Raw genomic sequence first — 121,896 nt, 5'->3', positions numbered from 1 at the left:
GTTTGAATTTTTTAATGTTTTCGCAAGTCTATGGTCAAAAAAAGTAGATCCAGTATTGTACTTTTATACTTTGTAGTTTTTTGTTAAATAAAATGCACAAATATTAGTTTTGAAGTTTATTTTAATAATAGCCTTGCAAATGTATACAATACACATACAATTACAATACATCAAGTATTTGTGTTTGTGAAGGCACATATTTTTTTAAACATCTAACTATCTTCTCGACATGTATTTTTAAACTAGGTCTCTGCTTAAGTTCTTTTGCGTTACATGGCTTCAGCTATAACTCTTGGGATTTATACATTATCTATACGTAAGTATTGTTTGAAATGTTTAAAACTTCTGTCAGTCACATAGTGGGCCAAAAAAATCGATTTACATGATTCAACAAAACATCCTTAGTCTAGTGAAGTATAATAAGTTGGATGAAGAAGAAACCATACATTTAATGATTTTAGCTTTTGTAATCTGACCATCACGTGAACTAATCGAATTTTTTTATCAATTTCGTGAATATTTTTAAAGAATATATGGTTATTCAGTAAAACAAGGAGTTCAAATAATATATGGTTGGCGTTCAAATATTGGAGAAATAGATGCTAACCCAACCATCACATGCTATTAAATATATTTCTTCATATTATTTGATAACTGTAAAGCTAGGGTTATTAGGGGCTCATATACCCAATAATAAACAAAACAAATAAAACCTGACCTGAAATTCGATTGGTTTCATTTACCTCGATATTACCTTTAAGAGATAGTTTAAATATTTAAAAGGTAGTAAAGATTTAAAATACTTACATCAAAATAGTTTTCATAGAAATATAATATTAATGTTTAGGCTACATTTGCTGGTTAATGTTTTGAAGTATTTAATCATCTCTTTACCTTACCTTGCGTTGGAACGAGAATATAGAGAAGTGAACAGAAATATTTACATATATATATATATATATATATATATATATATATATATATATATAAAAGAAATAAAAAGAGCCCAAATCAAGCAATCTAGAATATCAGTCGGATCAGTGATACAAAATATATAACTTATAAAACCACGCAAGCTAAAAGCTAAAAATGATTAAGAATAGTATGGCCACATTAATTTATATTTTACATTTTATTTATTGCACAGAAAACAAATTAATGTGCCCGCTTTATCCGAAGGTATATACAATTAACAGGTCAAATGAAAAATCCCCGGCCTGACAAATAGATGGCGCTACTTGAATTAAATCCATATGTTTTTTATTTAGTCCTAACCCTCAAATGAACATGTATAAATTTGACAGCTGTCTAATCATTAGTTCACCATTTGAAGCATGAAATCGCCGAAAAACGGCCGCATTTGAAGAAAAAGAAAGTGCTGCTTCACCAAGATAACACACCGTGTCATAAGTCAGTAAAAACGATGGCAAAAGTCCATGAATTGGGCTTCGAATTGCACTCTCATCCACCGTATTCTCCAAATCTGGCCCCCAGCGACTATTTCTTGTTCTCAAGTCACAAAAGAATGCTCGATGGGAAGAAATTTTCGTCGAATGAAGAGGTGATCGCCGAAATTGAGGCCTATTTTGAAGAAAATAACAAGTCGTACTACAAAATGGTATCGAAGTGTTGGAGAAAGATAAGCTATCTGCAACGGCAAAATCGAAGAGTGAGCAAAGAACAATGCAATTTTATTTAAAAATTTAAGTAAAGAAACTATTCTTTTATTCAGCCTGATACCTTTATTGTTTTCGTAATATATATTTTAATTGAGTAATATGGGTAAAAGTTAAGGACTCTATGAATACATAAATGAAGTAATGAAAATATGCAGGATTTAAAATGAATCTAACTACATGATTTGCATAGATGGTCAGACAGGACAAGTAGAAGAAATTATGCATTATTAACAGTTGTTTGGTAAACATTTTAAAACATTTATAAGTCTTAAGGTATTTAATGTTTAATATATCCTATTATGTGACAATATGACATTTTGTATAAATTCCTATGATTATTTACTTAATAGACCTAAGTTTTGGAAAATCTATGGTTAATTTAATGATTATAAATACATCTTTTTAATATACACTTCTAAATTGTAAAAATAAATTACATAATTGTATTTGTTATTATTTTAATATACATACTAAAATCAAATATCAATTTCAAAATTGTTTTATTCATATATTCTCTCTTTTAATATACAAATATTTATTACTTTATTTATTATTCCATACTTATGTTTATAACGTAAAGGTATAATGACGCTAACGTAACATGTTCATGTATACTTATATTTGATGCTGTGAAGTTGTTACAGTTCTGAAAATAATCTTACTTATAATACTTTGCTATAATATTCAATGAGGTAGTAATTTACACTTACTATTACTTTGTTAATTATTAAAAGTTAATAAAATTTATGTTTAATTAAATGAAATTTAAAACATTTGTTAGTTCTTGAGATAGTTTGCATATATTTTTACAGACATTTATTATTTAAATTAATGTTATATACAAATACATTTCTGATCTCATATTGAAAATCTTGTGAGAACAAGTTTTAGTAACATATCTTTTTTAAATTGGTCCTTTTACTCTATTATGAAAGAAACATGATTAATTTAACACATTGTGGTCGAATTTTGACCACAAGGTGATCACTAGTGCTCACTAATTAACATATTAATCAACATAAGGCATATAAGCATATTCTATGTGTAGAAATAGTGGAACTTTATTAAAAATGTCGTCTCTCTACTTTATTAAATCACCTATTTCTCGTTAGCTTGATCGTTACAATCATTATCCTACTTTGAACACGGTTGGGTCCAAATTAAACGAAGTAAATTTATTGACACATTAATTGACATTTAACTCTGGGTTCAACAGCGAGAGCTCAGATATCCGGATGACGCGGCTGACGATTTAGGCGCATCACGGTGATGACAGCGGTAGTAGCAGCGGTAGCCGGAATGGTACAGCTCAAGGAATGTTCGCCTAGATGCGGTGCAGATGGTTCTGTTCGCTTGTTACGAGACAATTTTGATCGTTACGGCAATTTACCAACGTATTTGACCTTAATTTACTATTTTGTTTTACCTATAGCACATATTGCGAAAGTTTATAAATTTAACTAGAGCGATAACAGTGTAGTGTTTGATTATTTTATTTAATTAAACTTTCCTTAAGCGCTTTAAATCGTGTTTTTTTTTGCTTGGTACTTAAAAAAGGCATTGTTCACTATTTATTCAACTCTATTCCACATTAACTTTATTTTGTGAGGATTAGAAGAACAAATTTGAAAAGTATTAAAAACAAAAATCATGTAAAGGGTGTTATTGTTTAATAACGGTAATTAAAAGACTACTTTTTGGACACAAATTAAATATCAAGTCACAGCTTTTAGTTTCCCCACCGAACAAGAATTTGGTTAATATATCGCTTCATCACTAACTACACATTTTTGCAAAATGCTGGAGTTCCCCAGAGCAATGTCTTGGGACCACTTCTGTATTTGCTCTATACCGCTGATATCCGAACAACAAAAGAAACACTACTTGGAACATTTACTGATAACACAATTATCAAGCCAAAATATATAGATCTGTCTAAGGCTGTAGAAAGAGTACAAGTGGCAGTAAACAAGATTCACAAATGGACTCGAAAATACAGTTTAATAGCTCCAAATTTGTCCATGTTAATTTTGCGTTACGACGAAATGAAGAAAAAACCTAATTATATCACTTGATGGGTGCCCGATTCCTCAAGCCGAATCAACTAAATACCTCGGCATTCATCTCGATGGTAGGTTTAATTCGAAGTATCATGCTAGACAAAAAGCAGAGCAGATTAGATTCAAAATCAAGTATCTGTACTGGTTAATAGGAAGATACTCTCAACTTAACCTAAAATCAGAGATTGATTTAACAGTCAATTATCAAGCCAATTTGGACCTATGAGGTGCAAATATGGGATTACACTAAAACATCAAACCAACTAGTAATCAAACGCAGCCAAAACAACGTTTTATTATGAAGTACTCACCAATGGTTATTGGTACGTAGCCGACAAAGAGCTGCACGATGACCTCGAAATCAAATGGATTTACTAAATATTCCAATATTTCAAATTAATTTGTAATTTAAAATTGTACTAAGCTTATCTAATGTAAGATTTCATTAACTAAAAAAAAAACGGCAATTAATGTTTATTGTTCCAACAAAATATTGTAGAAAAACTCCTGAAAGAGTTCAGTGATCACGCAGACCAGGAGCACAAAGACGACACTTATGCTTAATAAAAGAAGATGTTATCAATTGCAAGTAGAGCAAAAGCGCTGGAGTTCGAAAGAGTATGAAGGCATCCTGGTTATTTACTCTTTAAGGATTGGGAAAAACTTGTATATAACTTTGATTAATATTTATTATATCAGGTTTTCAAAAAAAAAACCAAAACTTATTTATACACCTTATATTTTTACAGTTTTACATAGACCAATTTTTAGTACGGTACATATGTTAGGACTTGGTTATCCACGAGCTAATATATTATCAAACGTCGTTAGACATTGTTTACAGTGTATAGTAATCTACTGTTATAGTTGAGTTTTTAATATACCATATCTAAATTTGTCGGTTTTCGTATTTTGGGGTGTTTTGCGTTTCCTTTACTACTTACTAAATTACTAGTTCTAAAGTACTTGGTTTAAACGGACGCTTAAGAAACATCATTAAAATACAAGTTTGCTCGAGCATAATTGCATTGTTTATTTCGTTCAAAAAAAAAATATTATAAAATGCTTTTTTTTAAACTTAACAAATTTACCCTATTAAACAAATGAAATATCTTGAATTTAGAATTAAAAAGTAAACTGCGTTATTTCTTGCCTTTAAAGTACTATATATTATATATTATCTTAACTATTATTAACTTGTAATTGAATGTACGTTTTTTATAAAATTTGCTGAAGGGACTATACTATTGTCTCAACCCAATTATTAGTTTTGGATTCAACTATCTAAAAACGATGATTATTTTAAGTCTGATAAAGAGTTATTGAACGAAAATCCACTTCAAACTATCAAAGGGCCTTCAGGTATCTGAGCAGTTAATTAATCATCTGTATCCAGACGTCTTCATGCAATAAACTATAAAACAATAAATTTGTGTTAAAATACATTTTAATGTATACTTCTATCTTCTGTTCGAATTAAATCAAGTTTTGCAATTATTTTTGCAGTTTTTTTAGTGCTAAGTGACTTAAATTTGAAAATATAAAAAAATATTATATTATATTATGTATATTATTTATGTTATTTTATATATTATTTGTATTATTATTATTGAACATACTGATAACTAAAGAAGTGGAAGGACAAGAGCACGTAAGGCTGAAGAGATGGGACATTCCCAGGTTGAACAACAAATTCTTGTAGAGGAATGGGAGCTACGATCACAGATGGGAGCTCTCTAAAAAAACAACTAACAAACAGTTTAGAAGGTAGATAATATAGTAGCTTATTGTTCTGAGTCATATTGTTATGGCGCAGAAATGAGAATAAACAAGATTAATAACTACATATGAAGTTTAATGCTATTTGATTACATCTTGACCTACTGTCGAAGTCTGCTGTGTTTTTTTAAGTTTTGTTTAAACAGTGTATGCCATATTTGTAGTAGATCACTGAGTGTTACTTATTTTAATAGCAGGTATGACTTAGAGAGAGGAATCCATAATACATGATAAAGAGCACTTCAATATATTTGTAAAATTATATCGCACGGCTCTAAAAATATCTCCATTGCTTCCTGATCGAATATGTTCGATACGCAAAAATAGCATGGAAACCCCTCTCCCAACTCATTCAATAAAAGCAAGGAATGCTATATTCTTTTAACAGTTCATATAGTTTTTCTTTCATTGTGATTAACATAAAATCTTCTTCCTCTAAAATAGGGTACGTATCCGTAAGATTGTAACTAATATAACAACACACATCCTGTAATTTTGAGCTCATTTAACCATGCTTCAACATTTGTAGCGTCGCTTTTGTGCTTTGTACCTATGGAATTCAATTAGTTGGCTTGCTCAATATTATATTAATATTTATTAGTCAATAAATGTAGTCTTTCTAAATTGCCATAGCTTAAAATAGCTCAGGTTTCATCTAATTGCCCAAATCTATTGTTATTTTAGCAGCTGGTTTGATTGCAATCCTATGGCTGTTCAATTTATTTTAATATATTAATAATTATAACAATATAATTATTGACAATATTCACAAATCGATGATTTAACATTACTTTTTTTATAACATCTTTATTAGTTACGCTTAGTACAATCTTAATTTACAATTAATTTATTACTACTTTTCCTATGTACTTGGATTAATTAAACAAGCAAGACGAGTGCGAGAAAATATATCAGTATGTATTCCTCAATTATACAATTTTAATTATTTATTAATTATTAACTTATAGCTATAGTTTACACTAAATGTATACACTTTATATAAGTTCGTATGGTTTTGTTCGCTTCAATCTCCTGACATCCTGCGCTCTGTCCAGCAGTTGTATTGCTTCCACGTTAGTAATGATTTAGTAATCTTCTTTCGTGTTTCAAGGTGAATTAACATTACTGTCTAATATTTATAATCAAAATATGAACTATAAACAATAAAACTCTAAGCCTTACAAAACAAGGCTTTCACCAGTCCCATGGTTAAATCCAAAATGACCGCTGTGGTTCTACCGAAATTTACCGAATACTGGTTATGATTCACTACTACCAACCTAACCACGAAAACTGGGTGAAGTTTGGTGATATTTCATTACTTTTTGATTTATTGTCGAAGTTTGATGTTTTTTTCGAAAGTTTTCTTTAAATAGTATTCGCCATATTTGTAGTCGATCACTTACCTTGTTTAAATAGATTGTGTGTTGCGGATGACTTAGAGGGAGGATTTTTGAATAATACACGATTAAAGTTATTATTTAGCATATTTATTTCATTGTTTTGTTTGGGAAATACATCTTTGACGAGAACACATCAACATATTTGTAAAATGTGAGATTTCTTGTTATTTTGGGTCAACGTTTTATTTTACAATTGGTTTTTCTTTTTTTTTCTGAAACATTCTTTCAACTCTTATCTTATTTAGTTTAGACAAAATCCATGTATTCAAATATCACATTTAGAAAATACGATAAGATCTTACAGCCTTGGGTGATTGAAAATGTTCGTTTCAACAGGACCCATTTCATTCAGGATCGCTTGGGTTCCCTTTTCATTTAACACGGGTTGTTGAACTTGAACCAAAACTGATCCTGAGTCCAATGGGGGGATATATAACATTGATTAAATCAAACAACCAACAAAAATCGACAGACCAATAAAAAGGGGGACGTCGAACTCCTACCAGGGATGGAAGTACGGAATAAATAATTTCTTATTGTGCTTTGCCAAAAGTGTCACAACAAATATAGATATAACAATATTTCGTTCTGGTTTTTTTTTTGATTTTAACAATTAAATATTACATTTACTATGTACAAAATGTATAGTATATGTTATTTGATCATATGTACAGGGATATATTACAAAGTCGTCTTATGATAAAGGGGTTATATTTTTTTTAGTTAAATTACAATACTTTTTAGTAAAATTTTAGGCCTTTATTTTCACGTGGATCTGGGACCCACACATTAACAGAATAGACAAAATCAATTTCAACAAGTAACATTTTCTCGAAGCTTCACAAGAGTAGAAATATAAAATCTAAAAAAATAAAGAAAATCTAACAAACAGGAGAAAGATTAAGATTTATTGAGAATCGCGCGTATAAACGGAATAACAGAAAAAAAAATTGAGCGACATATAAAAGGTTTTCGACATTTTTTCATTCTCAATAGTGGTCTTTTCTTTCTCCAATCAACAGATATCGTTTCATTTAATTGCACAGTTTTCTCCCATCGGTTTGTTTCTTTGCACCAGATCTTTAATTAATCCTATATTGGTAACTATGAAAAACTCTGACATCTCTACAGTTTTATTGTATACAAGACACTTGCATAAGGCATTCTCGAATAAAAATTTTCTCTGAGCTTTTTCATAGACAACGGTTTATTGACAAGATCTTTATTGACTCTTTGTACCGAAAGTAGTACGATTTTCATTTTTTAAAGTAAAACAGGTTTTTGTACTATCGACTCCTGAAAATGCAATCTATCGATGTGTCAGGAAAAAAAATGCATGCGTTTTTGGTACACCGATGCATTCGCACATACAAAGACAGTTTCCAAATACGAATTTGTTTAGTCTCTATCAGTTAAACTATATTTTTTTCGGAATGTATTAAAACAACAAACAGTGTTATTTGGCATTTTTTAAAAACACTTTATCCTAATTAATTAATTAAAGCTTTCCTTTTTTGTTTAGTTAATAGTTAAAAAATCTACTTAAACGCAAAAGATATATAAACATCTTCAGTATATAACAAGGGACTTGAAAGGTATCTCTATAATACAAAAATAGGATTTATTTAAATAGAATCTTTTGTTTTCGATAAATTTATGATTAACAACCATAATCCGACGACGCGAGGCGTCGCCGGGCATCAGTCATAGTTTGTTTCCTTTTTATTTATTTTTAATAAGAGAGGGTAGAGATATATATATGATATATATACAGAAAAAAGATCGTCATTTATTTTGTTCGATTTTCCCAGTTGATAAAAACGCTTGAAATAGTAATGAAAAAGGTAAACACTCAAGATGACAAGCAAATATATATATATATATATATATATATATATATATATATATATATACCTCTGGTTTTTGGGGAAATCCCTGAACATTAGATTGAATCGGAATTATTTCAACTACATTTTTATCAACATATACTGATTATAAAATGAGTCAAGAACATTATCATTTATTGATAATACTGAAGGAATCTGTTGGCTTTATATCTACAACAATTATTGGGTATGGGATGCTTCAGTCCTTTTCCACAAGATGCCGTTAGTTGTTCCAACTTAAAATTTTCAGAGTTTATGTTACGAAAGAATTTACGGGTTAGATCAGTAATATTGCAGTTTATCTCTTCGAGAACAAAAAAAATAATTTTAAGTGGATGCAAACTTTGATTCACATACCTAATATTTTCTCTGTATGCCGTTTTCGACTCACCTCGTACTTATATACATGATATATCGGAAAAATCGAAACAATTATGTATGGCACGGTACATTCGATGGCCAATTTCTAATCACATAAAGTCGGCGGTACCCCTTGAAAAATTTTGATTTTCTCGGCACCGGGCGGTCTGGCCCAACGTCCTTATACGCGGAAGGAGAATTTTTCTCGATGATTGGACCACTGCATCTTTCTGGACCGATTTCATCGTGAACGTAATGAGAAACGAAGGAAAAAATATATAAACTACCCACTATTATCGAGATCAATCAACTGTTTCAGTCACTAGTCCACCTTTAAACTCTCGTCGCTGCTTCCGTCGTCTTCTTCCATCTCCTTGTCCAGTAGCACCAGGTCGGGGCCGGTGGAAGTCTCCAGGACGTTCTTCGCGGCGCCCTCCTCGAGAAGGATGGAGTTGGATGCTTCCAGACCGCCGCCGCCCAGGGATAATAAGGTGGGGGTGTCGGGGGTGGGGCTGCAGGCATCGTTGTGCGTCTCCACTGGCTCGGTGGGTGGTGTTTCGGGGATGTTACCTTCCCCCGACAATAACGGTGCCGTGGGCATATCGTCGATTTGGATGAAGACTATTTTGGGAACGCTACTGTCGGCTACGCCGGTTAGATCACAGTCGTCTTGGATAAGTAGAAAACATTCGCCGACCGGTATCTGAAAGGAACAAATGGATATCAATATACAGAACGGGATATGTACAGCAAGAATATTTAGGATAAATCATTGTGGTTTTATGTCAGTAAACATATTTTAATTAGCATTTAATTTTAACTACTCCAATTATTTAAAATTTAGTGTGAACCTTCTCTGTACATCACTTTATCGTATCAATGTAACAAAAGTCACACTTTTTTTGCGCCATTATACAGTTTACAATTACAGCTGTTAGAATTTTTTTAAAACTATTTATGACATTTAGGAAAATAGTAAAAATCCAAATGTTGTTATAGTTTTATTGTGATCTAATAAAATAATGTGTAAAGAAGGCTAACGCTACACTTCAAGCAGATCTGTTCAGTAGAACTTCTGATGTCCTGTCAACTGTCTCGAAAAGTAGTTTTGAGAAAAACCGTGGTGTCATCTAGTTGTCACCAGCAAAACAATTTAATATTTTATATGACTTTAAAATAGTATAATAGCTAAAATACTATAATTGAAAGAATGCTGTTTTCTCTGCTGACGGCTGCAGTTAAATACCACAAAGCAGCAGTAAATTAAATTGTAAATGTCAATAACCTATTGAGATAGAACAATAATAAATGAAAAAAGACCAAATCTCAAAGGTATCCAGTTAGAGCCAGTGCTGTTAGTAATACAGGAAACAAATCGCTGAAGGAATGGAGGGCTAATTGCCAAGCTGCAGCAGATTTTGCTTTGGAGATGGTGCGTTTGGAAGAGAGGAAATGTTATAATCAATACCAAATGGCCCCAGGGCTATTTACTTTCTGACATCTAAGCTTGTGTTCTTTCAAATACAATTACAAGGTCAAATCATCATCAATGTCATGACAATGATTTCTGTGGCAAAATAGATCTTTTGGGTCGAAAAGTCTGAAAAAGTATAGATTAAGATAATCGGCGAAGATCTGAAAAATAGGATCTGACATCGTCTGAAGCCAGAACAGCTGCGGCCGATAACCAACTGTGGCTAGATATAATAAAGAATACATAAAGTCTTGCAGGATTAACATCAGCGTATTGGTTTCGAAGTCAGAATTGGTATGAAAAGAATGAAATACATTAAGACTAAACCTGTTTACGTCGATTTTACACATAAGAAAAATCAACAAATTCGTAACAAATGTCTGTGTATGGTAACATAGCAAACGTTTAGGAATGACATTATATGGGGAGCAACGCTGGAAGGCTCATGTCGAGAAGTAGAAAGAATAACTGGGTATTAAATTTAGAAGAATGTATAGAAGAATTTGGAAGAAATTCTGCCCTCTGAACCTACAATAAAGAACTACTGTAGTAAGAAATTCTTAAACCCATATGTTATACAGATATGGAGTTATGTCAATCAGAGTAATCTGGTCATAAGTGCGGTTTAAGAACTAATTACTCAGGAGGACTGTTAAGACTGGTAGTACTTCAGAAAAAATAACTAGAACAGAAATTCATACTATGAACTAGGCCATTAAAAACTGACTCGAGTTATAACAAAAACTTCTTCACCATGCGAATGTTGAGGCAGTTCGGCTTGGCGATACTGATTGAACAAGACGACTCAGGAGAACTAAGTACGATCCAAAGAATAAATTATTAAAAATTTACGACTGTACTGTGCAACGAAATATTGTGGAGGAGCGATCAAACAAAAAAATACTTTCAACGCAAGTTTATTTTATTCTCAAAAACTCCATACAAAAATTAGGCATCGTTAATTATTGATTCATTGAGTATTTAACATTTTTCTTCATTATTCAGCATATTTTAATTGACTTTTATTTTTTGCCTCCATGTATAATGAGTATACGTCTACATTTTTAATGTAGTTGAACGATGCAATTAAACGAATTATTTTTAGATAGCTTTTTTTTTGATAATCGATACACATGTTTTCTTCAAGTTTTAGTTTATTAATGCTGATGATTTAAATGAAAAGAACGCATCGATTTCTATTTTCTGACTGTGATCATTAATATAAATATAAATTTTCTGCAGTTTTGATCATTTTTTTCGATTATGTTGCATGTTTTTAATAACTTAATGGGATGTTAAAGACGGTACTTACTCGGTCGGCGTTTGGCAATTCTCACAGGGGTCCATGGGCGACTCTGTCCATGGGATTGGCCTCGTCGCTGGTGACGGTGTGAGATGGTATTTGGTGCGGATGCATGTGATGATGGTGGTGGTGGGTATGGTGATGGGGGGTGGGAGAGGGTACATGGGAGCTCGGCGTGGAAGCAGTATTGTTGTTATTGGCATTCACAGACGAGGAGCTACTAGAAGAAAGCTTCGATTCTTTCTTCATACGTTGCTTGAGGTGAACCTGCAACAAACAAACGATAGTTAATAAAACGCCTATTTTAGACAAAGACCAAGAATGCACTCAGTGCGCATTCCGAAAATGGTTTGGATTGACAGCTACATAAATTATCGCTTAAAACAATTCTCGAACAAAAAAGAATCGCTGTAATTGTCACGCGTAATGAAAGGTTAGATCATTAATCATGAGATAGTAATAATAAATTATCTTGTGCTCGTGGTGTATGTGATATATTTTTGTAACGCATTGTTTAACATGTAACAGCTGTGATCAGAAAGTAATAAGACGTAAAAACCAAGGTGTTGATATTACTTTGAAGAATATAGAATTATGAATCAAAAACGCCTTAATTTTTTTCATTACAAGTATACAAATTCATTCAAATTACAATTAATTCCAATTCATTTGGTGCTCTGAACTCAGATTTTAAGTACGTGTGTCTAGATTGGTTCTAGTTTTCGAGTTCGCGTATGGTGGCACTTCTGTGATCTTATTACGACTGTCAGCTGACGACGTTATGTTAAACATCATCTAGAACTTGCTTTTGTGCTATGATTGTGGTTCAGAAGTTGCAAAAATGCAGAGACTATGTTGCAATCGATTCAAAGTGTTTTTTAATATATATTAAGTTACACTTTTTTGTACACACAGTTACACTTTCATTTTCTGTGTCAACCTTATTAAGAGAACAAAAAAATGATGTAGATGATTGCTACTTTAGCATGATGAATTATCGTTGGTAAAAATGTAAAAAATAACATAGTATAAAAGTTAGTGTCCAAATCAGTTCCATGTGCGGACAGTGATCCATTGCCAATATGTCCAGGTTGTATGTTATTCACGAGTTTCTCGGCAACCACAAATCACCGGATTACAAACACGTAAGCGAATTACAAAATTACTACAAGACCGAAGCTCGATTTCTTCCAAAATAAATTCTCTGCATTCACATTTTACTTTTTTTCCACTGATGGAAAGTTGATACCAAGGATTTTAGAACGCAGGCATGATGAGCCATTTCTATTTCTGATACCAAGCAGTGCAAAAGACACTCAGTTAAAACTCTGTTCATTTCTGATTTATACTTTTTAATTCAATAAACGACCGTTAATCGTCAAAGATAGTAAAATAATTAATATATTGAATATTTCGATAACTACAACCAATTTTTAAAACATTTTACTGATTTAGAATCAGCTTTAAGTTGCCCAGGTTCAAAATCGTGTATACTTATGATAATGATACTGGGTCTTCTCATAGTATTCCATAAAATAAAAAAAGACGAGAATCAGCTTTAAGTTGCTCAGGTCCAAAATCGTGTATACTTATGATAATGATAGTGGGTCTTCTCATAGTATTCCATAAAATAAAATAAAACGTTATTAGGACATTATTTTGAGCCAATTGAGGATATTAAAAAAAGGGAATCGAATAACGCTTGAATTTAAAGATTGAAAAAAGCGTCGACCTAAATATATTTTTTTAAGCCAGAAACTCAGTACGAGCTTTCATGATGGTTTCATTCAATTCGGCTTCTAATTCATCATGCTCACCCTTTTTCAATTGAGGCTCTTTCTCAAACTGCGTTGTCGAAGAATGGCTAACGTAAGTATAAAATGTACATATCAATCAATAAACTTGATTAATTCGAAATGTGTTTAAGAACCCGCTGCTGAAAAGAACCATTTTATGGACCATTAAAAACGACAATTCGTTTACCATTTAAAAGAAACCCACAGAAAAACATTTACCACTAAAACACCGGCCCAAAAATCAATAAATAATCTAAAATTAAGCGAGAATCTTTGACGATCTCGACTATCTAATCCGGCACATTAGCGACACCCGAAGCCGTATGAAATAAGCTGTTTTTAATACATATTTATAGGGTTTAATAGTGGCTCATTATCGGAAATATAATGACAGATACTAATTGCAGACATTTCACGCAAGCCCAGCTTGCCAACGATGCAAAAAATTTATCGCGAATGGATTCAGTACTCGAGCATTAGGGGCCTACCGTACCATTCCGGTCGGCGTTATCGATTCGCACGTTATATATCATTCATGTTAACGTAAAATTGCATTTGTCTCATATATCATTCTTACATAATAACGAGCTAACAAGGTATTTACTTTATGTCAAATAGTTAATTATTTATCAGAACACGCATAGGATAATTAAAAATCATGATGTGTTGATGTTTATTATTAGTCCGCATTATGAAACCATCAACATTTTGTAATTACAGGACTGGTAATTAATTATTTTCAGATATCTTCTAGGATAAGTTGATATATTCATATGAACATATCAGGCTTTCATAGATTCCGATGTATTTTTTTATTAATTTATTAATATATTGTTACTAATCGTTTGCGTCTAACCTACAATGTATCTTTATTATAACTTGAATTTAGGTATATAACTCCGAGGACCCATCGGTCCTATCTCAGTCTCTGGTGAAATAATGTTTATTCATGTCACTGCTGAATTTTTTAATATATACACCTCACTAACAACACTACACAAGATCAGACGGTTTGATTCTTTTGAGTCTGTGTCCTGTTCTGGTGGTATCCAGTAGTTGCAATATTTCAATATTCGTATGAGAATGGAGTCTTTCCTCACGCCCCCTTGCAAATCTTGATTTCTTGACTGACTGTGGGTATCTGAAGGTCTCGATGTAGGTAATCGGTCCTATAGTATTTGGATGCACCCACAATACCTCTCAGGACTTTGTTCTGAAAAATTTGTATTTTATTTATGTTACTCTTTGCAGAACATCCCCATAATTATACTCCGTATGTCCATATAGGTTTCAGTATTTGCTCATATCATAGCAATTTATTATGTACTGATAATTGTGATTTTCTGCCAATTAGTCAGTACATTTTCTTATATTTCCGTGCCAGTTCTTTTCTTTTCTTCTTTATATGTTCCTTCTAGCGAAGTTTTGCATTGAGATTCATACCGAGATATTTAGCGTTGTTGCTATATGGAAAATGTTATAGGTACTTGTACGGGTTGTTTATAGGTGAACTGCACATGTACAGACTTACTTTGATTAATTCTTATTTTCCAAGCTTGTGTCCAATTATTTATATTATTACTTGCCTGTTGTAAGAAAATACCATTTTTGCATAACAATATTCCTTAAAATCAGGCTTATTATGTTAAATAATTGTTATGATCATCAATTATTTCAAGAACTTTTAAAGATATTATTTAACTGTTAAGCCAGTTTTCAAATCATCAAAAATATGATACATCTGATAACATTTGAAAAAAATTCAAAACACCTTTTTCCTCATTTATAGATCATTAGAGAGGTAGCTTGGTGCAGTTTAAGTTAGACCTGTTGGAGGACGAAAACTAAGTTGGACACTGGCATCACTGACAAAATTAAATAAGCTGCTGATTGATCACAGTCAATTTTCCCATTTTTTCCGAGTGGATTGACCTAAGAAATTTCTGCGTCCCAATTGTAAGGAACCAAAGCTAGTTTTCCATATTTTAATTATATGCAGAATATTATTAACTATTAGAAGTCATGGGATCATGGGTTACGTATGTTATACACAAAGTTATTGTTTTTCTAATTATTTATATTGTTTGACGAGACATGTATTTTGTGTCCATATTTATTTTTTAACTTTGGTGACTGATTTTATTTAATTATTTTTAGCAAATAACAATTATTAGCATTATAACTGCTAATTGTCATAATATTGTGTCATTTATATATATTATATACCAAATCAGAAACTAAGCTGAATTGGATAAAGAAAAAGTTATTCTTAGAGTGTGATGGCAGAATTAAAATGATTATTTCATCGTTTTCCTTTCAAGAAAACTATAAAATGTTCATTATAAACAATTTAATTATTTATTTACTTGTCTAGATATTTGTTTTGTTTCCATATTTATTGTGCTAATTTGGTTATTGATTTTATTTATTAATTCTAAGAATTATTGCTGTTAACTCCTCGGTATTTTCGAACGCACAACTAATGCTACTAGAGGACTAATATATACTAATCACTCTTTAAAATATATTACTACCTCTGTTCACCGAGCCATATATTCCTAAAGAACTATAATTAGTTTGGCAGAAATATTATGAGATCATTTTACAAAATAAAAAACATAGTTTTCTGCCAGCAGTCAATCCCAACCAAAATAACTAATAATCTAACTAAAAAATCTTATAAAATGATAAATATACTAATCTAGTTACCTTTGCATGTCGTTTCTTCTCGTCGCTCCTCGCGAATTTCCGGCCGCATACATCGCAACTGAACGGTTTTTCGCCGGTATGCGTACGAATGTGAGTCGTCAGGTGGTCGGAACGCGAAAAGCTCCGCATACAAATCCGACACTGAAACGGTTTTTGGCCGGTGTGGATGCGGATATGTCTAGTGAGCTCGTCCGACCTGGAGAATCGGCGATCGCAGTTCTCCACTGGGCACGCGTACGGCCTTTCGTGGACCGGCGTCTTACTCGGTCGGTTCGGGTACTTCCGCGGCTTTACCGGCACGAGTTTCAACGGCACTGGACTCTGTTGGTACACCTGGGAGAGGATCTCGTGACCTTTCGACGTGGAGGGATTGTACTCGGCTAACTGAACCGTACCGTACGGACTCTGAGCCTGCTGGAGTTCGGCGCCGCAAGACGTCGTGAACGGTTCCTGTTTAGGCACCAGAGAACTGGGTCCCGGCACCACCGAACCTTGGGGAGAGTACTCCTGGGTGTCCCATTGATATTTCGTTGGAGGCGCTACTAGAGGTTGTCCCACTCGCGAATAAACGAGATCGGACTGTTGCATATCTAATTGTAACGTGGTGCTGGTACTAGAACAACTGGGGTAACTGGGGGGTTGTTTCAGGGCTAGACTCTGGCAATCCATGCTCAACATCAGTTGCTCAGTACCTCGGTCGTCGTACTGTCCTCCCGCGGGCGATGGAGTTGCACTGGAATACTGTTGCGGACTCTGACTAGCCTGACTGGTCCCCCCTTGCAGAAACCCGAACATAGACGGATACATTGGTTTATCACCACTTTGCAACAACCACTGTCCAACCGCCGACGGACTATGACCCATTCCTTGATTGGCCATGCCCAACGGACTACCCTGCGGCTGCATCTGGATACTCCCTTGCATACCAGGCGATCCGGGCCCACTGTGCACGTTCCGATGCTGCAGCTTGGTCAGACTGTTGTTGTTCGACGAGGGATGGTGAGGATACATAGTGCTCATCGAACTCTGGGTCGTGGAATCCTCCTTGGGACTCAGGGCGACTTCGTGGGGCGTCGCCCGTTCCGTCAGGTGACTGCCGGAAGGCGAGTGATGCGGCGAAGTCTGTTGTTGCTGATGCTGTTGTTCGATGGACAGCTCTTCTGGATCTAAGCTCCCTGAAACAATAAAATACGTCGTCAGTCGACGGCCACGAGAAAATTTCGAGCGCGCACAAAAAAGTAACCGAATACCTCTACGGAACCCGATACCGCCGCCCGGCTTGGTACTTTGTGTGGTCTAGGAAACAATGGTTAATCAAAGGGAATTAAATATGGTCGCTCAGCAAAACTTCTCGGCCACTTTAACTGGATTATTCCGTCGAAAATTACGCGCGTGTTATTATCTCGAATACGTTCTATTTACCTTTAATTATAACGGAGGATGTGGCAATAGCGTTGTAATTGCATCCGAATCGGGATGGTGAATAAATAAAAGGTTTCGAGAAAAAATTCGAATTCAACTCGTTAATATTTTATTGCCGATTACATATTTTTATGGAATATATATATACCGGTGTCGAATAAAAGTTTCTTTAAATTGTATATTATTTTCCAAATACAATTTGTTCAATAACTTGCAACGATTTTAATTAAGGTGGACCAAATTAAATTAAATTTAAATAAAGCAAGTGAATCACTATAACAATGATAATTACGAGTTTATAAGATTCACATTTTTCGATTTGTTAATATTGCGGTAATTTCTTCAATGACAAGTACTAATTCTGATACTAATGACCTATAAATCTGTAATCAAGTCCAAGCTATATCATATAATTCAGTATCTATCAGTTATTTGCCAAGAATAAAAACAATATAAAACGCTGTTTTGAGAACGACCATAGGAGCTTCTAAATCTAGTCCTCTAACATACATTACCTCATGTCTATAAAACTACTTGAATTTCAAGGAAAGAAACTGATTCTCAAAGAAAATATAAGAATACTTGCAAATATTTCATCACTAAGTACATCTGAGCTTATATGCTCTGATTTGCAAAACTCCCTTGTAATGGATAGAACTATTGACTTTCAGAAGAAGTCAAGGCTTGTCTGATTCATTGAAGGATGTGTTCAAATTATTTCATTTCCAAATGCTAAACGATCTCTATTTTAAAATATAATTTTAGCTTGTATATATCTTCATTTAATATGAATTTATCTGCACCCAATATTATTATTTATTTGTTTGTGTGGATATTTGTTTTCTTGTGATATTTATTGTGCAAATTTGGTTACTAATTTTATATAGTTTTTTTTTAATTCGAAAAATTATCACTGTTAATTCCTCAATTCCTTGGAATGTGCAACTGACCGTAGGGTTTTAGCTTTTCGGTTTAGAAAGTTGGGCAGACTTTAAATCAATAATATCAATCGATTAATATTAAATTAATTACTAACTTTAAAATATTATAGATCCACCAAGGATATAGGTTTTGTTAAATATGTGAAATAATTATTAGAAGAGAGGCCTGCGTCAGGTGTGTTTATATATAAATACAATACAGTTGTGTACAATTGGTAATACTTCGGTTGCATTTTCATTTATCATTTGAAATGCTGATGATGACAGTTCATCAATAGGTTGTGTGATTCTGCTCTGTATCAATGAAGGTTGAAAATCCAAACCAACAAGTGTTAACATCTGTTTCGGATCGTGGGCGTGGAAGCCTGTTCTAGGGCAACCGAAACAGTCGAAAATCGATGCTACGTTGTCAGGTCAATGTCCCCTATCGCGAAATCCACAGTAGAAACGAAAAAAATTCCGGCATCAATCCACTTTTGTTGTAAATTACGAACGGCCGGGAAGGGTGAATCTGCCCCGATTATAAAAAAGATTAAAACATCGATACTTGCAGGTGCGTCGAGCCGGTCCATTGATAACGACGACGACATTGACGTCATCGCGCCGACTTGGCAACGTGACCTTAGGAGGGGGAGATTTCCCGGACTTTTCAAGGCCTTTACCATTAAATCTTCGTTGAGGTCACAGGCCCGCGCATCCAGGCCGATCGATATCGACGTCCCGAGCTGGAAAATCGATGACGCTCTCCCATTCATGAGCCGGGGACAACGGTCGGTCGGTTTTTTTCCACGAATCGTCTCCATCTATTCCATGAATATGGATGTGGGTGTATGCGGTGGTGCTTCCGCACAGGAAAAATCGAGCCCGGAACCGGTTTCGAACTTTCGGTAGTAGATCGGGGCTATGGAGTAACAAGTGTTTGACTTTCGGTTTCGGTTAATTCTCCATTAATGGAGGAACGTTGAATGGGTGGGGATTTTTCTACGATACAACGTAAAATTTTATTACGCGTGAAACGGTTCCCTATAGTTCATTTTATTGAATTGGTGCTGATCTAAATTATTCATATATATATTAAGTATAATGGCAAAATAAGTACAATTTGAGGGAAATTGTTTTAATTTTGAAAAAAAAAATTAGGCGACGACCATAAACCGTTTTGCAGCATTGTAGAAAATTTCATTTAAGCAGAAAGGGACGTTAATCGGAATAGTTTCTAAAGTTTAACAATACTAAATTTAACTCGGAAGATAAAAAGTTCTATTAATTGATGCATTTGAGTTTATAATTAGTTTATATCATAATATTCGACTTTTAACACTATATGGAGACACAATATGAATACATAAATTGAAAAATTAAAATAAAAACCATAATTTATAAAATTGATTTATTATTATTGTTTAATTGTACTTGAAAGTAGTTGTAAGTTCAGATGTCATAGAGTAAATATAGAGGTTTAACTTAAATAGGCAAAATCCAGGAAATATTTTGCGTGGTCCATTAAATGGCGGCTCTGAGACCACTTTTTTGATTGGTTCATTTAAATTGGCCTACGAAGGCATTTGATTGGTTCATTTCTAAAACACCATTGTTTGTTTCAGTTTGTTTACGACGACATTTTTGTGTGTCTAATATAAAACACGATTAGCATTCTTGTGTCTTAAATATAATCACTATTATTCGATTTTAATGTATCTTCATTCTCAAAAGTGTTGTGTATTCAGTGTTTGTGCGGAAATAAAAACTGGACGTAGTTTTCCTTGGAAGAAACACCCCAAGTTAGCAACATTAAGGATTTATGTGACTTAGCATTGCTTTTGTCTGCCATCAGTTTAAAACTTAATTATTATGAAGGGATTCATTTACTTAAAACAAATGTATATTGGTCAAGATACTTATAATTAATATTTTGGCATAAGGCTCCTTAACCGAGATAAGTTTTTCAACACGGTAAGCTTGATTTTATAAACAAGAGATTATCATGCTTGTTTTATTATATTGTCAATAGATGCCTAAGCTGTCTTTTTAACTCCTCGATTTTACCATTATAAGAACCCAGCAGTAACTTTGAAATATATCATGTTTTAATTTTTTATTATTGTTCTTTAAAGTATTTCTTTTTGGAATGTTTTCTCCATTCTGACGTATATCATACGATTTAACTATTTTAATTATCCATTCCATAATTTTCGCAATAACATTGTAAAAATAATAATAACTTGCCTCAATACATTTTTGTGTTGAACAAGTAAGTAAAATATTAACACTTTTCATTTATTGACTTTCAGCTGTGCTGTTTTGCTTTCAGTATGAGGGAACAATAAGATAGAAATTTTAATACATCTTATTTGAATTGATAGCACTAAAAATATATGAAAAAGGAAAGAGCTATAGACAATTTTGATTATATTTGCTATATATGAGATAAGTTATGTTTTCAATTAGATTGCAGGCAATTTTTATATCCACCTTTAATTATTTTTTATTTATATACATTATATATATATATATATATATATATATATATATATATATATATATATATGTATATATTTTAGCTTTTTGATATTACATAATATTTCTATTTGTACAGAATTTTATATTAATAAATGGTATTGAAAAATTACATTTTATTTTGGTTTTATTTAAAATTTAATTGGTCAATAGAATGTGACGTCAAAGGTTAGTCACGTGATAGGTATGAAATCGTCGACCAAAGAAATGCTCCCCTTGTAAAATATTTTCATTAAAGGTACCTGTAATGCTATTTTAAACTAACCAATGAAATTCTTAAACATTAGTCTATAAATAAACAGGACAAAAATATAAAAAAAAACAAATTGCAACCAAAAATAAAAAACCGGACATCAGATCAATTACATCGGTTGTACTGATTACATTTTTTTTAGTATATTACTCTCAATATATTAAATTTGATGACATCTTGAAATAACCATATCCTTTGATCTACTTTTGATTCTGATATTTACCCAGTTTTCCTACAGATTCCAGCTTAATCACCATATATTAACGTAAGTATATGTCATAATTGCAGGTTATAGTTTGGAAAATTGATATTGGCCTCCCCCCACGAAGACTCGATCGAAAGCAGCCCGATTGTTATGCAACCATCGTACGCTGGCTCAATTATCTAACGTCGGATTTGGCGACGCCTTCTTGACCAATTGCATAATTGTGTACCTTCCTGTTTCAGCTACTAGTTCCTCGTTTGTACGACTGTCTCGCTCCTGCACGCGCTCAATGCCTCGACCGCCCGCTTTTGCAGTAATTAAACACCGAACGGTCGGCGCCATTTTGAATTTAATTAAGCAAAAAAAAAGAGCGATCAGTGACAACTTTCAACGACGTAACCTGATACCGATCACCGTACCGTACTCGAGCCTCGCTATAAATCTCTTGGGGAAATATACCATGGGATGATCTTGGCGGAATGTAGCCATCTTTTACTCTTATTATGTCGAACACTTTAAGAACAGCCAGATTTTAATTCGAGTGCAATTTGTAAAGTTACTAGCAGTTTTTTTTGGATCACAGTTTCCATTTATTTGAGAATAATTTATCATAAAGACCCTAAAGCTTCTCAATTCAAATATTCCCCTTTCTTTTCCATCCACTGTCTCTTTCCCTCTCCTTTGTTTGTTAATAGGAACATATTTATCAATAGTGTTTACAATAATGTAATGTATTTGACAAATTTTGATCTATTAATGATAATTTTATATGTCATTAAGTAAACTATTCAAAAGCTATGAAACCTAGGATGATATCAGAAAGTATACAGAGCTAAGAATTTAAACAAAAGGAAAAAATGGAGAGATATAAGAACAATAAAATAATTATTTAATAACTGATACTGAAAATGTATGAGTTACCAGAATATTGTAAAAAAAACATAAAAATAAATCAATCACAATCAACGGTCATGATTATTAAAACTGTTCACGTCATTGAACAACAACATTAACACTGTTAGATACCATCATAATTAATAAAACATTATTCTCTGTACCCTCGTACACGAACCGCTGTAGTTTCTAGTCCACGTCTATCGATTTTTCAACCGTTTTGCACTTGACATTTAAATGGAAGTGGCGCCCGAGCCGCCATCACGCTGTCATGAATGAATCCTGGTCGACGACATGAATGAAGCCTGACGGAATTGAAGATTAATCTACCGAGAACAGCAGCATCGGCGAACGTTTTTTTTTTTCACTCTCTTGTGTCGAGTAGGCTTTGGTTTTTCGGCCACTACGGCCTACTACATCTCGATAGATCTTGAACCATGACCCTAATGACTGTGTCTAGTTCGAGTTCCCATCGCCATAAATTGTAAGAGCGTTTCTCGTCGTTAGATGAGAGTTTTTTGCTTTCGAATACTATTGAGTATTAGTTAATATCATTCAGGATAACTCAGATACTTGTCTAATAATACATATTTACTATAATATTTATAATTTTATTTATAATTTTTTGCACTTACAGATAAATAAATAATCAAACTAGAGAATATGCAGAAGTTCATGAAATTAATTTGTATGGTTTTTCATAAGAAAATATTGAAATCAAAATTAATACAAAATGTTCCGAAGAGTTTAACTGAGTTTGGTGAACAGTTGCTGTTAAAGAAAAATTTATATGTATAATAAAATATAGTGAGAAAAGTTCTGTTCATTATCTTAGGTTAAAAAAACTGTAGAAGGAATAATGAGGAAATGAAATTGAAATAAAAATGTAGATATAATCGATATCGTACAAAGAAATCCATTATATTTACATTATATTTTTTAATACACTTTGAATGATTCGACGCAGGTAAAATTTGAACCGTTAACCTGTTAACGTTGTTCTAAAGCCTCCATTGAGGCGAATCTTGACCATGTTCACCCTATCGTGAATCTAGTCTATACTAGAATAGATGGTAATTGCTTGGTCCCAGGTCCGGACTATAAGGTGAATGCTTAAGAACCTCCCAATCCTAACAATCTCTCAGAGATTCTGGCTAAATATGTGGCTTGACGTTATCTCAATGAAACACAATTTATGATCTAGTGACGGCCCAATTGTTCATAGTACAGATTTGAATTGAAAGTTTGACTGTAATCGTCAGTCACTATCTGCTTCAGAAAAGTATCCATTTTGTTGTGATTCATAGATTAATTCTTTTGTATCCAGCCATTTCCAAATAGTTCTGAAGAGTGCAAAGCTTAATTCAGGAGTAATATGTGATGGTCAGACTCGGTTATTTCTATGACTTTATCTTTATTTTATACAATTGACCTTTCAGAGCCTGTTGACTGAAATAACAGACACTCTAAAGACATCAACTGAACGTGTACATCATATCATTCACGAATATTTGGGTATGAGAAAGCTCTATGCAAAGTGGGTGCCGCGCGAGCTCACTTTTGACCAAAAACAACGACGGGTTGATGATTCGGAGCAGTGTTTGATAGAAGTCGATATGTGACAATGGATGAAACATAGTATTTCACTCCGAAGTCCAATCGACAGTCATCCGAGTGGACTGTACACGATGAATCCACTCCAAAGCGTGGGAAAATGCAACAGTCGGCTGGAAAGGTTATGGAGTACATATTTTGGAATGCGCATGGAATAATTTTCATTAACAACCCTGAAAAAGGAATGACCATCAACAGCGACTATTACATAGCGTTATTGGACCGTTTGAAGGACGAAATCGCCAAAAAACGGCGGCCTTTAAAGAAAAAGAAAGTGCTGCTTTACCAAAACAATGCACCGTGTCACAAGTCAGTGAAAACGATGGCAAAATTCCATGGATTGGGCTTCGAATTGCTTTCTCATCCACCGTATTCTCCAGATCTGGCTCCCAACGACTATTTCCTGTTCTCAGATCTCAAAAGAATGCTCGCTGGGAAGAAATCTTGAAGCAAACGACAAATTGTACTACAAAAATGGTATCGAAGAGTTGGAGGGTCGCTATAATCAGGGTATCACCCTTGAAGGAAATTATGTTGAGTACAAAAAAATGTGTTTTACTATGGTAGGCCGAGGACTTTTTAATTGACCTGTTATAATAAATAAATAATAAAAATCGCTCAGAACCACTGAACACCTGCTGCGTTTGAAGTACTGAGCCCGAGGGAGAAAGAGACCCAGATCATGTGTGAGTGATAGAGATAGAGCGAGCGAGCGTTGCGTATTAATGTCTGTCGTCTAAGGTCCATTGCCGTTCACTCACAGCCAATTCCAGACAAAACATCGCTCGGCCCTCGGCTATATATAAATGCGCTCTATCGCAAACTCGAATATTTCGGTATTCTGGCAGCAGGTCGGTACCGAATGCTTATTTATAAATTGGGATCGTGGACGATCCGTGTGCTGCGCCATCAGCTTACACCTGTTCTGTTGAGATTGGCCGTGAGGTTTCGACGTTTCGGGTTGTTTTCGCGAACTGCGACGCTTTGATTTTAGTTAAGCCACGATAGTTGCTATATTAATTATTTTCATTACTAATGATCTTAATATAATTTTATTCAATGTGTGTTCATTATTTTCTTAAACCGTTATTTAATACTGAGGGTGTTAAGTTTTTATAATTCGATGGTTTAATAAAATCACACAAATACCAGAATTTATGAAACGAAGCTATTTGTAAATTGTTTAAAGCTCAATCATTAATATCCATTAATAAAATCAAAATAGTCATTATTGATGTTGTAATACACTAGATGACTTGTTTTAAAATTAATTTTACTTATTTGATAGATTACATGAAACCAGAATATTTCTTGACTATGTGCAACTATCTGCATTTTGTTCTTGTTAGCAGTGAAACATATTGTTTTTGATATTGCTTATGATATTGTTTATACGTTCACTTTATTTTCGAAAAGACTTTAATTTCGTTAATTTATATTAAATATTTCATATATAACATATAATATTTTTGTTGATTTTTTCTATGATACTACTATCACAACATTATTTAAAAAATATCACATCATAATTCAATCAAATCATATTACTCTAACTTCTGCTTATATTTTGATCAAGATTTTTTTATAAACTACTCTGATGTATGATAACATATTTAATATATTTAAGTTCTTTCTATGATTCTGCTATAAGTATAATATTTAAAGGATGATACAACTATATTATCAGCTTTTCTGTCTAAATTTTGATCAAGATGATCTTTTTATATGAACTATTATGATTCATAATAACATAATTTTTTTCTGTGATACTTTTAGGAGAACATTATTTAAAGAATGATACAAGTATATCATCAACTTTTTTGCCCAAATTTTGCCAAGATGTTATTTTTTATGTGAATTATATATTAATTTGTGTATTTATTTTCTTAATATTAATAGCGATTAGATATTCTAAAAATTGTTACTCTCTATTGCCGTATATTTTAATTTCTATTTCACTTTGATCTGATTCCTTATAATCTGCTAATCCCTACAGGTACTTCTTCTTTTTGATACTTGCTTATCAAATTATTTTTAAAATTGCATTTTAATTGATCTTTTTTTATGAATGCTCTGATATTCATGTCAACTAACGTCCAGTTTAATAATTTTAGTTAATTTACTGAAATAATTTATTTTGGAAATGGCAGAACTTGTAAGATCACCATCCACGAAAGTCACACACACACACACACACAAAAACGAGCTACGATTTCTTGGCCCTTTCCGATTTCTCGATAACTCGGTCTCGAATTTAATTGTTGGTCGAGCCCCGGGTCCCAACCACGTCAAACCTTTAACGAGAATCATTAATTATGATGAAGTCCCGATATCACCAAGGAAACGAAAAAAAAAAGAATCAAATATCATGTGGGCACTGGACTTTATTATAATTAATCTTTTATTTATTAGTATCGGTGCAGCGTGACGTAATGGTGGTTGTTATGTACAACCCCTTATGACCTTGATATTGATCTAGGTCACTGACCTTCAAAAATCAATCCCCAAGAAATATGGGTTAACGTCAAACAAGTGGTGACATTTAGATTGTCTCATTATTTGGGTACTTCAAGTTTTTCTCTTATATCATGAGGAAACTCTTACTTATTAATGTTTTTATCTCATATTCTTAATATCACCAAAAAGTTCCTCGTGTTTTGTTGAAATATTATGTTTGAATCATTTAGGAATCAAATAATTATTTTATATTTTAATATCTATATAATATAAAACTAAAACTACTATTTTTGATTGAGTAGTTTCTCATTCTTTCAGCGTCAGAAAATTAATTTAATTATTTATTGTTGTTGTTATTCTATCTTGCGACCAAAACCTTGGTGTGTTGGTGTATCGATCTGACCTTCTGATGCATTAATTTTGTGCCGATATTCAGCACGATGTAAGATAAAATTCATTTTGATTAGATGCGTTTTCGTTGCTGATCGAGGGGTAGATTACCGACTGGCATCGATTTCACTCATTATCTTGACTAACCTGTGATGGGTGGAGGTTCCACGACGGTACCAGGTCCGAAAAACGACGGAGCGTCTCCGGCGGTGGTGACCGGCGTGTTGAGATCCCCAGGTGTGCCCTCGACGCCGATTGTCTCGCCTTCCGACGCACAGACGGACGCAGGCGTTGGGCTGTCGCCGCTGCTCGCCCCTGAGCTGCCCTTGTACAGGCACGTGTCGAAACTCAACACGTTAAAGTGGTGAGCGGCTGCGGCAGCCGCAGTCTCCGTCAGCAGGAATGCCGGCGAAACGTGCGGATGATGCTGATGCCCCGACAACGTGTCCAGAGTGTCCATTATCATCTTGTCACTGGGTGGTTGTTCTTTCGGATCCACTACAGAAAACAGTTCACTAAACCGCGAACCACCACTACGGCTTTCGCTCTAGTTATTCGATCGCAATTAACGCGCACATCCCCAGCACCCGGGGATCGACGAACGTGGAGAAGCGAGGGCGCAAACCGCCTCCATGACGAGTACGATTGTTTGTTTGTTGTTGCTCGATGGTTTGGATTGATTGTTGAAATGCAGATCAACGCGCAGGCAGCACCTATTTGGAAGAGTGATCGCGACTTGACCGACTATACCCTAACGTTGTCGGCGTGAAACTGTTGGCGCGTCGACGTCAGGCACTTTTATGAATGAACCGGCTGTGCCATATTTGGCCGGCCAATAGGCTCGCGCCTGTGCCATCGGCACCTCCCCTCGGCCCCCTCCACTGTCGTGTGACGCGCGTGACGTCATCAGCGCTCGCTGGCGCCTCGAACAGGTCGGATGGGCTGGGGTTGGAGTGGCGCGTGCCGGCCACGCGACGTTGCCATATTTACCTCCAGGAATTTTTATTTCTTTTCACTCCGATTTCGAGCCTTTCCGTCTCGTAAACCCCCAGATGAATAATAAAACTCTCTACCACCGAACAGGTAGATTTATAACAGACTTATTGGATTATTTTTATATTAATAGATGAATACATAGCGACAGTGAATTTACAGTTTTTTTTTTAAATCGGAAATAATAATGTCAGTCGGTGGGGTTCTTATTTAAGCATATTTCACGGATTTTACCAGTTAGTTAGAGCATGCCATTCTTAACGTAACCAAGCTAAAAATATCATTTGTAATCAATAATGCTCTCTCGTGATAGTTCTTTAATCACAGTTTTCTTCAGTATGTTTTGCAGATACTCATTTTCGATAATTTTTGTTTATTTATGAACCGTATTTTTTACAAAATCTTCAATTATACATGAATATCTTTAACGTTATTTCATTCGTCATATATTAAATATATTTTTAAAGAAATTTAATATAACCAAATTTTAATGCTCAATTATTTGTATTTATTGGGAATTTAATAGGTGTTTGAAGTCGAGATATAGAAAAAGTTTTGTAACATCTAGAAACTGAAAAAGATAATCTCAACGCTAATTAAGTAGTATTCTATAATCATATATTAATACTTATTACAATAATATATTCAAGTCTATTCAAGCTTATTGGTTGTATTATTATATATATTAAAATCAGTTATAATTTAAAAGATAATTCATACGAGTAGCAAATGAAGTATTATTATTTAGAACTAAAATATTCAAGATAAATACATAAATTTAAACTCTAGAACTGAGTTTTTTGCTCTTTTTATGATAGACTTTTTAACAAGTATTATAAATGTGTAACTTCTGATTATTATTGGTAAACAGTTATTACGAGGTAACGTCAAAAGTATCGAAAAAAGTGAAAATTGATTGAAATTTATGCGGATTAAAAGTGAACCTGTATATTTATATATATATAATATATATATATATATATATATATATATATATATATATATATATATATATATATATATATAATATTATAAATTATATTGGGAGTTGTTATTTATGCGGATTAAAAGTGAACCTGTATATTTATATATACGTATATATATATATATATATATATATATATATATATATATATATATATATAATATTATAAATTATATTGGGAGTTGGTCTATCATTTTTAATTTGTTCTTCTTATTTATATCTCTCTCGACACTGTATTCTTATAATAATTTTGATGCTATAATGATATTTTACCATCAATTAATACATATTTCCCAGTTAACAAACAAACATATGTAAACATAGTATGGATTTGTAAAATAACAAATATACTAAGATTTAAGTAATATTAAAATTAAATACTGTATCTGTATCTGTTCTTGTTTATATCTCTCTTCCCACTCTTTTCAACAATCTATGCTTATTATTCTTATAATAATTTTGATACTATAATAAATTTTTATTAAATTTTTTACTTAACAACTAATTTATAAAATAACTCGTAAACTAAGTTTTAATCAATGTTAAAATTAAATACTCTAATAATATGATAATATATGTTCTAAAATAGTATAGAAACTTTTACAATTTTTTTTCGATTAGTCATAAAATAAAAATAAATTCTTTTAAAATTAATTAAGTTTTAATTTTATTATTTTATAAACTATAAAGAAAGTGCTGAAATTAAAAAAGATCCAGTCGCCTGTACATCGATACACACACACACAGATATACGTGAATATGAAAGCCTACATCGAATTCGTTTCATTTTCAGTCGCATTGGTTTTAAGTGGCGCGCGCTCCGACACCTGTGACTTTGCCGACGAGAAACGGGGTGAAATCGGGGCGGGGGGATGAAATTTCTTGTTGATTCGGAATGTCCCGTGACGAAATATGCCGACTGGTTCGGTTCGGCATAATGAATCTCGACGGGAGGGACGGGAATGTGCCCGATCGCCGTCGGGGGAGATTTCGCGAGGGTTATTTGCGTTTGCGAAAAAAACAAGTGCGCGTTGCGCATCGTCGGTTGTTTTCTACGGCCTCCCGGATAGGATTTTTGAGATTTGTTCGGTTTATTTGTGTTTTTTCTGTACATATGTCACCTTACAAATATTTACAGTTTTTTTTCGTAATACCCTTTTTCTTTATAGGATTGTAATTCTATATATTATATTGTGATTATCCAAATAGTTGTTATTGAAACCTTTATAGCATACAAACATTTTATTTGTTTTATTTATATAGTACACTACGGGCCATATTAGAAAAAAAAGAAGAATATTAAGAAGTTAGTTAGAAGAAGAATATATAAATATTTATATCTAATATTTTTTTGTAATTATAATAATTCGAAATATATATCAATAATTTAAATATTTAAATTAAAATATGAATAACAATATTTAAAATTAGTATATAATTTTGGGAAAAGTTATTTTAGAGCTTTAGAAAAACACCTGGATGGATATTAGAATACAACCAGCATGAGAATTTTGAAGCAATTTTGCTTCTTGGGAATATAATTCGAGACTACTATATGCGCAGCAAATCTTCATGGGCATGAAAAACTAGTTTCTGAGTCGATGCAGATGATTTTTCTAGACCACCTCACGACTTTTTGCGTTTGTTATAGTTGTATTAGATCTACGGATTATGTCCAGTCGCAGTTAAAATAAACATCACTAGTAAATATCTGTAGATAATTGATACATCAATTGCTAAACTTATAAGTCTTAAAGTTGTTTGACAATTTGATGTGAGTCTTGATATGGTGCGTTCTTACGTTACTTCGCCATTGTTCAAAATTACCACTTTCAAAAATCGTGAATCTAAAACCAACAGTTGGAATACGATGAAGTAGCGTCATAATAAGTTTCTAAAACTGCTTGATGGGCTTCGGCACCACATAAGTGAAATTTCGAGACTTCCACAATTAGCATCAGTATACAACGAATAAATCAGTAATATTAAACGGAAAATTGTTATTTTATGTATAGAAATGTCAAAGCCATCAATCATGAAGTTTCATTAATACTTCGCATTATTATTATTAATATTATTTATTTTTATAATTTATTATTAATAGATATCGCTGATCAAAATACACGCAAGCACATCATGTATTTGTACTAAAAGACCGAATTTTATTTAAATTAGGAGCTTATTGTGAATGGGTTCTATTATTTTAACACCTCCAGATCAATCTCCCACCGATTATTGCATCTGAGCATTGTGGGCATTACGCGAACGGCTTATTTATAATTCTATTTCCAAAACAAAAAAACAAACAGAGACAAACATAAGCCAGGCCTAGAGAAACCACACGGCCACGTGCCCCGCATCCTACGGATCCCCCAGGTGAGCCATCGGCGACGTTACGCGCTATTCAATCCACCCACCCGAACGATAATAAGGTCCGCGTTCAAGGCACGATCTGCCTGGTCAGGCCAATATTTGCATTTTTATTGTTGTGGAATTGTCAGATTCTGAGTAAAAATCGTCCCAAAATCATTTGTTTGCTTTGTTCCTACACGGAGATTTATTAATTTCGACGATAAATAAGCAGTAAAAAGTTTCTCTTCGGCATTATAGCGTTATATTGCGATTTGGAGACGATTTTACGATGATTACGGGTATATTTTTATTGAGATTGTGTTGTATCGCAATAAATGACTGCGAGATTGTATTCAGAAGAATATCTTGAAGGAGTCCATTTTAATTATCATTGATCAACTTAGCTTTACAGATCAAGATATGTTAGTTTAATTAATACAAATTCACATAATGTGTTTTTGTTAGTTAATTAATAATTTATTTAAGAAGCAAATAAACCAATTTTCTAAAGTTTTACTTTAATTAGTGATTTTTCCTGTATCTACAGTATTATAATACAACGTGGGGCAAAAATCCTGCTGCTATTTTGATTACCTATAACATTGTTCAAAGAAAAGGTAAGTAAGTTTGGTCTTCATAAAAAGTTTATTTGGTCCTTATGTTTTTATTTCGTTATGATTGTAAAATCACATCGGCTAAACGGCGAGCGCGAACTTTTGGCATTTTCACGACATCCTGCAACATCTGAGGCCGAATTTCTTCAATTTCGTGACGAATATTGTCTTTAAGATGTTGAATCGTTTGGGGCTTATTTACATAAACTTTTGATTTTAAAAAACCCTGGATTTAATTCCTGAGATCAGGCTGGTCATGCTGAAACGCCACTTCGCGAAATTAGTCTTCGTGGAAAAATGTCATTCAATAATTGAATCGTTGAACGAGCTGTATGTGCTGTGCCCCATCTTGCCCATCTACCACCACATGTTTTCTAGTCCTTGCTCTTCCATTTTAGGCACAAGAAAATTTCGAATCATATCTAGGTACCAATTAATTGAGGATTTTGTGTTACCCAGAACTGACTCTTCTGTTTATTGACCTGGCCACTGAGAAGAAAATGGCTCATTATCAATTTAGACGAAAAATCTTCAATTTCACCAGACAGCCTTAGGATTGCATTACTATTATGCATAGTATGTAGCAATTTTTGGACTAATTGTATTTTGTACGAGAACATTTTCAAATCAGTTTTAAAAATTCGCCTTAAACTGTGTGCAGAAATGTGTAACTGGGAAGCACATCTTCGAATTGATATTTCTGTAGACTCTGCAACACTATCGCGCACCAGAGCCACATTTTCAGCGTTACGAGAGGTCGGTTGTCTTCCAGAACGAGACCTGTCTGCTGTCATACCATACTGTCGAAAATTCGCATGTAAAAGAAAAATTGTGATTTTGTGAATCACTGGACGATTCTTTTGTCCTAGCTTCACAAACTTCGAAAAAGCTTTACTAAGCTATTTCCAGGAATACTTCGAGTATGAAACGTGTATGGTAAATGTACGCAAAAACAAGAAAAATAATGGGAACCCTTTCGAACCAGACAGTATAGGCACTACTATGGCCCAAATTATATTTTAATATAAACCAAACACCTAGTCACAATCAGGCTAAACATACCTTTTTTTTCTACAAACAACTAAATAATGCAGGAAAAATTCAAGGGCTCATCAATCAAGTTCTAAATATCAGGCCAACTACATATTACCAGAGTAATTTACCATTTGTGATTAAGATTGTTTTATTATATGAATGAAGAAACGCATTGATTGGCGATATTACTTAAGACCACATTAAGGTGTATCGTTGCTTTTGAAGAAGTTTCCTAGATAATTTGCGTGAATCACTCTCTATTCAGTTTTTATTTTACTTCTTAGTACACTCTACATCACACCCTCCTAGTTTTAACTTTTATCCTTATTTCATCGTCTCCTAGTTCTGTTAAACAGTCTTTACTTTCTATAAAACATGCTTTACGCAATGAAACTATTTTATATATTTTCCTTCTTTTCTAATTATTTAATAACCTTTGGTATAATGGCTCATTCTATTATATTTTGTTGCTTAGATTTATGTCCTATCTTCAGTTTTTTCATGGATGATAGTTATTTGTGATTAGTTTCTGTGTTCCTTATCTTTAGATATTAAGTTGTTATTTTGTTTGGTTGCATTCTCCTTCCCTGCATATTTGGACGTTGTTTTTAATATATCTGCTTTTTTTGCCTTTATGTTTTTCCATTTGTAAGTTTTTGTCTATCCTTTGTGTGATTTTTTAAATTTTTATTCAAAGCATTTTCAAAAAAATATATAGAAACCAGAAGTTCAAATTTATATCGACTAAATTATTATTACATGTTTTATCGCTGCTAATATCGTCTATTATTTTATTGTACAATTTAATGCTACATCTTTGGTCCATAATCATTTAAGGCTTACCGGTTCATGGGTCTATAAATTGTCTTGAGAGTATTTTTTGGCTGCGAATGGAACAAACTTAGCGCTTTAGCACTTACACCATTACTGCACTATTACTGCATTAGTGAACGCAATAGAAACTGTATATTGAAGAAAATAAAAGATGCCCGTAATTTAACCAAAAGAACGATAAATTAAATTTTTACAAACGCTAGGGTCTAACAATAACTTTGCTTCTTCCACCACATTCATCAGATTGTTTTATTTCCATTGCCATTTTTATTCCAGAGCCATTGCCATTCGATCAAAAGATGAATTATATTTTCATCACGGAATATACACGCTGCAGGAATGATCCGTAAAAGCAGTGATTAGTGATTGAGAATCAAGTCAATTTTCTTAATAATTAAAATTATAATATTGATAACACTACCTTTGGATTTAAAATCATGAATTTAGATCAATAATATGTTAAGTGAGAGTATGTCGAGCACTACGCAAATTTTGAACAAAACAAAATTACAATATATGTGTATTTACGCAAAATTCTTGTTGGTAGTAAACGTAGGATATTTTTAGAGATGTTCGGTATTTTTAGAGAATGACGACAACTCAGAAAAACAGTTGCAAGTTGATAATTTGTTTTTAAATCAGTCACTCCAATGATAATTATATGGCTTCAGTTGTTTTTCACGCAGACTAGATTCGTTTATTTTAGTGGACATATATTATCAACAACCTCAAGTTTGCTAAAAAAAATTAAAGAAAATCTATATGATGGGATAGTGAGCGTGATTTATAAATTATTATTCTTCTTTTAAACCTGAACCTTTCCTCTTTTAAACTATTGTCTAAACATTTTAAAAATAAGAAGATTTGATGATGAATATTTGCCTAATTAACAATGGTCGTGAAGATGTGAATGATGATGAATAAACCGACTAATTAAAAAAAAACTGAATGTGTCATTTAAACTGTGTGTGTAAACAAATGTAACAAATTATTCGCAATTATTTTATTAGCATCTTGAAGATGTTATGTCAAACTTTTATTGAATTTTTCTAACTATACATTCAAATTAAGTATAATAATAATACGACTGACTAAAACTAAAACAAAAATCGCAACATTATGTCTTCATCTTAAAGTTTTTATTTGATTATCTAACGACTTGTATGGAATTTACAGATATATCCAATTTTAAAGTTGTAAAGTGTCAAATCTATGTAAAAGCGTGTGCCCGAGTCTCATTTTAGAGTTTATGGGCTGAAATTAAAATTTGCTTTGTAAATAATTTCTTATTTTCATTTGATTTGTACATTGTTCGTTGAAAATATTTAAAATATTGGTTCAATACAATGCAAAACAATAATAATAATAAACCATAAGAAATAATTCAACAATTTATTCGGTACATATACTCACATACATATAATCACCATTAAAATAGTTTATGAAAAAAGGAAAGTTTGTTCAGTTATATTCTCACTTGTTGCAAAACACCTACAACAGGTTGTGGTGTGAGGGTTTCCACAAAATTCAGGAAAATTCATAAAGTCTTTTATCTTAGCCAGAAGTAGTTAGTAGCCTTAGTTTAGAATCAATGGGACTCAAGTCTACCACAAGCCAATAACTAGGGCATATATACCATCACTAGAAATTTATATATTGTAGTATAAGCTAAGACTACTAACTACTTCTTCTTCTTCAAATAACCAGGGAATTATGTTAAATAAAAAAACTAATTTTGCCAAAAAAAAATATTGGTGAAGTGAAGAAACTATTACGTAAATATCAGATAACTTCTTGAATACATTTAAAAGACTTTTCGTCGTTTTTCCAACAATATTAATTTTGAATATTGTTTGAAAATAGACAATAATGCAAGCGGTGACCAATATCGATTTACAAAATTAACTTTACGGATCTACTCAGGAGATCACTAATTTCATGCCTTTTAAACAAATAATGATAAGTTGTGCAAAAAGAATAAAGGAAACCCGATATCTGATTCTCTTTAGACCAATGATTGATAATAGATCAACCTTGCTCGTTTGTCTTAATAACATTTAGCTGCTTGTACTTAAATAGTAATTATTCAAATATAGTGTTAAGATTATGCCACTACTCGATTCATAACATTAATGACAAAACATCTAGTCACATTTGGAACAATTAACAAACCGATGGATGCGTTACGGTAGAAGAACATTGTCATTCTTCTTCGTGATATTTTTCTGATTGTCCTTATTTGGATTTCATCCCGTTCGAATAACATTCATCTAAATATACCGCTATGATTTTTCCACCAAAATGAATCAGAACCTTAACAAAACGCAAAAATATTTATAGACGTTGAACTCATTGGTTAATAGTGCTGTTCGTAAACGCAATCATTTCACGTCAAAAGACCCGATATCCAGACTGTTACGTAAGAGAAAACTGGCCGTTGCCGAACAGCTGATGAGTCGGATATTTTTGGAGGTGATCGTTCCGCTTTTGAAAAAGCGAGAGAGCGAGGTATACACCGCGAGAAAACATTGAGAATTTTTGAGTTGTGTCATCCGTCGATGCTGTACCTCTGATGCGGGATCATTTACACTTTCTAAACGAAAAAGGAGAGAGAGAGTGTCGGCTTCGTTGGCGCAGTGGTAAAGGTGACAGGACGGTCCTCCTACTGTTCCGACGGTCGCGGGTAAATTTATGTTGGTGATTGTTTAACATTTGTGGTTGTCCTTAGGTAAGGTTGCAAAATCCTACAAGGAAAATGATCCCAGTGACGCCAATAACCAGGCTGGGTAAGACCGTATGTCTTCTGGGATGATTTATAAGTTGGTCACTCCCCAGTCGGTATGTTTAATGCCGAGGACCGGGGTTCGAAGCCCACGTTAAACTGTAGGTCCAGTCCCGAAAAACCCTCTTAGGTAAAAGGAGACTTTAAAATATACAAACAAAGGGAGAGCTATCGAATTAGTAACCAGTATCTATCACAGAAATTGGAAGGAGCAACCATCGATATAATAAAGAAGGATATATGGTTGCATATAATACAAATATGAAACAATAAGTTAAGAATAATAGATATGAGATATAAAATCCATAAGAACTATAAGTAATTAAAATGTGGCTAAAGTTTTCGAAAGGAAGATATGAAAATCAACTACTAATTTGAATATATATTCATGGAAGGTGAATATGCTACAAGTCGAGAAAACAGTGATGAAGAATATCGACTTAACGATACTTCCAGTTTTATACAGTAAGATAAATTATATTAAATAATTAAGTCGCGTCGTGTCATATATTAGAAGTTCATTGAAAGTACCACTATTTATTTTCTTAAAAATTAATGTAATAAAAAAATTAATTAAAAAAAAGCAGAAAATATAGCATTAGCTCCATTTTATCCTTCTATCCACCCACTTGCTAAATATTATTAGTCAGAATTTAAAAAAATAAATTTGGAATTCAAACTTCATTGACATGTTCCTTGAGTATCTGACAGTTGCTTTATTACCTGTGACCTCAAAAGAACATAAATAAGTGATATTTAAAATGATTTCTTGTTTATTTCTAGGTCAGATTTCATACATCATGTAGAGGGACTCAGAATCAAAAAAGTGTTTATCAGTTAATGATAAAGTTTATTTGGACTTAGAGCGTGCAAATACGGGTTTGTACTAAAACATCGAATCGACTAGTAATCTCACTCATCGATAACAAAGTTCTGTGGTCAATTAACTATGCTTATGGTTACCTAACCAACTGCATGACTGCATGACCACGAAATCATATAATACGAAGTTATCCAATATTTCGTTATAAAACATAAGATAATGTTACTAAATCACAGCAATGTGGAAGCAATACAATTACTGGACAATGCAAGGTATTAAGAAGATTGAAGCGAACCAAACCACATGAACTTCTAGGTAATCACTGCACAGGTAATCAGGCACTCTAAACCATGGTCTTCGGTATTAAGTCTGCTAATTGGCGAGTGATCGACTTAAAGATCATTCCAGAAGATATCATGACTGTTAGAATACAGACACAATATCGCAGCAATCCTTTCTGTCGCTTTAACTCTAGCGGCTGCAAAACGGGCTTGGACAATAATAGTTGGTTGTTTATGTAATGCTGAAAAGTAATCCAAAATTTCAGAAAAAAAAGAAGTTTAATATGGTTACATGAGAAAATTAACAATTCATGTAAGTATATTTGATTTCCCTCAATGATTGACATATATTATAGAATAGAAAAAAGCATAGGGAAAACAAAGAGGATTTTTAAATAAGAAGTAAGCTGTGTGTGAGTTTATTAACGAAATTAATATTTATTTGAAAGACTCGTTTGCAAAAACAATCATATAAAAAATGCACTAACAAACGCTAAAAAAAATCCAGTAACTCTATGTAATAGTCGCTGTTGATGGTCCTTCCTTTTTCAAGGTAGTCAATGAAAATTACTCCATGCGCATCCCAAAATACAAACACTATAACCTTGCCAGCCGACTGTTGCGTTTTCTCACGCTTTAGAGTGGGTTCATCGTGTGCAGTCCACTCGGATGACTGTCGATTGGACTTCGGAGTGAAATGATGAACCCATGTTTTATCCATTGTCACATATCGACGAAAAACTCGGGTTTATTATGCTTGATTATCTTCAAACACTGCTCCGAATCATCTACTTGTCGTTGTTTGTGGTCGAAAGTGAGCTCGCGCGGCACCCACTTTGCACAGAGCTTTCTCATACCCAAATATTCGAGAATGATACGATGTACACGTTCAGTTTATATCTTCAGAGTGTCTGCTATTTCATTCAATTTCATTTCACGGTCATTCAAAATTATTTTGTGGATTTTTTAAATGTTTACTTTATGGATTTTCAAATTTATACACGTATCTTTTGAGGGTTAAGGCTAACTAAAATCATATGGATTTAGTTCTAGTAGAGTTATCTATATATTAGGCCGGGGACTTTTAAATTCACCTGTTACATCATCGTTCTGATATGTTTGTTTATGTACTCAATCGCTATAGAACATATTGGGGTCAAAATTCGGATCAATTTGCTACTCAATCCTGTAATTCGCCATGGTAATTTTAAAACAGTGACTGAATAATAAACTACATGTTTAGCGGATACCGCCAAAACATGGCCTTTGGAAAACCATAGGTATCATTTTCTATTTCTGTACTTTTTGTATTTTTAACCTTATTTAAACTTAATTAAATCAAAGCTATATTGGTAATTTTGTGTATAGACAAACATATTAATTGGTAATAATATCGGTAGGTTTTATAATTACAATAAATCAAAGATTTCTTATTCCATCAAACCAAAAATAGAAAATGTTCTATCTAGCTATATGCAATGTTTTTTTATATATAATATATATTAATTTTCAATCTTCTATAACGGTTAGATGTAAGAAATTTTTTCCCGTGTTTAAATAAATTGCAAATGGTTATCAACGTTTATTATTTAACAACGCTTTCATTCGATTATACTATAAAACAATCTATTTAGTTCAACCATTTATCGCATTAACAATTTTTTATTGCGTTCTGAATACGTATTTATGGAGCAATGCTTTTTAGATTATTCTGATATTTTTCCACACTTTATATCGTCATATTGAAAATGTCGAAACTATTTTTTGCAAGTTTTATTTCGTACACTTTATTTCAGTGTATTTTCTATTGATTGCCAAACGAATTGTTTTTTTTTTTCGAAAATATATTACGATGTATTTGTTATTTTCCTCCTTTCAGCCAATTTTTATGGACGTATTGTCACCCAACACCTCCGCATTTAAGGAGTTCTAATATTATTAGGTTGCGTCGTTTCTATTTCCATCTCGACGCGTAAATCAGCGTCACGGCGCGTCCGTAGATAGGACGCGGGAAATCGCGCACGAGGCGGCAACGTCGCCCCCTCCAGCAACCCCGCGCCACGACATTGACCGACCACCGCGTAGTATGGGCGCTGGAGGGGAGGCAACGGCGACGACGACGTTCGCGTCACATGACCTCGTAGGGGGTTGCGATCTATGAATGAACGTGACGTCAACGGTACGGGGATCTCTTAACAGCCCTTCTCGTAGGGTGTGCCCTGAAGATCGTTTCACAGGTGTCAGGCCTGAACAGAGCCCGTTAAACGGATAAAAGTGTGGATAATGTGGTCATGGTTAAACGATGGGGTGGATTATGTTCACCAGGTTCTATTTTTCTATTTTGTTGGTCGCTGGTGGCAGTTGAGGTTTACTAATCGGCTCCTGACTCTCTCATCTTCGGGTCTTAATTATTGTTGGGGAATTTCATTACTTTTTATCGATTTTATTCTTGGGTTCAAGGAGAAAGGAAAATGTTTGTACATTTAATCTCATTTATTAATATTAGAATTTCATTTAAATGATTTAGTATATAATAATAATTATTTAATTATTATGAAATTAAATATTTGATATACTTATAGTAAAATGTAAATAGTCATGAACATATTCTGGTCAATCTTTTCGGTTCCTAATATTGTTTGATGTATTTATAATATAATATTTTTCTGCTAATAAACTCTAACATTTAAATTATATATTAATAGTTCGATTCGCCGGCTTGGTGGTGCAGTGGTAAAGGCGATAGGCCGGGCCTCCTACTGTTGCGATAGCCGCGGGTTCGAATCCTGCTGGGGCATGGTTCTTAAATGTATGTTTGTGCTTGTTTAAAATTTGTGATTGTTCTAGGCAATAGTGTAAAATTCGACAAGAAAAATAATCCCAGTCACGCCAGTAACCTGGCTAGGTAAGACCGGATGTCTTCTGGGATGATTGTTAAAGTTGGTCATTCTCCAGTTGGTAGGCTTAATGCTGAGGATCGTGGTTCAGAGCCCTCGTTAAACTTTAGGCCTAGTCCAGATAAACCCATAGTTGGTAAAAGGAGACTTATTTTTTAATATAGAAAATATATTTAAAAAAAATAGTTCGATTCTTTAATTGTTTTGCAATGTTTTATGCCCTGTTCTTGATTTAAGTATTAGATTACATTAAAATGTCTAATTAATAGTTAAAAATTCATAGATGTTTTTTTAAACTTCTTTACAGTGATCGTTCAAGTCAATATATAATTTAAAAAATATAAATATTTACGTAAAATTTGATGTTTTCTTTAGAATTATCACATAGAAGGTATGTCTTTAAAAATATTAATACCTGTAAGAATACTGATTATTAATTTATAAAAAAAATTTATACTTAATTTCTATAATAAAAACAATTATTTTGGTAAAAATATTTTTGATTTTATAAAATTACTAAATTTTTAATATATGTATTTTCTTTATCCTTTTTGAAAATTTTAATTGATAATACTTGAAGTGCTCTGATGTTCTTAAAATGTAATTTACACTTCAAAATTTGATGCTTAATGTAATTATATTCCGATAAAACTTTATTATAATTTAGTAGCTTGCATAAAATTAAATAAAAAATAATTAAAACATAAATCTCCACTCATCGTAATTTGTCTTTTTATTAAGGTAAATATGAATGCTAAGTAACCGGAAATAAACCTAGCAAAGTAAATTTCCACCAATTCACAGTAGGCAAACAATTTTCAACTTATTATATAGTTTGTTTAATGAGCAAGGAAAATGTTGTTGGTTTTATTATATTAGAGTGTTTAATAAAAAAAATATAATTAAAAGATGATTTTTGGTGGTCATAATATTCCCAATGATACGATATATAAAACATTCATTATGTGAGCTGAACATATTTTATTTAGTTTATTTTTTTAGATAAAATCTTGACTATCTCTAGAAATATATCTTACAAATAGCGGTTATATATCATCGCAAAGTATTTTCGTATAATCAAAATCTCGAAGGAATATGTTTCAAGTAAAGCGTCACGTAATCTTCTCGACATTAAAAATCCAAAAATAAACCACGTAAACAGGAGGAGAACCTTCACCCTCCACCCCTTGCGAGAAAATGTTACCGACACTACTCCACGAAGATAAAAGAATGTAAAGCGAATACACGGAAAGCTACTTTTATTCGAGAAGAAAAATATTTCAATCAATAAGCGTTGTTTTTGTTACCCGCTATTTTACCTCCTTTGTCCTTTTTGTACTTGATTGTTTCACCTTTGACATTATGTCGATGTTTTTCCGCCGTTTTTGCGGATGGCAATAACAGATGACTCTTAATGGAAGTAATGAGAACTGGAGAGGTTCAAAGTAATCAGAAAGCAACTGGGATTATATTGCTTTATTATGTGTATGTATGGTTTTAATAAAATCATTTACAACCAGAAAAAAATTATAATTTAATTTGTGAATATAGGCATGATAATAAAGTTGTTTTGATGTTATTAGGTTGGATATCTCAACAGAACATTGATATATTAGAGATTTTGTCACAAATATATATTTTCTTCTTATTTATCAAAAATTGAAAGGAGTAAATATAGAAATCACTCAATATTATTTTCGTGTAATAATTATTGGCAGTGATTGAAAAATATGTAATTTCAGTTCCGTATTAACTTTAGTAAAGAAAGTAATTGCGAAATGTTGGATAGACATAAATAAAATTATATTTTAGTCAAAGGGGGTTAAAGACAAAAAGGAGGGGGGACCACATAGTCATGCTGTATAAGCATAAACAACATTATTCTGTATTATTATAACCATATATTAAGCGCTTGCACGTATTTTGATCAGCGATATGTCTTGATGAAGATGCGAAATCTAAATATTATAAACAACTATTAAATTACCTAATATTGTTCTCAAATTCGATGGTTTTGATATCTATTTCTGTACAATATTTTAGTTAACTTTGAATTTTTATTATTTTATTGAAAATAAGTTTACTGCGAAAGCCCATCATCACTTTAAGACACTCATGGTAATGCTGTGGCGTGATAACTCAATTGTCATATCAACGATTTAAAAGTGGTGATTTGACTGTCAATGATTAAAATCGGCACAAATTCGGAGCATATAAATTATTTACAGATATTGACAAGCTATGGGAAAGAAACTAAGGAAGAGAAAATGAGTATTACACGAATTACCAGTTCCACTCGTTTCAACACCGCGGTTCTATTTCGTCTCAAGCAAAAGACAAGATTTTTCTGTGTGATATTGCGAATGACAATGAATTTTTCTGATCTCCGACGACTCCAATCGTTAAATGTCATAGATTAGTCCAGGAGACTCGTCCACACTCACACGCAATCGTAATATTCATGGTTATAAAATCTCGTTGAGGAAATGGTGAGATCAGCGAGTATAACGAGCAGCTAAAACCAAATTAGACTATTACTGTAGATATCCATCTACGCCAATTGAACCGAACTAATGATAAATTTTTGCAGAAAAGTCTCCCTTCATGTGTGAAAACTAAGACCTTGCAAGGCTGTGGATACACCGCTACAACTGGTATGAGAAGTCCTGCTACATTCAGGGGTACTCGCCAGACATAATGCCTTTTCATTATTATCTCTTTAGATCGATGCAGCATAGATACGTTGTCACATGGGTTTGGAAGTCCTCAGAAATGCTAAAATGTGATGCGACGATTGGATCTTGATTGAGAATTGATTTTGAAAATATTTTGATTAATATGTATTGAACCAATTTTTCTCAATTAAGACTATTAGAATACGTACAACCACTCAACGCTATTAATTGGTACATTATTCTGATATGAATTTATTTTAATCACTACTCTTTATCTTTATCATCATCTTCATTACTGCAGCGTTTAACCATTATTTGCGGTTAAAGCCGAAGCCAGAACGATATTTCATTTTAATACAGGCTATGTAGTAGACGCTGTCTGTCCCCTGACCTAGAATCAGGCTGTTGCCATTTTATGAATGAACGCCCTTGCGTGGGCGACTGTGGGTGGTTAACTATAAGGGGGTGGACTTTTCCCGCTATACAATGTTGTTTTTATCGACTGATGGAATATACCATGCTGCATCAGGTCGTTTCGACGGGCGAGGAGGGGAGGAACCATCAGGAAGAGTTTTTGTATGGTTTAAAATTTGTTATTAATATTTTGTATCGATATTGATCAATATATAGATCAATATTATGCCTGGATTTGATTAATATGAAACAGTGATTTTTTTTATATATTTTTTAGTTTGATTTAGAAATTAGAAATCGCTTAAGAAAGTATAAATCTTATTAATTCTTGGTTACACAATAGTTTCCATTCTTTTGAGTGTGTGCGATAATATTACCAAAAAATGTCAAATTATGTTCTTATATTATGAACTGTTTAGAATAGAGTAAATCTGTTAGTGATGAATGTTATCAACTCATGGCTTATTAGGTTATTAAAATTCATTAGTTTAGTTTTGTGTTTAATTATAAAGAAATTTGTTTTATGACTTAATTTTTTATAACATTTACAGTAAATATGATTTGTTGATTTAAATAATGTGCATTTTTCAAAAAATCCTATTATAGCCCAGAAGTGGTTTTTAGAAATAAATAGTGATAATTTTAAGACAATCCTTTCCCTACACAAATGTGGAAGAGTATTGTTTAACCAAGATGTACATAATTAAATTGAACTAGATAACATGTAGTAATTTACAGATTCTTACCTGATTTCACAGATACCTTAATTTATTAAAAAGAAAAATAAGGAAACAAGTTCACTTTTCCTCAGAACATCATCAAAATTAGTGATAATTAAACTAAGTTTAATATAAGAATTTCAAGGCAAAACTATGTGTGTGCCTAATGGATGCTGTATCTGATAATAGAAGAACATTAAAATGATTCCATGAGTTATTTCATCACTATAACATATATTATTCCAATTCAAAAATTGAGGTTACGGAGTGTTACGAATCTGCCTCCTCGGGGATTGAAGCGAGTTTGTGTTCGCAGATCAGTCAAAGAAGTGTTTACTGTGAGTTTTTGGCATGCAAAAGGAATTTTATCTACTAAACTGGTGAGACAATAGAGTGAAATAATTTTTGTAACCTCTTGAACCAAATAGATGAACAAATTTGGCGAATTTATTTTATTATTTTAATAGCTTATTCCCAATATTTAGTGCCTGTGAATTCTGGTTCGCCTTAACATAGTTTTGATGTTGAGAATATAATATTAAAAAATAATGTTCTGCTACTCTTATAAGCAGACACACTCTATGTATTGAACAATTGAAAATAAAAACAAGTAAGTTGACACCATATTCCCTTCAGTCTGATCGCATAAAAAGTGAACGAACAAAACAAGAAAAAAAGAGCATCAACATCGTTGACAGTACCATGCCCGACGTACCAAAACAAGATTCCATTGTCGAATGATTTCTCTTTGTCCTCGGGACGAGGAAAACAACCGAACTCTTTAAAATTCACTTCTAGAACAATATAATAACTCATTAAGCAGATATAGAGATTCAAATTTGAACAGTTTATTATAATGGACTGACTCCGTAATCTACATAGTCTAATTTAAATAATAATAAAAAAAGTAACTTGAAATGGTCGGTTCATTATTAAAAAATGTCTGGTTTCGTTTGGAGTATATTATTGTAAATTATTAAGCTCGAATGATACACCTAATGATCCTAAATGAATCACAGTAGGCTTAGGATTACTATTAAGAGGAATTATGATTGATATATTATAAGGACCGTGAATTAATTTAGTTTTTTTTTGGTAAATTCAAGGTTGATTTGAAGGTATTGCTTATTTGTATATTTTACTTCAGTTTATACGGTCTCAGTGTAAGTAATTATTCCTGTAGGAATCTGTTGTTATTATACTACTTCTTCTATTATGTTTCTTCTCCCAGAATAACCCCATAAGTGTATTCTGTACATCCATAAAGCTTCTGATTTTCTACTTATATAGCAACAAATTATTATATACGGATAATTATTTTTTTTTTCCAAATAACCAATACAGTTTTTTATATTTTAATTCGAGTTTCTTCCTTTATAATATGTTCCTTCTCTAGAGACTTCGAGTCAAGTTAAATTCATCCCAACTATAGCATTGTTACTGTATGAAATAATAGTATTATTGGTTGTAGATGAATTTAATATGTACTGATTTTGTCTTTTTGACTTTTATTCCCTATGTTATTGTTGTGCCTATGTCCACCTATTTATATATTGTTGTTGTTATTTTCTGGGTTATTCTTCGCTATTGTCTCCAATAGCAAGTACCGCAGTATTGCCAGCAAATGTAGCTATAGTAACATCTTCTATTGGTGATATGTCACACGTACAGAGTAGGCAAAAGACAGGAACCAAAGTCCTGCCTTGCGCTACAACTGTTTTTATTTCTTTAATTTCTGAGCAAGCTTCTTCTTCTTTAACTCTAATGAGCCCCTTATACAAGTGCCTTTCTTAATAATATCTATGATTCTATGTACTTGGTCAATTGTTGAATGTTTGTTCATAAAACCAAACTGATGTGCACTTATTGAAAATTTCAATATTTGATTAGTTTGAATGTTTTTAATAGAAGATTTTCAAATTGTTTGGATACTATTAGTAGCAGAGAAACTCATTGATAAGATCTTACTCAATTGGGTAGTTTTCCAGGTTTCGTAATTATAATAACTCCGGCAAATTTGCAAACATGAGACGTTATCATCAGCAGAAGTTCGAGAGTTTTATAATTGCCTTTATTTGTAATTTTAAAAATAGAATAGATGTATACGTAAACAATATATCTATGAAGTGTTTCAAGGGAAGAAATATTACCCTGAACTATTTCTGACCTCTCATAGGCTTTTGACAGGGTATGGTATTTGGGATTGATCTACAACATAAGCCATTTGTTGCCAAGAAACTACTGAAAATTATAAGAGTAGTATCTTTTGTAGCATTGAAGGACATTTTTAATAATAAATCCACTGTCGGCTTAACTTTTGCAAGATAGTATCGCACTCAACAAAAGAATCCGTACTTGAAACATTTGCTGGCGAGACAAGCAATATGACACAAATGCCAACAGAAAAAACACGATAACTCGAAAAATTTTCATCGATTTGCTGAAATTCTGTTGACTAATGGTTTTTCTCTTTCTCTATAACATTGTTCATACGGGCTTTGCAATCGTTTGTGAAACTTTTTAGGGCATTCGACCAGGATTTTTGTTATGATTATTAGATCATTGCTGTCACGCGTGATCCACATTTATCCCCTGTAATCATTCGCTTCAAAAATGGCTCGGATTCGATTCTTTTAAAAAGCGATTTACTAATTGAAACTTGATCCATTTAATTTTTCAACAGCAACTTTTCCACGCGATGTTATCTTTGACAATGGTATTTCTATATGAAAATTAGTAAATCAACTCGTAACTGATACTGCCTAAATGCCAGCTTAAAATTTCAACATCATTAAGACAATCAACAAGACATCAAACTATTTTCAGTGAAGCTGTGCTGTAATTCCTATTTTGGAAAAGCAAATTATGATGAAAATGAACTTATAAGTTCTCCAGTTTCAAGGTATAATAACTTTTATATCAGGAATAACAAGTGTACTAGATAGATACTAGATAATATAATGCTTGCACATAGGCTAATTTAAAGTAATGTGTTAGAAAAAACAGACATTGTTTTCTCTAACCTTATATTATTTGAAGGGAGTCTAATTTATCTAGCAGTCATCGAATTACCCCAAGGTATGACATCACAACAAAACGGTTCCAATATTTCAAGATATAATTTAAGGACTACTAAGACTTTTCTTAAATAGAGTTAACTTGTTCTTTGTGAATGCATGGCTTAAACGTATAATTGAGTTAAATTACAGAAAGTACCTTCGCATTTGTTTTTATAATTTAGTTATTATATATTAATCTAAGTTTAAATCAAAATAAATCTTAATGAAAATATACGAAATATATTGTACGGTAAATTCAAATATTTGCTTCTAACCTAATTAACTACCGTTATAAATAGTAGAATGTTATTGTCTTTTAAAATTTTTATTATCCTTGGATACAATGCATTTGCCTTCATGTATACATTGTTATTTTTAGTATTTGAAGCAGTTCTTAATTCTATTCATAAAATGGACAAAAACATGTTTTTTTTAATAGAATTAAATTTTATCAATCAACTTGACAAAATAATGTCAGCGATTTTTTTTTGAAATTAGATAACCTTTAGAAGGTCTGTGATGACCTTGAAGTCCTTTAAATGGTTTAATATGCTAAATAGTCATGAGTTGGTTTTGTAGTTACGGTTAGGTATATATGACCATTGTCAATAAGCTCTTCTAAATTAGAATAATAATAATTAACAAGTTACAATCAAATTTATGTTATCTATAATAAAACAAGAAATATTTTAAAAATCTTACGGACATTACTTCATAGTTACACACCCTATATGAATTATTTCAATACTAATTAGCTCTATTAATGAACATCATTAATAATAATTAAAATGGACAAAAAATAATTAAATTAATTTTTTTCTTGTAGAATGGTCCAATACAATATATCTTATCCAGTGGCGTAGGCAGAAGCTAATCTGTGTGGGTCTCGACTAAATAAAAGTGCCAAATATTACGGAACAATTACGCAAGATAGACCGACGGAAAAAAGGTCGTAATATTGTAAAATAATTGTAATTGGTGTCCTTCAGTGAAAGAGGGGGAGCTTTAATGAGGAGGCGAAAAATATGGCTCGGATCTCGATGACGTCGACATTGACACGACGACTAATCGATAATTATGGTTTGTTAAAAGTCGCTCTAGTTGTTTGCGATTAATTCTCTCAACTGGGTGATATCTGATCGATATTTTATACATGAAATACATATATAATGATTTTTTTAATATGGACTTCGTTTATTATAGGATTATGGGAAATGGAATAAGAACAGTTTCTTGACATTGACATAGATGACATTCATTATCATTTCAGATTAGAAGAATAGTACGTGATTTCAATATGCACATTTTAAATGTTTAAAATGAAACAACTGTACTGGTTAGTTGGAAGCTACTCCCAGGTTGGCCTATACCTAAAGAGATTGATTTATCAGTCATAGTATCATAAAGCATACTTTTAAAACAAAATTCTGCGATCAATTATCACAATTTTTGGCTACGTAATCAACAAAGAACTGCACGATGATTTCGTTTTAATATTATAATTAAAAACATGAAAGAAGATTAATAGGTCACATCAATGTGGAAGTAAAACCATTTCTAGACAACGTACAGGATATAAAAAAGATTTAAAGTAACAAAATCAATACTTATATAAAGTGTAGCTAGCAAGTAAATATTGCTATATGCTTTAGCTTGAATTAGTTGAGTTTAATTCTAATTTGGAAAATGCATATTGATATATTTATTAACTAAACTCAAAATTTGATTCTTGTAGATATTTCATTGAGTGGTATTGAATTAGATAATTTAAAAATTACTATTATAAGTAATAATAAATAAATAACAGGTAAAATGAAAAGTCATCGACTTGACATAGATGGCGCCGCTAGAATTGAATCAATATATTTTTAGTTAGCCCTAATCCTCAAAAGATGTGTGTATAAATACATCTGTCGGATCATTAGTTTGTGAATTATAGCGTTTGGAGTGGAGCAACTTTTGTTATTGTGAAAAAATGGATAAGAATGGATAAGAAATTTTGCGTAAAATATTGTTTTTGGGAGGGAAAAAATACAGTTGAAGCAAAAACCTTGCTTGATGCCGAGTTTCCGCACACTGCCTCAGGAAAATCAACCATCAAGGATTGATATGCTAAGCTTAGACGCGGTGAAATGAGCACGGAAGACGGTGAACGCAGTGGATGCCCAAAAGAGCTTTTTACCAACGAAAACATTTAAAAAATCCACAAAATGATTTTGAATTACCGCAAATTGAAATTAGTAGACAGTAGTAGACAGTATTAGTAGACACTCCAAAAAGGTACCGACTGAACGTGTACATCATATCATTGACGACTATTTGGGTATGACAAAGCTCTATGCAAAGTGGGTGCCGCACGAGCTCACTTTTGACCAAAAACAACGACGAGTTGATGATTCGGAGCAGTGTGTGAAGATGATCAAACTTAATAAACCCGGGTTTTTATGTCGATATGTGACAATGGATGAAATCTCCATCATTTCACTCCGAAGTCCAATCGATAGTCATCCGTGTAGACTCGGCTGGCAAGGTTATGGCGTCTGTATTTAGGGATGCGCATGGAATAATTTCCATTGACTATCTTGAGAAAGAAATGACTATCAGCAGCGACTATTACATAGCGTTATTGGACCGTTTGATGGACGAAATCACCGAAAAACAGCCGCATTTGTAAAAAAATTAAGTGTTGCTTAACCAAGACCATGCACCCTCTCACAAGTCAGTGAAAAGGATGGCAAAAATCCATGAATTGGGTTTTGAATTGCTTTCTCATCTACCGTATTTTACAGATCTGGACCCCAGCGATTTCCTGTTCTCAAATCTCAAAACAATGCTTGCTGGGAAGAAATTTTCGTCGAATAAAGAGGTGATGTCCGAGACTGAGGCCTATTTTGAAGCAAAGAACAAATCGTACTACAAAAATGGTATTGGAGTTGTCGCAAAAGTTGGAGAGTCGCTGTAATCAGTGTATCACCCTTGAAGGGAATTATGTTGAATAAAAAAAACTAATATTGCAAAAAAATGTGTTTTACTATGGTAAGCCGAGGACTTTTCAGTTAACCTGTTAATTAATAACCAAATCTTCGTGCATCAAAAAAATCCAAAAAGGTGTTGATGAATTAAATTCTGAGGAATTATAATCTCAATTTTGATTAAATTTTCATTGCATAACGCTATTGATTCCGTTGATGCTTATAGGTCGAGAATAAAGAAAATGTTCATTCGTTTAATATAAAACAAAAAACAAAATGTTACATACAAGGAAATTCTGTATTATCATAATGGCCATTTTTATGTTGCAAAGCCTGCAAATGTTAATATGAATATTTTTAAGTGCATTTTACTGAATTTAAAATGAATTGGTTTGTATGTATTTTTAGACTTTAGACTAAAAATATAAATAATGATATATAAGTAAATTGAAAAAAAGACAACAGAAATATATTTGATATATTGTTCATGAATTATCGAACATTTTAATAACATTGACAACTTTGTTAATATATTATTATATTTAAACAACATGTAATTTGAATACATTTAATATATGTTATAAAACGTATAACAAATAAATCAATGATTTAGTTGATCAATAAAAACGTCCTTTACTTATATAAATATATGTGATTATATTATATTTACATTTTAGTTCTCCTATAATTTATAGATAATTTATTATTTGTTTTAAACAATAAACTGGAATAATGTATTGTCAAAGATAATGATCTCATTGTCACTGTCTATACATACCAATAATTCAAATTAATATACTTGTTGAAGTTAATATATGTTCAGAATCAATATAGTGAAAATTAAATAAATAAATATTAACGTCTAATATATATGATTCAGTGGTAGTAATTTATTATAATAAATAGTGATATATACATATATATATATATATATACATACATATATATATATATATATATATACATACATATATATATATATATATATATATATATATATATATATATATATATATATACATACATATATATATATATATATATATATATATATATATATATATATATATACATACATATATATATATATATATATATATATATATATATATATATATATATATATATATATATATATACATACATATATATATATATATATATATATATATATACATACATATATATATATATATATATATATATATATATATATATATATATATCTACAGTTACAGAAATTTTGAGATTTTTGGACGATAAACAGTACTAAGTGATTATCACAAGTCTCTATTGAAGCCAGCTTTATACCATTAAAATAATTTGGTAGAGACCGGAATAATGGTGGTCAAATGGGGTAAGGTCCGGGCAATAGTATGGCCGATACTTTCTAGCCAATTACTTCAATTTTTATCAAGTCAAAATAAAGATATCTGTGGTTTGGCTTTGTTGTGGTGGAAGACAGCATCTTTCGTATTGGTCAAGTCTGATTGATTTTTAACAGCCTGTTCTAACCGTATTATTTTTTTGGCATCAGAGAATCAAATCAATAGGTTGGTCAGTTTCGTGCAGCTCGTCATGGATAATTCCTTTCGGTAACCCATCAAACGCTCAGTTTCACGTTCTTTGGTCTCAATGCCGATTTTGCTTAATCTGTAAATTCATAGTTCGTGGAGATTCGTGTCTAAAAAGGCTTGATATGCTTTCTTTTCAGCAGCTGTTCAGACATGGAAACATAGACTATTAAAGGTTTCACCGTTAATTGGTGTAGAACCCAAATATCGAGCTTCTTTAAGTATGCAGAATATCTTCTCTTCTTTTAAGGTTCATCCAAATGAATTCTAACATTAGCGTTCACTTAAATAGTTCACCAGGCTACGATTTCATAACAGGAGGATTACTACAAAAACTACCAAGAAAGGGAATTATAAAATTCACCAACAATCAGCAATTTAGACTAAAACATGTCCCAGACATTTGGGAGATGGCGGAAATTATAATGATTCCAAAACCTGGGAAGTCACCAAACGAAATAAAATCCTATAGACCTATACCACCGCTGCCAGTAATATCTAAGGTTTTTGAAAAATTCCTGTTGAAAAGAATAAAACCGATCATAGAGAGAAAAACCTAATACCAACACACCAGTTTGTGTTTATTAACAAGCACTCAACAACTGACCAGGTCCACAGAATAACAGATGTTATTGAAAAAGCCTACGAAAGTCATAAAGTATGCTCAGCTATATTCTTAGATATAGCACAAGCGTTCGATAAGGTTTGGCATGAAGGCCTTGTTCATAAACTAGAGAAAATGCTACCAAAACAACACACCGAACTATTAAAATCATACATTACAACCAGAATATTTAGAGTCAAACAAGAAGAAGCTTACTCTACAATAAAAAAGCTAAAGCAGGTGTACCACAAGGAAGTGTACTGGGACCAATGCTTTATCTACTTTACACTTGTGATACTACAAATGTAAAATATCACGATGGCTATATTTGCTGATGATACTGCGATTATAGCTGTGGGAGACAATAGTGAAGAAGCCTCACGAAAATTACAACAGCCAAGTGACAGTATAAATAATTGGACACAAGCTTGCAAAATAAAAATTAATGAACGTAAACCTGTACATGTGCAGTTCATCTATAAATAGACAGTACAAGAACCAATAACATTAAATAACACTATCATTCCATATAGAAACAACGTTAAATATCTCGGAATGAATCTCGATGCAAAACTTTGCTGGAAGGAACATATAAAGAAGAAAAGAAAAGAACTGGAATTGAAATATAGGAAAATGTACTGGCTAATTGGAAGAAAATCATAATTATCTGTACATAATAAATTGCTCTTATATAAGCAAATATTGAAACCTATATGGACATACGGAGTTCAATTATGTTCTGCAAAGAGTAACATAAACAAAATACATTTTTTTCAGAACAAAGTCCTGAGAGGTATTGTGGGTGCACCTAAATACTATAGGACTGACCTACCTAGATCGAAACCTTCAGATACCCACAGTTAGTCAAGAAATCAAGAGAATTGCAAGGGGGCATAAGGAAAGACTCCATTCTCATACAAATATTGAAATATTGCAACTTTTGGAGACCACCAGAACAGGACACAGACTCAAAAGAATCAAGCCATATGATCTTGTGTAGTGTTGTGTAGTGAGGTGCATATATTAAAATATTCAGTAGTGACATGTATAAACATTATTTCACCAGAGATTGAGTTAGGGCCGATGGGTCCTCTTAGTGATATACTTAGATTTAAGTAATCATAAAGACAAATTGTAGGTTAGAGGGAAACGACTAGTAACAATCTATTAATTAAATAAAAAAAAAACTTAAATACTAACATAAGCTTACGAGGCAAATGGCGAAAATGACTTTTCGAATATATGTTTCAAAGCGCTATAAAGTTTATATAACAATAAATTTTTGTCTAAGCAATAATAATTAATTTATCATTATGAAAATTTGGAGTCGCCGGTGTTATATAACTATGAGAGTATTAGGTATTGATAATGTTTTGGTAACATTGATAATTATTTATTTGCTATAAATTTGGTGCCGATAAGGAACTGAACGGCCGTGTTTATTGTCTTAGTAAAACTATGAAAACAAAATGGATCGAAAATATGCCTTCCAATAACTTGTTTGGTTATCAATAGATACTTTATTGTCTTGTTGGCAAGCAAGATGTCAAATAGTAAGCTAACTCTATCATGAAAATTATTATCAGCTACAAAAAAACAGTATTTCTGACACTGACTGAAAATATAAAAAGAAAACAACAAAATCTAACGTTAGCAAAGAAGAGAGAAAGCGGCGAAGAATTTACCGAATAATTGAGCAATCGAATTTAATTAAATGTAGCCTTTAAGGCAATCGAATAAATAATTTTGAGGCAGAAAAATCGTTGGAGATAAGCTGATGGAATAATAGTCCAAAAATTAAGAGTACAATTAAAGGAATATATTATCCTAAGGAGATTAAGAAAATAGTAGCTGAAAAATGAAAACTACGAAGAAAATGACATCAAAATAAAATGTCTAATTAATTAAATATATTTTAAACAATATGTCCCAATAATTCCCAAAGCTTATATATATCTCAAATTAACAAGAAATCCATAAATAAAAACTATATGAAAAATCTAACAAATGACAAGGAAATAAATTATTCGCACCGGAAAGCCACCAAATACGTAAAACGATCCTGTCTGCATCTATGTGAAAATTGGGCACGCAGTAATCAACAAAAAGAGGATGTATTTGTTGACCATCTCGAAAAAATCTTCAAACCAAACAAAACTGATGTTGAGTATAATTTTCCGTACATAGAAAGTGAAAATTTGACTATTCAATTAGCAACACCGAAAGAAGTAATCAAAGTTATCCAAATTGACAATCACCCAAAGAAGTCACTAGGTTATGATTTATTAACAGGGTAATTGCTGCAAAAGCTACCAAAAGAGAGAACTAGAAAGCTCACCAACTTGACCTATGCAGCATTTCGATTAAAACATGTCCTAGAACAGAATGTATTTTGTTGTCAAACTCTTCAGATGTCAACTCAATAAACAACGCGATCTGATTTTGGAGCTAATGAACTAATTTTGAGCAATTTAATTGCTCTTGAATTAATAATTTGTTTGTAAGTTATTATTTGCGTAGATTTATAAATTCGTTTGTTTATGCAATATTTTAAATGTATAATATCGTTTTCAGTTTAACGATGAGTTCTAATCAACACTTACCAGAAGTTGTTTGAGAGCTTCCAAACCACATTGAGACCAGTTCGTCCATGCTGGTGCCCGCTGATCCTGGTGGAGTCTGATGATATGACGGGTTACCGTAGTAATACGGGGTGGTCGCTGTCACCAAGGAATCCATCATCAGTCTTGGCGGTACTCCAGACTGAGTGATCGAGCCGTGATAACCTGGAGATTCTCTGCGATTGCTATCGAGAAGTAACTGCTGAACCTAAATCAACAAAAATAATGATAGTGATAGTTTTCATTCGTTTGATCATGGTAAGTACCAATTTAAGCTTACGTAATAAACTTTTTAAACTTAATATAAGGTTTCTCAATATATTTTTGCTTACAATAATATACCTAATTATTATCACCTTTGACAATTTAAAAACGTTCAGCCAGCTCTCTATCTGAATACTATGAAAATAATATTTAACACTATACATGTAATTGTCTTGTAACTATAAATTTGGCACAATTTTAAAATTTTCTTAACTGTAATTTCTCTTCCAGCTAAACATATATACACATATATATAGTACCGAAAAACTCATGTATACAACTTTCCTCTTTATTCGTATCTCACTTTCTTAGGATACGTTACTCCTCAGTAATCTCCGGTATTGACGCATGCGCACTATCCTGCATAGAATAAACCATAGAAAAGTATAAACCATATTTACTTCCTTTTCTAATGGTGGTACATTCTTTTCGAGTCAATCGGTACAGTTGATCAGTCAGAACAACAAAACAATCTAGGATATTTAGATTTTGTGTTACATTAATAATTCAATAGTAATAAGAAATTGTTATGTTATTCTTGGTGGTTTAACATACGTTGGTTGTAAAATATGGAAAACGAGGGTAAGTGCAGAATGCAAGGTTAATCCACATAGCATCAACTTTATTTATAGTGGGAATGTTAGCTGCCTAACTTATAACACATCATTTTCAACCACATCGAATAGGTATCAATATATGCCAAAATTTAATGATAACAAGAACAGAAAATAAATGATTCTTGTTGTGTTGGAGGTAGTCAAGTCATTAATGAGGTTTGTCCATCAAGAATAGTAGCAAAAATTGTAGTAACTAATAATATTTAGACATTTATTTTAAATATAATATATTTTAGTTATGATTTATATTTTACTTTATAGCTAAGATGTATATGCCTGTTTGATCTAAGACTTTTTCTGTTTGTCTGGTAAAATCACAATTCCGCCATTGTAGAAATTTTGAGATATTTGGACGATAAACAGTATATTAAACAAAATTTAATGATAACAAGAATAGAAAATAAATGATTCTTGTTGTGTTGGAGGTAGTCAAGTCATTAATGAGGTGTGTCCATCAAGAATAGTAGCAAAAATTGTAGTAACTAATAATATTTAGACATTTATTTTAAATATAATATATTTTAGTTATGATTTATATTTTACTTTATAGCTAAGATGTATATGCCTGTTTGATCTAAGACTTTTTCTGTTTGTCTGGTAAAATCACAATTCCGCCATTGTAGAAATTTTGAGATATTTGGACGATAAACAGTATATTAAACAAAATTTAATGATAACAAGAATAGAAAATAAATGATTCTTGTTGTGTTGGAGGTAGTCAAGTCATTAATGAGGTGTGTCCATCAAGAATAGTAGCAAAAATTGTAGTAACTAATAATATTTAGACATTTATTTTAAATATAATATATTTTAGTTATGATTTATATTTTACTTTATAGCTAAGATGTATATGCCTGTTTGATCTAAGACTTTTTCTGTTTTTCTGGTAAAATCACAATTCCGCCATTGTAGAAATTTTGAGATTTTTGGACGATAAACAGTATATTAAACAAAATTTAATGATGACAAGAACAGAAAATAAATGATTCTTGTTGTGTTGGAGGTAGTCAAGTCATTAATGAGGTTTGTCCATCAAGAATAGTAGCAAAAATTGTAGTAACTATTAAATATAATATATTTTAGTAATGATTTATATTTTACTTTATAGCTAAGATGTAGTTAGAATTTGTTGAGAGTGAAAGTCGAAGAATGTGAAATTTAGAGAAGAATAAATTAGACAGCATTTTGCTAAGAGATAAGACCAGTGTACAGTGATACTGTGAAATAATTAAATTTGTTAACAGTAGTAAGCTTGGATCAAATATACAAAATATAAAAATATGTACGGCACCATAAAGATCCAGGAAAATACAATACATTATTATATAAGAGTATAATTAAATAAATTAATGTTTTGTAAAAATAAAGATGTATTGACTGACATTTCTTTCAGTTTAAAAGTACGATAATCCATTCATTTTAGGCTAGTAAATGTACAATATGTTAATAGAATGCTTGGATGTAGTTAATTCATTAATGTGATTTGTGGATCAAGATTAGTAGCGATCATAGTTGATCATATTTGGATGTTCTTGGAGATCTTGTTAATTCTTCAAATATGTAAATTAATTTAAATATTGTGTTTTTATAAAAATAGAAAGGCATTAGAAATTATTTTTATTATTTCATTTCATTTTATTCAATTATTTTTTAAATAAAATGTGTTATTTCAAAAAATGTTCAATGTTTATTGAATAAATCCTTATATATAGTTTCACTATTAAATCAATTATTTATAAGAATTGTGCATATTTATTTATAAAAAATAATGATGTGTAATATGATGTTTTTATAAAAATAGAATGGCTGGGTATATATTAATTATATTTTTATTATTTCGTTTTATTCGATATAAGTAAATAAAGCTGTATGTACGCATGCGCCAAACTCGAATTATTCTCTGTTTTACAATTTATTGGAACTCACGCATGCGCCATATCCGCAGATGGCTGAGGAGTAACGTATCCTCACATTCTTTCATATCTTCCATTCTTCATTTTTCACCATAATAAGGGCTTTCTGATCCCCATGTTCTCTCATCCTCATTGTTATTGAATAAGAATATTAAAAAGCGACAAAATACTGTATTAACAATTTTGTTAATAACTTTACATATAACATTACATTGTAATTTTATCATTATTTGTGAGAATCTATCAGATGGGATCCTGGACCTTCAGTTGTTTAAACTATTTGTTTTATCGTTATGAGGAAATGATAAATAGGTTGCCTTCTTATATCGCTTCAGATGAGAGGTCATTATTTGTATCCAATTACTATTCTCAATAATTCCATATTGAAGTTCATTATATATTTTGAAAAAAATGGTTGAAATTAGAAGTTGTTTAGATTTTGATCCAGATGTGAAATGAAAATTAAGTGTCAAGTGATTTTGATGATAAAGGTGGGAAGTAAGCTTTCTATAACTTTAAGTTAAATTCTTGTTTATTAAATTTAGAAACGTTTTCATTAACTAGTGAAATAAATTTGCCTAAATATCGCTATGTACTAATAAAAATAAGCTAGCAAATGAAATGTAAATTATTTTTAAATTCAAGATTTCGGGAAAATTTTGCCGTTGTTAAAAAATAAGGAATAATATTAGGACTTAAAAATGTTTTATTGATTCTTAGTTAGGTTAACCTTTTGGATTTTTTAGTGACTGGACCTACAGTTCAACATGGGTTCCGAACCATGGTCCTCGGCATTAAGCCTACCAAATGGCAGGTGACCAATTTTAGAAATCATCCCAGAAGACATCCGGTCTTACCCAGCTTGGTTACTGGTTGTCGGATTTTACACTCTTGCCTAGGACAATCACAAATATTAAACAATCACAAACATAAATTTACGACCATGCCTCAGCAGGATACGAACCTGCGACTATCACAACACTAGGAGGACTGTCCTGTCGCGTTTACCACTGCGCCACCAAGCCGGCAATATGAGGAATTAGATAAACAGTTTAGTTTAATCAAATAGAACTAATATCTGATGTAAGTGGTAAAAATATTTTTCAAAAAAGCGGTACTAAGAAACTAATGATAAAATTAAAAAAATGAAAAATTTTTATTATCTTTCCAAAATAATATTATTTAATATTCTCTAGATTTATGACAGAGCTGCTAAAAAGATTTGACAAAAAATATGATATAGGTTTTACAAAGAAAGTTCAAACAAACTTCAAATCTATTCTTAATTTTGGGTAAAGGCAACACCAATTTATTTCAAAACAAATACGAAAACGACTTGTGTGAGTAAGAAGGCTTAAAGGCAGCGTTCAACATCAATGGGATTCAGTTGTTTAAAGTGTGCGTTGGAAATTCACGATTTATCCCATTACCAGGGGAAAATATTACACGGTCTAGCTCAAAGGAAATTTTCCATCAAGAGGAAGATAGACGAAAGGAAAAGGGTGTCTTTCTGGGATTTTAAAACAGAATAAAAGCAAAGTGTACCTTATATTTGTTCCAAAAGTAATTATTCGGAAATTAAATTACAAAATGAGTGAAAAAAATCGAAAAAGAAAATGTACAAGTTATATTATTTTATATAATTTTTATGCAATGTAAATCTAACGGAATCAATACATGGAAGTACGTAAATCATTTGCAGTACATGTTTAAATACTGTTAAAATATTGATATTTAATTTATTAAATTACCAGATATGTTGGGAGGAAAATCAGTACTAAATGAATAAATTAATTTAAGAAAAGAGTCTTTGTCCTAGAGAACAAACAACACTGTATGTACATAGATAAGTTTAGAAACTTCTAATATTCTATGTTATGAGCATCATCTTGTTTCAAGAAAGAATCTGATATCTAAGAAAATCTGTATATTCTCAAAATTAAGAGATTAACATATAGTTGCTATTGAGAAGAGATAAAGAGTCAATGTACTACTTTATAAACCAAACACAATTTGATAGTACTGCAAACCTAGAGCATATAAAACAAGCCCAGAAAAGAAAACTCAAAAGAGTGAACATATTTGGGTTAGTTAATTGGTCGCAATTATTTAATAATACTAATAATAATAATAATAATGAAATGTTGAGCATGTTTAGTATCATCTTATGATTTTTCAAAATGTAATAATAGATTATTTATAGCAATAGTTAAATTACTGCTAGTTATCATTAATTTAATTAGTATTAAATTTTTAGAAAGAAATAAATCGGCGTTTGATTGGAAATTATTGTCCTATTAAACTTAAGTAAACTACTTAGTCAGTAATCTACTAAAATAAAATAATCGTTAAATATCACTTCCGAATCATTTCAAAAAAGTAAAAGTAGAGTAAAGAAGATTACGCCTACTCAACAATGAAAGAAAATAAAGTAGGTGTATTACAAGACTACTCTACACATGTGATATATTGCAATGGAAAATATTACAATGGCTACATGTGCTGATGACGTGCTACTGGAAAATATAACGAAAAAGCAACTAGAAAACTGCAAGATGAAAGAACAATATAAATATATTAACCTAGGCAAGGAGAAAAAAGTTAATTGGTGTGAGTCCGTATATAATGAGTTCATATATAATTATACTGAATACATGCGCTTTATAATGCGATTGTTTCTGTACAAATATTGATATATTCGATCCTGACTTCTGATTTCAATCTTATTAAAAAAAACAAGAAATTCGCAACAAGACATGAGAAGAGATTCTAATCCCATATTATTACCGAAGTATTGCAATTCTTGGATAAGACTAGAATGCGTTGCGATATCATACCTTTAACCTTGCATAAGAGTGTAAGCGAACATTGTTTCTGTTAACACTAAGTAAGGAGTATTTACTACATACATTCCTAGTTTTAAGTGACTGGTAAAATCTGTTGTAATATAGTCGGTAAAGAGTAGTAAGAATGTGTTAATAAATAAACAACTGCATAAATAAATAAAACCCTTGATATGTTTTTAGTCTATAAAAAACAAATAATTATTTATTTATATGACTTTCTGAGGTCAACTAATCTGGTACTATTTTTCAAAATATTCTTCATTCTGATCAAAGAAATTGATATGTTATGTTAATGATTAATATTCACATGCTATGGTAATTAGTAACAAAGATAAACAAAATATTTTCAAATAACTTTTCTAATTTGATCCAGAGACCAGAAAGTGAATTTTAAACACAAGAAGTGATTGATAAGATATGTTCAAAAATGTTATATCAGTCATTGTGAAATATTGTCTGTTATTTTCATACAGTATATAGCAAATTCACTTGATTAGAGTAATCTTTGAAAACGCAAGAATCTTACAATCTCAGAAGTAGGTCTTTCTGTTTTGTTCTGTTGTGTCTGCCAATATAGGAAAACAGTTGGTTCATCCGTTCGACTTTGGGAAGTAACCTGAATGACGATACACTGATATCTATTTTTTTTGTGTTATTGCAAAACTTTTATTTTCATGTTATGTTAATAATTTAGCATTTTAAAAATACGGAGCAATATAGATAAGTTGTAAGAATAAAATTTTCGTGTAATCAATCTGTAATCATTTCTATTAATAAAATATTAATAAATTGTAACGTTATAACTATTTATGAGAGGTAGAATCAAAGTTTTATGAATCAAAATAAAATATATCTCTACAATATATTAGTTGCTTGCATATATTTTGATCAGCGATATCTATTGTTTAAATTGAGAAGTATCAATGTAAACAACGGTTAACCAGCCTAACCAAATTATTAAATTCCATGGTTTTGATATATATTTATATAAAATAACAGTTTTTAACTAGTATTATTGAGTTTTTTAATGTACATAGATGCTAGCCATAGAATGCTTAAAACTGTATTATTATAATGCACTTCTATCATTGCGTTTATTGTTTGATTTAAAGAAATATACGGCCAAAGTTTATTAAACACTTTTAGAAACTTATGGCGATATTGCTTCGTCATATCCTAATTGCAAGTTTTGGTTTCAATGGTTTAAAAGTGGTAGCTTTAATGATAGTAAGCGGCCTAGAGCACTAAAAAACAGAAAAACAAGACAATTAATTTATTTATTGATGGAAAACCGAGCTAACAATCCCAAAGAACTTTCAAAAAGCGTAGCAGTTGGTGAATCAATTATTTCCAGATGTTTACATGCGATTAAAAAGAGTCACATGGAGGGAAAGTGAAATGATTGAAAGAGCCACATGAAATGATTGAAAATACTATTTCAAACTGTTTCAACATCGCAGATTTATTACCTTCAGGTAAAAAAAAAGTTTTTCTGTGGAATATTGGCTATGAAAAATAGATCTGCGACACCAATTTGAACTGCAAAAAACGTATGGGATAATCGAGAAGACACATCCACAACAAAGCGGAATATACCTGACCATGAAGTCTTTCGAGGTATGTGGTGTTATCTGTAGGGTGAAGCGTCGCAGGAGCCGCTAAAATGAAAATTGCAGCTGCAGATGACTGAGAAATTAGAATTATGTATCTTTGTAAAAAAGACCAATGCCAAAAGACAAGACCAACACCAAAATTTTATATCGACAAAATATCGCCGTGTTCTGAGATATATGGGAAGAAGTTGTAGAAAATAAAGGACCATAATTTGATGTATACATAATTTAGTGCTTGCATGCACCGATGCATATTGTCATATTTAATTTATTTGCTATTTTGTCATACTATTCACTACTTTGACAAAAAAAGCTCAACTTATGGTAAGATATATATATATATATATATATATATATATATATATATATATATATATAAGATACAGGTATATTGTTGTATATCCTAAATATAAAGCTACATGAAGAATTTTTGCAAGAATCTATTTTTTTTTGGCAATTTTGGAAAAATGTTTGTATCCCATATCTATATTAAGAACAGTATTACTATATTAAGTGTTAAACTATCTTTGGTAACGTATTCAATGTTAGTATTTAAGTCACAAAATCCACCAGAATCACGTTAGGTATGCCAAAATCAGCATACAGAGTAAGTATGATTCAGTACATGTGCACTCATTTGGTATAGGGGCCACAACTAAAATTTTGTAACTATTTATTATTTATTAACTATATTAATTATTTGCCGGAGGAACCGATATTGGATAACCATCAGTCCAGCTAACATCAATTTTTAAACCTAATGCTTTTAACGATTGCAATAAAATTTTTATTCTATAGATAATGTCCCATTTATCAAAGCTAATTTTATTTTTGGTTAATTCTTTTCAAGTCACTATAAATAATACTAATACCATAAACAGTTTTTCTACTAGCAGTTTAGCATAATTTTTATTAGAAACTATTTAAAAATAGATGTGATTCCTGTAATTGGAGAAAATATTATTCTAATTAAGAATATTTACCTGTAATATGTCAACAAATTCATCTCCGTTATTATTAGTGGGGGGTACTCGTGTTGCTTCACTATGTTGAGAATGGCGCATAGCTAGTGTTAACATTTTGACAGTTAACCGATTGACAAGGGCTTGAGAAACCACTTGTCATACGCATTGGGAAACAGGAATGAACTGGAGGACTTCTGAAACGGGCGAATGGCAAAAGCTGACGGATCAAGATGGCGAACCTGGAACAGAAAACAAAAAAGAAATTAACATCAAACATGAATGAGAACAGTTTACTTTTGGAGAGCGACGCTAAATTTAGCGATGATCAAATGTTATTTATTGGGATTTTTTCAATATTCTCATTGGGTTTCATAAGAGAAATGACCCTGGTTTTGTCCAAAATAGTTCGGACCTACTTTCTACATATAGATTTGCATTTCAACTAATTAACATTACAGTTTTAATGAATCATTGCTTCAGTTATATATGTAAGAGCAGGATTACTAATAAGATTTCAACATCTCTTTGTTAGAAACACTATTATTTGATGATTTTCATTTAAAAGGTTGTGCGTTTGATACTATTGAGATGTATCATTGTGTTTTGTCAAAGTTCATATAATCGTAGTGTATTTCAACTAGACCTAGAAATCCTAGAGTCGTAATCCTACAACATATTTATATCATTTAATTTACGTACAATTTTCCGAATACTAAATTGTTTTAAATTATATGCGAAAGGAAAATTATGGTACCAGTACATCATACAGGCTGTTTTCACAGAATGCAAAGGTGCACAGGCGATAAAGTATACAGAAGCACCCAAGACAGTTTATTCATCGTACAGAAGAAATTGGTCTATGGCAGACCTGAACATGGTGAACGTTGCGTTGAGGCCTAGGTCTTTAGTTATAAGAGATACAACAAACCCAAGAGTGCATTTATTCGTTGACCAGTATTGAAGGATTTTGTATATCGTTTCCTACTGAAGCTTAAGACTGGCTTCATGAGAGTTACAAAATTTCTTCATAAAATAAATTAACTGTTATTAACGCGTATGCTGAGTCTAAAGTCAATCATAATGTACGAACATTCGTTATGTTTAGTTTTAATCGCCCAAGTATTTGATGCCTCAAAGATATCCGAACATAGTGTTTTTCCAAATCTAAACAACTATTAGAGCATGGCTGACTTGATCGTGAAGTGACTGCCGTGTTTGATGATACTGGGTTAAAAAAAGGAAAGCGTCCATAATTCAGATCACTGTTTGGAATTGTTAAAGTGGAATAAATATAATTTCTTTTAAATATTAATGAAATAAAGTAAGGATCAGGATTAGATGGGAAACACTGCGTCTTCACTACATCCAAATAAAAAATCATCAACAGAATGGAAACCGTTGGTGAAATTAAAACGTTGGAATGTATATATCACTCTTAAACTAGAGTATCTAGATTAATAAAGTCGAACTTCCAATTTGATTTGACGATTCCTTAATTAGATCATAGACATGTTGAGAATGTACTAAAATTAATTATATGTATTATTAAGTTTTAGGTATCTATAAAAAACTGTCAAATACCCTAACATATGCGTGCATTCCATGGTTTTAATATATCTCTATCTAAAATAACCATTCGTATCATTTCGTATTAGTGAGTTGTTCAGTGTACAAAGACGCTGATTATTAAGCATTTAAAATTGCATTTTCGATATTCTTTTGTTGTTATATTTGTAGAAATTGGGAACTGAATCCCTGGAGAACAAATACTTTTAGACTTTTATGGTGACACCTCTTCGTTATATTAAGTTCGAAAACAACGAATTGAGAAATTTATTGTATTTTAGATCAAAAAGGAGGGAAATTGGCCACATGGAGTGACTGGAAATATCATTTCGAAACTTTTGAACATCGCGGTTTTGTAGCTTTCCAGACAATAAAAATATTTCTGTAGTGTTTTGTAAAAGGTGATGAAAAGTGTATTTGCTGCGGTAATCTTAAGAGATAAAGCTTACAGGTAAGCCTAGGAGAGCTACATATATGGGCATTGAAGCGTAATGACCATGTACCGATGTGTACCGAAATTAATTAAACAAATTGAATAACATATTGTTCAAAAAAAGCCCCTAAAAGCGAATAACACATGCTAAAATTTCCTTTTCAGCTTGAATGGGAAGTTCTGCCGACACACGGCACCCTCACCAGACATAGCGTCTTCTGAAAAAATAGGTACAGGAAAATGAATCAGTGTAATGGAAGGATGGAAAAAGTTGTAGAAAATAATGGACAACATTTAAAAAAATACGTATTGTACCAATTTTTCTCAAATAAATGCCTTTTGAAAGTAAAAAATTATGCCGAATGAATATGCAGTATACGTAATATAAACGAGAATTTTTCAAAAGTTATATTAAAATTGAAAACGCTTTAGTTTTCCAAAAATATGTAGAATAACTATGTTAAACATCTATATTATATTTTTATATTAATTCTATAAAGCCATTAAAATAAAATAGTGATAGTACCCGACGGTGCGATCCAGACAATTCAAAGGATCTTTATCCAGAAATTCTATTGAGATTATATTTATTAGAGTTTAAAGCTGAGCTACGACTTTAATTCGTTTAGAGTGGTTAATTGACGCGACGTCATTGCTATTGGTGAACTGAATATACGTGTATCGCGTTATAAAATGGCGACATATTGCGCAGAACATGTTAAATAAAAACGAATATATTCAAAAATTACTTACAGGTCAAGAAGGACACTTGTTTGTTCTCGCGGTTATATAGGGTCATAAAACCCGTACATATGTTTGATTTTTGCCAGAAATGTCGGGAAAAACTGTTCTTCCGCCAACCAACACAATAACTGTCAAAAAGACGATAGTGCTGCCTCCAAACGTACGAATTTCAGTGGTGGACCGGTCTATCCGAATTAGGAAGCTTGCTTCTTCAGGCTTTTTGGTTTTTCAGTGCTAATAACCCCTGTTGCTAATATGGATATCTCCATAAAGAGACTGACCAGCTTCACTGTTCTAATGATGTTTTTTTTTATTATTATTATCTCGCATATTATATTTGTGGCAGTTTTGAAGGAAAAATGCAAATATTCTCGACGATATGATAATTATCCTGTTTTTCCTGCATTACCATATATAATTTTTTAGATTTAGTGGTTCTGAAGCTTATTCGCTACGTTTCGTTTCGCCTATTAAAATGAATCAGAAAACAATTTTGATTTTGCGCAAACCATTTCTCGTTCATGTTTGATAGCCTATGCGTAATTCTATTAATAACTTGTAATCGATGTTAATTATAATTAGAAGTACAAATAATTTAATTAAGCATGGCATTTTATTTAATAAGTGTTTAAACTATTGTTATAATCAAATAATTACTTTTGTTTCAACCAAGAATACTTCTTTGAAGTAACTTTATAACTGGTAAGGCTATTTCTCACTATGAATTATATTTCCTTATAAATACTAGGTTGTATCGGACCTTTTTAAGTATAAACATTTTACTGCAGTGTAAATAACTTATATTTTATATACTTTTATACAGTCGGCGCTCTTCAGGGTGTTTTCTGAACCAATACGCTGCTGTTGAACTTCGAATATTCTTCACTCAAGTCTCGCCACATATACTGTTAGTATCCTATTTATTAGATCGCCTTCACAAAAGTCTGTCTTTCACCAAATTAGTTGTCATTACTTTGGTCTATTCTTCACTAATTCTCAAGCCATAAGTCATCTCTAAGTAGTCTTTAATGCGAACTACGGCCTAAAAAGTGCTACAGTCCTCAATATTTGTACAAACGAATCATCAAATCATCATGAGGTTATAATATCAGGCTAGTTAAGGAGTTTGTAGCATCATATTGAATGCTATGTCTGTCTGCAAGAACTATTCATGTTCCACTATTATGTTGAAAAGTAATGTATCGCATCTCAATGAGTGTATTTTTTTGACAAATCATTTCACACTCGCACACAGCTAATGGAAAGCTTCAATAGTTATATCAATCTGAGTGACTATTTTAGTATTATGAATTATACAAAATATTGTTTTTTATTTTATTCAAAGAAAAGTGATGAGAACAATAAACAAATACCAATGATGGAATTGAGCTAAGATTACACAAAAAACATCACACCATATTGGAAAGTGTTTCAGGTGCTTCTAACCCCCAGCAGGAAGGGATACGCTGTGGGTACGCAAATAATTCAGCACCATGCTATTTATGGACACACGAGCTAGTCAGCTTTAAGGAAAAATTGGATGGATATTGACCACAATATTCAGTTAAATAATATTCAGTTAAATAAGGAGATTTTAGCTTCTCTGTAAGACTATTTTGAAAGAAGAGGTTTTCATATTCATAATCACTAAAATAATCTCAACAAAAACAAGGGCTATAAGACCTTATCTTATTCCAGTTTTTTTTGTACCAATCGTGACAGATATGAGTATTTTCTTAAGTAGTATAAACTGATTAGTAGAGTTTCAGTATCAGAGCTCCCACACTGTAGTCGATAAACTAAATAACATCCAATAAATAATCACGTATGAGAAATATCTTCAGCGTTTTAAAGTAGATAAAGTTGCTAAAGAATATCTACGAAATGTTACTATTAGTTGCTACGAATTGATATGATTGCCGCAAGTTTTGAGAGAAGTGTGAGAGTCCGACAGAAAAGTGATGGTTAGGGATGAGTAAGGACGTTTATAATTTATTTAACGGAAAGTCATACCGAAAATGAATTATATTTTACATATTTTTAGAACGAAGAACTGGTGAGTGCAGCTCGGAAAAAACAACTTTTGAATTCCTTTGTTAAGATTAGATTTAAGATTTATCAGATCTCTATGCAAATATATGCATATATAAGAAACATCATTATATATAAGAGCCGAGCACCATTACAGTTTACAAGATATCATCGAGGCGATATGGCAACGTTGTAGAACATAATGTAGTTCGCGACCATTGAATTATTAATGTGATTCAATTTAAAATTCTAAAATTTGTGGTAGTCAACAAAATGGCGCGATTATTTTTAATATATCTAGTTTTGTTTTTGTATATTTGGTATGGTATTTAAAAAGGACAATTTACAAAAAATAACTCTTAAAAATAATATGAATTATTATTAGCCAGCTTGGTTGCGTGGTAGAGACAACAGGACGGTCCCCCTACTGTTGCGATAGCCGCGGGTTCGAATCCTGTTGGGGCCTGGTCGTAAATTTATGTTATGATTGTTTAATATTTGTGATAGTCCTAGGCACGAGTGTAAAATCCGACAAGGAAAATTATCCCAGTCACGCCATTGGGTAAGAGAGGCTGGGTAAGACCGGATGTCTTCTGGGATGATTTCTAAAGTTGGTCACTCGCCATTCGGTAGGCTTATTGCTGAGGACCGTGGTTCGGAGCCCCCTTGAAATAGTAGGTCCAGTACAGATAAACCCTTAATTGGTAAAAGAAGACTAAAATATGTAAAAAAATATGAATTATTAGGTTCAGTATTTAATTTCAATAAAAACAGAAATATTTGATGAAATTGAATGTACCTCGAAGCAATCCAATCATCGGCCCATGTTTAATCAGCTTAAATAATTTTTAATAGCAGCTGTATTGGATAGAATGTGTTTTTGGACAATTTATTTTTTCTTACTTGGAGTAAGTCATTGTTTGTATAATATATCAGGTTTCATTACATAATAGAATATTGGCATGGTATTCATTTTGGTTATGATATTAATGTCACGTATACATATTCTTTGAGGTTCAGCTTATCATGTAGATCTTTTTGAAACAGTTTCAAGTACAGACTTTCAACTATATTTTGATTACAAAACTTATTTTGTTACTGAGTTCTTATTCAATAAATCGTCAGTTTGTTGGGAGGTAACTAGACAGTTTAGAAAATAGAAATCTTTCTCTTCAAAATTACTAATATACATTAATTTAAATTTTATTCACCCTAGCTATGCAAGTATTAGTAATGTCTGATTTTTGATATCCTAGATGGTTATTGGTTGTGGTATAGTTTTCATTTTAGCTATAGTATCATAATTTTGTTTATATCTTTAGACATATATTTTGATTACCAATATTATTGCAATCGGTTTTTGTTCATGGATCTTCTACTACGAAATCGTTTTTCATAGATATCCTTCATTAAACATGGTCTTATTAAGATATAACTAATCCTTTTTAAAATTACTTACTTACTTCTTGAAAATAAGTTATTTATTTTAACTTAAACTATATATATCAAAACTTTTTTGAGTCTTACTGACACCAGCCATTAAATAACCTAAATCATTGCGGTATTTCATCTAAGATATATCATGGTTTAAGCTTAAAAATAGTCATTCTATAAATTATTCTATTAATAATACATTAATTCGCTATATGTTAATTAATATAGATCAAGAATTATCACCAATTAACATCCGTAACGTGGCCATTTGACTAATTAACGCTGATTTATAATGAGGTTTTGGATCTTGACGAACCTTTTGCTTTTGCAAAATACGATGGGAATTCACGAGAAATTATTTTTCTCTTTTCTAAGTTATTAACGATAATTACGTAATATAATCCAACGGCAAATATGTATCGATATTAATTAATTTCGCAAATATCTTTTCAATATTTCCATATACATCCCGATGCGTATAACAAATAATTAAATGTGTTTATAGCTCACGATATACATGTGTTCGTTAAATTAGAACATAAGCTAGTGCGATAATATCCACCAATCATGTCAGGCTGTACTCAAGAATCCATGTCTTAAGAATGAACCGAATTTCCAGGCTTGGTGGTTCTCGATTAGTTTTGCAGCCACTAGACATAACTTTAATATATGTTTTATGTGTTATATTTGTTCTAATATTTCAATAATTTGCAAATATATAATATACCGTATATAGTTTGGCTTAAAACCTATTAGAATTTAATTAAGAACCCAAATATCAAGTCTGAACATTAATTTTTAATGACTTAAAACGATGTTAAAGATTCAGAGGTGTTAAATCGCATCTGGCACATATGCAACCCACTTTATGTTGAAGCCTCTAGGGGAAACTGACATGGTTCACTTTTTTCAGTGCATTGAAAATGCCTGGACTTGTACTGAGTAAATCGCTTTTGCGAAAAGCTTTACTATTTTAATGCAATTTGGAGAAGAAGACGGCTGAAGGTCATCGAACGCCGTGTTAGGCTTATGTAATCATACTCTACCGATTTCAACTGGTTCTGACGTGGTAACTTTCACACCGAGGACAAAGAGCTTTCTGGGGTTTTGCCTCCCCAGAAGAGGATTTTAGGGCATTATTCGATAAATCCTTAAATGTGGAGTGCTATCACATCTGACCGGCTGACTGTCTGACTAATGCTTTACTTCTTATGAAGATGCCAAAAAATATGTCGGTTCGTGAATAGCCTCAAAAGATACATATAGTCTATTCAAAGTTTTATTATATATACGTCATCAAGACGTTAAATGTATTGTTTACCGCCATTTGTAAATTCGTTTCAGAATTGGACAATATTTTCCTTCTCATTTTATTCTAGTTAAAAACAAGCACAACGTTGTGTGATTTTTTCGAACGCATAAACAAATGAGCCTGACAAAGTTGTTCGGTTGTCAGACCTATGCAAAATTCTTGAAAGCAATAGCGATAAGAGGTTATAACTCTAACTTATACACTATTTTGGGTGTGTAATTAACTATAGTTTTTAGATGTACTACATGTTAAAATAAATTATATTTGATAACATTTTTGTTCAATTATTTTATTTAGATTATAATTTTGTCCTATGTGAAAGCCAAACTGAACTAAAACTCGAGTTGATGCGGCAACATTGCGACGTTTTGACAAATTTAGATGACATATGTACAAAATAACTTTGAATAGACTATAGTTATTTTTTTATGGAATTCGTAAATTATTTGAAAGATGGAAAAAATAGCAACAAAAAATAGTAGCAAACTAATTTATGGGTCTAATAATATACAAGGGTTTTTTGTGTAGCTTGCATTATTATTTCATTATTATAATTAATTAGCAGCATTATTATTTAATTAATTATTTGTATATTGTATTAAGTGAATAATATATTATAACTAAAATAGTTATAATACATTATTCGCTAAATTTTTAGTTTAATATGTAGATAACACTACTGTTGAAACAAGTTGACATGAAGTTGCGTGAGATAGTTGATACCTTAAATATTTTAGTGTGTTTAAAATTTCAAAGACAATCATATGTGGACGATTTAGAGAGCTATTTAGAGCTGTTCAAAAGCAATTGATGCAAAATTGGTTAAATCTAAACACTTGAATAATAATATATTTTTTTATAGAATTCGTAAATTATTTGAAAGATGAGATCACTGTCTGAATAGAGAACAGAATGAAAGCCATTCAGTGCGAGCAAACAAAAATCGTTCTACAAAAATTTATCAAATTTTCGAGTTTGTTTCGAGCACTTTCGCTTTTAACTTCATGTGTGATAATAATGTCCATTTCTGCGAACGAAGAACAACTTGTATTTCACAGATACTAGCATTCGTTTTATGACATATTTAAGGTAAACTGTCTGTTCACTGTTAATTCGGAAGTTGGAAGTTGGAAGTATCGTGATTGGATTTGACAAAAATGTTATTGTCAAATATCCATTGCAAAATGGAATAATTTGTCTCTTAAGCAATGTTTTGAACCTCAATGTTACCTCGTTTTCACATCCAAAGTTGCATTATATTAACCATCAGTACACGCGGTCCATTTTAGGTTCCGAAAATCCACTGTTGCCTCCGGAAATAGTGATGTCATTATTGGAATGTTACCATAAATGGTCATTATTTCTTTCAATATTTTTTATATTACAGTATTAGGATGAACAAGTGTACTACCAATATATACTGACTGATTTGTTGTGTAGACATTTTCACAACAAAATTGCTAGTATCCGTGAATTACTTGACCGTGTATGTATTAAGTTAGGTAGCCATGCCATTGGATATATATTGGTCACCGCGCAACTTTAATTGGAGATAATTGAGGATTGTTTTCTCTGAAGATATGTACCACCCATTTAATTTGAATTACCTTTCATAAATAATCAGTTAACAGTTTTGTATTGAAATAAAGAGCAATTTTGAAAAATATTCATTGGTGTAGTGTCAATAGCATTATTATGACATAACCCTAATATTCCATATCTTTATTTTGTTATATTCGTTTAGTTTAGATTTCTGATTTAGTTTTTTAGCTTTTCATTACAGTTCAAAACTGGCCCTCCATTACATAAATTATGAACAATTAGTTAGCACCCATTTAATTTAAATTATTTTTCATAAAGTGTCTGTTCAGTTGAACAGTGTTCTGTTGAATAAAGGAGCAATTATTAAAAATATTCATTGTTGTAGCTTTTTGAATTTCTATTATCTTTCAGTTCAGATTTCTACTGTAGTTTTTAACTTTTTCACAGTATAAAGCTGGCTCTCTATTACATCAATTGTAATCAGTTAGCTATAATTCATATAAATGTAACGATTGAATTTTTTTAAATAAAAAATTGAAAATTGGATTGTTAAAAAAACCTCAATAATTCAGATATATGTAAATTATTTTTATAGAATAACATGTGGACGCAACGATATAAATTATATAACTATATACTGCTACGCAAACATTTATAGGTGTCTTTTTACAACATTACAAGATTAAGCAGCATGTCAAACTGTCATCAAAACTTGAACTATTTCGGGATAAAAGTCTATGTTATCAAATATAATGGAGCAATTAACGGTGGTGAGGCTCTCCGCATTAGCAACGAGTGCTACAGAATGATGGTAACCGATTTCCTTTGACCTAGATAAAACAATGTGGACGTGAATGACGTGTGGTTCTAGTAGATTAGTAGAAGTTTCATGTGCCACCCAGCATGAAGAAATTGAGTGTATGATTATTTTAGCATAGATGACATGAACTCCATGAACCATCAAGATTATATATCGTGTGTCATGATCATGTTTCAGAAGTAACAGGTCAATAGCAATAAGTAGGAATCAATCAAAGCTCTTGAAATTAACATATCAAGTCATTGATCAAATTCAACTGAATTTAGGCGATATGACATTGAAAATTGGTGCACTCGGATTAATATAGGAAACAACTGCGGATATTTTAGCGTTTTTATATCTCATACATAATGCTGAAACGGGTTCTTGAATATAAAAAATAAATTGAAATTGTGTTAAAAACTCACACACGCGATTGTTTGAACGTTTTTAATTAAATTACAGTAATAATAATTAATAAATTATGATGTTCTAAAACTCAATTAATTGATTTTAAGTCATTAGCAACCCATTAGGTCAGGTAACGCTTAATTACTTGGTTCAATAACATAATACTCATATAATAATTAATAAATAGCATAATACTCTTATGATTCTTAAACATACGGATATATATGATAATATTTACAACGTAATTATGTTGTCTAAATTAATTTTTTAATGAATTAATAACAAAACTATTACTTGATATTACTTGATTAAATGATAACAACTCAATATATTTTATTAATTCTTGAAACAAGTATTACTAGGTAATACTTTAACATAAATAAAAGTAATTATATATAGAAAATTAAAAAACGAAACTGTATAACTATTTAATATTTTTAATAACATAAATTCTAACCGAATTAGTGGAAAATTAAATAAAACGGTTTCATTAAACTTGAAGTTATTAATTATTCAACATTGTGAATAAAGGGGAAGTGTCTATTTCAAAACTAGACACATAACCTATTTCTTAGCATTTATATTTAAGTAATTTTTGCCTCAAATTTGACCTGAAATCGTGTATTTTCGTTATAATTAACAGCAAGTGGGTTGTTACGCATCGAATAATCAATGTGAATGTACAGAGACCGGTTAAATCTTGAATACCAACCAGCATTGACGATATCTAACCGTTTTTATGCAGTAAGGCACTGGTAAATGGTCCCCGAAAGAGAACTCGTACGCCTTCCTCCTGATAAACACATCACATATCACTGAAAACATTCGTCGACCCGCACTGTAGCCATCACAGCGTCACAAAAAATTATTCCGCCGAACTCGCGATTGTTTTTTTTTGTTTTAAACACCAACCAATCACACTACCACAACGATTCGCCGAAGTTTTCGACGGTCCAGCCGCGGTCTTGACTGCTGTTACGAATTGTAACTGTTACCGTTTGAACAGTTGATCAGAACAAAAACCGACCACAAAAACAAATGAAAAGATTGCGCGAGAAGACCCAGCAAGCGGCCGATTGACTGCTCCGTTTGCGAAACAACAATGATATCAAAGCGAGCCATGAATGAATCCTCGCTATGCCGCCATGTGGAGCCCACGTAAAACTGCCGCCCCCACACTATGGCTACGTCATCGGGACCCGGTGGTCGACAGCACGGGCGTCGGCAGCGTCTTCTGTGACGACGTCGACAACGCCTGGTAGACGGTGGATGAATAGGGCCAACAGGTTGGGTTTTGGTCGTTTTCCGGCTTCGGTTACGAGAGGGTTTCAATAAGTATGACGACAGGCGTTCGTCGATTTTTATTTGTTAAAATAATAAAATAAAAATAAACTAATTTCTGATAAGTTATTTAATTGTTTAACAACAATTATGTAATAATACAAATGTATAATGCTATAAATGTATAAATAAGTTATTTTTAAGTTTTAACTAAAGTATTATAAATTGTTATATTCAAATGTTTTTAATATTTTTCTGTTAATTTTGGAAATGTTTATAAAATTAATATGGAATTTGCTTTGCTGCCTGTTTATTTTGGCTTATTATAGTCATTTATTAGATGTTTGTGTGTATTTTGATCATATATCATTTTCAAAAGGCATGTATTGAGAAATATCTATACAATCATGCAAATATTTATATTAAAAAATTAATAAAGTTACCGGTCAGTTAACATTTCCAAAACAGCTAGCATGATAAAAGATTAAAGCTGGTTCAAGTCTAAACCTAAAGAGTGTCTAAAAAAATCAATTAAGATGCACAAACATAATGACAAGCACAAGCCCTCTTATTGATTTGTGGAACTTGAGAGTTCTGTTTGTTTACGTAACATTAAGTATCAAAATTATCTTGAAGATAATTATCTGAGGAAATAATTATTCTAAAATGAACATTTATATATCTGGATGTAGTTGTATCATTAGGTGTTTGTATGTATTTTGATTGTTTTTTCACCTTTAAAAGGCATTTATTGAGAAAAATTGATACAATATATATTAATCCTAATAGTATCTATCATTTTCTCCAACTTTATCCTATCTTTTTGGCAACATGGTCATATCGAGTCAATAGAATGCTGGTAGTTTAGTAGCTATCCAATCATCGATCCATTTTCGTACTTCTTCAGCATTTCAATCTGAAGGAGCTATGTGTGGTGAGTATGCTGGGTGTAACACAACTTCACATTGTCATAGCTGTAGTAGTGTGTCGTTCACAACTTTTGCAATATGTCGTTCAGTTTGTCGAATTGATACCCGTAAACTAGATTGAGACCCGTAAAGTATGGAGAGTAAGGTCGTACTAATCTTCTTGGTATCGTTTAAATCACGTCATATATACCACTGAAGCGAGTACAAACGTTTTTAAGTTGAAATTAATAAATAATTGTAAAACCAATTCAATTAAACTATGAAGAATATATTAAGACCAGAGTAAATATCGGAGAATCTAGCATCTTATAAAGATTGTGATAAAGATGGAGGTTGGGTTTTGGTAGATTTCCGGCTTCGGTTACAAGAGTTTCAATAAGTATTGCAATTGGCGTTCGTCGCTTTTCATTTGTTAAAACAATAAAATGAAAATAGATTAATTTTGTAAGACCTTTTTAAATAAATATTTTGGTTTAGTTGATGGATTATTTATTTGTTTAACAATAATACAGCCATATTGCTTTAATTAAGTTAATTTTAACTAAAGGTGCTGCGAAATTGTCCAAATGTTACATACGGTGACTTAAAGTAATCTACTTTGTACTATATTTATTAATTAATTACCAACTATAATAAAACATTAAATTTACTAAAAAATAATTTTATATAATTAAAATGTATTTAATATTTTCTGTGAACTTTTTAATTTTGGAAATGTTTGCAAAATTAAATTTAAACTGTTACCTATTTATTAAGGCTTAATAGAGTTATTTATTAGATGCTTGCATGTATTTTAATCATTTACAGAACTTACTCATGAAAATATATTCCATAATTTTCTATAACGTTTTTCCATCTTTATGACAGCATAGCGATAGTGAGCCGAAAGAAGCCTGTTGGTTTGGCAGTGATCCAATCATTGATTAAATCTTGCGCTTTTTTCATTTCAAAGTCGTATGCCTGCCTAGTTAAGTTGTCAAGTGGTAATCAGAAGACGCTATGTCTGGTGAGTACGCTGGGTATGCCAAAACTTCCAATTCGAGTTGCAAGAGTGTTTAGTTCATATTTTTTACAACGTATGATCGAGCTTTGTTTTTTTGCAGCAATAGGTCATTCGGTTTGCTCAATTGCCGACTGTACATCTGAAATAAATGTTTCGTTTGGTTTTAACAGTTCGTAATACACTACATCTTGCTGATCTCAGCATTGAACTAGGATCCATTTTTTGAGCTGTTTTTTTCGTCTACTAAGCCTTACAACTCATTTTCTTTGAAACATTTTGTCCACCACTCAATTCGTTTTCATTGACATCACCATTTTTAAATCGTTAAAACTAAATCTGATAACTGAGATATGACTGAGTACCATAGCCATTAGTACCCAAAAGTGTTTGGTGGATAACATATTTTCATCATAGTTTCAGCAGCATATTTCCTTAAATCAAATCAAATAAATGTCGAATTGAACATTCAATAGTTAGCGTCTGTATTCATTAAGTAACTCAATATTCCTAAATGAAAAGCAGCTATTTTATGTATAGGAATGTCAAAGCCATAAAATTTAACAGTTAAGTTAAGATGTTTTGATTGATGCATTTTCATCAATGCGTTTCGCTAACAAAACATCTAAGATTACAGTAATTTGACAAATTAATAATATATTTAATCTAGTTGATTAATATTGGTTATTTGCTAATCACTATGCTATAGTAGTATATAGCTCAATCTTGGTCATTTACTAGTCCACATGTTTCAAATATGCAGGTGTATCTTATGAGTTGAGTGCATTTAATGTGAAATGTATTATAAAGATATATATGAAATATATTTCGTGTGTCTTTGTAAAAATCAATTATGGACTACGGCGAGTGGTCCTCCTTTTAGATGTTTGCACGTAGATAAAGATGCACCTAAATTGTGTAGATGCACGTTGTGTACACTATAACATATAATTAAACACTCTTATGACACCACAATACTCTTTCTCGTACAAACATTTTTCAGCCAATATTTGGTCTAAACATATGGAGTAAAATTACAAGTGATCTCTTCCGATGGATTAATTTCGTTAGGGCTTTCAATTTCGCAAAAAGAGTAAATTTTCTATTAACTGTCATCTTTGACAACTGTACCGCAAATATATTTTTTTAGCGTTGAAACTAATTGTCATAGGTTATCATATGGTTTATGTTCACCGGGTAACTGGAAAATATTTTTGATCACTTCTATTTGAATTGAACAGGAAAATTAAATGTTGTTGTGAAGTCTAAGAATTTTTTTTGCGGAAAACGATTTTTATCAGAGGAAGAGACAGTAGCTGACGTATTTATTTTACAGTCTTTTCGGAAAACTATGACAGCAATGTTATACATAGGAAAGTTGATAGAAATAATTCTCAAAAATAAACTAATTTTTAAAACTCACTAGTAAATCACTTTTCTCATTTCCGCGAATTATAGAAGAATAGATATTAATTTGTTAGGTTAGCATAATATTTAGTATATCAAACGATTCCGTTCTTCTGATACAAGAATATTATCAAATCAATAGAGATATTTATAGCGGGTTTGCAGAATTTCTGTGTGGGCGCACAAGTTTCATTAACGAATTTTGTGAAGGCCGTCCATCAACATCTGCCGCTGCAAGACACCATCATGTATTATAACACAAACATGTTTTGTACAATATATTGGATGTAAATTGGTTGATACTACATAATATTACCGATCAGTTACTCAATAGATTCGTTCGATAATTGAACGATGGTGTTTTATAATCAGTGTATTGTTTTCAGAGAAATAGAGACAGTTCTAGATCTTAGCAGTTTCGTTGGTTTTTTATTTCAATTGTTTCAATTTCATACCGCTACGTAAGCAAGTTTCCAGGTTAGTATGTACATACAAATAAAATCATTTCAAAATAACATAGGATTATTAGTTATCACAAAAGATTTATAGATATAAAATCTGCAAATAGCAACTCCGCAAGCATAATAAATTTGTTGAAACAATTAAATCAAGAAGATAGTTTGTAAATTAGGCCTTTAAAATATATAAGGATTCTTTTGATATGTTAATATCATAATAAGTAAGTTTTTGTACAAGCCTCAGAAAAACATATAAAATATACAACATTTAATGAAAAATTAGTTTTGCTTTTTAAGTACTATTTCGAATCAACTATCGAACAAAATTCTAAAACTTGTTGTCACTTCCAAACTGTAATGTTATTTCACCATTCACCACGATATAGGCTTTTTTACATATCATTCATGATTTCTTCACCAAAATTTCAATTCTTATCCGCTAGATACATTATGTTAGATAATACTAAAATAAGCAGATCAGAGTCGAAATCAATAAACTGTACTGGTTAGTTGGAAGATACTTCCAACTTGACATTATTTCAACTATCTCGATTTATAAAGTTACACTAAAACTAATTATTAACCCAATGTAGCCAAAACAAAGTTGTTCAATAAATTACACAAGTATACAAAATGAGAACCATTCTTAATGTTATTTGATGCCCTGAACACAAATCTTCAATCAAATTTTTAACAGCAGTGAGCTGACGACGTTGTATTAAACAGCATTTAGAATTTATTTTTCTCCTGTGATTCTGCCTCGGAGAGTGTGAAAATGCAGAGGCAACATTGCAAATCGATTCAAAATTTTACGTTTGTGGATGCAGTTTCCTCTGAAAACTTAGAAAAATCACTTAATTTACATATGACAGGTTATTGGTATATTGGTTGGGATGCAATCTGGTTTCATGAGTTTTTGGCTTTTTGGTGTTTGGCGCGGGACAGCCGTGTAATGGATGACGTAAAATTTACAAAATATTAACGCCTGATTGAGCAGCAGCATGGGTATTAGTTTACAGTGATGCTCACAACTATCTCGGCAATCACAATTCACCGAATTACAAGCACGTAATCGACGATTTGTTGAAAAATTATCACAATATTGAAGCTCGAATGTCTCTCAAAATACATTTTCTGAATTTACATTTTGATTTTTTTCCACAAAACTTGCCCGACGATCAAGGAGAGTGGTTATATCAGGATAGCTAAAATCGGAAGGTGATACCAAGGATTTTGAACGAAAAGAATGATGAGTGATTATCGTTGGACCCTAATACCTGAAATCATTCTTAAGCAGTATAAAAACACTTCAGACCTCTGTTCGATTCGGATTTATACTTTTTAATTCAATAGATAATAGTAATATCCTTAATGGTCAAAATAGTAAAATAATACCAATTTTAAAATACAGGATGCTTAATTGTATTCAGCCCCTAATTTACCTTATATACCGTTTTTGATTGCTCAGGTTCAAAATCTTGCATACTTGTAACTATTTCTTCTTCTAACAGCAGTCAATGTTTAACCCTTTAACTGAAGAACTGTACCATGGCTTCAAAATCAAATGCCAAATTAAGTAGTTTAATTTAATTTTAATTTGGGAAAAATGTACGGGATTTATTTATCTTGTATTCGGCTTGTTGGTGCATTGATTTAAGTACGATGTAACGATAATTATAAATTAATTTGTAAATTAAAATTGTACCATATTTATCTGATAAGTTAATCGTTTTTCTTATTATTCCATTAAATTCAAAGGTATCAAAGAAACCTTTTCCAAAGGAGTTAGTTTAATTGGGGCTAAATAAATTTAATAGGGCTAAATAAATAAAGAGTTTGCAGATCAGAGTCATAATTTAGCTTAGAAATATTTAAAAAAAATTAGAAGCAACTTGTTCCACGGTGACTTTGTTGATGTTTTCAAGTTTTTCGCTCGCCGGTTTCACCGTAACGTCACAGGTTGGCGTTCGAGCCACTTAAGGCGTTAGAGCGACCACCGGCCGAACGATTGCGTCATGGGTGACTAGGATGGCGTATTTTTAGCGATCCTACTCGCGTTGATCCGTTGATTTGGGCTCCGGTCCAGAGCCGACGTCGGACCAGTGAAAATTAGAAGCATTGCGATTGTATGATGAAGCGATTAAAAATAGCGTGGGCTTGGAAACGTACGCTACCAACTTTTCTTTCTGTTTTCTTCGTTTTTTATTTTGTAATCGCGGTAGGCGAAACTGGGCCGCCGTTACTTTTTTCTTCCTGTGAATGTATAATTTTAGTTCGGTTCTATCTTGTTTTTTTGGTTAAAAATATAGCGATTTTTTTTCACTCTCTTAATCTGAGTGTTATTTGTTTGTTAGGTTGATATAATGCTGCAAAAAATACAACAGAAATTAATTGTATGGATAAGCTGGCGGTCAGCTTGGTATTATTGCTTATTTGTGGCTTTATTTTGCGAATATTCCGATGGACGTTTATACCAACGTTAACCATATATACGTTAAAATTATCGCCTAGTTATGATTTCTAAGATGGCAAGCAAGAGGCGCAATCAAATCAAAGTTGGTTCAAATCTAAATCGTCTGAAACAGCCTACATAATTAAGTTAATTTCGTTCCAGCGCACTCCATTTTCTGTAATGTTGATACCATTTCCAATGCTGTCAATTACAAAACAATAAAGAGAGAATCATCCTCCTCTTCTGATTACATCTGGTTGATTTGCGGAACTTCAACTTCCTAATTCTATTTGTTAACGTAAAACTAAAGATGAAAATGATTTTGATCCAAAATAAACATTCAAATATGTGGAGATATATTAGGTATTCTGACCATTTAATCCTAATATTTCACTATACAAGATCATTTATTGAGAATTGGTACAATATAGATCAATTGAAATATTTTTCACACTGTCCTACAACTTTGTCTCATCTTTTTGGCTACATGGCTATATCGTGGCAAAATAATGCTGGTGGTTTAATAGCGGTCCAATTATCGATCCATTTTCGTACTTCTTCAGCATTTTGAAACCTTGTGCCTTTCAAGCCTTGTTGCATTAATATGAAGTGGCAATCAGAAGGATTTAAGGAAGTAGGAAATTGATCATTAATTAAAAATGTTACAAATTAGAAGAACTAGAATAAGTGAAAATTAAATAAAATAAAAGTTTAGTAAAATAAATGCTAACACAAAACAGAAGTTACAGAAATAAACTAAATTATAAAAACAGAAAATGTACTTCATTGTTGTAATAAAGGAATATCAAACAAAAGAACAAATAACAATGAGTGTGATAACCAGGAATGAGAGCCATAAGATAAAAAGGGGCAAGTGAAAAAAATTGGAACAAGTACATTGAATTTAAGAATAATGTTGGAAATAGAATTTGAGAAGCTACTCTATAAGCGATGATACTCTGTCATGAGTTCTTAAGCTATGCATTCATTCATTTTTTAAAATCTGGAACAATATTTAGTCTTTTGCACTAAATTTAAACTGGAAAATCCATGTAATATAATTTTGAATTGCAAACATCAGACGAGGCAGATAGCTCAAAGACCTATCGCTAAAATTAATAAATTTCTATATGAATTTCAACATGCAACACATTTGCTAAATTGAATTCGTCCTGACTTTAGGATGCCTGATACCCTTGATACAACTGAAAAAAAAATGGTTCACTGGAAAATTAAAAAATCAATTTTTAAAATTACAAATATTTTTTTTTCAAATTTTCGTTTCATCATAACATTCCAAATTAAAAGTTATTGTATGCTTAAGTTATATTTTCATAACGTCAAACACTTTGGTCAGCGATATTTATTGGGAAAAATGCAAAGTGTTAATGTTTGGAAAGAGAGTGGGAAAAATGTATTCAAATTAATAAATTTCATGATTTTGATATATCTCTTTGTCGATATTCATTACATTTGTTGTCTAATTTTCCAAAAATTAACCGAGGCTAATCATGCTCCGTCATATATCAAATGTTAGTTTTCATTTCAACTATTTGAAAGTGGTCATTTCGATGGCATTGGTAAAGAAGAGTTTGCAGGATCCAAAATGTTCGAGAGCAATGCAAGATTGATTGAGGCTTTGTAGCTGATAAATCTATTATTTCTAGACGTATACACGTGATGGGAAAGATTCCAAATTAAGGAAAATGGGCACCACATGTATTGACTAAAAACGCATATTAGAACTAGTTCAGCATCGCCTTTTTAGAGCGCACCGGGTAAAGAAGAACTCTCTCTGATGTATTATGATTGGCAATGAAAAGCGGATATACTATGTTAGTAGCAAGCGTACAATATCCTGGAAATTGTTAGTGCAAAATTATTGTTGGATAAAATACCAGCAATAGCGAGCAATAGGTACAAAGTCATCCTCTTGCATGACAATGCTCAGTCATAGCTTGCTGAAGTTGTGAAGGATACGCTATGGCATTTCTAATGCGAAGAATAATGGTTCTTGATATGACATTGCCATGTTAAGAGATAATAGTAGAAAACAATTTACTGAAAGCAAAAAAGTGATCTGACTCTTGTTTGCCTAATAAATTGATAATTGATCATTATAGATGATGAGCAAATGTGATGACGATAATGCTAAATCGGCGTGTAAGATATTAAAAATAGCTCACCATGAAAAATATTCTGGTTAATTTCATTTTTGTTGGATATTTTCGAACCACGGAATGTTGTTAACGGAAAGCGATTAAAATCGATAGAAAGGTGAACAGCATAACGATCTAAATATAGGCCCTATTTCCTATTTTTATCCACATTGGGCTCTGAATAATTGAAAAGCTTTACGATTTTCTAGAAATCGACGTTCGAATTGTTCGAAAATAGTCTACACCCACCGATTTAGGATCGTGCGTTTTTCTCACAGCCGAATTCTATTTCTATCACTCCAATATTTATTTTTAATATAAAAAATCGAAGCAGCAACGTTTTGTTGTTTTTCGTTCTTGGTCGCGATTGTGTTTTATTTCGATGCTACGTCGATTTTGGTGTTTGGGGTTGAATGACGATATTGGGATGGTGTCTGGAGACCGGCCAGAAAATGTATTTTCTAGTAGTAAAAATGATGATATTTTGAGTGTTATGATGATCTAGTTTATTGCCAAATAATTTGTTTTTCCATATATTTTGATGTATTAAAATCGTATTTTTGTTTTCTATGTTTTGTGATGGCATGGACAACAGATTAACGTAGAGAGGCTTTTTTAATTCAAAACTTAATTATAAAAAATTGAGTATTGAAAAATTAAGTGTATTTTTCATAAACGTTTAGTAAAAAAAGCTTTCGAAGTTGAAGTTTGAAATATTCAGTCCGATTTTAGTTATGGTTAAATGCGTGTAAAACGAATCAATTTCACTCACTCAATGATGAAAATGTTTATCCATTCGCTAATATTTATCTTTGATTTGTGTGAGAATTTTTGAGGAATGGCTATGTGGACATGTTTAATTGGTTCACGCAAGGTTCACCAATGTATCCAGGAGAACTTATTATATTGTTAAGATGTTGAAGAACCCTACGTATCAGCCAGCGAACGATGGATATTCCACACGGACGATTTAGGGATATTATTATCTTTTGCATAGATAACGTTAATTGGCTACCAAGCACGTCCGGTTTGACCCCTGGACATTTTCTAGAGAGATTTTTTTAAATCATAATAATAATAATATAGATAAGTAATCTTTCCTATAATATTAATTAATACCTCAGATTCTACATTATTTAACATCGAAATGCCGTTATTGAAAACTCATATATGATATTGGTAGGTGACTATAAAAATATAATAATTATCCATTATATTTTTATTCTTTCTATATTCTGGCCGCGGCAATCAACAATAAGCCACCGTGTTGTCTAACTATATACTGAATTTTAGAGAACAGTTAGACCAGTTGCTAGAAAGGTCCTTCAAGATTTTTGGAATGCAAAACAAAGTTCCAACTTGATCGTTTGGTGGTTGGTTACCGAATTGTATATTCAAGTTAGAAAGTTATGGTATTTTACAGGTAATAAATGTGCCCAATATCGTGGTTGGTCGGTGGGTTGGTACATATAGCCTAGCTACGCACATAGCTAGTAGCTTAATATAAAGGATTATAGAATAAAAATAGACTTTTATGTGATATTGGAATCAGTGGTTATGATAACTTGTGTTTTGGAAGAATTCTCACTAACTACTCATTTAACAAAATCAATCAAGGAGGCATCATACCAATATGTTCCTATTATAAGTAATAGCACTTGGTGGAATCCCATAGTGGAAATATAACTGTAAAATAGCTATACAAATTCGTACTAAATGACGTTCATGCCAATATGCCAACAACTGAAGTCAATTTAATCGAATACAAACATTGTGGGAGTATTGCTAGATGTACCATTAGGGCAGTTAAAATATCTGTCCTTGAATCATTGTTTTATGACTCAGGTTCAAACTCCATCTCTTAGGGATTAAGGGGATTGAAGGGCTTACCTATTACCGGCATGTTTGGTATTAATTCCGAAGATGGATGGTCCATGAATGATCAGTTTATTAAGAAGGAGTCCATACGCCTTAATGATGATTGTCCTTCATCTATTAACTTTATATTTACAATGAAGGATCTTACAGATGGTTATCTGAAAATAGATAGTTTACTCCGGTCTCCTAGTGCTTTCCATATCCCCTTTAATATACATTTACTACCTTCAGCCTTAAACTTTCTATTGAAAATCTACCATGAATTTCCCTTTAACTGGGCGCTCAGTACTTTGATCCCAATATGTAACAAACTAACTAATTCTCTAGTTATAGTCCAGTTTCTCTAACTAATAACCTTTGCTAAATATTTGATGAGAATGGTGGAAGTAATATCAAATTTACATTGATAGAGTTTGAATGTAAACTCTCTTCTTCAAATGTTTAGTGGTACTAGTGTTGAGTAAGTAGCCCTTTTCTCATAATATATCGCTCTTAGTGCTGCAATATTTCAGGCATTCTTCAAGTTTGTCTATCATAAATGATCGGACATAAGGATAACTTTAGATACTGTTAAATGTGTTAGTTGTGTTAGTGTTAAATCTTCAGATTTCTCTCGATAATCTTAACTCATTCCTACTATACTATTTACCTCTATGTAATATTTCACTTTTAATTTACCAGCCTAAATCTATGGAATCTGTGCCTCTTATTCTATTTTGTAATTGAATAACCATAGAATTTTAGTAATATATTCCACTGGAATACATTGAATTTAGATACTAATATCACTCTATTTTAATATTCAAGACTAAAGTATATAGAAGAATTGTTAAGTGAGTTAAAGTTAGAATTAATAGCTCTTTTTAATGATAATTTCGTATGGTTTGAATCTCATAATATTTTTTTCAGTTGACCAGGCCTGACCAAGTTTTTCTGATAGCAGAATATTTTCGTAATTACCAGTAGTTCATCACCTTTATCATTAAAACTTTGCTAGCTCTTAGACTATACTCTATGGGTATCAACAGGTTTTGAATTTCATTTATAATTTCTTTCTATTTCCTCATATTTCATCATGCGAAGTGTTCTTTAAAAAATACTCAAAAGATCAAGGAGAAACTTACTTAAAATTTAACATGGACATTGCGATGGAGAGATTCTAAGTTTGATCAGACTGGTTTTCAGGTGTGACACCTTAAAACAACCTTTTGATAAAATAAAACACTTTTTTGAAATTCATATTAGTTCGCTGATGTTTTATTTGGAAAATATTCGAAATAATAATCTTGGCATTACAAAAATAAACAATAATATTTCGAAGATACGTTCATCATTGATCATTATCACTTGATCATGATCGTCAACATAAACGCTAATTCTGTTTATTGGGATAGTCTTCTATCCAAAAAAAAGACCTTATGTAGGGAAATAACTATATTTATATACAGGGAGATCCTGGGTCTCTATTATTTAATTAAATTAGACGAAGCATTAAATATGTTGATTTGTGTCGTGTTAAAGGCTGGAGATTTAAATACTGATTTTGCTGTTGTTGTATAATACTTTTACAAGTTACACATTATTATAGTTTTTGATTGTTAGTTTGTTCAATAACTATACAGATCAATAAAAAGAGCCGTAAAAGCATTTTAAAACTAATTTATCTCGGTCTTATATTACACTTATTTAAATATGTAATTTTGGGCACTGAAAATTATTTAAAATCAGTTCTTTATCACCAATTATTACTATATAACGTTAATTATATATTGCAAAATATAGAGAAAATGTTGTGTAAATGTGTAGACATTAAATATCATAGTTTTTTTTATTAAGTTACAATTTTTATTTGTATCATCATTATTACTCAATCATGTTGGTATGGCAAATTTTTTGACATTTTTCATCAAGTCTTGCCCCTATTGACTTCGACCGCAACCGTTCTAGCTTGTTAGTCTTCTATTTTTCAGATAGCTCTCTATGGTCTTTTTACATGTTTTTTCTTGAGCTGCTCGCTGCCTCTTCTATCCAATAGATAATTTTCGCCACAGAAGCTTGTAAAAAAATCTTTCATTCAAGTTTATAATCTGCATATTTGGGTTTTTTTCTCAACTGTGCGTTTATTGTCCCGTCTTAATCGAAATATTTTAAAATGCCGAATTTTCCTTTTGCAACATCGCACATTTGTAAAACTTATATATATGTAAAGCATATGGATATCAAACTGTAATCTGTGTTCAAGTCTCGAAACCATACGGATTGCTTTGAAAGAGTTGGATTTTAATCTTCATTAGAATATTTCTTTTCTCTAATACGCACATCTTAGATAAGTGAATGCTCGTGCAGTGCAGAGCTTGGGCGATTCGGCTTATTACTTCAGCCGTAGTTGAAACTTTCTTCTCCTGCTTTTCTAACTCAAAGTAATTGAACCCCTGCACTTCCTCTAACTGGATGCTATTGAGATTTATAGTATAAAGTTATCTATCAGCAGTCAATACTTGCTATTTTCTTAATTGGCTCTCAAGAATCACAATTATTTAGATATAACAATGTTACAATGTTAAAATACTAGCGATATGATTAGTGGTGGTAAAATATTTTTGGGCTCTACTGAAGTCTATGTAAGAATCTCTAAAATTTCTTTGAAAAAATTAAGTAAAATTTCGCCTATCAAAATTATCCTTAGGGATTGATGTTGTATAGAGAAATGTTGGTCTTTTTCTATGTTCCATTCTCATATTTTTATTCGTTCTCTATTCCGGCCACGGCAATCTGTCTTAGAACAATAAGCCACTGTGTCGTCTAACTTCTAAACTTTCTATTTTTTTTTCGAGAGTTTCTATCTGTGAGCACAACTCCCATCCATCTATGTAAATCTGTTGCTGAGACTAGGGATGTGGCACCTAAGCACTTAAGCCTCGTGTGCTGTTGTGCTACTACTCTACTCAGCACCAGTACCAGGTCGTTTGTATGTTGCGCAGGTCTATTTTGATATTTATGCTACGCTGATTTAATTTCTGCTTCACTGTTCTCATCTAGAAATCTAAATACACGTATCTGTTCATCATACTTTGATGAATATTCAGCATGTTCTTCAAAGCTTGTCTTTGTAATCTTTCTTATATTTCAATATTGGTAATGCTTGCTGTGCCGTATAGTTGAACGCCATATGTCCACTGACTTTTGATGGATTTGTACACTATAACATTGCTTTCATTACTTAAGTGCTTAATTAACTATTATAAGTGCGTTCTTATAAGTGATATTTCTATGTGGTTTCCATTCACATATAAATATGGAAACTTTGGCTCAGTCAAAAAACATAAGAACAAATTTAAAAAGCTTTTTCTCGCTGGCTGGTATTCTGTAATTTGACAGGTATTACAGCATATTATATTATATCAACATCATAGTTCTGTTATAGAAGAGACTTAAGAATAATTTCAAAATCTAGTTTTATTTTTTTACTGACTCAAAATTGTTAAAAATAGTTCAAACAGAATAATTATGACGTTAGCTTGAATTTTATGACTTATTTTCGACCGACGAGTCGTTCTAAATGGGTAATATGGAATCGATGAGAAAGTAATGGCGTAAATATAGACGAAATTGTCTATTTTTATCAGCTATCAGCGTCGAACAAAAGAAAAATTGGTACACGAAATCTATATTTGGCTGGTCAACCGTAATAATCATTGACCAAGTAAAATTGATGTTAGTAATTTGATTCTATTTTGATATAACTAAATAAATATTTAATAGAAATCATAATAGAAATTGAAAGACTTTAAGTAATTTATTCACATCTTAGCTTCTTTTCTTTTTTAATATTTGAACAAATAATGCCTGATGACAGTTTATTCGTAATTTTGAAGTACGTATTGTAAGATCTTCGATTTAGAATCTACATTAAATAAGGTTAGATATTAAAATATAAATATTTTTGTTTATGACAATATCAACTATTTATTTTTCATATGTATTCTGTGGAATGTAAGAAAAGATAAAATACTTTTTACTAATTATCTTTTTTGACTCATGTGTAGTAAATCTATAATATATAATAAAAAATATGGATATTGTCATCAGAATGAGGAAGCAGTTATCGATAATATGTTTTATCAATAACCATTTTCTGTTTATTCCAGTAGATATAGTTCTAACAATTTTGTTAAATAAATTGTAATCTGGGATTAAATATGAAAATAAATTTGTCGTCACCTTGAGGCATGTCGAATTTTATATCTTAAAATAATGGTCTACAAAATACACAGAAATATTATCCCAGATATTAAACAAGTGCGAGGTGGCATCTTGGATATCACTGAAGGGCACTTTATATCATTCGGTCATTACAAATCGTTCAGTTCAGACGTGCCACCATCGTCTACCCAAGCGTCTTCAAATAATACAGCGTTACTCTCCCTTTTTCATTTTATATTTTCACCTTTTTATAACGTCAATAAATAACCCTCACAACATATAATCACCACATTGTTATTTTCGTTCTACCTCCATTCACCGGGCCATATAATCCCAAAAATTATTTTTTATAAATCCATATTATACACATAAATAAAATATTTTTATGATCCTTGATTCAACACACCAATTAGTCAGACAGAGTGACAGAGTCATTCGTCTTCTTCGTTATTTACTTGAAGCCACACACGAGCAAATATTGTTCTTGCATTTTATTGACAGTTAATACAAACGCAAGATATATTACAAATTGAAATCATTTAAAATCGGACACCTGTTGTGGTAAATTGAGATGTTCCTTTGGAAAATTCAATACCTCTCTCGTTCCTCGCTGAGTCAGTACGGTCATTTTCCAAACTGCTCATTACTCATACTGATGCCGAACTCCTTGGAACATCTTTAGGATTTAGGTTTTTTAGTTTGGTTTAATAGTGGCAATTAAATGACCAAGAACGACCCGAAAAAAATTCTAAAAATAAAACAAAGCTCAAAATTTAAAAGAACCTTTATATAGCTTTATATAACAGAAAACCATTGTCAACCATTTCATCATCTTGTCGAGCAAATAAAGAAAATTTGTCTTTGGCATATTATGGTTGGCGATGAATAACGGATATACTATGATAATCTTAAGTGTAAGACGTCATATGTTAGTGCAGGAAAGCCATCCATATCGACACCGAAGCGGAATATTCATGGTCATAATTGCTCCATATATGCATGATGATATCAGCAAGTTCAGTAAGGTGCATTACTAATAAATGAAACCGAATGAAATTTTTATGTTTATCAACGTCAATTGAAAAAAGGGAATGACGTATTGTTGCATAAAGTTATCCTCTTGCAAGACAAAGCCCCACCATACGATGCAAGAGTTTTGAAAGATACACTATTGCTGTTGTTTGAAAGCCATCCACAGAGATATCGAACCGGAATATTCCTGGTCATAAAGTTAAGGAAGTTCAGTCGCACACATGTTACTCACCAGGTATAGGGCTATCCGATTAGTATTTGATCAGATCGATCTAGCTACGCCTATCGGTATATTACGGTTTCGAAATGCTAACGAAGTGCGAAAATTGGATTGCTGCCAAACCTACATCGTTCTTTCCATATGATATCGCTTTCTTGCCTAAATGATGGGAAAAGTTTAAGAAAATAGTGGAAAATAATTTAATTAATATACTATTATAATTTAACATTTAGAATAAATTACTACACTATTAGAATACTCTTAGAATTATGTTGTTGAACCAGTTTGTCTACTAAAATTTCATTTCATTTTACAATGTTACGCATATTAAACAGAGTGGAAACTTTCTGCTGGTTCAGAATTTATAAATGCAGTTTACACAAGTTTTAAAATTTATATCACTTTTAATATTTATTTGTATTACAATTTAATATTAATATTTATTTCTTTCTTAGATATTATTAGTGATAATTCTAGCTCTGTAGTCGAAATTTGACCACAATGTATTAAATTAATTATTTTTCTCTCATAATAGAGTAGAAGGACTAATTAAAAAATTGATTGATAAAATAAATTTATATAATTAATTGATTGAAGTTGAATAAGTGTGTCTGCATATTAAAACATATTAAAATATATGTAAACTATATAAAAAAATAACACTCACTATTTTTTTAAAATTGCATTTAATTAAATATAATATCCAGACTTTCAATAATCAACAAGTTATTAAGAAGTTCAAATTAAAGACCTTCAAATATAACTATCCATGATCTCTCTTTAATTTTATGTTATAAAGATAAGTATGGAATTATAAAGGAAGTAATACAGACAATATATTAAATTATAGAATATATGAATAACGTAATTTTGAGTTTGACTTTAGCTGTACATGTTAAAATATTAAAACATTATTGTAAGTATTTACAATAATTAAATTAACTGCTCAATTTCCAAAACTTAGGTCTATAAAGTAAATAATCAAAATAATTGATACATGGTTCAAATAACAAAATATTATATAGTCTTAATAATATAATCTTATTGCGTTAATCATTAAATACCTTTATATTTACCAATGCTCTAAAATGTTTACAAATGTACTGTTAATCATTCATAGTTTGTTCTCTTTGTTCTATGTGTTCCATCTATGCAAATTATATATAAAATTGAATTGTTCTTTGCTTATTTATTTTATTTTTCCATCTCGCCCTTGTAGATAGCTCTTGTTTAGTGTGACTTCTATTGTTTTCTACCTTGTCTTATGTTTCATATGTCCCAATTAAAATTCTATGAAACTAGTTTATAAGTTTTTAAATTTATGCAATATTAATTTTAACTTCTGATATACAGATTAACGTATTATATTAGCTGTATTATTAGGGGAGTGTTTCGTTAATAAATGTATTTATTAATGAAACCTGATATTATTAAGAAGACAATACCAGTAAAATTTACAGAAAAATCTTAACAACATTTAGAATTACCTTTAGTACAATGCTATAGTATGTCTCCTGAACCACATCAAATAATTGGAAAGAACATTTTTTTCTTTTTCTTCACTAGGCATCAAATTAAATCATTATTGTGATTTAGAAACTCTAAGTATTTTGTAAGAAAAGAAAGCAGACGATTCTTGTTATACTCGAATTTTGCTAATCTATGTTGGAATGAAATTTTTATATATGTCGGGTCACTTAATTTTAAGGAACACTATCGTTTATTTTATTTTATAAACTTTAAAAAATCCGTTATTTCCACCGAGCTCCAATCCTAATATGTTATTGTATGCGAGCTAAAATCTTAGCCCGTACGGCACCCCTGGGTTTGTTTTTATATATTGTTTCATTGATCGGTTATTCCAGGCTATTTGATTTGGGCGTTTTTCTTTTTATTGAAATATAATTATTTGTAGCGCAAATTATATATAAATATATATATATATATATATATTTATATATATATATATATATATATATATATATATATATATATATATATATATATATATATATTAATATATAGATTATTCTGCAGTGCAATTGAGCTTTATTCATTTATCTGATTTAAATACATTTTTATTTACAATATATATTTTATTATATCTAACAATTCCAAGATTGTTGAGATGAATGTGCTGTGGTCCTCTTCTTATCACTTGTAATATACTTCAAGTCGTACTCTTCACATGTCTGACAATAATGCTCTTTGTCTTCCAAAAGTTCTGATTAATACGTTCTTTATCATCTAAACGTCCTGGGGTAGTTCTGTTTAGTGGTGTTGTTCTGTTCTCTTCTGTTAATCTCCAACTTTCTCTGTCTGCGTGCCGAGTACGCCGGGCTATACTTGGGCGTGGGCGAGGCCTTACGCAAACGATCTACATCAGTCTAAACAAAAGAAATTCATAAAACACACAATTAAATCATTTCCAATATAAAACAAATTAAAAGGCTACAGTATTATGTATAAAATTAGCTTCTATTAATATTTTTAAAACATAATCATTTGATATATTTGAAAACTAATCAGTAATATTGTGTCAGATATAATTAGGTTTTTATATCGGTTATATACCGGTACAGAACAGTTCTATTTAGTTCTTCAAATCCTTTTGATCTTTCATAGATATTAAGCATCGGAAATAGCCTTAAAACTTTTTTTTATTAATTATGTTATTCAATCCTCTCAAAACGCTCAAAACTCGTTCAAATTTCAAGCCAATTCATAGAGTGCGTTTTGAGATTTTCAAGTATAAGAAATACTTGATAATGTATAACAAAAATACATGATACACTTGATAAATATTGAATTTGATGATTTGAACACTTTATATAAGTTTGTGTAGTTTAGATCACTTCAATCTTCTGTGTGCTGCCTACAAGCTGTTGTGATTTGAAGTTTTACAGCGAAATCTAGAATAGTTTACCGTACTGTTCTTCGTTAGTTACATAGCGATAAGCATAGGTAAATAATTGACGAAGCTTATTTCAGCAGCTTTGGGTTACTAATCGGTCTAACTATTTGTTGTACTAATGTCTTAGTACTACCTCATAAGTGCCCTATATGTCATGGTAATAGCATAGCATAACCCCTATTTACAGTCTCTTTGATCTTAGGTCAAGATTGTCAAGTATCTTCCGACTAATCAGTATATTTATTTAATTATAAATATGACCTGCTGTTTTTTGTCCAATATAATGTTTCCAATTTAGTCTACTATTCAGATGAAAGCAGAGCTACTTCGCTGATTCTGCTTTAAGAATACATCAAGTGATATAATTTGGTTTCGTCTGTCCCTGTCGCTGCAACGCAATATTCACTTGGACAGTTGGTGGATCAGACAGGAATGACTTGTTAACTGCTACTTGTATAATAGCTTATTCTAGCCCTAGGTAAAGATAACTGAAATTTTCAATACAAAAAAAGATTAAACTAAAATATGCGCACAAATCGTTGTAATAAATAAACAAAAACCTTATTTCACCTATCAAGTACACGTATGTTATATTCTATTATATACACACAATTTAGCTAAATACCTATATCTATTTATCTATTTACAATATTATTTTAATGAATAACTGACAACTTTGAAGTCGATGCCGAAGCGAAAAAGTTATACAATTTTAAATTTGTTTTGTTGATAATTTAATTTTTTTTATATATCACCAGATTTATATATTAATTTTTGTATTGTTTGGGCTCGCCACCAATTTCAAAATGATTAATAGGAGTATGAGCAAAAATAAGAATAAAGAAATAATGATAGAAAATAAGGAACGCTTCAAGCACTGGGATCCACTACCTAGCCTAAGTGATTTGACAAATGCTCTGACTAAACAGCAACGAAAAGTTAATGTCGAGGCTGGGAATCGATCCCGCGACGTCCCTTTGGGGGCTAAACGCTTTAATCATTACACCATAGAAACAGTTGCCTACAATATTTCTTAGTGTTTAAAAAGCAAACTGAATGGTTTTCACACCGAACAACTTCCGGTTTTCCGTCACACCAGCTCAGCAGTAACATTATATATAAACATCTGATTATTTTAGATAAAAAATATGTGAAAACTTTGTAGATGTTTTTAAAATTTAAGCGTTTCCCTGGATTTCCTCACTTCACCCATCAGATCAATAAAAAAAGAATTTTGAATATCGGTTCACAATTGGCGGGGAAATCGGCCAACATATATTAAAAAAATACAGCCAAATATAGGACGTCCTCCTTTTTCGAAGTTAGCTAAAAAGAGCTTTTAATTTGTTACGATATAGTACGTGAAACATGCATTGACAATTCATACTTGAATTACAAACATTGTCACGACTAGAATTGATCAAAGATTATAAGCGATCTATAATATTTTGCTAATTATTTGGCTGAGTGAACAAGGCCATTGTTAGTTATCATTCTAAATTAACATTTACTTTCAAGGTGATGGTTGTATACCCGCTATTTTACGATTCAACCAAATAGCATCGTACTAAGGATTCACAGTTTAGCAATTGCAGTTTTGTAGTTAGAGCTCTGCAGGTTATCCCCTTTATCTTACATGACTAGCCGTAGCAAATATTTGCTCAATAAATGGGCTACATACTGTGAATATTGTAATTGCATCAAAGTCTAATTGAAATTTAATAGAAAATAATCAAGGCATTTAGAATAGGAAGTTAGTGACTCCAAATCGACAATAACTGATGTTATTAAAAATAGAAACAAAAGAGATATAATGACAATGAGTCCCACTGTAATTTTTAATATACCTTCTGTTTAACAGTTATATTAAAACTGTTTTCCTTCTCTATTCTGTAGTATGGTATTCTGTGACAGAACAATAGGCACCTGTGTTGTCCAACTTCAAACTCTTTGTATGTTGTATTTTTATGAGGTAACTACAATCCATGGTTGTTAATCATATAGCTCTACATGAATCTTTTACTGAGACTGGGGATGTCTACTCCATTCAGCACCAATGCCACCTTGTTTGTATGTTGCGCAAATCTCTTATAATATTTGTGGCTATGCTGACTTATTTCCTGCTTCACTCTTCTTATATTGAGATCTACAGACATGTACTTGTTGCTTATTCATTGGATATATTGAGTATGTTTCTTACATCAACAGTTCAGTGTTAGTGTGAGTGTGGAAATTCGCAAATACTTTGCATGTACTTCTTGTGGGATATTTTCGTTATATAATTTTATCGATGGGCAGATTTCCCTTCTCAGTGCTTAAGTAACAAAAGTGGATTTAGTTTACTTTGCCTTTATTCTCCACTGATTAAAACCATTTCTCTATTTTCTTAACTTTTCTTTCTTTCTACTTCTTCTGTCATTAACTTTGAAACCAGCAGTACCATCAGCGTAGTAACTTACACTAACAGTTAGTAAATGTAGAAGAATAAGTCCTCATTATCGTCTGTTGAATGATCAAGCGAGAGACTATTCCAGAAAAGTTCTGCCTTATCCATTTTAGTTGCTGACATGACAGGGATTGTGAATTCTTGTTGTGTTCTAGATACTTGCCAATGGTAACACCAATCTCTTGTAATTTTCAGTAATTGTATCTATTGATCAATGCTCTCGGAACTTTAGTCCTCGGTCACACTTTACTAATGATTAATATTATATGTTGTATTAATCTTATTGGTTGGAGGATGATCAGGGAAGTTGTTTCAGAAGACGCAGGATACTGAGGTTAGAAAAAATATTATTTACGAGTACTTTACCTATAAACATTCTTATTTAATAAAATCTTATATTATTTAATAATGACATTAATTCGTTCGTAATATAATAAAGCAAATAACATAATTTGCGTGAGGTTATCAATTAATAGATAGTTTTCGATTTTATTATCGACCTTTATTTTTAAGTAGCATTACAACATTTCCCACGTTAATTTCTACCGATCTTAATCCGGTTAATGATCATACATTCCAGATAGGAGACTTACAAAAATTGTTTCAGGCTGAGAACGAAATAATTCTGTTCAAAATCGACCAGTATCGTTCATCGGATTTTCAGTTATCTTTCCTACATGGAAGTCGAACTTCCGGGATGTATAGACAGGAATAATAATAATGCGTATAATCTTTTGGTGCGATAATTATTCCTTCTGTGAGGCTTAGATTAAAACGAATAATTATAGCCGACTTTTCAGAGGCCTCATCTGATAGATAACCGGCCGGAGTACAGTACTAGGTTGCCAAGAAAGATAGGTTTATCTGCTGTATTATAAGAATATTTTAGAGAACTTCACAAAAGTTGTAGAATCCATTTACACCCAGCGAGCAAAATTATATGGCTGGGAGACATTTAACATAAAAACTTACTTGTACATTTTTTTTATTACTCTTCGTGAGTCCACAATCTGCCCTATTGGCAATAAGTATTTCTTCTGTTTATATTATATATACATGGCATGTAGAAAATCACTTCATTAAGCAATCTTCTGTATAAAATATTATCTTAATTAATTAGTCTTATTCTAATGCTTATTCTAAACTCTACATATGTCCAGTAATCAGATCAGGTGGTGTTAAACGTTTTAGTCTACGCACTTCACTATCAGGTCGCATATTTAGCTGATTAGCGAGTACATTGGGATGCACTGACACTCTTTTGAAGTACTTCTCACAAACACGTTGGATTACACTCGTTATAGGTTCTAGAGGAATATCGCGTTGTATCACTTTATTTGAAATATAGTACGCAGCATCAACAATGGCACGCAACACCTTATTTTGGAACCGTGGAATGATGGATATATTAGATTTGCTAGCGGTACCCCATAGTTGAATTCCATATGTCCAAATGGGCTTGAGTATAGACTCATACAGCAGTACCTTGTTATCTAATGATAACTTGGATTTGCGCCCAATGAGCCAATACATTTGATATAATTTTAGTCCTAGTTGTTTCCGTTTAGAGAGTATGTGCTTCTTCCAGGTTAGGCGTCGATCTAAATGCATACCAAGATATTTAACATGCTCTGCTTGGGGGAGTTGACGATGATTGATATTTACTGGTGGACATGTTCTTCTACGCAGGGTAAACGTTATATGCGTGGATTTTGATTCATTGGCTTTAATGCGCCATGTCTTCAACCATAAATGTATTTTATTTGCTCCAGGTGGGTTTGTAGGTTTATTGATGCTGTGACTGGATCTTCATGGGATCCTAAGATTGCTGTATCGTCTGCATATGTTGCCACAGTAGTTATTTTTGTGGTGGGCAGATCAGCCGTATACAGAAGATACAGTACTGGACCCAGTACGCTAGGTAATAGATTTATAGCAGGAGGAGATTATAATGCAACACATTTAATGTGGGGTTCAAGAATAATAACCTCAAAAGGTAGAGAACTGCTCAAAGCCATAAGGAAAGGTAACTTACAACATATCTCTACTGGTGAACCAACATATTGGCCTTCAGACAGAAATAAAAAACCAGATACAATGGATTTCTGTATTACAAAAAATATTGATCCAAAAAAGTGTCAGGCAGAATCATGTTTCGACCTGTCTTCTGATCATTCACCAATAATAGTAACAATTTCTTCAAAAATTACCATCAAAGATAAACCCCCTTCTCTGTGCAATAATAGAACTAACTGGCCCTCATTTAGAGAAAACTTAGACAAAATATCTCTCTAAACTTACCGTTACAAACTGAAATGGATATAGAAATAGCAGCAATAAATCTTACAAAAAATATACAGGAGGCAGCATATTCCGCGACTCCCAACAGTGAAACATTTCCAAGAAAAAATACACATATATCATGTACAATACAGAAGAAGAAAAAAGAAAGTTACGACGAAATTGGCAACAGCAAAGGACTGAAGAGAATAAAAGAAAATTTAATAGGGACATAAAAGAGCTGAGAGATCTAATCCAAATTGAACAAAACCAAGGCATTCAAGAATACCTAGAAAACTTGACATCAACTGAGGCTACAGACTATTCGTTGTGGAAAGCAACAAAAAAGCTTAGGAGATCCCAGCAGCATAACCCACCTATTAAAACAAGCGAAAATAATTGGGCGAGAAGCAATAAAGAGAAGGCCGACATTTTCTCAAAACACTTAAAAAATGTTTTTAAACCTTTCCAGTCTCAGCTACATAAAGATGACGAAAATAAAATTACTAGCTTTCTAGATTCGCCATTTCAAATGGATTTACCGCACGAGAAACTAACGGTCAAAAAAGTTAAACATAAAATAATGAGAGAGATTAATATTAAAAAAGCTCCTGGTTATGACTTAATTACTGGCAAAATTTTAAAAGAACTCTCAGAAAAGGCTATAAAACTATTAACATATATATTTAATGCTATGCTACGAATTAATTACTTCCCTAGTATCTGGAAAGTAGCTAAAATATTAATGATACTTAAACCAGGAAAAATACCTCCATACCATAAAGATGTGACCTCCTACCGACCTATAAGTTTATTACCAATAATCTCGAAAGTTTTCGAGAAATTATACATAAAAAAACTAAACTATATAAGAGAAAAAAGAAAAATTATTCCAGAACATCAGTTTGGCTTTCGCAATAAGCATGGGACTATAGAACAAGTGCATAGACTTGTAAACCAAATAAAAGCTGACCTAAATGCCAAAAGATATTGTTCGGCTGCTTTCCTAGACATATCTCAGGCTTTTGACAAAGTATGGCATACGGGCTTGCAGGTTAAACTAAAGAAACTTCTCTCTCATCCGGACTATCAGCTACTAAAATCGTATCTCACTGACAGACATTTTATTGTAAATCAAGGCGATGAACATACCGAATTAAATCCCATATATTCAGGAGTTCCGCAAGGTAGTGTACTGGGTCCAGTACTGTATCTTCTGTATACGGCTGATCTGCCCACCACAAAAATAACTACTGTGGCAACATATGCAGACGATACAGCAATCTTAGCATCCCATGAAGATCCAGTCACAGCATCAATAAACCTACAAACCCACCTGGAGCAAATACAATTATGGTTGAAGACATGGCGCATTAAAGCCAATGAATCAAAATCAACGTATATAACGTTTACCCAGCGTAGAAGAACATGTCCACCAGTAAATATCAATCATCTTCAACTCCCCCAAGCAGAGCATGTTAAATATCTTGGTATGCATTTAGATCGACGCCTAACCTGGAAGAAGCACATACTCTCTAAGCGGAAACAACTAGGACTAAAATTATATCAAATGTATTGGCTCATTGGGCGCAAATCCAAGTTATCATTAGATAACAAGGTATTGCTGTATGAGTCTATACTCAAGCCCGTTTGGACATATGGAATTCAACTATGGGGTACCGCTAGCAAATCTAATATATCCATCATTCAACGGTTCCAAAATAAGGTGTTGCGTGCCATTGTTGATCCTCCGTACTATATTTCAAATAAAGTGATACAACGCGATATTCCTCTAGAACCTATAACGAGTGTAATCCAACGTGTTTGTGTGAATTACTTCGAAAGAGTGTCAGTGCATCCCAATGTACTCGCTTATCAGCTAAATATGCGACGTGATAGTGAAGTGCGTAGACTAAAACGTTTAACACCACCTGATCTGATTACTGGACATATGTAGAGTTTAGAATAAGCTTTAGAATAAGACTAATTAATTAAGATAATATTTTATACAGAAGATTGCTTAATGAAGTGATTTTCTACATGCCATGTATATATAATATAGACATAAGAAATACTTAATGCCAATAGGGCAGATTGTGGACTCACGAAGAGTAATAAAAAAAAATTATTTCGCCGCAATGAAAAATTAACATGAACAAATTTGGAGCTATTAAGTTGAATTTTCCAATATTTAGTCCATTTGTAGATTTTGTTGAATGCCACTTGTTTCTTTTCTACTGCCTTAGGCAGAGATATGTCGTTTGCCATAATGATTGTGTCGTCAGCAAAGGTTCCAAGTAGTGTTTCTTTTGTTGTTGGGATCTCAGCAGTGTAGGGCAGATATAGGAGAGGTCCTAAGACTCTAGCTTGTGAAACTGCAGCCCAAATAGTTTGTCAAAAAGATATGACTCCAGCAGTTGACAATAGTTACGCGGTAACAATTTGCTCATCTTACGGATTAATCGCAAATGCCAAACCTAATCAAAAGCTTGTGAGACATCCAGGAATATTGCAGGGCAGTATTTCTGTTCCTCAAAAGCCTTTTCAATAGCCGCAATTACTCTGTTCACTTGATCGACTGTTGAGTGGTGATTTCGAAAACCAAAATGGTGATCTAGTATTATTACAAAATGTTCAACTCATTTAAATATTGGTTTCTCAATTAATTTTGATATTACAGGTAGCAGCGAAATAGGCCTGCAAAATTCGACTTGTTCTTCAGGTTTGTCAGGCTTTTTGATCATAATTATTTGTGCCATCTTAAAGCATTCCGGAATATGCTTCAGTCTTACGTAGGCATTAAATATATATGTCAACATGATGCCTGTTTTTCGTGGCAGTTCTTTCAATAATCCAGGTGAAAGGTTATATATATTCCAGATGCCTTTTTAGGGTTGAGGTTATCAATTTCAGCGCAAACTTCCAATGGAGAAATTAGATTTAGATCTACACCGAGTTGATAAACAGGAGATGTATCCATTGTAGATTCTATATCATTAAGTTGAAATATGTTAGCTAAGTATTGTGCGAAAAATTCAGCTTTTTCATCGTTGCATCGAACCCATTCATTTCGATCATTTTTAATTCTTAAATATTCGAGTTGCTTTCCATAGCGAATAATATTTGTGTGCTTCTGGGCTTAATTCACTTACATATTTTTGAAAGCAATTATGTATATATTCTTTAACTCTCGTCTTCGTATTTTTATTACTATTTAAATAGTAAATAATGAAAAGGGTTAAATTCATATTAAAAAATTTGCAAGAACTTTTGAATATATAAGTCAACTGTTACTTAATTACAGAAAATAATATCATAGTACGTTTCATATTCAACCAGACTAGACGTAATGCGATAACGAAATCAAAAATCAGTGTAAAATACTAATGAGCAATTAAAAAACATTTAAAACGCCCGATTTCATCAAGACTATTAGACGTACTCGAAAGATTTCGGAATATCGTCGAGTCGCCGATGGAAGACAACTGTTTAGTGTCGAAATTTATTTTTAAATCTAATATTAAATAACGTGACTGTGATCAGGGTTCTATTTATACATCGTGGAAAAGTAGTCCGAGTACGAATACTACAGCGAGGAAACATTTGAGTTTTCCGAGATACATAACGTCCATCGATGTTGCCGCGTTAACAAATTTTCCTAGATCTAGCTGTAATTAATAATTTTTTGTGAATTAAAAGATAAAGTCAATCAAAATCGAATATGAAACGGTGAACATTTGATAAGTAAGAAATAAAATATTTTCATGGTCACACAGTTCATAATAATGTGTAAATATGATTGAATATATAAAAACAAATACATTTTATTATATATAACAATTGTTGATAAAGACATTTTAATATTAGGTTACAATAAAGTATTTTACGTTTAACAGTAAACGACTACACCAATAAATCATATTATAATCACCATATAATCGATTTACCTGTAAAATGCCCATGTCAACAACATTTTTTTAAATGTATTGATTGATTCTTACTAGTCGTTGCTGACTAACTTAAAAATAAGTATCTATCTAAGAAAACCTATTGGTCTTTACTCTAGTTCAGTGTTTTACAAAAGTGGCAGCAGCTTTTCGGTGTTAATATGGGACAGGAGTCTTTCCTCATGTCTTATTACGGATCTCTTAATTTCCTCTATAACAGATGAAACTTTACTCTGATAACACTTGTTCTGAAATACTTGTATTATATTGATATTACTTCTTGCAGAACAGCCTCGTAACTAAATTCGGTAGATCTATATAGGTTTTAGTATCTGCTTGTATAGCATCGACATATATATGGATAATTTCTTCCAAATAACCAATACATTTTTTAAGATTTTTTCTTTTCCTTTTGATGAGTAATCAATTTTGAGGATTTTCCAATAAAGTTGCTAAGATTCATTCCCAGATAGTATTGTTACTGTATGGATATGTATTACTGATATTTATTGGCATATAAATAGTTTGGTTGTATATGAAATCAATATGTACTTAGCTATGGAAGTGTTATCTATAGTAACATTTTCTGCTTGTGATATGTCACATATATAGATTAGGTAAAGAACCCTGATCCAAAACACTCCCTTGCCAAACACCTGCTTCTATTTATTTCCTTGTTGAGTAAGATTCTTCTTATTTAACTCGATATATATTAGCTGAGATACAGGACTTAGAGTTCAACATATAGATTCGGTAGAATTTTATAGAGTTTATATATGATCCCAATAATATAACCATTTTATTTCACTTCTTTAATTTGAAGAATATTGGTTGATTTCGAATATACGTGATAATGCTGACTTAGGTGAAAGAATTTTTATCCAAGTGTCAGACATTGAGTACAAACTGTTTATATAAATGTGAACATACAATAATGGGTTCTCATTTTTTATTTTAAAAGCAGGCAAGAACGACTATCTTATTAAATATCATCTGGTTTTATTTCTGATATGATTAGGGTTTACAAATTCTCCACTATAACTGTTTTTGACACTGTAAATAAAGCTCATCCAAACCTCCTGTAGTAAATCTATCAATACTCTAAATAAAACAAACACTACCAACATTTCACGATTACGATTACGATTAAACATTTCGATTACTAAATTGAAATGTTTTGTATCATTTTCTACAAACTTTTACCATATTTCTAACATATACGATATCTTGCTGATAGAATAACAATGATTTGGCACCGATCCAATCATTGATCAATTTTTGCACTTCTTCAGAATTTCGAAATCGTGTTCTGCCATGTTGCTAAACCATGCTGCATATATTTAAGCAGGATGGAAATAAGAAGGCGCTATTTTTGGTGAATATTATGGTTGCGGCAGAACTTCCTATTCAATCTGAAATAGTGTATCTCTCACAGCTCTTGTAATGTGTGGCGTAGCAACAATCATGCAAGATAATACCTTTGCATGTGTTATTCACTATTGTTTATTTCGTTCAATTAACGTCTCTAGATATCTGAGATCACGGTTTTAACAACTCGAAATATAGTATGTTCCTTAGTGATCCCACCATATGAGCAGCAACAATTTATGACTATGAATATTTCGCTTTGGTGTCAATGTCGTTGTTGTAATGGATGTGGTTAAATGCTTGCCTGTATTTTGATTAAGCAGTGTAGCTGTGGATAGGTATCATATGATCATACTATTTTAACAATCATCACAAGGGCATTATCAATTAAATCCTGTAGTAATTATTTCCACTTCTTTTTGATATCATTTCATATAAACGCCTAGAGTTGACTCTTTGTGAATTTGAGCTGGGTTATCTTTTCTTTTCACCCCTAAATCACTGAAACTGAAACCAAATAATTGGATATGACGTTTTATAACAAGTATATAACAACAATAAGTTTCCAAATATATTTAACGGCTTTCAGCATATATTTTTTCATTTAAAAACAAATAATAGTAAAAATGTCGAATATAAAAATAATTACATGAAATTAAATATCCTGTGAGCCTTCCATGATTAGCGCCTGTACATACTGATAACCCAATAATATTACATGGAAAACTTTTGTTTTATATAAGGACATGTTAAAACCATCGAATTTAATAGTTAGGTTAGATTTCTTAATAATTGATTAAATCTATACTTCGCATTTGTAACATTTGGTTTTATTTTTACTTTTTATATTTATGTGGCAACCATCTAATATATTGACAAAAACTGACAATTGTTCTTGGTCTGATTACAATATTGGTATAAATGTTAAAAGCTTCTCAATAAAAAAATAGTAAACGATAAGAAAACTGTATAACTGAACGTTGCACGGTGATGTTAAGACGTCTTAGTGATGCTTTTGTTTAAGCAGCAATTATATAAGACAACAGAAAGGAAATTATGTATTAAATAGTTAAGAGCGATTTAACTGTTTCTTCTTTTTATTTTTATTGGCCCGTGTAATTACTTGACAGTGAGGCCAGGCCGGTGGATGCTGGATAGGTAATTTTTTTAATGAATGTGGCGCTAAGGCCCCCAGCGGAAATGGATGTTAAAAGGAATTATGCCTATATTATTGTGTGATGACTGGCACGCTCGTAAAACTGACTTAAAACGACAAAAATGTACTTTAGTAAGATTGAGAAAATGAGACAATACAATTTTAATAAAATGTTTGATTATGTAAAAAAATAATTCCTAATTTGTTCCTAACTATAACTGAGAGCCGAAAATAAAAATATTTTTAGACATAATTATGCATTTTTTTTCTTATGCTATTATACTTAATTACGTTTAAATAAAGGAACTTCTTTAGTATTCTTTGTTGCTATTATTTATATTCAATATCCTATATATTTATTATTTTGATTTTGGTGATTTTATTTTCATTACTATTTTATTCAATATTATATATTTATTTCAATTTAAAAAAATTAATTTAAAGTAAATAGAGGAATAACACAAACTATATAAATAAATTGTAAATAGATAGGAACAGATGAAACAAGATAACAAAATGACAAGATTGAGGAGATGGTGAAGATTTAAGATCAAAATGGCACATGAATGGGAGAAGAACGTATGTAGTTAGTAATAAATATAATACAAGCTTCATAAGTGGTCTTTAGACAGTCATGCCAAAGAAAGCAGAAATATTAAAAAAGATAAGGAAAACAGTAATCTCAATAGAGTGTGAGAATTTAGATATATAAATAGAAAGGCAGAAATAATATAGGCTCAGGTTTTCATATTCCAATCTAAAGGAATGATTGTAATGCTGTTTACATGTATTTTGATCAGCAATATTGATGAAAACAGTATTATTGTAAATAACTGTCGAACAATATAATTTAACTATTAAATTCTATAGTTTTAATATTTTTCATATAAAATAAGAGTTTGCAATTTAGAATAATGTATTGAGTTACTTAGTATATATAGAGGGTAATTTTAAAAGTTCAAATTTGCATTTTCGAGATTCTGAAAGAAAGAATAATAAGAAATCTGCTGCAATCCAAACATTTACGCTGGACTTATTGGACGAAGAGTCAGTTAAATCTCTCAAATAATCTAGGATCTTAGGATTTATCCAATTAAGTATTTCTAGTGCTCTATATATACGATATATACAAGTAGTGAAATACTACTGGATCTACTACAACTTTACGCAAAATGTCATAGATTACTCAAGGAAAACCATCCATATCCACACTGAAATGAAATATGCATGGCTGTAAAATCTTGCTCTGCATATGACGAAATCAGCAGAATATAATGTATTACGATCGCCATTGCAAGGGCATACGCATACGTTGCAAGAGTGTTAAACGATAAGCTGTTGTAACTCAAATGGAAAGTTCTCCAAGCGTACTCTCAAGCATAGTGCCTTCTGATTACCACTTGTTCAGATCGATGTAGCATGCCTTATGACATCACGGTTTCGAAATACTGTAAAAGTATTTAATAAGTGCGAAAATACGTCAATGATTGTATCGCTTCCAAAGAAACATCGCTCGGATCATCGAAAGAAGTTACAGAAATTGATAACTGATCAATAAATACTTTATAAAGTGAAACAATAATCATGATTCATTCATCATCGTCAGTCACCGGCATATAATAAAGGAATCTCGTCCCGACAATTTTATCAAATTATTAGTGGTGTATCAGTCTCACGATGTGAGCTTATAGGAAATTGATTTGGGAGTACTTCATAATTGATAATCCCCGGCCTTTTGAAGTTCAGTAATCCACAGTTAAGATTAGTTTAAATAGCTTTAGTTCGCTTTTAACGAGCTTTGCCTTGAACTGCGATGTGCCTCCCAATATTCCAGTATCCTATGATATGGAACAATAAAACTTCAATGATAGTGCTTATTGCCCATTATGATACTATCGTCACTAAATGCAACAACTGATATCGATATCGCATTTATTCTTCTCATTTTATATCTCATCTTCCATAAAAACAAAACTAAATAAGTTTTAAGGATATAGCAAGTTGTGCATATAATGGATTCCGTTCCATTTGCAAACAATTCAGCAAAAATGGTATTGTACATGGTTTCATCAATATGGATGAGAAATAAAACTTCGGACTATCATTATCATCTTAATTCAAAACCGAAAGCTCTGAGGTTAGATCGCTTTTAGAAGATGATGTTAAAGTAATAAGAAAAAAAGAAGTACCATTTTATTTGAGATATAAAAAGATTTTTCAACCTTTAATTTGGTGAAACAATAAGGGTTTTTAGTAATAAATCATTTCGAGGCACTTGGATGCAAAAACTTGTAAAAAACATTTTCCATCAAGATAACGTCTATATTTCTGTTAACTATATATCCTCAACGGTGTACTTATTGACGCTTATGAAACCATATTACCGGCTGCGTTAGTTGTGATACCTGTAGAGATGAAATATGCAGTTTCCTTAATTAATTGCATCTTACATTATTGTATACTGATACTGTTCTGTTGTACTTGAATTAAGACACAAGCAAGTTGAGTATGGGATTAATACATCAGTACGTATTTCTTAAATAAAAAAAAATCTACTTAAACTACATAAGCCAAAGTTAGAAGTAACACTTAGAGAGAGACCTTTGTGTAGTTTTGTTTGCTTCAATCTTCTTATTTCCTATGTATTGTCCAGTGGCTGTTATTGCTTCCACGTTGCTGTGATTTAGTAACCTTCTATCATGTTTGAAGGCGAAATCTTAGATCTCTTCATAAATCCACTTGATTTCAAGGTCATCGTGCAGTTCTTCGTTGGTTATATAGCGACAAGCATTGGTAATTTCTCCTAGAACTTTGATTTGGTAGCGTTGGATGACTAGTTCATTTCGTTCATTAATTTCATTATAAGTGGTCGTTTAATTTTCTGAGTTGCTTCCATATTGAGTAATCTTTGTCTACTTCCAGGCTTAATTTATTTACCTATTTTTCAAAACAATTCTTTCTATATTCTTTAATCTTTTGATTTATCTGATTACTAATTCTATTAAATATTGTTTTATCTACTGCATCTTTGGTGCTCTGCCATACTCTTCTAGCTTTTAGTCTTTTAGGCTTTTAGTTTTTCCTTTATTCTAGTCTCTTAATTTTAATGGCTAATTTACCTCATATTCTGATTTCTCTCCTCACGTTCGCTAGTTGCAGATTCTTTTGAAGCTAACCGAATGTGTTCAATTATACTTCGGGTTTGCTGGTTAAGGATGTCTATACTTTTGAGCCGTGTGTTTAAATTGATTTGTTCCTGCAATACTAGTCTAAATTTGTCCTAGTTAGTAAAAATGTTAGTAAGATTAAGCTTTTTTTAGGATTGTCGTGCCTAGTATTAACAATACAGGAATTCTATTTTTTCTCAAGAGAAAAATTTACGGCTCGTTGCATCAACCGAGATACAAAAGATATTCGTGATAATAGACATAAGAAGATATAAATACTTATATAAATTATCTTATCAATTTTTCTTTAGCAAATATAAATTATTTACCCGAAGATCTGGAAAAATTCGAATGCAAAGTAACACTAGTAACAAATTAATTCGTAAGACCAGCAGAAACAACGCAAGTCGATCCTCTCGTCCCATTCGACTGTCGTCTCCATCGGTCACCATTCCCGGCCGGGCTAATTGACTTATCTCGAAGTTGTCACTGGAAATACGACAATTAAACGTTGCCGTGGCTCCCTGCCAGAGCTGCGGCCTTCCTCCGGCTCGCGAAACGGCCCGGAGAGGTGCGAAGATTGAAGGTGAGCGATAAAGAGGACAGAAGGTATGCGGTCCGAGACGCTGTAACTTATATTTAATTAGTAAGTGATCTGTTAAAGCGGCGGGATCGTGAGGAACACCGTTCGGTTCCTCGTACTTCTCCGGCCCGGTCTGCTTCTGCGAAACGGCCGGTGGCTGTTGTCGATCGATGCGTGAGTAATTCGGTTTGCAGGACTGAAGGAAATAGCGACGGTCGGCCGCATACTAGCGCGAAGCTGACTTTATTTGATTGCATTCTATTCGAGAGCATGAGTAGAAGCTAAGTCACATTATCAAAATGTATGACGCCAAAACGTCGCAAAGTTGCCTCATTTTACTTTAAATTTATTTTGGCTTTGATATATAACATCACTTTAATATAAATAAAATATTAAAGCAAAAATGTAATAAAATATAATTTATTTTAACATCATAGTACCTCTATGATGCATATATGATTGAAGGACTTAAACTACAATTAATTGATTGATTGACCACGCATTTTATTCTTCACGGATGGGAACAAAAAGAAGTCATTGGGTGCCAAATCAGGGCTGTACGGCGGATGTTCCATCAATTCGATGTTTTGAGTGCTCAAATAGTCTCTTGTTTGAGAACTCGCATTTTCATGATAAACTACAATCCGGCGTCTCTTGTTTGTTTTCCTTATTTCACCACAGATTTCTGGCAAACAAATGGTTGTGTATCAATCAGAATTTACTGTTCTACGATCCTCTAGAGGCACTGTTGCAATATGACCAGTTTTTCCGATGGAACAGGCCACCATTTTCTTTGAAGTGCTTCGTGCGCGAACAACTTTTGTTGGATTTGGTTCATCATGCAACACCCATACAGTCAACTGCTGTTTACTTTCGGGCTCATACGAATATATCCATGATTCGTCACCTGTCACGATTTTATAAATGTCTCTCGAAGCACCGCGATTGAATTTCTTAAGCATTTCTTTACACCATTCGGCACGAGCCTTTTTTGAGCGATTGTCAAATTTTGTGGGATCCTACGCGAACATAAGTTTCGCACAGTTGAGTGTTCATGTAAAATAGCATATATGCTGGTAGAACTAATCGAAACCTTACAAAATAGAGTTCCTATCAACGCCAGGGTTAGATCCAAAATGGCAACATCGCATTATTAGACGGGAACTACCGAACTTTAAAGACGAAAACCGTTGGGTTTCTCCGGAACTAGCCATTACTTGTAAACATTACTTAGGGTTTTTCGCCTAGAAATCTTAAAAATGCCACAGAGATGGAATTTTGATTTACCAGAAAAGTGGTAAAAGGTCATTGATCAAAACGGCACATATACCATTGTAAAATTTGTTTCAATAACTTCTCTTTGTAAAACATGAAAGAAGGGTAATTACTTTTTTCTGAACCCATATTTCCACATTTATTATTTTTCTCTCATGCGTGTAAAGCCTTTTTTCCACAATACAACCTTCGAGTTACAATAATACACCCAAGTTTTATTTCCGTGCAACCCTGCATGAGACAAATTAATTATCTAAAATCTACCTGCAAAATTACTTAATTTCGACTCTGTTTTTCAAATCATTAACTCTTAGGAATCCAAAAAATAATATTCGTTTGATCTGAATGTGATGTTGCTTGATTAAAAAAACCGACCGGTTTCATGATGAAATTTTCAATTACGACAAAATAAATGAAACATTGTTTCCCTTTCCGTACCGTCCGAAACAATTAATTTTCTGCCGTTTCGTAGTTGGCCTTTGTAGCGTCTAATTTTTCCGAATCACTCGGGCAGACTAACAAATGACCTTTTGCCGGCCAAATCTGTGTTTAGCTTGTAATGAGTGTGGTACAGCAAAATTATACGGGGCTGAGTCTCAAGTTTGAGTACGCCCACACCTACTTTTATCATAATCGGAACTGCATTAATCAGTGTTTTATTTCGATGAGATACAATTCATCTCCGGTGTCGTATTCCGTCTAGAAAAAACAACGTATAATGTTCTCGATTTTAATCGTTTGAAGATGCTTGTTTGTTTTTAGAATTAAAAAAATTAGCTTTGGTATTTAGTGTTTAACAATATTTTTTTACAATATATTGAAAGAAAGTCTTTTTTGCATATATATAAATAATTGCATATATATATATATATATATATATATATATATGCAAATGAATTCCTGCTTGTTAGTTTCGCTAAAACTCAACAACGGCTAGGGCTATTAGGCTATTAGGTTTTGACATATTTGTAGAAGTTCAGGGAAGGTTTATATTAGCGTTAGAAACGACTGTTTACTAATTGACAACTTTTACTGATTCAATCGCCATTTTTGATCTCATTTATTTGAGTATTTTTTACTATCGACTGTTTCAGTCATGTATTTTCAGTTAATACTTTCGGACCTACTAGTTTCATTTAACTCATTTTTAACGTTCTGGTTCTTGAAAGTAATTTGCCGAATTTATGCTTACATAAATTTAATGTAATATACATGGTTTTGTGTTTTGTGTGTAGTATGACCGCAAATAACAATATATTGTACATTAATATAGCAGCACTTTGGAACTCTATTTTTCAAGATTATTAATTAATATAATAGGGTAAAAAGAAGAACATTTTGAATGTCAAATAGAAACATTATTTTGGCTGTATTTATGTAATCTTGTCAAGTATTGGGTCTTTTTTGATCTGTCTTGATGTTTGTTCAAGCCTTTTGAATGTTAAAACTTCTTTCATTCAAGTTTCAACAAATAAAAATATTCTTATTAGTAAGATATTCCTTATTAATGATAAATTAAATTATTTGCTTATTTAAAAACTTTCTGATGATTAAATAGTTGATAAAGATTGACCGAGAAGATGCGATACAAATATTTTGTAGTATAATATATAAATATATAAAAATAATTTAACATCATTCAAAATTAAATTCATTTTATGAAAGCTGATAACTTATAGTAAAAATATATTTCATTTTGTTTTTCAAAGAAAGTTGAAGAAGAAATGTGTACATCTTCATCCTTATTATGACAGGGTTAGAAAAGCAGATTTATAAGCGCATGTTGGAATTATATAGACATAAACCAATTATTAACCAACTTCTATTATGTCATTGTTGCTTTGCGAATATTAAAATACGATTAAGTATATTTGAGATCAATATTCCATTCCTGTTTTCGTGCTGCCATTCTTTTTTTACCTTATCTTCGTCCTTTCCTTTCTAAAAATTAGTACGGGGAGGAATTTGTACATATCCGTCTGTTATCACCAACAAAAAAATTAACAAAATCTTAACGTACTGGTTAGTACGCGAAGAGATTGAATTCACCGACGGTCCACTTTGTTTGTAACCACTTTGTTGGTTATTGTTATTGTCGGGGAAGATTTACCACAAGCCCTCTAGTAAATTATAAAAATCGTACTCTTATTCAGTATAGATTTATTTCGCTTGGCGCATATGTTAAAAAAGAATATTCTTAAAACATTAAAGGTTTTTTGAGTGAAGCTCGTTCTTGGACTGGAGTTGCGAACTAGTCTCCTTTTAAAGAGCACTTCATTTTCACCATAGGAAAGTGTAAGGTTTTTGTAAATATACGCAAGCTAGTTTAATAAAAAATTATTATTTCTAAATTGTATTTGATTTGTTGAATCATACCGTACATAGATGTTATGTAGGGAATAGCAGGAAAATAAATGTTGGAATGAGAAGCCTGATTGAAGGCTGTGGCGGCTACTTCGGTAGTTGCTATATTAAAACGTAAATATCGAACGTTGCACCAAACATGTGGTTGATCCAGGGGTAGGAATAAATTTGCCAACGACAATATTAAAACAGGAACTCCATAAAGCCGAACGATGGGCATTCCAGATGATGGAGCGAATTCTTCATGCAGTAACTTATGCAAATCAGCGACGAGCCAATAATGGACGAAATAGGAACAACAATAAGATCATTAGTAGTTATATATCGTATCATCAACAGAGATACTTTTATGGGTATCTTCTGCACAAACAGACAGCCTTGAATATGACTAGTAGTAAGACCGACATTATGAGATACAGAGTAGATTATGTAAAACAGCTGAATCTGTTGATATCCGACCACAAAACGATATTTCGATTTTAAACTAGTTTTCTAAAAATCTATAATCAATTTAACTAGATTCACGATTTTTGAAATAGACATTTTCTGTCAAACCTAATCGAAAAATACAACAAGTGTTTTAAAGGGCATAGTTTTTGTTCACATTGCACCCCACCAATATGTTTTGTAATACGGCACAGACTATCCATCTGTTTTTTTTTTATTACTTGAATGGTCAAGGAGTGAGATGGTTGGTCTGTTTTTATCCTCAGCTTTGTATCGTCGTTCAACAAGTCGCCTCTACTTTCTGTTTAATAAAATAATATTTTCAAGTAAATGAGTTTTTGTTTCTTAGATCCTTTCATAAATAATAACTGGTGCAATCAGAAGGATTTTGGGTAGATCATAAGGCTGTTCTCTTTTGAATTCATTCAACTAACCGGAATTAAATTAATTATCAAGAAAAGAAGACTGGTTTACGTTGGATTGGCGATCATTCCGCAAATTCTTGAAGTGTCTTGGTGTGGCTAAGTGGAATTTGGGCAAATATTTGGCAGCTGAAGCTGTAAGGTCACAAAAAGTGGACTGAAGGTGCTAACTATCCCTAGCCTAAAACTGTTCCAATTATTTGAAGCGTTTCTTGGTGTACTTAAATAGAGTTCGGGCAAAACTATCGCAGTCATAAACTATTTCAAGTAAGAAATATTCAAGCTTTGAAAAACTCCCCTGGTCGTGTATTTCCGTCACATGTTTCATAGTTCAATGTGTAAGGTTATCAAAAGCAGACTAAAGTTACTGTAAATTAACATAGTTTACTAAAATTTGAACAGAAACTTACAGTTAAGGTCATGAATGGTCACCAAATGCGGAAACTATTCCATAGAGGGATACCATGGAAATCTGGATAGAAACGGTGTCAGTTCGAAGATCCTCAAAGGCAAACTGACAGACTAAAATACAGGCGATATTCAAACATAATTTTTCAATTAATATTCTTGGCAAACTGGCAGACTAAAATACAGGCGATATTCAAACATAATTTTTCAATTAATATTCTTGACAAATGTTTACTTGGGCGCTATTAGAATACTACTCAAAATTACCGTTAGCACATAGTTATATTATATATGACATATTCATCATTACTATTCACATGATTTTTACGTTCTCGAATCTATATACCAGTCAAAAAATAATTCGAATTGTACCAAATAAAAATCGTGATAAAACATTAATGATCAGTTTTAAAAAATGATTTCCAATATCCACATTATATATCATAATCGCGATTTCATAATTGTCACCGGTAGTTAAATCAGTTTACAACATTTTATGCCATAAAATAAACGTTCTAACATACCCATAAAAATTTGACAACCAACAAAATGTCAATCCCTTGTGACAGTGGCAATGAAGCTTATGTATGGGAAAACAAAATTGTTGTTTTTAAAATTTTCTTCTCAATTATTACTATTCTCTCGGCATATACGTCTTCCTTGGCTTTCCACAAATAATTTAAAAACAAAATTTACCAAATCAGTTTAGCCGTTGTCGAAACTTAGCGAGGAATTAATATATATATAACAGGATTAAATTTCTAAGGATAAAACCGCCATAGTCTTGTGGTGGTTTATTCTGCATTGTAGGTTTTTAACTATGTTTTAAATTAATGGAAAAAAGATTCCAAAACAACAAAAAAGGAAATGTTAAGTTAATGTTTAAAAAATTTAAGAAGATTTTATTATAAAAGTTAACTATAGGCCAGACCTTTTCTTTAATTTCAGATATCACCGAGTTAACTGATATGAGAACACCGTGAGTTAAAATAAGCATATCGAAAACGCACACCTGTTGAGCCAGGAAATATTTTAAAACGAGATCTTAACGCGGGACTATCCATTTCACTTCCAATGAAGTTTATGGTTTTCTTTCAAAGCACCAAGGCACATTCCCCAATAGAAAAATGCATATAAAAAACGGGTTTTTCGTTCGCGGCGTCCTCTTACGGAAGATGTCGCGTAAGCGCGCATGTTCCCTTCGTACGCCATTTCATCCAGAACGGAGACAGATTCTCGGACTTTTCTTGCGACATACCATCATTAACTGACCCGCGGACGATGGCGTCCAAGTGTGGCCGCCGCGGAGGTCAAGGGTGCGTCGTAAAAATGAAAAAATGGAGCACGTGCGCGTAGCGGAAGGCGGCCGCGGCGGGCGTCTCGCGTCATTATTTTCTTTTTGAGGAAAACCAGCTCGACGAAGAAGCGAGAAAGGTTTTTGCGCCAACGATCGATATGGTATAATCATCACGTATATAATTAATAACAATACTGGTAATCTATTGAATGGAATATTTTTTAAAATGAATGAAATAATCCATTCCATCTCGAAAAAACGATGTATCTTTTGACGTTATTAACGAATCGACCCATTTTTGATATCTTCATAAGCAATTCAAGGAAGTGTACTGGGACCAATGCTTTATCTACTCTACACTAGTGATATACCACAAATGGGGAATATTACGATGGCTACATTTGCTGATGATACTGCGATTATAGCTATCGGAGGCAATAGTGAAGAATCCTAACGAAAATTACAACAGGCAAGTGAAAATATATATACACCTATAAACAGACCGTACAAGCACCAATAGCATTAAATAATACTATCATTCCATATAGCAATAGCGCAATATATCTCGGAATGAATTTTGATGCAAAACTTCGCTGGAAGGAACATATAAAGAAGAAAAAAAAATTGAATTGAAGAATAGAAAAATGTACTAGCTAATTGGAAAAAAATCACAATAGTCAGTACATAATAAATTGCTATTATATAAGCAAATACTGAAACTTATATGGCCATACGGAGTTCAATTATGGGGCTGTTCTGCAAAGAGTAACATAAATAAAATACATTTTTTTCAGAACAATGTCCTGAGAGGTATTGTGGGCGCACGCAAATACTATAGGACTGATTATCTACATGGAGACCTTCAGATACCCACAGTCAGTCAAGAAATCAAGAGAATTGCAAGGGAGCATGAGGAAAGACTCGATTCTCATGATAATATTGAAATATTGCAGCTTTTGGATACAACCAGAACAGGACACAGACTCAAAAGCATCAAACCATGTGATCTTCTGTAGTGTTATGTAGTGAGGTGAATATAATAAAAAATACAGCAGTGAAATGTATAGACATTATTTCATCAGAGACTGAGATCGGGCCGATGGTTCCTCCAAGTTATATACCTAGATTTAAGTTAACATAAAGACACATTGTAGGTTAGTCTGAAACGACTAGTAACAATGTAATAATTAAATAATAATAAAAAATGTAATTCAAAAGTGAAATGCTGCTCAGAGAGGTTACGAATCGTCTGTCGAAACAAGCAATATTCAAAAGGAGCAAGGTCTGAAGAATACGGCGAGTGGGGTAGCAATTCCCATTTCAATGTATTCCAGCCGTTTTTTGGCTCAATGCTCGACTGAAACGCATCAATTGTAGTCAATATCTATAGTTTCGTTACGTTTTATTACCTCATAGTAAAAAAACACGAGGCGGCATTTCACACATTGCTAAACGCCGTTCGGTGTTTCTTGGCTTCAACTCATACGGCACAAAATATCCAAGCTTTTGGATCATTCCCGTGTTCTTCAAGCAATTGGAAACGATTTCTTTTGGTACTCCGAACATTTTTGCACATTTTCCTTGCATATTACATGGATCATCTTCGAGTAATGCCTTGAAATCATCGTCTTAATTGTTTTTGCCTGTCCAAGACGCTCTTTGCCTTCGGTATCAAAAGTACCACTGTTAAAACTTCTAAAATCGGTATTCAAATATTAAAATCGATTGAGCCTATGCATAGGCTCATTATAGCATTCGATAAACTTCAACCGCATTTTTTATCAAATAAAGAAATTGAGTAAAAAAGTAAAACTCCCTCAAATGCCATTTAGTCGGTACAAATTCAGATTATTTAACGCACTAAAAAAGTTTGTTCACACTTCGCCGAATTAACTAATACTGAAAAGAGACTGTCAGTGAGGCTTTAACATGCAGGCATAACGATGCGATTTAATACACAATAACACCATATGTTGTAATTTGTTTAAAGTGTGTATAGCTAGTTAGTTTTAGTGTCTATTCTCCCTCATTTGTTTCTATATGCGCCCAGTCTTCTTCCTTCCATTTCGGTTTTTCCTTTCTACTTCAGCATATAAATTCATCCTAGTTGCTCTTAGGTCGACCCCTTAGGTTAGGTCTTTTTCCAATCCATACTTGCTTCACAGATTATCTTTACCTGTTCACCACCAACTGAGTCTTTTCTTATATCTCTACATCACATCATGTCTACATTTGTTACAGCCCAGATCCAATCTTCTGAGGTATATCATTTCTACTACTTGTTTCTTGCTTTTATCCCTTCTTAATAGGATATTATCTTAATATATCTCAATAGGATATTAGGGATATTAGGGTTGGTCTGTATATTGCTTTATATAATAATTTACTCTTTGTAGCGAAGAACTGATTTTGCATAGTTTGTCTTATTTTGATATTCATTTCCTTCTTTTGGCTTCGATTCATGATCTTCGATTTTTATATATTTTTACAATTTTAATTAGGATATTTATTTTTCCTGGCTCTCACTTTACCATGTTTACTCTAATGCCTTTGATTATACTTTGATAATTATACGCATTTGCTTACAGTCATATTCCATCTGTTTAAGATGTTCTGAATAATTCTTATGATTTTATTACTACTCCTCTTTATTTTAATATAACCCATACTGTTTTTTCCTAGAATCCCAAATGATTAAAATATGCTATACTCTGTTATCCCTAAAATAAATATGTGGAGGATGCTTATATCACATGCAGAGATGAAGCTAGAGCAAGTAACAATGTCATGGCAATGCGTAATAAGTTATTGCCGACCAGAAACATAAACATCAAGTAGTAGCAAAAAAAAAAAAGAGTAGCTCATCATACTTCAAGTCAAACCTAATACAGGGCACCTGAAATTCTAAATTTTGTTGAAATTCAAGTCATATTTTGTGTTGTCTTGACGAATCTTAAATAAATATACCATTAGGTGCCTGAATAATATTTCCAGTGAAACAGCCAATGCACATCATAAATGACCAAGCAGTTGCCAAATGCAGTTTGTAATAATGTAAAATTTGTTTTAAACTTAAAGCGGATTTTTGCTTTTCATTTTAGTAGTCCTTTAACTAGCATTAACTTTTTAACTAAGAAAATTTTCCACAGACACACAAAAGAAGAACCATAGTTGGTGGACCAAATGGTTGAATCATGAGCAAGTGTCAGCTAGATTCGAAATTAACAGTTTAGACAAATATTTAAACTGTTAAAAAGTAAATACTTGAACGAAACTGAATGAAAATTAATTGAACTGAATGAAACTTTCGGATTGTTATGTTGGTTATGATACAATGCTGAAATTGCCAAGCCAGGTTGATGAGTATATAACTAAGTTAAGATAAATGTAGAAAGTTGTAGAGTGTGAAAGATTTGAATGCTTATGTATGTGTCTAATTGTTCAGAACATACGAAGATATAAGATATAAGATATACGAGAAAATGTATTAGTGATATGATGATTAATTATGAATGATTAATTATAATTCTACCAAGAAAAATGTATACAGATACTAATAGAAGAAACTAAGGAAAAATACAGTGATACCAAAATGGCTTGGCAAGGAGGCACAGCGATGAAGGAAATAAAAATTAGACGTAGAAAGATAACGTGCTGACGTCATAATAAAATACATCTAAATATCATGTAAATATGCATATTTTATATGCATATATATTTTGCAATAATGCAATATCCTTTTTATCCAGTTTTCCTAACAACATGGTGATACCGTTTCGAAAGAACGATGTTGATTTGGCAGCGATCCAATCATTGTTCTATTTTCGCACTTCTTCAGCAATCATTAATGTGAATGGCTCTTCTACAATAGCGTATAGTAGATTCAATTTTCAACGCCAATCTCAATAAACCAGAGAATGGTGTTCTTTATACTTAAGCAAGTAATGAAACCCTAATACCCAAATGGTTCGTAATAATTTTTATTTACAGTCAATTCATGTGGTAGATATTTTTGTTAATTTTTTATCTTTCTTGCTATGTTGTCCGACGAGCTTCAACTAGGCTCTCATCCAATAAGTATTGCAGTACATTCTCTTGGAACGCTTGTCTGTTCCTTATAATTGACATCCAAAATAATATATAACGCTGATGGAAATACCTATAGGTAGCTAATAACTATCTATATTTCACATCTGTTAAGCTGTTCTAACTATTCTCTTCTATAAATTCTCAGATTCATTACATAGTTCTTGCTTTAATTTGTATTGAATAGATTGACTTTAGCAATTGAATTTCCAATTATTTTTATATCCACTCCAATATAAATATATTTGTTTCATTTTAAAAATCTAACAATATCCTATTTATTTTTATTTCTTGGTTAACCTACCGCAGGTGCAAAAGTGCCACCACCAAAAACAAACAAATTTCATTGAACTGATGGCATCGTGGTTGGACGCCGGAGCGAGAGAGGAGAACGACGAGGACCACGGTCGATTTCGAAGGGTGCGAAAGCCGGACATCTCGAAAGATACAGTGACGCTGATAGATAGAAGCGAGTCGCTGCCACGCCTTAGTACCCGATGCAGTTCGTCGTAGACGTGCCCCAGGTCACTTTGCGCCGAGACAATGTCTTTTTCGGGACCGAATTATGCGGCGCGTTCCTTCTGCCCATCCCAGATGCTGTCGGGTCAACGGTTTTTAATTGGTGACGATGTTTGAGCTTGTTTTTTCAGTTTGGAGGTCTCGCTGGTGATACTGAACTGAATCGGTTCGTTGCGCGGTTAAAGATTTTTCACGTCAATAGTATTGATGATATTAAAAGATATTTCATATATTCGGTCAAAAAAATATCTTAACAAACACAAAGTATCTAGTATTATACTTATTCCCACAAATAATATATTGTTACTGTAAAAACTTTTTATTTTATCTGAAAATGGACACCTTAAAGTCATAATTTTGGGGTTTGGAAAGACTAGAGCTATAACAGATGAATAAGATGATATTTGTTGTGTTTTGGTCAAAAATTCGTTTATCAAAATCCAAATGTTTCTTTTCATATACCGGATATTTTTCGAATCAACCTTTCATTACGATATTTAATAACTATTTTTTACTATCTTATAATCTTTAATGACCTCTCGATCATTTTGAACACATTTAACACCAATGCTCTGTTCAACACTTTTACACTTTACGAAATTCACAAAATTTATAAAGCCGAAAATATAATAATCGAAATAAACTGATGATAATGTTTAAATATCGCGCCAGTATAAAGGGCAGTAATGCTAATTGCCAGTGGCAAAACCAAGGCCAAAATTGGTTTTAAAGGATTTTTGAGTTTTCCATCGATAGCTGCTACTTTGCTGCTACTTTTCTCCAAATTTCAGTTAATTTAAAGATTCAATCTCGAAAAAACAATGTGTATTTTCTACCCACGAATCGACCCCTTTTGCGGTATCTTCATAAGAAGTGAAGCGCAGCTCAGACATCGCACGACTTATATTTCGAAACAAATAGTATTCACAAGGAGTAGAGTCTGGAAAATATGGGAAAATAAAATTCCAAGTATGTTTTCATCGGTTTTTAAGATAATTTTTGGGTCAATATTCGTATTCCATACGATTTCGCGCAGTTTTCGACTCAAACACATCAACTCTAGACGATAGTTTTATTAATGTAGTGTTAAAATCATCACTTTTAAAGCGTCAAAATTGGTATTCTTATGTCGAAGTCGATGGGGCATAGTTGCCATAAGCTTTATACAGCATTCGATAACCTTCAGACGCCTTCTTCTACAAATTTGAGCAAAAATTCCAAACTTACAGTACAAATTAACACGTTTTCAACGTACTGAAAACCATTTTTGTTCACACTTTGACGAAATGACATATACAGCAAAAACTGTCAGACAAACGGTTTAAGCGGTTTAATATACAGTATCCGTCTATGGTAAATCCTTAAAAATTAATTTATAGGCTTATAATTTTGACAACCTTTAAGAAGGCTCTCCCTGTTCTTTGAAACAGAATGTAAAATAAATGATCAAAATTAGATCAAACAAAAGGTTCTATTGTAAATGACAACAATAAAAGTATAACAATTTACAAATATAACTTATAAGAGTGTTAACATTTTCCATAACGAAGGTTAACTTCATTACCAACGTATCGTAACTATGTCCAAGAAAATTATCAGCAATCTACATCTAAAATTATATTCTATATTTTACTAAAGTATATTGATTAAGTTGGAAGTTTCTTATTCATAATTTATTAATATAGAAGAAAGGGAATGTATGAACGTACCCTAGCTACACTAGCTAGTGCGACTAAAAATAGAGCAAACCAATTAAAAAAAAAAAAGAAATTTAAAAGCGTTGTAACATAACCAGTCCTGTTTATTTATAATGTATGTTTAAGTATAAAGGATTTCCCAGAACAGAGAAGCTGTAAGGAAATATATACTCCTTTTTCTGTTCCTGGGTGTTTGTAATTAAGAAACCAGAACCCTCACATATTGGTGACCCTTGAATAAGTGAATAAAATAAAGAGAATCAAGCGATATGATTTCTCAAGAGCACATGGCCAGACTCCAAGAGTTCGAAATCTATCAATAGTGGGTATCAAGGTTCCCCATTTCTGAGCACACAATCCAGAAATATGTGTTGCTTACCTGTCTTGGTGTCTAAATTGCAGCATGGTTTCCTCGGTGCATATGCGCATACAAAATTCGAAATCAACACAAAGACATCCAAGGTAAGACTGTTGAGCATACATGGAGAGACATCGGAGTATAGATATAAAAAGTTTATGACTGCATTGACTCTGAATGCAGATAAACAAGACCAATTATTAAATGGTTATTTTATTATACATGCTGGTTATTTTTGACAGAAATTTAGTAAAGAATGGGATAATAGAATAAATGA

The 121,896-nt window shown here is 32.0% G+C and overlaps 1 protein-coding gene across 4 annotated transcripts; it reads right to left on the bottom strand.

Annotated features, from left to right (window-relative positions):
- Positions 1-7,658: 7,658 nt before the first annotated feature.
- On the bottom strand, positions 7,659-75,000 carry sr (zinc finger domain-containing protein striped). 4 transcript variants are annotated; one of them, XM_076403729.1, is made up of 6 exons: positions 74,579-75,000; positions 63,613-63,833; positions 55,359-55,584; positions 16,450-17,624; positions 11,954-12,211; positions 7,659-9,870 (listed from the first exon to the last, which is right to left on the bottom strand). In XM_076403729.1, the coding sequence occupies exons 2-5, from the start codon at positions 63,706-63,708 to the stop codon at positions 11,975-11,977; spliced, it is 1,734 nt and encodes a 577-aa protein (XP_076259844.1). In that variant the 5' UTR covers positions 63,709-63,833; positions 74,579-75,000; the 3' UTR covers positions 7,659-9,870; positions 11,954-11,974. The 4 variants fall into 4 exon arrangements, with proteins under 4 accessions (XP_076259844.1, XP_076259841.1, XP_076259843.1 ...); XM_076403726.1 differs by having other exon boundaries at positions 74,599-74,713; XM_076403730.1 differs by lacking the exons at positions 7,659-9,870; positions 11,954-12,211 and adding an exon at positions 14,723-14,953 and having other exon boundaries at positions 74,579-74,992.
- Positions 75,001-121,896: the final 46,896 nt, after the last annotated feature.

Source organism: Rhynchophorus ferrugineus, unplaced genomic scaffold (assembly GCF_030347505.1).
Source record: "Rhynchophorus ferrugineus isolate W39M unplaced genomic scaffold, kcgeb_rfMv2 rfM4, whole genome shotgun sequence".
NCBI classification, from domain to species: domain Eukaryota; kingdom Metazoa; phylum Arthropoda; class Insecta; order Coleoptera; family Curculionidae; genus Rhynchophorus; species Rhynchophorus ferrugineus.
The sequence above is the reverse complement of the archived record's forward strand: the minus strand, read 5'-3'. Positions and strand labels throughout refer to the sequence as shown.

What these genes read in the sequence shown, in the direction of transcription:
- sr (XM_076403729.1), bottom strand. Translation starts at nt 63,708, where the DNA reads ATGTTAACACTAGCTATGCGCCATTCTCAACATAGTGAAGCAACACGA. An exon ending in AATTTGTTGACATATTACAG is followed by an intron (nt 55,585 to 63,612) that starts GTAAATATTCTT and finishes TTGTTGATTTAG; the next exon opens with GTTCAGCAGTTACTTCTCGA. An exon ending in AAGCTCTCAAACAACTTCTG is followed by an intron (nt 17,625 to 55,358) that starts GTAAGTGTTGAT and finishes TTATTGTTTCAG; the next exon opens with GGAGCTTAGATCCAGAAGAG.